This window comes from Ctenopharyngodon idella, chromosome 18, assembly GCF_019924925.1.
Source record: "Ctenopharyngodon idella isolate HZGC_01 chromosome 18, HZGC01, whole genome shotgun sequence".
NCBI classification, from domain to species: Eukaryota; Metazoa; Chordata; class Actinopteri; order Cypriniformes; family Xenocyprididae; genus Ctenopharyngodon; species Ctenopharyngodon idella.
This window is the reverse complement of record NC_067237.1, coordinates 450,907-595,085: the sequence shown is the minus strand read 5'-3', so window position 1 is coordinate 595,085 and position 144,179 is coordinate 450,907. Positions and strand designations below refer to the sequence as shown.

The 144,179-nt window shown below is 38.4% G+C and overlaps 6 protein-coding genes across 61 annotated transcripts; 5 read left to right on the top strand and 1 right to left on the bottom strand.

Moving 5' to 3' along the window:
- Nucleotides 1–15,935: 15,935 nt before the first annotated feature.
- ube2q1 (ubiquitin-conjugating enzyme E2Q family member 1) lies at nt 15,936–30,897 on the bottom strand. Of its 6 annotated transcripts, none has more exons than XM_051869651.1 (14): nt 30,234–30,897; nt 27,682–27,786; nt 24,958–25,080; nt 24,649–24,705; nt 24,407–24,562; nt 21,654–21,738; nt 21,512–21,572; nt 21,347–21,437; nt 21,175–21,233; nt 20,825–20,873; nt 20,434–20,529; nt 18,678–18,744; nt 17,975–18,041; nt 15,936–16,525 (listed from the first exon to the last, which is right to left on the bottom strand). In XM_051869651.1, exons 1-13 carry the CDS (start codon nt 30,390–30,392, stop codon nt 18,010–18,012), a joined length of 1,140 nt encoding a protein of 379 aa, XP_051725611.1. In that variant the 5' UTR covers nt 30,393–30,897; the 3' UTR covers nt 15,936–16,525; nt 17,975–18,009. The 6 variants fall into 6 exon arrangements, with proteins under 6 accessions (XP_051725611.1, XP_051725612.1, XP_051725610.1 ...); XM_051869652.1 differs by lacking the exon at nt 15,936–16,525 and adding an exon at nt 16,668–17,820; XM_051869650.1 differs by lacking the exon at nt 15,936–16,525 and having other exon boundaries at nt 16,668–18,041; nt 30,234–30,894.
- A 22,669-nt stretch (nt 30,898–53,566) lies between these two features.
- chrnb4 (cholinergic receptor, nicotinic, beta 4 (neuronal)) lies at nt 53,567–66,202 on the top strand. Its single transcript, XM_051871215.1, has 6 exons — nt 53,567–53,814; nt 58,774–58,919; nt 59,850–59,894; nt 60,099–60,208; nt 60,859–61,924; nt 64,865–66,202. The coding sequence occupies exons 1-6, from the start codon at nt 53,766–53,768 to the stop codon at nt 65,036–65,038; spliced, it is 1,590 nt and encodes a 529-aa protein (XP_051727175.1). The 5' UTR covers nt 53,567–53,765; the 3' UTR covers nt 65,039–66,202.
- Nucleotides 66,203–67,146: 944 nt separating this feature from the next.
- chrna3 (cholinergic receptor, nicotinic, alpha 3) lies at nt 67,147–76,636 on the top strand. Its single transcript, XM_051871217.1, has 6 exons — nt 67,147–67,352; nt 68,077–68,216; nt 70,909–70,953; nt 72,741–72,850; nt 72,929–74,003; nt 76,020–76,636. The coding sequence occupies exons 1-6, from the start codon at nt 67,292–67,294 to the stop codon at nt 76,146–76,148; spliced, it is 1,560 nt and encodes a 519-aa protein (XP_051727177.1). The 5' UTR covers nt 67,147–67,291; the 3' UTR covers nt 76,149–76,636.
- Nucleotides 76,637–80,107: 3,471 nt separating this feature from the next.
- LOC127500015 (galectin-7-like) lies at nt 80,108–82,333 on the top strand. Its single transcript, XM_051870800.1, has 5 exons — nt 80,108–80,191; nt 80,291–80,379; nt 80,467–80,665; nt 80,755–80,868; nt 81,261–82,333. The coding sequence occupies exons 1-5, from the start codon at nt 80,135–80,137 to the stop codon at nt 81,498–81,500; spliced, it is 699 nt and encodes a 232-aa protein (XP_051726760.1). The 5' UTR covers nt 80,108–80,134; the 3' UTR covers nt 81,501–82,333.
- Nucleotides 82,334–84,907: 2,574 nt separating this feature from the next.
- On the top strand, nt 84,908–112,155 carry lgals4 (galectin 4). 50 transcript variants are annotated; one of them, XM_051871275.1, is made up of 21 exons: nt 89,094–89,176; nt 90,317–90,401; nt 94,614–94,733; nt 97,979–98,092; nt 103,486–103,602; nt 103,830–103,918; nt 104,007–104,211; nt 106,406–106,519; nt 106,647–106,763; nt 106,991–107,079; nt 107,168–107,372; nt 107,460–107,573; nt 108,755–108,871; nt 109,099–109,187; nt 109,276–109,480; nt 109,568–109,681; nt 109,807–109,923; nt 110,682–110,770; nt 111,066–111,264; nt 111,507–111,620; nt 111,754–112,155. In XM_051871275.1, the coding sequence occupies exons 1-21, from the start codon at nt 89,133–89,135 to the stop codon at nt 111,760–111,762; spliced, it is 2,466 nt and encodes an 821-aa protein (XP_051727235.1). In that variant the 5' UTR covers nt 89,094–89,132; the 3' UTR covers nt 111,763–112,155. The 50 variants fall into 50 exon arrangements, with proteins under 50 accessions (XP_051727230.1, XP_051727226.1, XP_051727218.1 ...); XM_051871282.1 differs by lacking the exon at nt 89,094–89,176 and adding an exon at nt 90,152–90,228; XM_051871270.1 differs by lacking the exons at nt 89,094–89,176; nt 90,317–90,401; nt 94,614–94,733; nt 97,979–98,092 and adding exons at nt 84,908–84,969; nt 95,581–95,785; nt 95,873–95,986.
- A 25,963-nt stretch (nt 112,156–138,118) lies between these two features.
- p2ry1 (purinergic receptor P2Y1) lies at nt 138,119–142,103 on the top strand. 2 transcript variants are annotated; one of them, XM_051871120.1, is made up of 3 exons: nt 138,119–138,362; nt 138,556–138,628; nt 140,062–142,103. In XM_051871120.1, exon 3 carries the CDS (start codon nt 140,089–140,091, stop codon nt 141,154–141,156), a length of 1,068 nt encoding a protein of 355 aa, XP_051727080.1. In that variant the 5' UTR covers nt 138,119–138,362; nt 138,556–138,628; nt 140,062–140,088; the 3' UTR covers nt 141,157–142,103. The 2 variants fall into 2 exon arrangements, with proteins under 2 accessions (XP_051727080.1, XP_051727079.1); XM_051871119.1 differs by lacking the exon at nt 138,556–138,628 and having other exon boundaries at nt 138,134–138,362.
- Nucleotides 142,104–144,179: the final 2,076 nt, after the last annotated feature.

Sequence of the window (144,179 nt, the reverse complement as noted above, 5' to 3'; positions counted from 1 at the left end):
TATATGGTTACGGAGCATGTGATGGCATACTACTATTTTAAGCCATGAAATACACAGAACATCATGTTTTTGACCCTTCGAGATGAGGGCTATCTGAACACAAAACATCAGCTATTAAGTGCTTTCAAAAACAAGTGAGTTTTGATTTCCACCCGTCACATCATTTATTATTTACTTAATAATAGCGAACATTTTAAATGACATAATAAAAAGGAAGTGACAGTTTTGGTCTTCAACAGTTCTCCTGTCACTTCACATCAGCAAGTTGTTTCTTTTTCATGCTTGACAAGATTTGTAAATCATAACAGATCCACTCTGTCGCGGCACGGCACGGACACAATGATGGCGACAGGTGTAAAATCAACAACAGGTACGTTTATTGTGTGAACGGCAGGAACAGACACAATAGCAGGTGAGTAGAGACATTTGCAGTGGTGATTCTTGAATGAATCGTTCGTTTTCTCTGTTGTTAACCTTACTTTGATGACAGAAAAAATATGGGGAAAAATGACACTATAAAAAAATATAAAATAACAACTGGTACAAGTGTCCTTTGGGTCTGAATCAACAATAGGGGACAAATATTTGATGCATATCGAGGTACATTTCTGACTTGATCACCATGAATAAAGGCACATATGCTCGACTGAACGAACAGATGACCTACAGCTGGATAATGATTCATTCTGGATATATATTCAATAAACTATGAGGGATGAGTGAGAGATGAAAGAGAGAGAACTGATGACCTGAAACCTTAATGGCTCGCTCCTGAGATTGAGCTTTTGTTGAAGAAAACGTACATGAGAAAGAGAAATATTTCCACATAAGAGTGTGTTGTGTCCGTGTCACAGATGCAGAGCGGCGTTATTGTGTTGCAGATCGATTGAAAAACCAGCCAATCGTGCAAAAGTCAACTATCAGTCTTACTGAGATTCACAGGTGAAGAACAAAGAAACTGAATTTACTTTTATTGTCACTGTTGTTCTACAAGGAGCCTGGGGAAGGAGAGAGAGAGGGAGAGAGAGAGAGAGAGGGAGAGGGCAAGTCATGCAGAACCACTTTAGATGTACAATATTTGTGTCATCAATCTCTCAGGAAGAAAAAAAAAACTTAATATGAGTTTAGATGGAGAGAAAAGCAAATGGTCCTGACCATGAAATGCCAAATTGCTCACTGTCGTAGCCGTAGATCTGTACAGCACTCGAACGTTCAGTGACTCTGGTGGATTGACCCCGAGGTCACGGATCTGTGTTAGAGCTGACCTGGAAACACATCACCTCCACCCGCTCCCAACATCGGCAAGAACCCAAGGGCTCTTAAAGGAAGAAAGACTTCATTTTATTTCTAACATGAAGCTTCAGAAGAATATAGAAGCGAATATAGAGGCATATGGACTACAGCTTGATCCTCATGACAAAACATTGTGTGTAATGAGTTAATGGAGGAGAAGATACTGAAAACCAATAGGGAAGCAAACATTAAAAAAGAAGAGGAAGGAGCTCCTCAATCTGTCACGTCACTATAATGCTGACGGAGAAAGAGAAGGTGGATGAGAGAGAGGATGGAGGGATGAAGGGAAGCGTGCTGGGACTGATGAAGTGCTCTGCCATGTTTTAATGAAGGCCAGCATCTGGACCACAGAGAGAGAGAGAGAGAGAGAGAGAGAGAGAGAGAGAGAGAGAGAGAGATGCATTACTGAGAACCGCTGGAGGAAGAAGAGCAGACGGTGAAGCCTTAAAGAAAATCTGATTATCCACATAGGCCTACTACAATCTATATCACAATGTGAATGTCTATACAGTTTACTCTGATTTATGGCATCAAACGGGAGACAAAAAGGCCATTTTTTTCATATGCAACAATGCAAGATGCAACTCATTCGACGCTTATTATCATTCAATTTGTTTTAATGCAAAAAAAAAAAAAAAAAACCTTTTGGAAATGTAACTGTGTCTTTAAGACAGCAGTATTGTGATGTAGTGGGAGTGTTATAGAAATGCTATAATGACAATAATAGAGATGTCATACAAAAACCTTTCACAAGATGTAATATAAGTCTCTGGTGTCCCCAGAATTTGTGTGTGAAGTTTCAGCTCAAAATACCCCACAGATCATTTATTATAGCTTGTCAAATTTGCCTCTATTTGGGTGTGAGCAAAAACACGCCGTTTTTGTGTGTGTCCCTTTAAATGCAAATGAGCTGCTGCTTCCGCCCCCTTTCCAGGAGAGGGCGGAGCTTTAACAGCTCGTGCTTCGGTCGCTCAACAACAACAAAGCTGGAGAATCTCACGCAGCCAAAATGAGGATTGTCAGTAACGGTGTTCAGCCTTACATTGTTCAAACCGGAGTCGACACTGATGGAGAGACTCAGGAAGAAGTTACAACTTTTAGACGTTTCTGAATGGTTAGTGGATAAATTTATGTTGATTCAACTCATCGACTAGCATGTGCCGTCATGTTAATCTTTTGTGCAAAACCCGTATGGCACTTAAACACAGAAAAAGTCAGATGTCCCCTTTAAAAAGTAAATGTAGTAGGATTGTTGCTTCCTTTTTTTGCCTTCAAATGTCTAATGTGGGACAATTACGACTTCAGAAATGCGAACTAAAAACTCTTTCCAGTGTTTCTAAAACTGTTACCTGAAGTGTGTCTCTTTGAGCGTTACACGCCATCCATCTGCGACATGAGCACATGCAGCGCGGTTCGGTCAGAGAATGTGATGTGTCCAGTGTGATATATTTGCATTAACATGATCGCAGTATTAACATGAGCTGAATCACAGTGCAGCATTGTAAGGGTGCATTACTGTAAATATCCAGTGTGAGAGCTGCTGTAGTTGATTATGAAGGATGACTGTGAAGCTGTGGAGGCTAAAGGCTAACAGCACACCAGATAAACAGCAGCCAGCGCTCCGGATAAGCATCTTATCAGCACAGGTGAAGTGTGAGTGTTTACTTTCCCAGGTTTCCCACTGCACCCGAATCAACATGTTTATATGAGTATGAGGAAAGGAAGGAAATGTTAGGTGGCCCTGATCAATCATTCACCAAACAAATAAGGGAAGGATACACTTTAAAAAGGCAGTGTCGTGTCTTACTTTCTCAATTTTTCCCCCTTGTGGTCCATGTTTAGTTCATAAAATAGAAAATACTATGCTACACATTCAATACAGTACATGTGAGTGCGCACAAATTACTTTTGCATTCTGAAAGCAACTATATATTTACATTAAACATCAGGCTCTTTTACCTCAAAAGATCAAAGAAGGCCTGACTCCTCAAGATGTGACTCTTATGTGCAAGTTTATTCCTCCACATTCACCTTGACTGAACCTGAACTGCTTCAGTATTTCTTCTTTTCCTTCATAACTTCCAATCATGCTGATGCAGAAATGCTCCATATTCATTCACAACCCTTCATCTTAATAGATGAAGACTCTTGCCTCACTTTCACTTGTCCATAAAACATGTCATATCCTCTATTAGTTTTCTCCAAGCGTCCCAGGCCGAGACACCTAATTTCCACATACGTATGAATTATGCTTTCAAATGGAGTAGCCCGGAAGCATCCGCTGAGGAATGTGTGCAGCAGGATCATCAATCAGCACATCATTCAGCGTTTCTCCTCTTCTGTGGGAATCACACCTAGAGAACTGAAGCAATCCTATTAAGCACACAAGCCTCCCTCCAGACCTTTTCAATAGGGTTCATCAGGACACTGCAGGCCATCTCTCTCTCTCTCCTTTTGTCTTTCTTGAGGGCATATATATCTTCTGCGGGGAAGAAGCCCCCTATATAGAGAGCTGCATGCTCCAGCGCCTACAGGCAGCTCAGAGACAGATGGGCCGGGACACAGGCATGGTGTTTCGCTGCACGCTGAGGGCTGACAGCATTACAATAGATATATACAGTGTATTATTAAAGGCCCTCTTGCTATGCGCTCTTAAAAGCATGCACTGCACACGCAAACATCTGTGAGGGATGCAGAGAGTTTCTCCTAATCCTTTATTTAAATACTATCAGGTAGAACTACTGAGGAAACATTTGATTTGTCGGGAGCTTTAACATACACAGCGATCATTCAGCACAACTTTGACAGCGCTTTTTAAGCAGCTCTGGGCAAAAATCAGAAATTTCGTTTGTGATGTAATGGAAGTAGCAATTTTTTTCTGTATTGTGATGTACAGATTCCAAGCTAACAGGGAATGTTCTCCCATTCTGGCAAGCGCACTGCACTCGCATCCAAATCAATCCAAAATTACAGCCAGTCAGAAGAGAGAGTGGGCGGAGTCTCTCTGCAACCGCACTGCAATCGCAACCAAATCAATCCAAAATTACAGCCAATCAAAAGAGAGTGTGGGTGGAGTCTCTCTGCAAATGCACTGCAATCGCATCCAAATCAATCCAAAATTACAGCTAGTCAGAAGAGAGAGTGGGCGGAGTCTCTCTGCAAATGCACTGCAATCGCATCCAAATCAATCCAAAATTACAGCCAGTCAGAAGAGAGAGTGGGCGGAGTCTCTCTGCAAGCGCACTGCACTCGCAACCAAATCAATCCAAAATTACAGCCAATCAGAAGAGAGAGTGGGCGGAGTCTATCTGCAACCGCACTGCAATCGCAACCAAATCAATCCAAAATTACAGCCAATCAAAAGAGAGTGTGGGTGGAGTCTCTCTGCAAATGCACTGCAATCGCATCCAAATCAATCCAAAATTACAGCCAGTCAGAAGAGAGAGTGGGCGGAGTCTCTCTGCAAGCTCACTGCACTCATAACCAAATCAATCCAAAATTACAGCCAGTCAGAAGAGAGAGTGGGCGGAGTCTCTCTGCAAGCGCACTGCACTCGCAACCAAATCAATCCAAAATTACAGCCAATCAGAAGAGAGAGTGGGCGGAGTCTCTCTGCAAATGCACTGCAATCGCATCCAAATCAATCCAAAATTACAGCCAGTCAGAAGAGAGAGTGGGCGGAGTCTCTCTGCAAGCTCACTGCACTCATAACCAAATCAATCCAAAATTACAGCCAATTAGAAGAGACAGTGGGCGGAGTCTCTCTGCAACCGCACTGCAATCGCATCCAAATCAATCCAAAATTACAGCCAGTCAGAAGAGAGAGTGGGCGGAGTCTCTCTGCAAGCTCACTGCACTCATAACCAAATCAATCCAAAATTACAGCCAATTAGAAGAGACAGTGGGCGGAGTCTCTCTGCAAATGCACTGCACTCGCAACCAAATCAATCCAAAATTACAGTCAATCAGAAGAGAGAGTGGGCGGAGTCTCTCTGCAAGCGCACTGCACTCATAACCAAATCAATCCAAAATTACAGCCAGTCAGAAGAGAGAGTGGGCGGAGTCTCTCTGCAAATGCACTGCAATCGCATCCAAATCAATCCAAAATTACAGCCAGTCAGAAGAGAGAGTGGGCGGAGTCTCTCTGCAAGCTCACTGCACTCATAACCAAATCAATCCAAAATTACAGCCAATTAGAAGAGACAGTGGGCGGAGTCTCTCTGCAAATGCACTGCAATCGCATCCAAATCAATCCAAAATTACAGCCAGTCAGAAGAGAGAGTGGGCGGAGTCTCTCTGCAAGCTCACTGCACTCATAACCAAATCAATCCAAAATTACAGCCAGTCAGAAGAGAGAGTGGGCGGAGTCTCTCTGCAAGCGCACTGCACTCGCAACCAAATCAATCCAAAATTACAGCCAATCAGAAGAGAGAGTGGGCGGAGTCTCTCTGCAAATGCACTGCAATCGCATCCAAATCAATCCAAAATTACAGCCAGTCAGAAGAGAGAGTGGGCGGAGTCTCTCTGCAAGCTCACTGCACTCATAACCAAATCAATCCAAAATTACAGCCAATTAGAAGAGACAGTGGGCGGAGTCTCTCTGCAACCGCACTGCAATCGCATCCAAATCAATCCAAAATTACAGCCAGTCAGAAGAGAGAGTGGGCGGAGTCTCTCTGCAAGCTCACTGCACTCATAACCAAATCAATCCAAAATTACAGCCAATTAGAAGAGACAGTGGGCGGAGTCTCTCTGCAACCGCACTGCACTCATAACCAAATCAATCCAAAATCACAGCCAATCAGAAGAGAGAGTGGGCGGAGTCTCTCTGCAAGCGCACTGCACTCATAACCAAATCAATCCAAAATTACAGCCAATCAGAAGATCGTGAGGGCGGAGTCTCTCTGCAAACGCACTGCACTTGCATCCAAATCAATCCAAAATTACAGTCAATCAGAAGAGAGAGTGGGCGGAGTCTCTCTGCAAGCGCACTGCACTCATAACCAAATCAATCCAAAATCACAGCCAATCAGAAGAGAGAGTGGGCGGAGTCTCTCTGCAAGTGCACTGCACTCGCAACCAAATCAATCCAAAATCACAGCCAATCAGAAGAGAGAGTGGGCGGAGTCTCTCTGCAAGCGCACTGCACTCATAACCAAATCAATCCAAAATTACAGCCAATCAGAAGATCGTGAGGGCGGAGTCTCTCTGCAAACGCACTGCACTTGCATCCAAATCAATCCAAAATTACAGTCAATCAGAAGAGAGAGTGGGCGGAGTCTCTCTGCAAGCGCACTGCACTCATAACCAAATCAATCCAAAATCACAGCCAATCAGAAGAGAGAGTGGGCGGAGTCTCTCTGCAAGTGCACTGCACTCGCAACCAAATCAATCCAAAATCACAGCCACTCAATTCAAAATCTGCATCCTGTTTGCTAGGACAGAATTCAAATTCAATGCAAATTCAAAAGGCAATTTAAAAGCCATTTTCAATGCAAAGTGACACACAACTCTGGCTGAACACATATGAGGGTCCAGTCAAGTGTTCATTACAGAGAAAAGCACCTGAAGCCTGAGGTCTCTGTCCCTGCCCTGCTGTAGTGACTGATAGAGGCCTGGCAGCTGTATTAACACTGAGAGTTCAAGCTCAGCATCTTTTTTCCCAGGTTTTCCATTATGCTTTACTCCACAGGGATTCATTAACAGTTAATTAGTGTTCGCTGGTGGCCAGTGGAAAAGAAAACAACTAGAAGTTACAGCTCACAAAGTCCTAGTGAAGCATCAGCTGTGGGGAAAGTTACGGAGGAAGGAAGAACAGATTAGATAGGCGACAGCTCGCTTCTTGATTTAAATTGCTTTTCTTGCGCCTGCGAGCCTCCCTCAGTGACCAGCCTGATTGGGCCGAAACCTTTCTGCAATGATTACAGCCAGAATGAGAGCATGAAGCAGAAGAATGAGGGTTTTCATGGCGGAGGGAGCTTGTTAAAGGAGGCTCCTATCTCACATGTCAACAGGGCGTCTATTTAAAACAATCAGTCGAGTGATGTTTCATCTCCATTTCTCTGCATTCATGCACGCATCCATGGTGTTGCTGGAAATATCAAGCTGTGCTTCCATGACGACAGGCCGACATCAAAGCGAGGCTTTTGAAAGCGGGATTTATGTTTTATCGTCTGAGTCTTGCCAATGCATTTCCTAAAGCACTCATGATGTCCACAGCTGAATGTCAAGTGTCTCTGCCCGTCATAAACCGAGAGACAAGTAAATGTAATCCACAACAGTTAGCCAAATTCATCAAGCAACCAATTTCACAGATGGAGTCAGAGCCATTTCTTTTTCTTTTCTATTTTTTTTTTTTGGAAACTGCAACGCAACACCAAGGTTATGGGTTTGATTCCCAGGGAACGCATGAACTGATATACATCTTGAACGCAATGTAAGTTACTTGGGATAAAAGCGTCTACCAAATGCATAAATGTAATTTATTGTTCACAATAACACAGATAACATGCCGTTATTTCACGCCGACTTTAAAATCACACATGTTTTGACAGCGTGTAGTCTAAACGAGTGTAGTGAGAGTGGAAACAACACACTACAGGACCTTTCCATAGTCATTTCCATAATGAAGTGTTTGACTTATCTTGCGCTGCACGCGTGACCGTTCTGTAAAAACGGATTGCTTATTATCCCAGTCCAATGACGTGAACCGTGACCGAGCTCTGACATGATCTCAACAGATGGAGATCTGAGTCCTGCTGTGAGCTGACCGGACGCAGGCTTTGATGAACGTGACGTAAATATAACTGTAGTGGCTGTAATCAGGCAAGAGCTGGTTAATTCAGTGCTATTGTTGGGGGACTTTTCAGTGTAATAACACAGTGTTTACACTTCTCAGGGAAATCAACCTGCAAACGGTTTACGTACAGTGGCCTTCACATATTACAGGACCAAAAAATGCTAATTTCACTGTTAAAGAGGTCATGAACTGAGAAATCAACTTTTTCTTGAACTTTATAGAGAGCTCATCATACTATAAGAATATCCTGTTTTCAGAACTGAAAACTTCCTTGTTACTCCAATAAAAGCTTTTATTGACACCAGACCCAGCGAACAGCTGATCCTGGAATGTGTATATAGATAGGTGAAGCTCCGCCTCTGCAGAAGAAATCAACGCCTACTTCATCATTGCAGCGTTAGCCCCGCCCACTGGTGTGTTAGTGAGATGAGGAGGAGAGAAGAGCAATACAGGACTAAAATAACATTACCTTTCAAAGGATCCTAATGCAGGAATATGGTTATTTATTTTCAACAATGTGAATGTCTCAGTTGAGCTTTATTTATTTGTATTCGGTACATTTCACTGCGGATTCTTTGGTAAATCAATTGCATTTTGGCGCAGGCTTTACAAACAGACTTTTAAGATATGGACTCGACAGTAATGCAACAACATGTCAGTAACTGTGTTCATTCTAATGCCTGATCTGATATTAATGATTGATGTACAGTCAGATGATCTTTGTCTGTGTTTCAGTAAATCAAACCAGTGACTAAACACTCAACTTCACCTTGTTTCTCTTAGTAGGATGAAAATAATCTGTTATTTAAACAGTGATTAAATTATATATAGAAAGCGATCAAAGAACGCTCCCTTTACAATTGTTGGAGCTGTCAATCAAACAGCGCGAGTTTATCAGTGACTGAGTTCTGGACTTGAGCCAAAACTCCCGTTTTATTCAATGAATCTCTTAGTTATATTGCGTTTGCACTGTTAGTTATGATGAAAGCCTTTGTTAGTGTGCAGAAATTGAAACACTGCTTTCATGAGCTCAACAACACGTCTGTGATCAACTACAATGTTCATCACTGCAACCTTTCATGCCACAATCTAAATATAATGCTATAATCAACACTTTTCACAATTAGTAAACCTTGAGAGCTGTAATAGTGAAAATGTGCTAAAAGTTTTCGAGAGAGTAATACTGAGCTATTTCATATGCAAAGATGTCAGCCAATCACAGCAGTGGGCGTGTACACTGAAGTCTCACAGCAGACACGCCCCTTAAAACAGAGCGTTCAAATCAGAGGATAAAATCAGGGTAGGAAAAATATCTTTTATTTCTAAATTATGACAATTTTTGATGTAAAAAGCATACTAACATTATAAGTGCATCACAGGAAACATTATAAAACAATAAAACAGTGCAGTTCATGACCACATTAATATTTAATGGTGGTCAATTCTAATGATTTAATGTTTGTCTGATGGTGGACATAAGTTTTTTGATACTTAATTGCATGTTATTTACCATTAGTATTATAGTTTATATAATATATGAAATTTAGAGCTTTTGACCCACTTAAGTAGGACTTCAGTACATCTTTATATGTGATTTTTTAGTTACTTCTATTGTCTTTGAAATATGATTAAAGTTACTGCTGAATATACTGAAAAGCATTGATGGTAAACTAAATTATCAATAACCAAATAAGTATATTTAATGTCATTTATTTAAATACATTTGTAATGATGAGTGCACTTCTTTTTCACGAGGGTGTACAAATAGCCAGGGGACTCGGTCAAAGACCATATCTTCTTTTTCTCAGTGGACGTGCAGACATGTAATTGGACACTGACCACATTAAAACCAGGTCTAGCTTCATAGTCTGGATTCATAATTACCCAGCCACCCCTGCAGGTTATGCTAATGAGCGGTGGCTCTCATAAGTAGGCTATCTATATGCAGAGTCTCCTGTAATGGATTTGCTCATTTATTACTGTTAATGTGTTAATGTTCAGTGATGAGGAGGGGAAAGAGATGATGATGATGACATCACTTATAAGAACTAGATCCGCTCGGAGACTGAAGACAGAGATATTTATTCACGTTACCAGAGCTTTTAGACACACATCAGGTTTTATGACTGATTGTTGTCACTCTCGTTCAATATCTGCGGTCGGCAGCGTCTCATTCTTCATCCTCACACACACACACACACACACTGCAACAGTCCATTTTTGAGCACTTAGCTGTATTTCTGTGGTTTATCTGCGGTTCCTTCAGCTTGCCGTTGCTCCCGGATGCCAGCCCATTTTCCCTGAAACCAGAGATGCATTGTGGGTAATAAAAGGCCATAAAGTGCATAAGTGAGAACCTGATCCGAGGAGTCAGATCATGGCAAAAGTGAGTCGGATCGCACACATCAGATCCCTCCGGCTGGACTCCAGTTGACATCGGTGGAAGATTGATGGAATAAGGGACATTAATACAATTATGGCAGAAGATTCACTCAGAACTCTTTCAAAAGACGACCTGGTAAAACCCAGTGAGAATCACATGTGAGGACAGAGGAAAGTCATTACGTGTGGTAGTCTAGCGGGAAATAAGAACAGAGTATCCAGTTTACGCAGTGATGTGAAGTGCTGTTATACCTGTCTATCATATTCTAATACACACAGAGAAAGCAATCCGTTAGTTTCCACATTCATCTCAATGATTCACATTCAGCTCCGGAACCACAGAACACGGATTGCTTTATGATCTATATTGAGTAAACAAGAAGTTAATACTGTACTGTCAGTTACTGTAAGTGCACTTAAAGAGGGCACACTTTTTTAGAATTTTCTTGACACACAAGTATGCTTTTATTATTTATTTATTAAAACTTTTACTTTAACCCTTTCATGCATGAATTATGATAACCTCAGTCAGGATTTTTTTTCCTATGTGTTTTTTTTTTTATTGCTCTTAGGGCATGAAAAACAAGATTTGAAATGTAATTTTTTTTTTTACACATATTTTTCAAAGAGATTTCCAGATGTCCACTTGAGTAGACAGCATGTGTTTATGGTTTAAACTGAAGAGATACTGGATTAAACATAATACAGTGATAACACAAACCAATCAATAAAATTATATAAAATCATGTGAAAACTATAACATATATATAAAAAATATAAATGTGAAATATTGCAAATGCAATTGAACTTCATAGAAGTTGAACTTCGCGTATCTTTGATGGAATCACGTCCTCATGTTCTGATATTAGAGATCTCTACAACCTGTCAAGGTAAAACTGTGGAAACCCAATTCAGATGCTCCTCCAGTGTACCGGAGTATGTCGATTTACCCTTATTAGCTGATAATTTTGATTATGTTCAAGATGGACACATTTCTACCACAGCTCTCCTCTGAGAAAACCTAGCGATCCGGTGTTTTCAATCTCATCTGAAATGAGCAGCGTTGGGGTAATGCATTACAAGTAACATGCATAATGTAATCAGATTACTTTTTGATGTAAGGAGTAAAGTAACGCATTACAAGTAACATGCATTATGTAATCAGATTACTTTTTGATGTTACGAGTAAAGTAACATTACAAGTAACATGTATAACGTAATCAGATTACTTTTTTGATGTTACGAGTGAAGTAATGCATTACAAGTAACGTGCGTTATGTAATCAGATTACTTTTTCGATGTAATGGGTAAAGTAATGCATTACAAGTCACATAAATGATGTAATCACATTACTTTTTCGACATACAACGGCTTGGCAGTGTATAGGATGATGCACTAGAGTCGACTGTAGAGGTTGATGTGGAACTATGCCATCAAAACCCATGCATATGCAATAAAATGCTTTTTGAATAGCTGTAGTGACCTCTATGCATGAAAGGGTTAATACACTTTCATTTAATTGTAAATAACATGCAATTAAGTATCCAGAAACATTACATTCAAATAATCTTTTAAAGTACATTATTTCTGTAATAAATACTCATTTTTAAAGTATATGTAAGTGTACTTCTATTTCACAAGGGTTAACTAGGTGTAATGCTCTTATTTCTTGTGATATCCCGATTGTTTCTTGGTAATTCATTTCCAGCATCCCATACACCCAAATATCTACATTCATAACATTTACAAATTCACTAACCCATTTATAACAGTAATAAAAAGCTTTTTAATACCATTGAAATGATCTCAATAGCATCAGACCTCTTTAGCTCAAGGGATCCTGGGAAAAACTCTCTAAACGCAAACAGAATTACAGATGGATGGGCCATTAATATCGACACTGACTTCCAGCCAGTGGAATTGAATTGCCCCGCCGGCCGTTTACAGTAATGTATGCATTCTGTCAGCTTCAGCGGGCCAGCCATGAATACATCCGAGGCACATTTATGAAAAGCAACAAGCTGAAATGCCTGAGAAGGTCATTCCCTGGATGCTGCGTGCCACAATTACGTGGCTGTGGAAATGCTGATTCGCTAATTTGTAATGTAGTGAAATGAGATTCATTCCTGGAGGGGAAAATGTCACTTGAGTTAAAAGAGCAGAGAATGTGGAGAGCTCAATGTCTGCTGGTTATATGAACCAGAGTAATCATGGTTCAGAATGTGGTAAATATACATTATACTCATGGTGGTAGTGATGGGATTAAACCTCACTATATGCTGTTTATACAGCCTCACAATTATATGAGGATACGTAAGTAAGATGTACCAGATATATGTTCTGCCTTCTCTCTATAGCCTCAAATATAGGCTACTTTAAAACAATTGCTGCTGCAGTTCACTTAACGGCCACTGGTGTCGCTAATAACAATGGTTTCTGAATTCTATATATAATATCAGTGTCATGTGATTTCAGTTGATGTCTGATAAATTAGGGCTCAGATCATGATGAGATGATCAGAATTAAACAGAAAACAAAGAGGGTGTCGCAGTCGTTTGGAGGAAGAAACATCACGTCTGTTCCAGCCTTCAGTGGGATTTAGTGGTCAATGTGACAGCTTTAATGAATTCATTTTGATTGTCATCGCCTTGTCTTGTTTCTGTCAGCCCAGAAACACTAAAGCAATTTTGACTGAAATAATACATGTAATTGCAACCATCCTCTGTGGAAAATGAAATATTGACTATGGTAAACATGAAAATATTAGCCTCTGTTTTCTTTGAGGAAGGAGACAGACAGATATGAGTGTGTTTCCGCCTCCGGCGTCGATGACAACCACAAATGTTGAAAAATGACATTAATTGCTAAAATGTTAAATTAATCTTGGGGGAAAGTGGGGCTTGTTGTCAAACTTTTCCTTCAGTGAATATTTTAGCCTCGAGTCATGCTCGCCAACAAATACAAACTATTTTTACTGACACTGTCCAGAGAATTCAGTTCCTTTAAAATATATGTTTACTATTAAAAAGGCGACATTTCATAGACTTCAGATGCTAATAAATACTATACTGTAATTGATTTTTCAGAGTTGTAAATAAAACAAAGATTATTGGAGTGTTTTACAAGTAAATACTATTTCAGGCTTTCTACTTTGAAACTTCACATTACTTGCAGTTTCTTTGTAATTGTGAAATTATCAATTTCTGAGTGAAAATGGTTTCTATACCAATGTTTTTTTCAGTGTATAATCTAATAATAACAGAAAACCTTCCGCATTTTAATTTATTAAATTTAATTTTAATTCCGTAATTTTCTGTATTTTAATAGTTTACAAATGAGGATGACCCCAAAAAGAGATTTTTGAAATAAATTAATACTTTCTTTCATCAAGGACACATTAAATTGTTCAAAAGTGACATTAAAGACATTTATAATGTTACAAAAGATTATATTTCAAATAAATGCTGTTCTTTTGAACTTTTAATAAAATAAAATGTATCAGTTTAAACACAAAAATATGAAACTGTTTTCAACATTGATAATAATCATAAATGTTTCTTGATCATCAAATCATCATATCAGAATGATTTCTGAAGGATCATGTGACACTGAAGACTGGAGTAATGATGCTGAGAATTCAGCTTTGATCACAGGAATAAATTACACTTTACTATATATTCACATAGAAAACAGCTGATTTACATTGGAGTAATATTTCACTGTTTTTACTGTATTTTTTTTTATCAAATAAAAGCAGCTTTGCTGAGCAGAAGAGACCATCTCTTTAGAGACCTAAAATCCTTATCTCGTGGCAGACACTGTCAGTCTGAGATAAGCATGACGGTCTGTCCAGAGATGACGACCAGTTGCTCTTATCTTAAGTTTATATCATACATAGAAATTCAATTTAGCAATATAAATGGAACAGGGCAGGAATAAGCGCTGTATTTCTATCTGATCTGCACTACAGCTCTTGCTATCACACAGACACAGGTTCACCATCCGTCTGATATCTCAGCGGTTCAGATGCCGTCCAGACAGAATGAATGACGGTTTATCATCGGTCAGTCTCGTAGAGCTCAAGGTCGTGTCATTCTGACCTCGGATAGACCAGATACAAGACAGCCAAACTGATCACAGATTGCAATTGCACCACTTTAGTTGGGTTTCATATTTATTCTGTAACAAAATCCTCATTATTAAACAGCTATCTAAAGATTCTTATTTATTTATTGTGAAACAGGAACTTTAAAAATAGCTAACAGACGGCCTTCACTCGGGCTCAGCGACGGAAACACAGACCACAACAAACACACGTATAATTGGTTATTTCAATTGGCTATTAACCTTCTCGAGAGAGATTCAGAAACATGATTTAATCCACTCGATGCTTCATCATATCTGTTGTGCGTCTGTACGCAGACCTCGAGTGCATTTGTGTCCTGTGATTTCCAAAAGAGAAAGTGTGGTCAGCCTGAAGAAGACTATTGATAAAAGAGGAATTCAGACTGCGGGATTGATTAGTCTTTCTCAGAAGAACTCTTAAAAGCATCGTATCGAACGCAGCAGGAGCATCAATGCATCAAAATGAGTGCTTTTACTGCTTTGTGAGCATGAGAAACTTAATTGGGATCATCTTGACTAGAAATACAAAATCAGATATGAAAAAATAAGTGAATCTCGGACAGCAGCTGTGAGGATATAATGCGGTCGTGTGGGCTGATGTTGCCACCTGCTGGACACAAACACCTGCTTCATTAATAGCACAAAAATCACATTAATCCCAGCAGGATTTAGAGCTTAAAGTCATCTTAATTCATGTGAAGCAAGTAAAACGACATCATACAATCATACAGATACAAGCAGCTGATCTGGTACATTTAATATGTAAAAGAGTCCATATAAAGCATGACAGCAGCAGGTCCAGGAAATCTATTATTGTTGAACTAAAACCATAAAAATTCTATTACACTTTTAAAAAAAATGCTGGGTTAAAAATGGACAAACCCAGTGATTGGGTTAAATGTTCGAGCAACCTACTGAGTAGTTTCATTTAACTCAAATATTGTTTAAAAATGACTGTATTGCTTTCTTAAAATAACCCCAACTTAACATAAATGAACATTTATTAATGTGTTTAATGACTGAACATTTATTAATAAGTTTAATGAATAACAATTAAACAAACATTTATTGAATTGCTTATTAATAAATGTTCACCTTTTGATTATTATTGTTGCCTCTAGTAATTATGTGTCTGATTTTTAATATTCATTTTCATTTTAGATTAATTTTAAGCCAGACATACAGTAATTTTTAAACAATAGTTGGGTTAAATAAAACTACCCAGCAGATTGAGCAAACATTTAACCCAAACCGCTGGGTTAAAACAACCCAATCACTGCGTTTGTAACGTGGCATTTTTTAGTGTACTTGAAATTAAATAAACATGAACTCAAAATAAAATGCATTAAAAAAATATTTTATTTCAGCTAGTTGCCAAAGCAAATTTTTTCATTTTCTCTTGGTTTAAGTAGCAAAATAAATAAAAACACACACACACACACACACACACACACACACACACACACACACACACAAACTATACAGACATATTAACAACAACAAAACTAATACAAATGACAAACAACAAAATTACTAAAACTTTAAAATTTAAATGAAAACTGAAAATATAAAAATCAAATCCAATTCAAAACAAAAGCTATAATCATAATGTAATGTAAAATTTCAAAGTACTCTTGCATAAAATTAATCTAAAGCACAAAGAATATGCATTTAGTTTTGGTTTAGCATTTCCCTTGCCTCACAACTGCCTGATAATAAAATAACAATGTTACTATTTCTTTTTTTTTTTTTTTTTTCCCCACTTTCTTTACTTTTTCTTACTTTGGTCACTAGGGATGAACCGATGTATCAGCCAATAATCAACATAAAAGCAATTATCTGTACTATCAGCCATCGATAAATACAGCCAATGATGAGGGCCGATATCCTGTCAATCAGAAGGAGGCGGGAAAACGTCATTGGTATCTGCAGAGAAATTGAGTATCAGTGCAACAATAAAAATAAAAATAAAAGCACTTTTGAAATCTTTGAAACCTTTTTAGGAAAAGCCATGCAGTCTGTTTCAGTGAGTTAAAGGCCTAAAACAGCAGGACAGATTACACCGATGTATTTCTTAAAATTCTTTATTCATAAACTTGATGCAAGTTTACAAATTGTACTGTACATGGTCAAAATTACACTTACAATGGAAAAAAAAAATAGTAAAATAAAACGCAATATAACCAAAGCATGCTAACAGTGCATAACTCAATGAACCCTCGCCATCAGCGGCGGAGGATCGCAAACATATTCCCCAAAACCGGCTCCACGTTTCAATGAATGACGCTTGAGACTGATCTGGAATCAGCTGTATTTAACATACATTTCCCCATTCGAAACGATCAGAGGGTTGAGTTGATCCTGAAAGATGAGGGTAGAGGGCGATTTCTGGAATAAAATCTACAGATTCAATCTATGGCTTGATGTCAGAGTGGCATTATTTATATTTTAATTTACCAAAACAAAAAGAGTGAAGCGGCTCACATCGTCCCATCAAGAAAACAGCCGAACCCTTCCCAGTGCATTCAACAGAAATTTAGGCTAAAACCCCGTCAACGGCATCCAAACATCAACGATCAGAGAAACGTTTCAGCCGAACATGCTGACAAACTCAAAGCGTCAGTGTGTGTACGATTGGAACCATGTGAACACTACAGAAGGGCTGTTTTCTTGCGTTCCCCACGGTCAGATTGCACAGATGGGTTTTGAACAGAAATACTGGAGACGAAGGCGTGGAGGAACAGCAGGACAGAGAAACACATCAACTTCTGCTCATTCTTTTCCTTTCTCCTCCTTTTTAAGGCATTATTGGTCACCTCCCAGCTTTCCCGGCACGGCAAAGGGGCTTAAAACAACTTGGTAAATACAATTTTACAAACCCAGACTGTTCTGCTGAACATATTAGGAGGGAAAGCTTCCTGTTGCAGCAGGAATGGCGTCACTATACACTTCAAACCCCATTCAGGACAAACAGCAGTAGTCATCACGTGTCCGTCAGCTCCGTACGTCTATATTGAGATGTTTGGTCAGAAGGTTCCTGCTGTAGGTGTCAGCGTTCATTCTTCCAAACACATCTTTACAGGTTTACTGGATCGTGGCGTTCATTTCAGTCCACGGGTAAAAACTTCAGTTTAGTCAGAAATCACTTTCCGTCGTGTGTCGGCTCTCTCGGAGGTTGACGTGAGATGTTGGCGTCAGGACCGCAGGAATAATGATATAATCTGAGATGATAAAGGAAAATCGGGCTTTTCACGTGGATCAAACTGGACTCGATCAAATCGAGCCTCTTCAACCCAGTGGAAGTGATGAGGAACAAAAGAGGCGGAGAGATTTAAAAGAGGGAGGAGAAAAAACAAGAAACAAAAAGATGTCCACCTCAAGATACTCGGCCCATGTTTGGATCGGTCAGTCTAGCCGTCTTCTTTTGGAGGTGTGTACCAGCCTGTAGGAACACACACATTTACACAGCGAACTTCATCCACAAAACAGATCGAGCCATGAAATCAAAAAGTCCATGTCTGCTAGCTTACAGCTTACTAAAGACATCTGTAGCAGATATATATGCTTCTAAAAGACAAATCAACACACTTTTTGACCAAAAATATTGGTGAGTTCGTTTGTTAATTACAAAATATCATGATTTTAAAATAAAATAATAAATAAACTTGTTTTAGCAGAAAATTTGGTAAGACTTTATTTTAGTGTCCTTGTTACACGTTACATGTATCTACTATAGTAACAACAGTAAATTATGCATAATTACAAGCAATTAACCCTAAACCTTACTATATAGTAAGTACATGTTGTTAATTAATAAATGTACACTGTATGTGTGTATAAATGTGTAATTACAGATAACCTGCAACAGAAAATGTCAGTAGGAAATAAAAAATAAAAAAAAATTAAAAATGTATAAATTACTCTTCTATAAAGATGCCCTGTTGGTTCAATCCGATGATCTTTAGCAAACTTTGTGAGGATGTTATGTGCAGTTGTTTTTGTGATATTAAAATGGGAAATATCTAAACATGAACACCATTTCCAGACGCTAGTTGATGTAAAACTGTAAAGTTCTTACCGTTCTTCTCATGGATCTGCACCAGTGATTTATACGACTGCTGCGCTCTGGCAAGATTGTACTGATTCTGAAACACAGACAGCAGCAGGACACTCAGTACCGAACCAGAAATGTCAGAAAATGTTCATTCTAGTCTCTATTGTGTGATTAAAAAGTTACATTTTAAAAATATAAACAGCTACTTGCATCCGAGAAACAGGTGCATGACAAATACTGCTCCCATCAAACTACAGAAGCTTGTTTCTTCCACAGAATAAAAATACAAAAGGTAATTGTGACTGTATATTATCGTCACAATATTATCATTTGGGTTTTTGGTAACACTTTCTATGAAGACCATGCTTATAATGAATTATAGCCCCATTTATACTTACTTATAAGTAAGTATTACTATTCTATAAATATATGTAAAAAGACTCATTAAGACCTATACTGCATTATAAGAACAGTTATAGTTACATTTATATTATTTTTAAATGTATTTTCAATGCACATGGTCATAATGCATTATACACTGATTTATAAATGATCAAGTATATATATATATATATATGTTTTGTTTGTTTGTTTTTTTGCAGTGTTTTGCTAAAAAAAAGATATTTTTTCAACTGTTTGTATTAATGATTTCTGTTTTTCCCCCCATTATTTTTATTACAGGAATTATTGTTCATTAGTTACACTCACAAGTAAACAACTTAAAATGTATAATGAGCACATCTTCATGATTTCTTAAGGAAAATTGCATTCTGTTTTCACTTTACTTAAAGCCATCAATGATGCATTTATAGAGGTCAGTAACTGTATTATTGTAAGTATTTATTAGAACACAACACAGCTATTAATAACAAAATATTCACTTATTTGACAGACATAAATCTGAATTACTAAAAAGTCATTGTAACTATAATGTAACAGCATTATAGCGATGCAGGCTGCATCTTTATAAATACATTAATGGAACCATACGACTGACTTATTAATACTTATAAATCACTATATAATGGATTATGAACATTTATGCATTGAAAAAGAAAATGCATGAGTAATAAGTAATTATGAAAATAATATAAATGTAACTATAACTGTTCTTATAATGCAGTATAGGTCTTAATGAGTGTTTATAAATATAAAATTTTAATACTTACTTATAAATAAGTATAACTGGAGCTATAGTTCATTATAAGTATGGTCTTCATAGAAAGTGTTACTGGGTTTTTTAACTCAAGCATTTATTTGATCATTAATTTACTTGTTTATTTGCTTGTATTATCAAGACACGCACAAAATCTGAATCATTGCCCACATTTTTCAAGGAAAGATGGAGTTGGTGGTAAAGAAAAATGTCACATCGGAATATTGTTTTAAACCAGTGAAAGCGAGCAGGTGGAAATCACACAAACTCTGTGCAAGAGTTCAAGGTGAAGAAGTCTCAAACCACAGTCAATTATTCACTACAGAAAGTGGAAGTAAAAACTGAGCAAGCTTTGACACATACTCTCTCTGAGATATATTTCAACATAACAGCTGATAACGGTCTTTATTTGTTTTCTTAATACCTCTCTTGTGGCCCATTCGCAGTGAAAAAATGAGAAGAATTTAGTGTTAAACAAGTTGCTTTTGAAAGTCAGTGTTTGAAATAATACTATTGGTTTCGCCGATGCTTTTGACAATATCTCTGGCTATCGTCGATATTATCGTCTGTCGGCACAACACTAATAGTTTTATCGTTATAGTTATCGTTCTTAAGTGTGATTACCTTATTGGCTCCAAACTGAACTCTTGCTTTTCCCTTGACTAAAGTGGCATTAATCTGCATGATGACAGACTCTATGGAATAGGCACTGCTCCAGCCCTGAGAACAAACCACATGACCGTCAGACACCAAACAAACACAGCTCTATTACACTCTCAGTCAAACGCATGTCATATTAAAGACTGAATCAATCAGTAGCTGTAGATCAGAGTTTGATGCTCTTTGAAAACAGACAGTCGATTTCACAATGTAAAACATTTAACAACTGGACATCAGGAAGAGAAAACTGCATATATAAATAAATACATGTTATGACCCATTTGGTTAAGCTGAGAGCAGAAGGAGGTCTGAGAAATTAATGTGAATGAATCTTGAGTAGTAAATACAAACGCACCTGTTTAGTGAGTAGCTCCATACACAGAGCTCCTCCGCCGAGAACATACCTGAGGACAACACCACAGTTAACCAGGTCCTTTAGATTGACCTGTTATGAGATTTACAAACAAACTTCTGCCCAACACTCCTAAATAATCGAACCCAATGAGTTTGGCTAGTACTGTTCAATGGATTTGTAATATAGAAACATAATGCATGAATAAATATGAAGAGATATGTATACATTAGTATGAATAATCACTTCTACATGTAAATGAGTTTGATTTATAAAGTCATGAACAAAATACATTACAATACCAATGATAGGATGAATAACCCCAAAACAAAAAGCCTCAAAAGTGGTCTTACCCTCCAGAAAGCACAGGAGAAACCACACGTACAAACGGAGGGTCAAAGGGGAAATTGTCCTGAAGACAGAAAAAAGATTATTTTTATATTTTAAAAAGAAACACACACACTCTACACTCAAGTATGTGGATGTTTCTCTGCGTTCTCATCGCAGCACAGCCAGTGAACTCACTTTGTAAGAGAAGTTGAGGAGGATGTAGTCCATTCCCTCCTTCTCCTTCAGCACTTGGAGGTCACTGTGCAGAGGACTGTCTGGATCCACACTGAGCAGAAACAAACATCTTCAGCTTTCTGCAAACTCTTAACTTACACAATGATGTGAAAATCCAGTTCTTACGTTCTTATTTTCACATGCCACTCGTACAGGCTGTCGTTGACCAGCTCCACTGAGTAGATGCCTGGAAAAGAGAAGAAAGAGCGGTAAGAGAACCGCGTACAGCATACAGACATTCACAGTCATAGTTATCAGGTGTCCAAACCGTTTTTATAACTCTGAGACCGGTAGATCTCCCTGAGCTCCTTCATGAGGCGATCCGACGCTTGAACCGATCCAGACACTGCGCCCTACAGGACCCGACAGAACACAGGCAGTCAATCACAGCACAGCTGACACATGATTCACACAATGTCAGTTCATGCATTATTGTTAACTAATAAAAGCTTATTTTAAAGCATTATCCCTTTTTCAAATGATTATTATTATTTTTAAAAAGAAGAAAATGAAATGCTACAATTCAGTCAGTGCAATGTGTAACACTATACATTAAATTTTGTTATTACTGAATTATTTTAAGTGTTTTTTTGGGGAGGAAATGTTTTTCAATGCCACACCAGCTTATATGGCAAAATCTAGGTTAAATTACAAAACAGATAAAATAACTACAAACCTAAACCCAATTTAATAAAAACTTCAGTCACACTTTAGATTACGGTCAAATTTTCACTGTTAACTAACTGTGCCTCAATAAACTCCTAATTACTGATTATTAATAGTTATTAAGTTTAGGTATTGGTGGGATTATGTAGAATATGGTCATGCAGAATAAGGCATTAATATGTGCTTTAGAAGTACTAATAAACAGCCAATATTCTAGAAATATGCATGATAATAAGCAACTAGTTAATAGTGAGAACTGGACCCTAAACTAAAGAGTTACCAAAACATCATTTGATTTCTCTGAATCTGATTTTAGACTGACTTTGTAAAAACATGATGTAGAAGAGAGACAGTACGCCTGATTTTTACGTTTCAGATTTATAAATTATATGTTTCTCATTCACGTCTGTCGGAAGATGCCTGGTTTAACATTTGGAAAGTTTGCAGTCATGATTACAGTGAACATAAACAATGTCTAAGCAGTAATTTATATAATTCTTCTGAATTGAATGAACTGAAGCAGATCAGGCAGCATAAACATATGTGTGGTATTTACATATACACACATACAGTATCTCACGAAAGTGAGTACACCCCTCACATTTCAGCAACCATTTTAGTATATCTTCTCAAGGGACAATATGATAGAAATGAAACTTAGATATATTTTAAAGTAGTCAATGTGTTGCTTGTATAGATTTATTGTCCTCTAAAAATAACTTAACATACAGCCATTATTGTCAAAATAGCTGGCAACAAAAGTGAGTACACCCTAAGTGATAACAGTTGTATGTCGTTTAACCATGCAAAGCCACGTGTCCTATTCATCATGTTCACGTTTGTGTCTGCTTGACAGGACCATACAAATGTGTGGATCTTGTATTACAGCAGTTAAAATTTGGTGCTTTGAGTACAATCCTCTCATTCTGATCACTGGATGTTCAACATGGCACCTCATGGCAAAGAACTCTCTGAGGAACTGAGAATTAGGATTGTTGCTCTCCACAAAGATGGCGTAGGCTATAAGAAGAAGATCGATGACCCTGGACACTGTGCTGGTGTCATAGAGAGAGGTTTTCCAAGACGGGTTCCACTTGGAACAGGCCAAAGAAGTTGAATCAAAGAAGTTGAGACCTTGTGCTGTGCGTCAGGTGCAGAAGCTGGCTTCAAAAAAGAGATGCATGAGTGCTGCCAGCATTGCTTTAGAGGTTGCAGAAGCGGAATATCAGAGCTCAGACCGTACGCCGCACACTGTAACAAGTCGGTTTGCATGGCCGTCGTTCCAGAAGGAAGCCTCTTCTGAAGCTGGCTCACAAGAAAGCCCGCAAACAGTTTGCCGAAGACAACCTGTCCAGGAGCATGAATTACTGGAACCATGTCCTGTGGTCTGATGAGACTAAGATGAACTTGTCTGGCTCAGATGGTGTCCAGCATGTGTGGCGACGCCCTGGTGAGGAGTACCAAGAAAATTGTGTCTTGCCTACAGTCAAGCATGGTGGGGGTAGCATCATGGTCTGGGGCTGCATGAGGACTGTAGAGCTCTGCTTCATTGAGGGAAACATGGATTCCAATATGTACTGTGACATTCTGAAGCAAAACATGATCCCCTCCCTTCAGAAACTGGGCCGAACGGCATGATAATGACCCCAAACACACCGCCAAGATGACAACTGCCTTGCTGAGGAAGCTGAAGCTGAAGGAGATGGAGTGGCCAAGTATGTCTCCAGACCTGAACCCTATTGAGCACCTGTGGGGGCATCCTCAAGCGGAAGATGGAGAAGCGCCATGTGTGTAACATCCAACAGCTCTGTGATGTCATTATGGAGGAGTGGAAGAGGATCCCAGAAACAACCTGTGCAGCTCTGGTGAACTCCATGCCCAGGAGGATTAAGGCAGTGCTGGATAACAATGGTGCTCACACAAAATATTGACACTTTGGACACAGTTTTGACATGTTCACTTAGGGTGTACTCACTTTTGTATTTAGACAATAATGGCTGTATGTTGAGTTATTTTTAAAGGACAGTAAATCTGTACTACTATACAAGCAGCACATTGTCTACTCTAAAGTATATCCAATTTTCATTTCTATAGTATTATCCCTTGAGAACATATAATAAAACGGTTGCTGAAATGTGAGGGGTGTACTCACTTTTGTGAGATACTGTATATATTTATATAATTTGCTTGCCTGAGCACTTCACGAACAATTCATTTCAAGAGGAACTACATCAGTCCCTCTGACAGCACTGAAGGCCATCAGACTGAACCTTCTCATCATAATCATTCAGCTTCAGAAACTACTGCTCTATTTCACCCCATCAGAACCCCGAAACATGAGGAAAGTCACCTTACCGAATGAGCACTTACATTCAAGTGGTCCTGCCTCTGGTTCTTCCGGATCTTCTCCAGGATGGCCAGGTTTTCCTTCTCGATCCCATCATCCTCAGACTTCTTCCCATCCACCGGCTCCTCCTCTTTCATGTCATAGTGTTCCAGATCAATGTCCTGCTGACAGAGAATATATGTATATAAAGAGAAAGTGAGGCAGTCATATATGAGAACTCATCATCAACATGAGGAAAACGGATACGAACCTCTCCCATCTCTTCTTCCTCTTCCTCCTCTGATGTGACCTCATCTGTGGTCCCAAGCTACAGGATAAAACATTGGTGTTAAAAAACAGCAAAACAATGTAAAAACAACTGTGTATCAAATGATTAATTTATAGTAGTTAAAGACAGTAAAAAGTGAGAAGTCATGAGAGCCCTAGTGTGTTGAAATCATCAGGTCAGGGTTTAATTGGCCAAAGAAAGAAATTCATACAGGTTGGATTGAGTTCATGAGCGAGCTTTAGTTTGGGTTCAGGAGCTGCACAAATGAGATTGCTCGTGAATAAAGCTCACCTTCCTGTCCTGGTTCAGGGGCGCTGCAGGAAGCGGCTGGTCCAGCATCTCCACATCAGGGTGCTGAGGAAGATTATAGAGGCGGCACAGATCACAGATCAGCCTCTTCAGCTGCTGCAAGAGCTGAAATGACAAATGCAGAAGAACCTTACAGAGAGCAAGCATGAAGCTGAAAACATGAGAGCAAAGAAAAAAAATATGGGAGCAAAATATACCCTCATTATCAACTCCCAATTACTGACCCTTAATGAAAAAGTTGATTTCTGACCACTGTTAATAACATACATATGAAGATCTGGTAGCATTTGTCAAGTTAGAACAACAGGACTTTATGAGTAATTTGTGCACAAGATCCGTTTCCTTTAGAGAGAAGACTCATCCTGTCAGTGTGTGTGAAGTGAGTCTTGATCTCAACTCTACAATAGAAGCGTATAGAATTTCACTTGCATGTAATGAAAACCTGACTGAAGATAAATCAGGCTTTATGAGAAGAAAGAGCAGTCGAGGGGCCGAATTAACTTAAAAATGATACAAACACTACTGTTCAAATGCTTGGGGTCAGTAAGATTCATGAAAAGTGACAGTAGAAACATTTATAATGTTACAAAAGATTCTATTTCAAATAAATGCTGTTCTTTTGAACTTCCTATTCATCAAAGAATCCTGAAAAATAAAATATATCAGTTTCCACAAAAATATGAACTGTTTTCAAAATTGATAATAATCATAAATGTTTCTTGAGCATCAAATCATCATATTAGAATGATTTCTGAAGGATCATGTGACACTGAAGACTGGAGTAATGATGCTGAAAATTCAGCTTTGATCACAGGAATAAATTACCCTTTACTATATATTCACATAGAAAACAGCTTTTACTGTACTTTTGATCAGCCTTGATGAACAGAAGAGACTTCTTTCAAAAACATTAAAAATCAAATTAATCGTTTCATACAAGCAGTTATTGTGTACACGTGTTTTTACGTTGTACTTCTATTGTACTACAAAAACCTGTGTGTAATTACAGCTGTAATTAATTTGTGTAATATCTATAATTACACCGCTGACACTACCCATACTAACCTGACCCGTATCCAACCCTGACAACAGCAAAAGTGCTTCGCAAAATGAACAAAATAAATACAATTTGACATACATACAGAGTAATTAAAGACAGCTAATATAAAGTGGGAGCACAGGGAAAAACAATGATGGACAGACGATCCTGAAGGGCCATATTAAAGTTAAACTTCTGGGTCACATGACTTAAAATAGAATCATTACATTATTGTCTAGAAGTGAACCACGAGGCAAACCCGCGTGTCTGTTGTACAGAGCCATCTTCACGTTAAAGGGTTCATTTACACAAAAATGAACATTCGGTCAATTTATTAAACCTGTGTCATTCCAAGTTATTTCTTCCATCAAACACAAAAGTAGAATGAGGCTCTTTTACATACAATGACAGCTTACGATGATCGAAACTCCAAAAAACACACCCATTAAAGTCCCCAGAAGCCATGTGATCATAATTGGTCATGTGACAACCAATCACATTAACGTCAAACCTGTTGTGATGAGTCTCATTTGAAAATACACAAACATGAACAAGATTTGGAGTGAATAAACACTCAGTTTGCACAAAGCATCGTACGGTTTCAGAAGATCTGTATGGCAAACAGCTGCGTCAACATTCCTCTAAACTCCCTCTATTGTCTCCACAGAAGAACAGAAGTCACACAGGTTCGGAATGACGTGAGAATGAGTAAACCATGACAGACTCTTCAGTTTAGTATAAACTAATCCTTCAAGTTGAACGAGTTTAAATGTAGATGATTTCACGGAGGCATGAATCAGTCTAAAAGTGTGCGATGCGTCCCAGTTAATCTATTATAGACAACAAATAGAGCAGACAGAAGAAAAGCTTCAGTTTAAAAAAAGTACAGCTCAAAGAGACTCGAGCCGCAGCACATCTGAAGCGTCTGTTCGCTCACTCAATAGTGCGCACTCATATTACACTATATTGTTTGTTGTGTAACAGTCGACTCGATTACAGTGTAGCTACGCTGTAATTACTATTTACTGCCGTTCAGCATCGTGATTACAACACCTGCTCCGCTCCAACGCACACAACTGTCATCTAGATCGAGTATATTACAAATCACTTCATTTACTGTCACTTGATGTGACAAATTAAATATGACTTAAAGAGGGCCTATTATGTACAAATACTAGAGCAGGTTTTCCTGCTTGAATGTTGATTATTTTCCTCATATTCTCCATTGTTCAGCTCCTCTCTTCCCAGTCTGTCAGTAACGCTCTGTTTAGTTCCTGTCTCTATGAAGCCCCTCCTTCTGAAAAGCACAATGTGCTCTGATTGGTCGGCTGGAGCGGTGTGTTGTGATTGGTGTTTGGGAAATGTCCCACCCCTTACCATAACCGCCAGTTTCAACACACTACTAACTAACTCAACCAGGCCCCGCCCCTTTATTCTGCGTATGAATTATTTAAATGAGGAATATTGTGAAGAAAACTCAAGATGGAGGTGTTTCAGAAACACTGACACTGATATAGAGAAGAACTCCCGCCTTTTTCCTGCTCAAACAGCAACATTACACTCTAGAGAAAGATGGGAAAAGCAGATTAGGTGTTCTTTAATGCAAGCAGATTGAGGTTTATTAAGGAAAGCTGCAGTGAGGAGTGAGTGAGGAGATTGGCAGTTACCAGTGTGCTGCTCTTCCTGACGTCCTCCAGCCGCTCCAGCACTTGGGTCAGACTGGGGTCATCGGAGTCCACAAACCATATCGGGGGCGTCAGGGGGTATGATTCCTGAAAGAGGAGTCGAAAGATTTTAACTCATTACCATGTGGAAATTAGTATTAATAATAAAGAATAAGGGGTGTGTGTAAATGTTTGACTGGTAGTGACATAATTCCCATATTTAAGAAGGTCAAGAAATGATGCAATGCAGGCGTTTCCATAAAACAAGCATGCGACCAAAAATGTGTCATTTTGATGCATGCTCATATTTAGATCTATATAAACATCCAAAAACCCTCAACAGAGAAAATCCAACAAGAAAAGGTTGTTTACAATAAGGGGTTCCACTTTACCTGGGAAATAATGAGTAATATAAGGTTAAGGTTAGGTTTAGTGCTAGGATCAGGGTTAGTACACAATCATTATAATAAGGGCATAGTGTGTACTATATGTGGAACAGGACTAATAAATAAAGTGTACCCCAATAAGGTTTAATTTGTTAACATTAGTTAACATGAACATTTTTATTAACTAACATTAACAAAGGTTAATAAATGCTGTAAAATATATTGCTCATTGTTAGTTCATGTTTGTTTCTGTAAAGAGAGAGGATCTTATTGTACATTAACTGATCTCATTTACAGCCGACGACACTCATCTGTCCCAATATTACCCATGGTTCTTCAAAACAAACAGCATTAATGTTTGTTATTAACGTTTGTTACTATGACGTAACCCCATTGTTTACAACATGCAGCAAGTCAATAAATAATTGAAATTATTTAAATAAATAGTACTATAGTGAATAGAAAAAATAATGTTACATTATTATTTAATAGAAACTAAATATTTTCCAAATATTTTATGTATTTATAATATTCATTTTTACAGTATAAATAAAAAAAATATTAAAATAAGTAAAAAAGATTTAAATTACATCGAACAGTACTGCACTATGAGTAGAAAAAAATGTCACATTATTATTTTTAACAGAAAGTAAATATTTCCCAAATAATATTTTATGCATTTATAATATTCATTTTCACAGTATAGATGATAAAAAATAAAATAAAAAATCATTAAAATAAATTTAAATTACATCTAACAGTACAGTACTATGAGGAAAATATTACAATAATATTATATTACATTACATATTACATTAATATTATATTACATAAATATTACATTATTTTCCAAAAAAATATTTGACACATCTTCATAGTGTTAGTTCACAGTATAAAACAAATAAATAAAATAAAAATGATTAAAATAAATTTAAAAAAAGATTTAAATTACATCGAACAGTACAGTACTATAATAAGTAGAATTTTTTTTTACATTTTTTTTTTAATAGAAATAATTAATCCAAATAATATTTGACATCTTCATAGTACTAGTTTTCAGTAAAAAAAAAAGTAAAATAAAATAAAAATGATTAAAATAAATAAAAAAGATTTAAATTAGGCCTACATCGAACAGTACAGTACTATAGTAGAAAAAAAATGTTACATTATTATTTTTAATAGAAACTAAATATTTTCCAAATAATATTTTACGCATTTATAATATTCATTTTCACAGTATTAAAAAAAGTATTAAAATAAATAAAAAGGATTTAAATGAGGCTACATCTAACAGTACAGTACTATAATAAGTACTGTAGTTTTTTTTTTTTTTTTATTCTTAATAGAAATAATTAATCCAAATAATATTTGACACATCTTCATAGTATTAGTTTTCTGTATGAATAAAAAAAAATAAAAATTATTAAAATAAAAAAAGATTTAAATTAGGCCAACATCGAACAGTACAGTACTATAATGAGTAGAAAAAAATGTTACATTATTAATTTTAATATAAACTAAATATTTTCCAAATAATATTTTACACATTTATAATATTCATTTGCACAGTATAAATAATAAATAAATAAATAAAAAATCATTAAAATAAATAAAAAGATTTAAATTAAATAATGCGCAAAATATTACAATAATATTATATTACATATATTATTATTAGAGTACATTATTATTTTTAATAGAAACTAAATATTTTCCAAATAATATTTGACACACATTCATAGTGTTAGTTTTCACAGTATGAATTGGGTCTTTCTAATGAATATATTTAGCTGCCTTTTAAATTTCAGGATGGAGGTCATATTTGATCATATTGTGGATTGATGATCAGTAAGTGACGTCAGTGTCGCTCTCACGCAACAGAAAATGGCATCCGGAAATTAAGAAAACAATCCATGAAACGAGACACCAGAACTGGGTCAGTAATGGTCACAGAAGTGCGCACTTTATATCCAACACGAGCCTGACTCCTGACGCGTTCATTAACGACATTAACTAAAGACAGTACACAGAAGGTGAAGCTAACACCAACACACAGAGTTCAACACTGATGTTTACCAAATCGAAACCAGTTCAGTTCAGTTATCGAACCAGCTGACTGGAACGCGCCCGAACCCGCGGTCTAGATGTGTTTTGGTGACGGTGTCTTACCGTGATGTTGCAGTGAATAATGAGCAGCTTCTCTCCGGTCACGTTGAACTGGCAGCTCAGCTCGTCCGGCTTCCAGTCGATGATTCTGAAGCGCTCGTGATTCGGGTCGAAAATGGACTCCAGAAACTTCAGCTCGGCCTTCAGTCCCGAAACCGACATCTTCCACTACTCATCTCCGGGCATCAGGAGGGAGAGAAGAGAAAACCGAGAGAGAGACGGACAAAAGAAGAAGAGATGCGCAGTTGCGATCAGCGCTCTCGCCGCTTTTCCGCCTGTTTTCGCGGATGTCAGTGCAGAAATAAAGGTGCTGAAACACTGATCGCGCCTCCCATGAGTTCCTCAGGTCTCCGCTAGTCTGATCTGTCGATTTAAAGCGCGGGTCTGGGGCTCAATGTGTCATAAATGTGGATGTGAACGCAGGATCTTGTGTCTGTGTGTGTACGACTGAGCGGAAGCTGTTTTTTTCCTCTGGGGTTTAAAGATGGAGGCGCCCGTGGAGGACCCGCAGTCCCAGCATGCACCGCGGCGCGAGCGATCGCACGGACAGGATACAAATGAGAACCTGAAACTTTATTTCCTGTTTTACAAGTGTTTACAAGCACTCAAAATCAAATAAAGAGCATTTATAAAATGACATTCGGAGGCATTTGTTGAGTTTAATGCAAGTAGCTGTACTGTGATGTTCATTATTAGTTTGATAGTAGTTTATCTCATAAAAACAGGAATTGTGGGTATGAATATGAATGAATAAAAACAATGATGCAAATTATTCTTCCTATAGCACTTACATTTCTCAGAACTCTCTTATTTGTTTCCAAAAACCCAAACAGGAACCAATATGGGAACATTAGCTAAACGTTCTGTGTTTGTTGGATAGAGAGAAAAATATTCATGGGAAATTTTGTAGATGTTCATTAACCATATTCATATAACAGCTAATTTCTGTTTATGATAATAACATAATATAGCCTACACTCTAAAAAATGTTGGGTTGAAAATGGACAAACCCAGCGATTGGGTTAAATGTTTGACCCAATGTTTGAAATGTCTCAACCTGCTGGGTAGTTTTATTTAACTCAACTATTGTTTAAAAATTACTGTATTGCTTACTTAAAATGAACCCAAAATATGTTGGAAATTAACATTTATTAATAAGTTGAATGAATAATAATTAAACAATAAACATTTATTAAACTGCTTATTAATAAATGTTCATCTTTTGATTATTATTGTTGCCTCTAGTAATTATGTGTCTGATTTTTAATTTCCAACATATTTTGGGTTCATTTTAAGCCAGACATATAGTCATTTTTAAACAGCAGTTGGGTTACATAAAACTACCCAGCAGGTTGGTCAAAACAACCCAGTCACTGAGTTTGTCCATTTTCAACCCAAATTGGGTTGTTTTTAACCCAGCATTTCTGAGAGTGTATGCAACATTTCGTTACTAATATTTGGCATCAACATTTAATTAAGGATTATATTGTAACTAATATGTAATTTTAGTTTGCAACTTTGATAGTACTTTAGCTATTTTGACAGTAGTTTATGTAACATATCTCAGGTCAGCTTTAAAAGCAAATGAAGTCAATAACAGCAGTCGTGATGTTCAGTCTGAGCCGCAGAAACACACAACGCATCGGTTGCATTAGTGTGACTTTAACAAACCTGCAGTGAATGAAGTTTCAAAGGCTGTGAAACATCTCGTGCATTTATAGATCAAAGCTCGAGGTTATATATGCAGTCAGAGAAATGATTATTATTGGTTTGATAAGTAAAGATCCATATGACAAACTAACTGAAGTGAAATGAATGCATTTGATCCAGATTTTTAACCAAACGCATGAACCGAACTGTAGGTTTGAAAGCGTTTTTCTTTAAATATGCAGTTGATTCAGAGTCAGTGAGAGAATAAAGAGCCGTGGAGCGACGCATGTCCAGTGTAGAGGCAGATGAGAGGAGTCTGAAATGTGAGAGGACAAGCAGAGAATCAGGGGAACGTGTGTGTGTGTGTGTGTGTGTGTGTGTGACATACAAGCCCTGCAGCCTGTTTGTTTCTACAGATCAGCAACTGTTAGAGTCAATTACAATGAAATAATATCAAACAGGTCTATGAACACTAACCCTACCTGATGATGATCTGAGTTCATTTCTTTGCCCTTACGTTATTTCTAAAATGTTCCACTAGCTGGCGCTAGACATCCATATAAACCATTTTAAGCTTCATCTGCAAAAATATTAAATCAGCAGGGCACTTTAAATCAATTAAATTATAATAAATGACATATATAGCCTATACAATAAATAAGTTAATGGAAAGCTCTGGTGGTTCGACTGCAGACCAGATGAAGACATGAAGAGTAGATTAGTTTTGGGTTACAAAAAAAAAAAAAGAGTTTGCAGGATATACACTCTCAAAAATGTTTGGTTAAAAACAACCCAAGTTGGGTTAAAAATGGACAAACCCAGTGACTGGGTTGTTTTAACCCAGTGGTTGGGTTAAATGTTTGTCTCAACCTGCTGGGTAGTTTTATTTAACCCAACTATTGTTTAAAAATTACTGTATCGCTTGCTTAAAATGAACCCAAAATATGTTGGAAATGAACATTTATTAAAAAGTTTAATGAATAATAATTAAATAATAAACATTTATTAAATTGCTTATGAATAAATGTTCACCTTTTGATTATTATTGTTTCCTCTAGTAATTAATTATGTGTCTGATTTTTAATTTCCAACATATTTTGGGTTCATTTTAATCCAGTCATATAGTCATTTTTAAACAATAGTTGAGTTTAATAAAACTACCCAGCAGGTTGATCAAACATTTAACCCAATCACTGGGTTTGTCCATTTTCAACCCAACTTGGGTTGTTTTTAAAAGCATTTTGTAGAGTGTAGAGAATTTTGTTCCATGTTCAATAATTTCTGGTTATGATAATTGTGTAATATGCAGGATTTTGTCACTATATTTGGCATCCAAACAGGAATTAAGAGTATGAAATTAATAGATTAAAACAAAGAAAAATGTAAAACCCATGGAAATAATTGTTGAGAAAAAAAAAAAAACATATTAATTAAAAATTTTGTTCCATGTTCATTTACCATGAACACAGTAAGGTTTTGTAATCATAATAATTTCCGTTTATGATAATTATATAATATTCCTAATTTTTGTCAATAATATTTGGCATCAGTGTTTAAATAAAGGTGCAGTGTGTAAATTTTAGGGGCATCTAGTGGTGAGGTTGTGAACTGCAACTAACGGCGCACACCCCTCGCACCCCTCCCTTTCAGAGAAGCTACGGTGGCCGTCTGGCCGACACATGATCGTGTGAAGCAATGAGGTTTCTTCATACTTCTAACAAAGAACGGTTTCTGCTTCTAATAAACCAGACGACTACAGACGTGCATATTCAACGTAGTGACGATGCAAGCTGCCTCTAAAAACACGAACGATTTACAACATAGTGACTAAACGTGCTCTATAGAGTGTTTGTCCGTTTAGGGCTGCTGTAGAAACGTGCCGGCACATAATGGTGACTTGACATGGAGGGAGGACCCGCGGTGTATGAGATAAAAACATAATGTCTTTATACACCACTGAAAACATAGTTATGTATATTATTATTGCATTTCTGTCAATAGATCCTTCCAAATTTTACACACTGCACCTTTAAGTACATATATTTATTCATATATTTATAGATATTTAAAATGTGACTCCAGATGAGGGCTATATATGAAAGTAAGCTTAACCGGCACAAATATTTATTTTTATTTATTTAAATGAATACAAAGATAAACAAACACTTTTTTTCTGCTCTTTCTGTACTTTACATCATTGAGCCAGTAGATGGCGACAAGTGACCATCGTTGTGAGTGAATCACTGAATCATTCGCTCCAACTGATTCGTTCAGTAATGAGGCAGCCCTTGTTTCTCCAGTCTTCGTTTGGAAAATGGAACTAGTTTAATTGGTTTTCGTTTCGTTCCAATCTTCACATCCTGTAAATGGTTGTTTAAAAGCAATACTACACAATCGTTCTGCTGAATGAACGCACAGCTGTGATACAACATCATCAGCAGCATCTCCATCACTGTCCGTGTCACTTTTCTTTATTGGATTGTGTCTTATTGAATGAGGCAGTGTTGGTCTGTGTCTGTGAAAGAGAGTAGAGCATCATTCACACACACTGAACTCCATCTGTCATGACTGAACCTCCCACACTGCTCCTGAACACACTGAGATTCACTCATCTGATTCAAAGAGGAACGTCAAAGCCAGTGTGCAAAACTTTTTTTTTTGTCACACTTTTTACTAAAGCAAATATTTATATTTGGGGTAAGTTGTCACAATGCATTAAATACACATTTATACATCTGATTAGGCTATTATATCTCAAACAGTTTTGGACAGTCTTGAAACCAACAGCTTCTTTGTTCTTGTGACAACTTGCCCCGTCCGGTCTGCGTTATGTGAAGTCTGCAGAGCATTAGAGAAGTTCATTCATCAGCTGTGTTTCCATTCTGCCACCACAGCCACTTACACCGACTGTTAAACGACACGTGTGAGTGTAGGGCATCACCCCACGTGTCTGGAGTGCTTTATGGTCTGTAGTGGCTGAAATCAAAGCCAGTAAATCACTGCTGCTATCTTGTCAGGCTCTATTGCTGTTATCAGAGGGAAGGAAACGCTGAGGGTCCGCATGAATAATTTACACTTGGCACGCTCCCGCAAACGCTCCTGCATTTCATCAAAGCTCCGCTCCTTCTGCTGCGTTTGGGTTGATTGAAATGGCAATTTCCTAAACTGATCGGTACATTCCCCTGACTCATGCTACGACTCCCAGATTCGGGCTTTTCCAACACCTGCACATTAAATTAATGGTGACACGCTGAGAGGATGCATTAGTGACCTGATCCACACAACACACTGATCAATGCTGCAACGAGGCTGATGTGGGGATGGAGAACAGGGATGCAGTGGGTGATCTGGGAGGTTTTTATTTTTTAATGGATTTGTTTTTGACAGAAGTCTCTTCTGCTCACCAAGGCTGCATTTACTTGATCAAAAATTCTGTAAAAACTGTGAAATATTACTCCAATGTAAATCAGCTGTTTTCTATGTGAATATATAGTAAAGTGTAATTTATTTCTGTGATCAAAGCTGAATTTTCAGCATCATTACTCCAGTCCTCAGTGTCACATGATCCTTCAGAAACAGTTGATACATTTGTGATACACTTTATTTTTCAGGATTCTTTGATGAATAGAAAGTTCAAAAGAACAGTGTTTATTTGAAATAGACTCTTTTGTAACATTATAAATGTCTTTAATGTCACTTTTGATCAATTTTGTGTTCTTGTTGAATAAAAGAAAAATCTTACTGATCCCATTTTTTACACTTTTTAAAAAAATGTTTTTAGCTTTTTAGTAACTAGTAAGTCACAGTTACAACAAAACATCATGTTAGCCAGCTAGATAACATTATATTGGTGACAAATAAACAGAATGTGAAACAATAATTTAGAATATAGCAGAGAAAACCAAACATTTAAGTGTGTTAAACCACTTTAAAGGACAGATTACCTGTTCTGTCATTATTTTTCTCATCTACTCCTTCCAGCCATCTTTGTTTGCTTTAATTTAAAGTGGACCTATAATGCCCCTTTCACAAGATGTAATATAAGTCTCTGGTGTCCCCAGAATGTGTCTGTGAAGTTTCAGCTCAAAATACCCCACAGATCATTTATTATAGCTTGTCAAATTTGCCCCTATTTGGGTGTGAGCAAAAACACGCCGTTTTTGTGTGTGTCCCTTTAAATGCAAATGAGCTGCTGCTCCCGCCCCCTTTCCAGAAGAGGGCGGAGCTTTAACAGCTCGTGCTTCGTTCGCTCAACAACAACAAAGCTGGAGAATCTCACACAGACAAAATGACGAAAGTGTTCAGCCTTACATTGTTCAAACCGGAGTCGACACTGATGGAGAGACTCAGGAAGAAGTTACAACTTTTAGAATGAAACTGGACGTTTCTGAATGGTTAGTGGATAAATTTATGTAGTTGCTGTGGAGTTGATTCAACTCATCCACTAGCATGTGCCGTCATGTTAATCTTTTTTCGTTGAATTGACCCTCGTTTGTGAAGCAGTCCGGTGTAAAATGACGGAATGACAACAACACTCTACTACAACAACTCTTCCTCTTCTCTAAAGCAGCCCAACATGACCCCGCCCCTTTGTTGTGTGTTCTCGGGGGTGGGGTTTATGTAAATTTTAGGGTTAGAAGAAGCTTGTTGTAGTTCCTACCAGCCGTTTGTTGTAGTCCTTAAACAGAGATTTCTGTAAAAGAAAATATCTCTCTTTGCATTGAACTTTGAGTGTCGTAACTTTGCAGATGTTGTTTATGCTCAAACAGCAACATTACACACTAACTAAAGTTACAAAAGTCAAATCATAATCAAGCACCCCTTTAATGGAAAAAGCAACTTGAACATTCTGTTAAACACCTGTTTGTGTTCTGTGCAAGAATGCAATAAATGATGACAGACAGTTTTAAATGAACTATCCCTTTAAGTAGAAATTAATGATATGTGAGTCCAGTTATTTTCCATGTCCAGTATTAAAAAAGCTTTCAGTGAGTGACACTCGTTTTGCATAATAAAAAGAAAAGCAGTAGTGGGTCTGTGCCCTACATAATAAAATAATAGAATCAATTCACTTCCATGTTGACCAAACGTCTTTTATGACCCTCCGCTGCATGACAGATGTGAGGACGAGAGATCGGCGTAAAGGCCACAGCTTCATCTCATTGCTCGGGTGTAATTTGTGGCGGATATATAGGATGGAGGAGGGGAGCAAACATAATGCCGACTCTTTCTCAGATAGTTATTAAATGAACGATCGGAGTGGGAGGACAGAAAAATGTAAGTTGTCATCATATGTGAGTGCATCCGGGTGTCGGGATAAATGTCCTGAAGCGGATGTTGCATGAGAAATATACAGCTGCAGGATTTCATAAGACAATACAATATATATGCAGCTTGTATAGCTTTTGAAACTTTGATGAGGCACAATTTGAGTGTATCTTTAAATCTGTGCTAAAACAAAACAAAAGAACAAATTCTTCACTCTTCAGCACAACAGAGCCAGCTGCGATGGTGAAATGAAAACCAGACACACATTATTTATGTACGCTCACAGAGTAGCTACATTAATTCATATATTCTAGTGGTCGGCTTTGACATGTTGTGCATTTAGGTGACATTTAAGAGCCCAAACCTAGTGCTAGACAGATGAAATTGGTTCTTCAGAGCTCAACCAGTGAAGTGCAGTATGAAGGGTGACCTTCTTTATAATATTCTACAGCATGCTCATTTGAAATGCAATCACATTTTCACTAATACATTGACCTCACATCTCTTTTACATGTGTGTAAGCAATGTAACCTTCCTAGCAACTCTTAGACTCCTGTGGTTCAAATAGTGACACAAACCAAGGCGTTTTTGGATATAATTCACTTCATTTTTTATCTATCGAGGCTTGTGTGTTTTATTGGAGAGCTGACGCCGAACTCATTTTCAGAAGTCCTTGTAAATATAATAATCTATATAATCTGCCTGATGTGTCTTGTTTATATAAATATAATAAATATAATAATCATTATAATCTGCCTGATGTGTCTTGTTTCCCATTTTGACCAGCGGCTGTGAAAATACTTTTCCACACCATAATGGAAAAGTGATGATGACACATCCCATTAACATCCACAGCTCAACCTCACGTCACTGAGCAGAAAGCAGGAGGACAGAAGAAATGATCAAATGAGTGATTTGCTTATCATTGGACTGAATCAATGGCTTTCCCTAGTTGATAGTTTGTAATTGCTGAAAATCAATTGCAGGAAGGATGTAAGTGTTAAAGAACATATAGATCTGTGTGTCTTGTGTTGCTAAGTGTAGCATTTTAGGGGATTATCGAACAAAACAGTACAAAATCAGTAGGTTTTTAATCCAAACTGGCCAACTAAAGGAAACACTGATCACCATAATAGTGACCAAACATTTTCAATAAAAATGATTAACATATAAACCTGTTAATTCTCAAAAAGAACTGTAGATGAATGACAGAAATAAAATCAGTCTGGTTTATAATAAGAGAGATTTAATGTCTTTTCAGTTGATTTCATCTAAGGCTGTGGCTGAAGTCAGTTGTTGTTCCTCTTTCCTTCAGTGATTCTGCTCGTTATCATCAGGAGTCTTCAGTAATCATCATGAACAATCACTTAAGTATCTAATTAACTCTAACACTGCTTCTGTGTTACTTTTAACACCCTGCTGGTGGTTCCCATATGAACACCGAACAGGAATTTACTGTGTACAATCAGTGATCTGTTCTGTGTGTTTTTTGATTTGTTGCTGTTTTTTAAATGTAAGCCACTATACTGTATATGAGCTTCTTGAGTGAAATGTTCAAAGCCATATGACACTGACCTTTTGTAAATGTTTTCATGACCTCTTCAAATGAACACTAGGCACTGTAATTTCTGATACACTTGACATTTCACACGACTGGATAACTATACGATATAGTCTGCATGTAGGTCAAAAACTCACAAAATTATGACATTAAGGGGCAAATCCACTGAACACTTTTGCATGCTCATTTTTGTGTGCAGTATAAAGTGAATCAGGCACTAAAAGATAAACAATTCATCCGACCTCAATGAAAACGCAGAAGACGTGGCCTGACATACAGAATGATTGCGTTTGCTTTAACTGTGCTGCTTCTTTATGATGTCAGCAGTGACATGTAGTTTGTCAGCTGAATATACGGTGTCCGCTCTAATAGAGAGGTAGATTGGGATTGCCATTAGTGATTTATATGTGACCATGGTCTATCCAGCTACTGGGGTTAATTAAAACATCAGCCTTACTTCCTCACTGCTTCCTGTGCAAGAACGGATCACAGTCGGCACTCTGATGACATTGACATACTTGCTAATAAAGGCATACTTGAAAATCTTGTCTACGCTTATTAGGTTTTTGTTGAGGTCACTGTTTTTGTATTTGGTAAAGTGGCCCTATTATGCTTTTTCAGATATTATCTTTCATGTAGTGTGTAATAAAGCTGTTTGTGAATGTAAAAGCTCTGTTTTAAAGATCAGATAAATGGAGTTTTTGTCTCCTAAAAGAAAGAAGTGATTCTGAACTGAAACAAGTTGTCAGTAATTCAGTGTCACTTCCTGCTGAACCTATGTAGGTTTGTAACTAATTTGCATAATGCCAGCCTCTGGTCTTCATTGGCTGAACAGCGTCTCTTTGCCCCGCCCTCAATCACTGTAGTTGTATCTGAGACTGGAAGAGTTTGGTTCGTGTTGTTCGTGTCGAGAAGACGCTGTTTTCTGCTGCCAAAGCAAATCCACTTTGATGAGATTGATACGGTAAAACCGACGCCATCGTTACTGTTCGAATCACTGTGAATCAAGAGCTGAGATTCAGATATGATAATGAGTGTTTAGTTTCTGACTAATCACAACAGACTGAGGTCAGCTGACCAATCAGAGCAGAGCAGCTCTCAGAAAGGCGGGGTTTAGAGAGACCGAATCCTTGATCGAAGCGTTTCAGACACTGAGAGAAAAGAGCTGATGCTGCAGTGGATATTATGAGAAAATTAAAGTGTTTTTGACCTTGAATGAATGTAAACCTGTTGTAGGAGACTCCAAAACAAACTTAGGAACCTTTAAAATAGCATAATAGGAGCATTTTGATATTTTGTTGTTATTTTTTCAACAATATGTTAGAATTATCATTATGACGTTGTGACTTCCTTGACTTCTGCTATAAAGATCATTTAGTGAGAGTATATCAGCACTGCGAGCGGCTCGATTCAGCCTCACTGAGTCATTTGTAAATGATAAATGAGTGACATCTGAGCAAAAGTCTTCATGTATCACAGCTAACATCTCAATGAATCAATAAAACTGGATCAATTAAGGCTCAGAGACTTGCACATTAGCAGAAAATCTAAACGCTTTCAAGCCTTTGAGACATTTCTGAAACTTCAACAATCCGCTGTGATTTAAGAGTCTTTGGATGACAGCCTGGTGTTTAATGAACTTCTAATAACTTGGCCACTTTTAAGAAAAATTCTGATATTTCCCAACGTGAGGTGATGGTCTGTTCATCAGTGTTAATCTAATGGCCGGTGCTGAGATTTCATACATAAACGTCTCTCTGACACAAAGTCAAAATGCAGCATTGCTTAAAATGACAAAAGAGCTCCATATAATGAACACAGTGTCACTGTAACATATTGGTGATGACCACTGTGAATTCAGGAGGTGTAGTGAGAGAGGAAACACAATTGCACAGTACTTCGTCATATTTTTAGAAGCACCTCTTGCTGACTCATAGTATTTTCCATTGCAGTTTGTCATTCTGGAAAGAACCGTCCCCTACAACACAACAAGAGCAATCCAATTTTCTTTTGCCAACTGCTGGAGATCCGTCTTGCCTGAAGGAAGACAGAGTGTGTGATCCTGAATGTGAGAGTGACCACGATATCACAGAATACAGCAGAACTGAACAGGTTTTGTTTTTGTCTCTAATGCTTCACATGGCAGAATGTAACCCTTCGAAGAGACGTCACTGCTTTTCAGTATATCTGAAGCTCAAACAGTAGGTCATGGGTTTGATTCCCAAGCAAAGCATGAACTGATCAAATAAATGCAATGTGGAAAAAAAGTGTCTACCAAATGCATAAATGTAAATTTGAATGTTTTTCGACTTAATGTTGAGAAACGGTTGATTCAGATGAAGGATGCATGAAGCAACATATTTAAGAGCCTCTCTAAAATCGAAAAAAAACAAAACAAACCTATATGGCCTTTTTAAAATAAATAAACGCCATAAAACACACTTTTTTCACTAGTTTAATTTGTCTAACTGTGGATATACATGCGTCACTCATTCTGTGGTGGAAATGGCATTGGAAATTCATTTTTGGAATAAAATTACTTACTCTTTAAAGATAATTCCACTGCTATACATCCTAAAAATGCTAAATTGAAAAATATTTTCATGTATAATCTGTGTTGGGGAAAGTTACTTTTGAAAGTAATGTATTACAATATTGTGTTACATTTCATTTCATTACATTTCATTCAGTAACGTTTTAATTTATATGCAGTTTGCGTTATTTTACATGTGCATCAGCAATGCTTTTAATGCTTGTTTCGGCTTCTTCTTTGCCTTTGTTTTGATCCAGAGATTCTTTCAGAAGATCCGTAACAGTGCCCCCTACCGTATAACAGTGAAAACATGAATTGGCGGAAAATTCAGTCAATGGTGGAGAAAGAGTTAACAAAGTTAATAAAAAAAAAGTTATATTTTTTTAGCAACCACACCAAAAGTGAAATGAATAAGCCTCACGCTGAAGGAAATGCACAGTAATAAATAACTCTTTCAGCTGTGCTGCCGTTCTGGATCGCAGAAGAAGAAAACTCAAAACTCTTACTTCAGCAATAAAAACAAAAAAAGAAACACAAATGTGATGTTAATCTAAAGTTATTTTTGCTTATTAGTATGGTTGAATTGGATCATCGAAAGTCAGCAGCAAAGACATTGGTTAATAAACTGAGATTATAAAGTATATTTGTGTTATTTAATTTAATTATTTAATTGTTGCAGCTTTGCGTAATATTCTGAGTTTGCACTCACGATTTCTCTCATCATGTGGACGCCATCATGAGGCGTCAGTCAATAAATGGGAAAACAAAGTAACTTGCGTTACTTATTTGAAAAAGTAACTCAGATATTTTGTTGTAAATGTAAAAGTAATGTGTTACTTTACTAGTTACTTGAAAAAGTAATCTGATTACTTGTGTTACTGCCAACACTGCATAATTTGACAAAAATGCATCTTGATTGAAAATTATGCAATTTTAATGATTTTTAAAAAAATAAAATATACTTAAAAACATTTGAAAAGTAGTAAAAATGAGTGATGAAGGCATGGTAAAAGTTTCCAAGGCCGTTTTAATGTGATCTTCATATGACTGAAGTCTGTTCATTTAAATAAAAATCAACCGCTGGGACATAAAAATCATTCCATTTGATTTCAAAAGCCAGACCGTGTTTCTACAATGTGTGATTCTACTAATTACACCAAGCTATTGTTTGCTGACAGGAAATGCAGCATCATTTAGATAAAAAAAGAAAAGAAACATTTAAGTGTTTTTATGACACTCATGAGAGACATTAATATGTAAATGCAATTTCTAAAAGGACAGTTTATTACCTTGAACTGTTCAGCTGCTCCAGCAGAATCTGTGCTGAAAACAACATTTGTCGGATCGGACGGAAGTTACAGGAAGAAATAGTAATGACATCCTCCATCTTGTTTTTAGCAGATATATTATAAGCAACCATGATTTTGCCTCTCAGTAGCTTGACTGAAGCCCTTTATTGCTTTCTGTGAAATCTTCATGTGGCTCACAGAACATGAACCCTCAACACAAATATTCAGCATTTTCAGACAAAGAGAAACTCGATATATAACGCTGATGTTTTGACAGATCTGCTGCGGAGCGCTAATGGGCTGGTCATGTCTGTCTGCTCTCCTGTAAGACGGTTATCAGCGTGTATGTGTATTTGAAGACTGCAGCGGTGTAATAGAATAAAGCAGTGCACTGGGACTGTGTAATTGAGTAATGCTGATCAGCGTATCAATGTGGGGCAGTGGGTCTGTCTCTCCATATTCTCTCTAACCAAGTAAACACGGCCATAATCAGATCCCATGCCAAAGTCTGTTTGCTTTGCTCACGTACACATGGATGTGTTTGCATGGATGTCTGTGAGAGGATCTAGTCTCGGGTCAGTGTGAGTGTGAGCGTAAACCACGGCAGAAATTCATCTATTTGAATCGTACTATTGCTGCAGTCTATCGTGTGCAGTCTGCAGTTATCATACACTAAAACTATTAAAAATATTTCTGTTCATTGAAATAAAGCTAAAATAAATATTAGACTGATCTTGTTTGAAAAGCTTATAGAGTTACTCCTGTACTGTTTCACTTCTCATCTCTTCATTACACACTGTAAATCAGCTTGTGTTCTGTCCCGAACAGTTTCTGGAGCAGCTCTACCAGTCCAACAGTTATACAGCTAATGTAGTTTATGGGGCCTGTGAATGGCCTGTCAGGCCCACAGTGGGGAACACAGACCTGGCTTAAGTCAATTAGCTAAGAGGACAGACCTGGCTTAAATCAGAGAAGAGAAGCTGCAGTGCATGAAGAGCTTAGTCAGGACTTACAGGAGACCAATCAGAGAGAGAGAGAGAGAGAACAGGACAGAGAGATCAGGGCAGAAAAGAACACAGACAATGCCAACAAGAGACCAACTTCACATAAAACCTCTTCAGCTGTCAGCCAGAGCGAGTTTGTGTCAGCCGCAGCACTTCCACTATAAAAAGTCAAGTGTGCGTCAGTCAAGCTGCAAGATATACGTTTATTATATGATTGTGTGTACAAACAGAGCTGCAAAGACTACATGAAATCAAATCTGATGCAGTTGTTTTTCTAGATTTTAAACTACTACTCCTAGAGGGTTTATATGATTCATACCAAACTTTGTCAACATGATGACAAGACACTGAAGATGCTAAATTGTGAACGGATATTGGATATCTCGAACAGTGTTGCCATGGTGAGTGGTTAAATTACTCACAAAAAGGGGAAACAGGAAGAGTCTTATATCTTGAGGTAATCCTTTTACATTCACCCAGTTAAAACGCATATTGCCTGTCACGCACCCTAAAGCCTCCGGTGTGGTGGTGCAACCGGGGCTTGGGCCCATCATCGCTGCTTGCAGCTATATTATTTATATGGGATTCTGATGCTTGTAATGTAAATCAATAATATGTCTCTCTCTCTCTTCCACACACACACACACACACACACTCCTGCGGATGGAGTCAGCGTGAGTGTCTCTAGAGACAGCTGGACTCTGATGAGGTCAGTGTGTGTTCAGTATCTCATCTCTGTGTTCAGAAACAAGAGCTGCTGATGAGCTTCATGCTGAGTGCATCTGTTCCCTTCAAATGACCTGCGACTTCCCTCAAAGCGTCTCTGTTAAATCACATTATATAGTTTATTAGGGGCCAATGAACAGTTACTTGACGGTAAATAGTTTTTGCAGCTCATTTACATACTAGCAGTGTAATTACAGCATCCGCTGAATGTTCCTGTATTGTTCAAGTATTACTGGAATAGATTCTCTAAACATTCTGTCATGATTTACTTCACATGTCGTTCCAAACCCCTGAAACAGAAAAGCAGAAATGTATCTTACCATAATCCAGTTAACAGGGAATGTTCTCAGAAGGTTCTCTCAAAGTTATGAACAAACATTCTTCCAAAGTTATCTGGTCTTTAAAAATGTTCTCAAAACATTAGCACAAAAACATTATTCACACATCGTTCATTTTTTAGTTTAGTATTTTTTAAATAGTTTCAGCGTTCAGAGAACTTCTAAAGTAACATTTGCAAAATGATCAAATGAAATGTTTCCTTAACATTCACATAACCAAGAAACAAAATATGTTTTTACAAACATTTTAAAAAATTAGACATCTCAAAAGTTCAGAGAACATTCAGAAATAACGTATTGGGAACGTTCGGAAATTGCAGTTCATAGTGATCAAGATATTTCAATATGCAAAACTGGCTGATAAACACAAAAAAACACCATAAAAGCAGGAAAAGACTAAAAAGGAAATGACTTGAAATGATTTACTGATAATCAACTATATTGTGCATCAAAACTGAGAAAATAGCAGTATGTGGCAATATATAATTATAATTTTTGCTATTTATTTACAAAATTAATTTGTATTATTCTTACAGGTGTATCTTAATGTGATTTCTGGGTCTAGCTCTGAAAATAATAATGAAAGAGTAGAAAATGCTTTTTGTTGTTTTTATGAATGACTCTGTTTGCGCTGACAGATCTGTGGCTTTTGCTTTTAACAGGAAAAATAAATAAATCAAAACTTTTGTGGCTTTGAGATGAAACAAGTTTCTCTCTGTGAGTTTTCACAGGTACAGAAACAGCTCCAGTAATGAGAAGCGGGCAGGAACATATGGCGTCTGCGCTCAGACTGTGGCAGAAAGCATTCAAAGCGCAGCGAGACGGAGACGAGGAGGCTTTCACCGCTGGACATCACAGTCCTGAGAGCGCATGACAAATCCAATCTCACTCCACCGGCGGAACAGACGCACTCGCTCCATAAACACACACTGCTGCGCTCACACACTCCTCAGAGAAGGAGAGACCGCTGATTCTGATCCTGTGTTTCTGTCTTGTTTTCCTGCACAAATATCTAAACATTCCTAAATCAAGATACAAAATAAAAGTCATTTTGCTTCTCAAGTAAATGTATCTTAAGAATTTTTCGATATTTTCAATAGAAAGTAAGACAAAAACGACTAAGCAAGAAAGCATGTTTTGCAGCAGAGGTAATCTGAGCCTCATAAACCCAGAGCTCGTTTGCATGTTTTTTTAGCAGCTCTAAATAACCCGTTCAGCATCTCACTGCAGGCCAGAGACTAATGAGATGGAAGAGAATTACACAAGCTCTCAGTCTGAAGTTTGAGCAGCTCATTCACCACTGTATAGCTCTGGCTATTTAAGGACAGACACATTTTAAGACTGGACTCCGTCCAGGAGCGAAGCAAACAGGTAATTCACCTCAAGATTGGCAAGACAAAGCAGTCGGAGTGACGGGAAACATCAAACACACTCTGACTGGAGTGAAGGACGATACCTGACCCAACTCTGTCTCAGTGCCGAGCTTCATTACCATCCCCTAATGAGATCGATAAGTTCAAAATCGAGTCAAGATCAACACTGACATGAAATGTGCAGCACACTTTAATGTCTCTGTATTTTATGCCTGTGTGCACTGACAGCCAAAATCCTTCACAATCCCATTCCTTAACATCACTCCAATCCCATCAGTGAGACTCAAGAACCTCCTTTATGATGATTACCAAAATATGTGACAGGAAAAATACACAATTAAACAGAGAAACTGACAGTTAACAGGGTTAAACGTTTCAGAACGTTCAGAAAACATTCAAGAGTAACGTTCCCATAATGTTTAAAGGTGATGAAATGGAATGTTCCCTTAATGTTTAAAAACACACAACATTTTGAATGTCATTCAGAAACAACACTGACGAAACTTAGATTCTTATAGAACATATTTATATATAAACAGAAAAGAAGAGATTTTGGAAAATGTTGGTTACCAAATAGTTTTGGTGAACATTGACTTCTACTGTATGGAGAACAAAAAACACTGAGACATTTCTCAAAATATCTTCTTTTGTATTCCACGGAAGAAAAAAAGAAATTGTGAACAACCTGAGGGCGAGTAAATAATGATTTTTGGATGACTGTCCGCAAACCCCCGGTTAAGATTACAGTCAGTGATTTAGATCTGGTGACAGAGAAATGAACATGAAATAATGTCAAAGCCCAAAGTTCATGCAGGGTTCAGCGGCCAAAAACTCATTTTCCTCGTTCAATTATGTTGCTTCTCCTTCATCCACTTCTAGGACCATCAACAACCCCGGGATTGAGGTTTGGATTAAAATATTGTCTCGTGTGAATTTTTTTATGTGATTAAACTACTGACAGTTCAATTGTATAATTTACTCGACTGATATGTAATATGTAATATTAGCAGCGGCTGATATTAATGCACAATAAAAGGAAATGTTATTATCAGCCGCTGCTCTTCTATTAGACCGAACACTATTGAAGCATCTGAGCGTCAGAGAAAAATGCATTAATATTTAAAGCATGGCTTATATTTTGGATTATTGATTTGTTGTCTCCTTTTAACGTGACTTCCACAAGGACATGAATTCCTGAACTACAACTGCGGCTGATCCAGAAACACGTCGGACTTGTCCTTATTCTGGGTTCCAGATAATAATGACTTTTTATGAAGTGTTTTTAATGCTTGTGTTCCCCGTCCTTGACCCCTGCTGCCGTCACGCCGGTCCTGTAAAACTGCACTTACAACACTAACAGCCTCCGTACAGCCATTCTGTCACCATTTCCACAAAGATAAATGGTCTCTATATGAATCCAGCGAACTTGTAAAAAATTTGACTGGTTGTATTAGAATTTCTAATAGCCTGTTGTTAACTCAGTGTTCTGCATGCTGGCGGTCAGTACGAACATAAAACACTGTGCTGCTTTCGCCTTCGGACCGGAAGTCTTACAGAACATCCTTAAAGACAGAAGATTTGGAATATCGTTATGAGACATTTCCAGCTATGATAGAAATGATAAAAGCTTGATTTAATTTAGAGCAAAAGAGAAACAGAAGCAGATTCTTATTCATCTTAAAGAGACGGTTCATCATTTACTCACTCCAGCATCATTCAAAACCTGCAGAACTGACTAGAGCAACAAAAGAAGATGTTTTGGAGAATGTCTCATGATAAGAAAATCCGTAGGGTCCCAACACACACACACACACACACACACACACACACACACACACACACACACACACACACACACACAGAGAGAGATTGATTGATGCTCAGTATGATGAAGCTGTCAGTTAATCTGTAGCAATGAAAAAGAGCACAGAATTATGTCAGATAGAATTCATTTTACAGGCTTGTTAATATAAGAGAGTTTCCCGTGAATTATCTGTATCACACAGACAGCAGATGGATCATGACCTCGAACAAACCATGAACAAACATGATCTTCTAGCCAGTTACTCTGGATGAGAATCATCTGTTGGTGACTTTAAAATGTCACAAATAACACTTTCATAGAATCTGCAGGTGCCTGACTTTTCCAGTATTACTGCAATAAAATAAAATAAAATAAAATAAAATAAAAACTGAAATAATAAAATGAAAATAAAATGAAAATAAAATAAATTATGATTAATGATGAATAAAAAATGATTACAAATATTATAAAACTATGAAATATTTCAATTATTATGCAATTAAAATAGCAACTCTTCAAAAGAAAATGCATGATCTCATGAACATGATTACAATTTTTTTATGTTTTAATTGTGCAAATAAAAATCTGTGAAATTCAGGTGAATAAATCCATGGTTTGGTTGACAGAAGCGAGCTCTACACCAGTGCTCTACAGACGGAGAGGCCCATCAGTGTTTCAGTAGTAATCTTTAAAACCTGTTAAAGGCCTAATGGCTCCATCCATCTTAGACGCAGAGGAAAGATGCAGATGAGAGCTTTAATCACGATCAGACAGGTGAGAAGAGAGTGCACATTAACTCTATAATGGTGGAGAGAGTGTTGGACCTGAAGAAATATGAAGTGGACACTTTGGAAAAGAGTTATTAAGAGAATAACCTCAGTTCATTCAGTGGAGCGTCTCTGAACACGTTACGTCTTAAAGTTTCTCAGTTCTCAGCATCTCCACCAGGCTTCAAATTAAAAGGGAAATGTAAAAAGTTTGGGATAAATGAATGAATAGATCAAGCTTTCACCAGAAGAAGACGATAGAGAATGTTTACCTGTTCTATACATCTGTCTGCATGTTTGTCTCCCATCACGATTATCACTGCTGTTCATTGATTATCTGACTGTAATCATACACACATACTGCTTATCCGCCAATACAGTATGTATATTGTCTTTATTGACCACATAATCTATTTTAAGTTCATAAACAGTCAGCCAATCGAATCCCTGCCGCTCATAAAGATGCATGCGCACACAGACACAGTCTGGTCCCTCTCATCCCTTCCACGCTGTGTGTCTATAGAGTGGATATTCCCGTCCCGCTGCAGATGCTCAGGGTTTAATCAATAGCTCAGTATATGCTATAGGAGGCAGGCACTCGAGGTAATGAACTGCCCGTTTGATATATCTTGCCCTGAAAGTCCAGACGGAAACAGCGTTTGCTACAGCAGCAGTTCTCTGATTAGTCATTTCTCTTCCATCATCCCGACTTACACACTCACACACTCACTCACACACACTGAACAGAAAACACATGTAAAACTTCAGTTCTGTTGCATAAACTCTGATTATAGTTTTATGAGGTCTTTAACATCAAGATCTGTGGCTTTTAGTTCATCTGTTAACCTTCAGGTCATCCATGTTCTAAGAATGTTTCGCTAATGTTCATGTTAAGTTATGAAAACCTTATTTCTGAATGTTCTTTGAATGTTCAAAATGTCCTGGTTTTTAAATGCTGGGTTTTTTTTGTTTGTTTTTGTGAATATTAAGAAAACATTGTATCAAACATTAAGGGAACGTTACTTTTGAATGTTGACCGTTCTGAAACAAGTAGTAACATTTAAAAAGCTTTAGATGAATGTCCAACTAAAAACGTTCCATGAATGATTTTTTGAACTTTTGAGAACATTATTAAACACCAGATAACTATAAAAGAACGTTCTATTAACGTTACTGGAAGAACGTTTGTTTGTAACTTCGAGAGAACCTTGCCAGAACGTTCCCTGTTAGCTGGTATACTCCTGAAAGTTAATTACAAAATTAAGCAAATATAAATAAAAAAAAAAACCATGGAAGATTATTGAAAATAAACACCAAAACTATTGACGACTTTTTGTCCAATCAAATGCTCTGTACACTAAAAAATGCTGGGTTAAAAATAACCCAAGTTGGGATTAAAGTTTAATGAATAATTAAACATTTATTAAATTGCTTATTAATGAATGTTAACCTTTTGATTATTATTGTTTCCTCTAGTAATTATGTGTCTGATTTTTAATTTCCAACCTATTTTGGGTTCATTTTAAGCCAGACATAAAGTAATTTAACCCAACCACTGGGTTTTTCCATTTTCAACCCAGCTCGGGTTGTTTTTAACAGCATTTATTGACGAGCCTCTCAGTTCTGTGATAAACATCAGCATACATCAGAAAAACTGTCCAGAAAGAGCAAACAGAGAGTGAAATGTTTACAGAACTACTGTATATATGAGCAAGAGATTCATATTCAATATCAAACTATGGAAGTTTGTTTCTGCCACGGCATAAAAAGATTTTAAAAAAGGTAATTTTATCTCACAATTATGACCTTTTTCTCAGAATTGTGAGATATAAACTTGGAATTGCAGAATTGTGAGATAAAAAGTCACTATTACCTTTTTAATTTTTTATTCTGTGGCGGAAACAAGCTTCCAGATGAGACTGTTCATTCAAGGAAGTTGATTATCTGAGTTTTTCACATCTAAGACTGAAAACATTTGAATTTTTTATAAAAATTATGAATTATGAAACAGAGTAATACATTTGTCTTTCAAGGCTCTTTTAAAAAGCTATGTATATGATGACACAGGGGTTTATTTGACCAGAAATCATCATGTTTACAGTCCAGTAAAAGTTTTTTGTTATTTTGAAACATTTTGAAATCAGATTCTAAATGTGTTTCCTGAGGTTCTAAAGGAAGAGAAGGTCAAGGGTGTGATGAAGCCGGCTCTAAACCATGACGTGTGCTTCTCTTATATCTGTGGATCATGACTGAAACACCTCGTGACATTTTGCGCTGATAATTAGTCCATTCAGTTTCCTCCACAACTCAAACTACTCCCCTGCATGTCAATATCATGTTAACATCAAACTCAACGTCAACTCAATCGAGATTCGAGTCTCCTGTATTTCCTCCCCCATTCACTCAGTAATGACTCTTAAAGGTGCAGCTGAGCGATAAATCAGCGTCTCTGAGATTGGATGTGCCGGAGACCTGCCTAAATCTCTCTGCCTAAGAAACACATGCACGGAAATCTATCACAGATAAAACCTCGGGAGTGTCCTTAACCCGACCTCTCTGACCCTGTGGAGCAGGACTGACTGAGATGATGGAGCTGATTACACGGGGAGATCTAGAAGAAAACTGAGCTCTGGGAGGAAGAGGACACATCTGACCTAACAGAAGATGACAGTGATAGTGTTATGAGACGAGTTTACAAACAAAATTACACAAACAGACACAACTTGTAATAAGGTGCATAAATGACTTTAGTGGCAAAATAACAGTTATGGGACCCATATGGAAGAATAAATGTCCATGACGCAAAAAGTGTTTTTTAAAATACATAAATGTGTGGGAGCATCTGGAGGGTGTAGTAATTAATATTTTGCATTTTATGATCTAGGAAGAAGGATACTTAATCTGTCAAGAACTAGTTTCTCTATTTAGATCTGATGCAAGCTGCAGTGCATTGAGCAATAAACTGGCTTTTTGGAAGAAGCGTTCTGTTTCTGTGTTCAGCAAAGCATTTTCCCACATTTTTCCAAGTTTTTACATTTCACAGATGTTTTACAGAGACAAGTCACAAATATAGCTGCAAGCAGCAATTATCGGGGTTCAAGCACTTTAAGGCTTTAAGCACATAAAAGGTATTATATTTTATTTAGTAAGCATGTAAGCACTTAAGATCACAGGTGGAAAAGACCATTTACAGCCAATACAGGCAATTTACTATGGAAAAATATGGTTTTTAAAGGTTTTTGACAGTTATAGCACCACCTATTGCCTGATCTCCACCACTTTTTTGGGTGTCCTCAGAGACCATACGTGTGTCAAATTTGGTGAAAATATGTCATTTTGTTTTGAAGTTATAGACACTTATGTATGAGAGCATTAAAATACGACCCATGAGCGACTTTGATTGGATTTTTTCCACTTCCTATCAAAATTTTGACATTTGGGCATAAGCATTTAGTTAACGACCTATGGTTCCAAATTTGGTATCATTGGACTCGGCAAGGATTCAGGAGTCTAAGGACGTGACTCCCGTGGAAATAAGTTGACAACACCCAAAGTTATAAGCATTTGAATATTTCATTTTACCACTGGGTGGCGCTGGCTCAAAACTTTTCAGGCTCCTTCAGGGCATCGTGCCAATGAGCCATACCGAGTTTAGTTCCGATCTGTCTCCGTTAACCTTATCTAATAGGTGCTCAAATTTCATTAACCAATGGCGGCCATGTTTTTTGAGATACGCCAATGTCCTCATAGACCTTCATGCCCCCTTGGACTGAGACACTGCATGCCAATTTTCAAGTCGATCGGACTAACGGTTGCATCGTTACAGCTGTTTTAATGGGGTTTTTTTTAATGTTATAGCGCCACCAAGTGTCCAATCGCCACAATTTTATACTGTGACCACAGATTGTGCAAATACACATGTGTACTGAGTTTGGTGAAAATATCTCAAGAGTTACAGCCATTTTAGTAAAAGTGGCTCCGCCCACGTTTTGACGCCACTCAGCGTCCTTGAATCAAAATTTCAACTTTTTTTTTTTGTAACTTTGATATTCAGTCTCCAGGGAACATTTATGCACTGGTTTGGTTCTGATTGGGCGAAAAACCTAGGACTAGTTTGCAAAAGTAGGTTTTGGACAAAATTCAAAATGGCGGACATTTTTTTCAGGAGCAAATGAAATCGGAGATATACGTTTTGTTCGTCTTGAGCCAAGGATTCCAATGATATATTCCAATGATTCTGCTTGAGTCTACGGCAAACGGTCTTGGAGTTATGGGCAGTTTTGATCACTGTAGCGCCACCTATTGGCCAGTCGGGGTCATACTCAGTCAACCGACATGCATAATGTTTTACCCAACATTACAAGTAAAACTGGTATGTTTGCCACTAATATGAATTATGCACCTTATCAAAAGTCACTTTGACACTAAACTGTCTATTTGTGTATTTTATTGTAAAACTGCCACATTGTCCAGTTCAGGATGTTACAATTCATTTCCATTTTTCGTTCCTGAACTCAGAATGTGAAGTTGAAGGGTGAAGGAAAGAGGAGAGGGAGGGAAGTGATGTAGCAAACAGCGTGATGGATGGAGGTCAGAGTGAGTGACCTGCCCTCCGCCTGAGCCCTGACCCGCCCTGACACCAGAAACACTCAAACCTGCAGTAAAACACCAGCAGGGCAGGATCAGGTCAGGCTGTCATGTGTTTTTAAATCTTTTGTTTCTTCTTTACAATATTTGTTGGTCAAAACAGTGATTTGAGATCTCTGTTTTCACAACGTACCCCTTATATTGCAACTGGGGCATGTTGTCACAAAGGGTCACGTGGTCAATGAACAATTTTCCCTCTGGTCAATAACACTAGAAAGATGTATTTTCTCAGCCGATATTTTTAAGGCATGTGCTTTAAACGTATAACTGACTTTAAAAACGTAAACCTAAAAATTGTGACAACTAGCCCCGGTGTCCTGTGAGAGAGAGGAGCAGAGAGCGCTCATGTGAGTGTGTGGGGCTGATGGAGGAGGGAGTCTCTGGTTCCTCGCGCGAGAGAGACGCGCTGCCGGTGTTCTGTGGCGGCAGGTGCGAGCGCGCATCATCATCATCATCATCATCATCATCACTCCGTTTGCTCTTCCGAACTTCTGCACGTTTTTGCTTCTGAATCGCGATGTTTGAGGCGGAATGGGACTGAAGAGCAGCGACGCATCTGGAAAACACGCTCGACCATGACGCGCGCGCTGACCGTCCTCCTGTGCGTATTTACCCTCATCAGAAGTAAGTGAAAGAACTCATTCGTGGTTTACCTTCGATGCAACACTTCAGTTACAGAAGTTAAACGTGCTTGCTTTAGGTTTAGAAATGTCTTTTTCCTGATTTATTGCTGTTGTAAAAATTGATAGACAACGCGATTGTTGCTTTACTAGGATGCCAAGATCATGCAAATGAATGTTCGGATGTTCCTTCTGCTCAGAAACACTACAATGCCTGTTTGTTTGTTTGACTGGATGTTTTTGAGTAAGACATTTTATTCAGCTGAACTATTTAAAGATGCACTGTGTTTGTTTTTCTAAATTAAAACTTAATTGGCGTCATTTTTGAGAAGTCTCATTAATACTCATATATGATGAAGACAGTTTTAGAAACGTCTGTTTTTATTCTACACGGAGCAGGTCGCCATATTGAGGTCACATGACCAGTCCTGTCATGCAGTTGAGTTACAACTAATATTCATAATCATAATATGTTTACTTTATCTAGTACATTTAGCTCATGTACAAAACACTTTACTAAGTAAATATAAAAGTACTTTATAAGTAATATAAAACCTAACGATAGACACAAGCATAGTCTGATGTTTTGCTAATGTTCCCATGAAGAACTTTCCGGCTCCACCTTTAAAGTCGGCATTAAAGTAAAGTTGTGCTCATCTTTTCTTCTCTATTGTGCCGTATATCCTCGTGAAACTGCTTCGCAAACAAGAACAAATGTAGGGCGGGGCTTGATTTTGTCTGTGGGGAGTTGATTGGATGGTTGTGGTTTGCTATTGGTAGATCTCATGTGAGTGACAGGTTGCCCCGCCCTCATCATCAGAGAAGAGAAGAGATGCTGCAAGAGGCAGGAGAAGATATTCTGATTCAAGATTACCAGAAACATGAATTTAACACAATCATGATGTGCACCGATAAATCATTTAGGATAAACTCTGAAATATTCCATAAAAAAAAAATTTGATTTCATGGTGACTTTAAGATGTCAGTAACACATTCATCTGTCACATGTCCGTTCACTGGTCATTTAAGGGAATGTCTTTGTGTGGGTTCAGTCTCTTCTCTATAGCCTGTGGTCATAAAACACTTTAAAGTTGTCCTTGATTATGATTTGACTTTTGTAACTTTAGTTAGTGTGTAATGTTGCAGTTTGAGCATAAACAATGTCTGCAAAGTTACGACGCTCAAAGTTCAATGAAAAGAGAGAAATGGGTTTGTGACATCACTAATCCTAAAATTTACATAAACCCCGCCCCCGAGAACACACAACAAAGGGGGCGGGGCCATGTTGGGCTGCTTTAGAGAAGAGGAAGAGTTGTTGTAGTAGAGTGTTCTTGACATGCTGTCATTTTACGCCGGACTGCTTCACAAACAAGGGTCAATTCAATGAAAAAAGATTAACATGACGGCACATGCTAGTGGATGACTAATCAACTCCACAGCAACTACATAAATTTATCCACTAACCATTCAGAAACGTCTAAAAGTTGTAACTTCTTCCTGAGTCTCTCCATCAGTGTCGACTCCGGTTTGAACAATGTAAGGCTGAACACCGTTACTGACAATCCTCATTTTGTCTGCGTGAGATTCTCCAGCTTTGTTGTTGTTGAGCGACCGAAGCGCGAGCTGTTAAAGCTCCGCCCTCTTCTGGAAAGGGGGCCGGGAGCAGCAGCTTATTTGCATTTAAAGGGACACACACAAAAACAGCGGGTTTTTGCTCACACCCAAATAGGGGCAAATTTGACAAGCTATAATAAATGATCTGTGGGGTATTTTGAGCTGAAACTTCACAGACACATTCTGGGGACACCAGAGACTTAGATTACATCTTGTGAAAGGGGCATTATAGGTCCCCTTTAACACATCTGACTGTGTGCTGATGGTTTTTTGGCCTTATTATGTCCTCAAAAGAACATGCAATGTGACCAAAATATTTGCGTTGAAATATGACCATTGGAGGCACTTGGTCCAGTGTCATCCTGTAAGCAGAACAGGCTTTGATGGGTTTGGGACAGTGGGATCTGGGTGAAACTCTCCTCGATGAGAGACTAACAGTGAAGTCATGGTTCAGGGCAGAAAGGAGCAAGTGTTACTGCAGCAGAGCGGCATGTGAAGTGTGATTTATGTACTGTACTGTAACTGCCGTGTAAAATCTTCAGCATACTTCTTTATCTGAACTGGACTTGTGCGTGGATCAGTCAAACACAACTTGTCACCTGCTCTAACGCTCTTTCTGAATGACTGTGTTCCTCTAGCTGGAGTTTATAATGACTTTCATCCCTAAATATTGGATAAGATAAACACGGACAAAAGAGTTGAGGCTCTGGCATTTTTATTGGGTCTAATTCACCTCAGAAGTGGCTAGTATTTTAGTATTATTGAGATATTTTCATTTTTGAGATAATATTTCAAATTAGTTTTATAAAATTTATATATAGTTATTTATATATATTAAATATTCATTAAATATTCATTTTCGGTGAACATCATCGTTTTAAATTCCCGGTAATCTTGAATCAGAATATCTTCTCCTCCCTCTTGCAGCATCTCTTCTCTTCTCTTCTCTGATGATGAGGGCGGGGCAACCTGTCACTCACATGAGATCCACCAATAGCAAAACACAACCATCCAATCAATTCCCCACAGACAAAATCAAGCCCCGCCCTACATTTGTTTTTGTTCCAGAAGCGTTTCTCTCTATATATTATATACATGTATCATAGGGATCCTGTGAATGAGTTGTTAAAGGTTCCAGTGTTTCCTGCTGCATCTGTTTTTTGCTACTGCCTCATTTACTGTCACTTTAAATCAGCGCTTTTGTTTGTGCCAAAGTTTTACTTTGCCCGTTTGTTCCTTTGGGCCTGCTGTTAATTTCTTCTTCTGTGTATCATCAATCGTCATTACAAAGAGAGTGCTTACAGTGTAGCTCTGGGTGTTTCTAATTAATGCAGATCAGTGCTCATTAATATTAATTAAAGCTCCAAGGCTCAGCGATACATCCATGTGTTTTATACTGCTTTAACAGTGCAGGTTACGCCACCATTTAGAGCTGTGTGATCTGAAGTGTGAAGCACGTCAGAAACTTCAATGATCTGTGATAAATATTCATTTTATTAAAAGCCAATAAAAACTCCTTTGAGTGTTCCTGAGTCTGCACAGAGCCAAAGAAAACACTGCGTCTCAGCGTTATTTAGATGATTGTTATGGAAGATGAAATTGCATATTTTCAAAGAATCTGATTGCATATGAGTCTCGAACTACTAATTAATAGTTATAGTGACAGATAGTGCTGCATGTGACACACTGCATAAAAAACATTCATTATTTTTATTTATTTTAGGGCTTTTGTGTCTTCATTTAGACTGCAGACAAGATTATTATTATTTTTATTTTATTCATTTATATATATATATAATATATATATATATATATATATATATTATATATATATATATATATATATAAAATTCATATCCATTATTCTAGCAAACAGGGAATGTTCTAAGAACGTTCTGGCAAGGTTCTCTCAAAGTTATGAACAAACGTTCTTCCAGTAACATTAATAGAACATTAGTTCAAAGTTATCTGGTCTTTAATAATGTTCTCAAACATCAGCACAAAAGAGTTATACAATTACGTATTTATACATCGTTCATGCAAAGTTTTTCTGAAACATTTTAGTTGCATCCTACTTGTTCTAGAGCGTTCAGAGAACATTCAAATGTAACGTTACCACAATCTTTGAAGAATGATACAGTGGAATATTCTGTTAATATTTTCACATAACCACAAAAAAAATGTCTGTGAAGTTTCAGCTCAAAATACCCCACAGATCATTTATTATAGCTTGTCAAATTTGTTTTTGTGTGTGTCCCTTTAAATGCAAATGAGCTGCTGCTCCCGGCCCCCTTTCCAGAAGAGGGCGGAGCTTTAACAGCTCGTGCTTCGGTTGATCAACAACAACAAAGCTGGAGAATCTCACGCAGCCAAAATGAGGATTGTCAGTAACGGTGTTCAGCCTTACATTGTTCAAACCGGAGTCGACACTGATGGAGAGACTCAGGAAGAAGTTACAACTTTTAGAATGAAACTGGACGTTTCTGAATGGTTGAGTGTTCTCGGGGGTGGGGTTTATGTAAATTTCAGGGTTAGTGATGTCATTAACCCAGGAAGAAGCTCATTGTAGTCCCTACCAGCCATTTGTTGTAGTCCTTAAACAGAGAATTCTGTAAAAGAAAATATCTCCCTTTGCATTGAACTTTGAGTGTCGTAACTTTGCAGATGTTGTTTATGATCAAACAGCAACATTACACACTAACTAAAGTTACAAAAGTCAAATCATAATCAACCACCCCTTTAATTGATTGTACTTCCACCATAATACATGATACCACAGAACTACTGTAATGAGTCAAACATGAAGACCGTTGACTCAGTGATTGTTTTATATATACGTCTCATGTTTTCCAGCTGATTGTGGATTCAGTTCTGAGCTTCACAGTCTGCTGACTCGGCAACAAGTGAACAAGGCGGTAATAAACTACCGGCTGTGCTTGAACAATCGACACTTAAAGAGAAGGATTGCTGAAACCGTGAGAGGAGACTTGAGCGAAAGTCCATATTCTTTTTATTTTTTTTACTTTCAAAGCTGTCATTCATTGGGCTTTTTGAACATTTTGGGGAACAGAACTGTTTGAAATGTGCTTGTGAAATATACGGAACATTTTTATTATGCATTAGACAGACCTTTATATTTCCATGTTTTTATACATTTATCACCATCAACCCAGCAGAATTGATTTTCATGATTTCTCCCCAGGATTTACACAGTGTCACCATAAAACAACCTTTCTCAAGCGTGACTTGTGTATTCAAGTGAAAATCCTGCAGTGTTTCTGTTTGTCACCATCTCTGTGTTTTAGAAGCAGGCGTGATCTGACAGGTGTGTGTTTGTGTCCGTCCGCAGGTGGAGCGAGTGCAGACTCAGAGGAGCGTCTGATGAACTGGCTGCTGGGTAAAGATCGCTATAACAAGCTGATCAGGCCGGCTGTGAACCGCAGCGAGAGAGTGACGGTCGTCCTGCAGGTGTCTCTGGCGCAGCTCATCAGTGTGGTCAGTGTGACTCGACCCTTCAAGATGGGCATAGCAGTGATTTTGTGCTGTAATTCAATGGCCAAAAAGTTTGAGAGGAGGTTTGAAAATAAGTTTTAATCAGTTGTGAGGCCCATACAGAGATTTTGATGCTTTCATTCACATTCGAAAAAATTCTGTCACATTTCTCAGTCCTGATGAAATATCAAATAGTGTTTACAGTAGTGTTATTTCAGCATCATTTATGTACTATTATAGATTTTGTTAAAACTTTGAATTAGATATTGCCTGTTTTCACTTTAATTTTAGTTTGTTTTAGTAATTTTAGTTTTTTAAAAATATTTTTAATCAGTTTTTATTTTTGTTTTCCATTCTCATTTTCGTATTTATTTGAGTTCAAGTTTTAGTAATTTTGTTGTGTTTTTGACATTTTTAATGTTTTAGTTTTTTTTTTTTTTTAATATGTCTAAATAGTTTTTATTAATTTTTATTGCAATTTTAGTTATTTTAGTACATCAGGTTAAACTAAACAAAATAAGTTTACATTTTTATATTTTATTTCAAGTAACAAAAATGTTGTTACCACTATAATAACCCTTAAACTGAATAAAAATGAGAAATGTTGCCTTGAAATGTGACATGGATAAAAAAACAGTATGTTTTATATTCACTGCATAATAATTAAAATATCACAGACACGAAAATATTTGAAGTAAATAAAAATGTCTTTTGTGTTTTCCATCTATAATCTAAATTCGGTTTTCTCAACCCATTAGTTGCAATCCAGATTTCATTCCAAGTTTAAATGCACAGCAGTGATTTTGATCATAATGATTATGGTTTAAAGCTGCTGAAAAGACATTTCTGTGTAACTTAAAACCAACTGCACTGCAATCACTGTAACCTATATAATTATTTCAAAAGGCAACTTTATTATTTCTTTGCTTCCAGAATGAACGAGAACAAATCATGACGACAAACGTCTGGCTCACTCAGGTCAGTGTCAATCACATTTCAATTATTTCTCAATTAAAGCCGATATGGACTCCAGCGTCCTTCAGCTGATCTTGGATTTATCCTCTTCATTCACCAGCGCTCACGTCCACTCATCAGACTGCTAACAAGTGTGTAATTGTGGCTAGTCTGACCAAACTAAAGCTCATATATGAAATAATAAGACAGTTGCAATGTTATCCGCAGAACTGGAATGATTATCGGCTGTCGTGGGACCCGGCTGAGTACGAGGGGATCGACAAGCTCCGGATCCCCTCCAGACACATCTGGCTGCCGGATATAGTGCTGTACAACAAGTGAGTGACATGAATGTGTTTGATAAGAGAAAACAGCTTTTGCTTCATATTTTTGTGGAAACTGTCATACATTTTATTTTTCAAGATTCTTTGATGAATAGAAAGTTCAAAAGAACAGCATTTATTTGAAAAATAATCTTTTGTAACATTATAAATGTCTTTACTGTCACTTTTGATCAATGTAATGCGTCTTAGCTGAATGAAAGTATTATAATTATTATTATTTTTAAAATCTTACCCCAAACTTTTATATGATGGTTTCCACAAAAATCTGAAGCAGCACAACTGTTTTCAACATTAATAATAATCATAAATGTTTCTTGAGCATCAAATCATCATATCAGAATGATTTCTGAAGGATCATGTGACACTGAAGACTGGATTAATGCTGAAAATTCAGCTTTGATCACAGGAATAAATTACATTTTACTATATATTCACATAGAAAACAGCTGATTTACATTGGAATAATATTTCACAGTTTTTACTGTATTTTTTTGATCAAATAAATGCAGCTTTGATGAGCAGAAGAGACTATTTCGAAAACTTAATTTAAAAACTTAATTATTACTTTTGATCTCAGGTGTAAATGTGTTTTATATATGTAATAATAATTCAATGCATATCTAATATATTCTGTCCGTTCATAGTGCCGACGGGACGTATGAGGTGACGGTCTTCACCAACGCCATCGTCCTGTTCAACGGGAGCATCGCCTGGCTTCCTCCTGCCATATACAAGAGCGCCTGTAAGATCGAGGTCAAACACTTCCCCTTTGACCAGCAGAACTGCACTCTGAAATTCCGCTCCTGGACGTACGATCACACAGAGATCGATCTGGTCCTGAAGTCCGAGGTGGCCAGCATGGACGACTTCACTCCCAGCGGCGAGTGGGACATCTTGGCTCTGCCGGGCAGGAGGACGGTCAGCGCTCTGGACCCCACCTATGTGGACCTGACGTACGACTTCATCATCAAGCGCAAGCCGCTGTTCTACACCATAAACCTGATCATCCCCTGCGTGCTCATCACCTCGCTGGCCATCCTGGTCTTCTACCTGCCGTCGGACTGCGGCGAGAAGATGACGCTGTGCATCTCCGTCCTGCTGGCGCTCACCGTCTTCCTCCTGCTGATCTCTAAGATCGTGCCGCCCACGTCCTTGGACGTTCCCCTGATCGGAAAGTACCTAATGTTCACCATGGTGTTGGTCACGTTTTCCATCATCACGAGCGTGTGCGTGCTGAACGTGCACCATCGCTCTCCGAGCACCCACAGCATGCCGGCCTGGGTCAAGCTGGTGTTCCTGGTCAAACTTCCGGCGTTGCTGTTCATGCAGAGACCTCACGGGAACTCGGCTCGACAGCGTCTGCGGCAGAAGAGGCGTCTGCGTGACCCCAGGTCTCTGTTGGGCCTCGGGTACGCTGCTCCTCGCAAATCCGCCATGTCCTCGTCTGCGTCTGCGCTGTTGGCTGCGCCGCCGGCTTCGGCTCTCTCGTCACCAGGACACTTCTACAACAAGGGCCCTCAACCGCATTACAGCCACGGCTCTCGGAAAGCAGATCCACGGCCCACCGAGTTCCTGCCCAACGGACACAACTCCACACAGGACCTGAGGGGGAGCAGGGCCGCTGCAGACTGGGGATCTGAGATTCAGGAGGCTGTGGATGGAGTTCGCTACGTAGCTGATCACATGATGGGAAATGACGATGATCAAAGTGTGAGTGACTCTATTGCTTTCATATACACTACTGTTCAAAGAACATCTCTTCTGCTCACCAAAGCTGCATTTATTTAATCTGAAATACAGTAAAAATTGTGAAATATTATTAGAATGTAAATCAGCTGTTTTCTATGTGAATATATAGTAAAGTGTAATTTATTCCTGTGATCAAAGATGAATTTTCAGCATCATTACTCCAGTCTTCAGTGTCACATGATCCTTCAGAAATCATTCTAATATGATGATTTGCTGCTCAAGAAACATTTATGATTATTATCAGTGCTGAAAACAGTTTTATTTACATTTTATTTTTCAGGATTCTTTGAACAGGAAGTTAAAAAAACAGCATTTATTTGAAATAGAATCTTTTGGAACATTATGAATGTCTTTACTGTCACTTTTGATCAATTTATTGCATCCATGCTGAATGAAAAGCATTAATTTCTAAACCCACCATTTTGAACAGTCCTGTATGTTAAAGAGTTAGTTCACCCAAAAATGAAAATAATGTCATTAATTACTCACCCTCATGTCGTTCCACACCCATAAGACCTTCGTTCATCTTCAGAACACAAATTAAGATATTTTTGTTGAAATCCGATGGCTCAGTGAGGCCTCCATAGCCAGCAATGACATTTCCTCTCTCAAGATCCATTAATGTACTAAAAACATATTTAAATCAGTTCATGTGAGTTCAGTGATTCAATATTAATATTATAAAGCGACGAGAATATTTTTTTATGCACCAAAAAAAAAACAAAATAAGGACTTATATAGTGATGGCCGATTTCAAAACACTGCTTCATGAAGCTTCGGAGCGTTATGAATCAAATCAGCGGTTCGGAGCGCCAAAGTCACATGATTTCAGCAGTTTGGCGGTTTGAAACGCGCTCCGAACCGCTGATTCAACACGTTGATTCATAACGCTCCGAAGCTTCCTGAAGCAGTGTTTTGAAATCGGCCATCACTATATAATTCGTTATTTTGTTTTTTTTTGGTGCACCAAAAATATTCTCGTCGCTTTATAGTATTAATATTGAACCACTGTACTCACATGAACTGATTTAAATATGTTATTAGTGCATTAATGGATCTTGAGAGAGGAAATGTCATTGCTGGCTATGCAGGCCTCACTGAGCCATCGGATTTCAACAAAAATACCTTAATTTGTGTTCCGAAGATGAACGAAGGTCTTACGGGTGTGGAACGACATGAGGGTGAGTAATTAATGACATTATTTTCATTTTTGGGTGAACTAACCCTTTAAGCACATATTGCCAGTAATTTTCCTGCCAAATCTATAATGATTGATGGCTTATAGTCACGATACGATTAATTTTATTTCATGATAATGATATATACTGTATCACAATATAGTTATTTTTGCTTTAAAAAATTCTTTTATATAATCAAAATTTTTTGATACCATTGAAATTATATAATTATTTTCACCAATTTCAAGGGGGAAGAAAAAAACCCTCAAGATTACTGGAGACAAGTAAACAGTAATGTGATAAAATAAGAACAAAGAAACTAATTACAAGCAATAGGACAACAAACTACAATAAAACAAAGAAAAACTTCCTACCTGAAAAACTTCAAGCACTAGAAATGAGAAATACTAGCCTGCATAATTAGTATAAAGTAATCAAATTTATAAAAAAACATATGCATATCTTCACTGTGGAAATTAAATATACATTTATTCTTATTAAAGTGATTCAGTCAAGAGCATTGAGCAATTTTCTCTTTTTTTATTGTTTGATTAACATTAATGACACGCAGGTTTATTAGGCTGCTGTCACTTTAAGAGCGAATGCACTGATCCTGTTACATGTGTTTTCTTTCTCAACTGTTTACGTTCACTTAAGACATAAATGACTGTGTTTACGAGGGTACTTGGTCGTTTTGACACACAAGTATGTGTATTTAACCGCTGAAAGCCCAATTAAGGCTGCAAGCAGAGCTCAGTTTACTACTCACACGCTCTGCAGCGGCTTCATGTGTGTCTCTCAGACAGCGTGTGTGTGTAGCGAAATGAATTCACTTTTGCTGCTTATTGCATTTCAACGGTTTAAAATAACTTATTTGTAAACGCGATGCTAAAAAAACGCATGCAAAAAATAGGTTTTCGTGACCATGCAGCACAACTGCAATAGAGACGGAAGTCCAAAATCTCTACCGGTATATCGCACACACCTAGCTTATGGACTTTTATGGTTTCATTTGTAAAACACAAGTCATAATTGCCTATGTCAACCTAAAAATTATACAGAAATAAGGTGTAACAATTTTCTCACACACACACACACACACACACACACACACACACACAAAATAAAGCAGGGCTGTTCAGATTGTTAGACTGATGTTTGTGAGTCTCATTGATTCATCATCATCATCATCATCATCATCTGTTGGTGAATCTGACTCTACTGGTTGAACTGTATGTTTTTTGTACTGTATGTTAAACACTGATCTAACATCTCGCTCATCCTCACATTTCTGTGTAAATCATTATCTTCCAGCGGTTTAAAACATGAGTGTGTTTTTGTACTGAATTATACAGTAAAAGCTGAATGACATTTTAATTTGACAGAACCTTTTTTCAGTGGAAGCACAATTAGCAAACAGAGGTTACATTTACGCTTTAGCCAAAGCACATTGTAGGAGCATCGATCGTGTCTTTAAATCAGTGCTGGAGGAGAGCGAGTGAGAGAGAGAGAGAGAGAGAGAGAGAGCGCGCGGCGCTGAATAACAGAGAGTGTCAGAGAGTGCCGAGGACAGCAGAATGAGAGATGGAGCAGCTGCTGGTTCAGTAGTGACGGATCAGCACTTGTTGACACTGTCGGACTCGTTCTCCCATGTTTTGTTTCCTCGTCTCTTATTAGTGGTCAATAATTGTATTAATGAGGCTTTCTCTGTGCTTCTGTCCAGGTCATCGAGGACTGGAAGTATGTAGCCATGGTGGTGGACCGCTTGTTCCTGTGGATCTTCGTGATCGTGTGTGTGGTGGGAACGCTGGGGCTCTTCCTCCAGCCGCTCTTCCAGAACCAGATCTTTCCCATCCAGCAGCCCAGCACAGAGTCCTCCGGACGGGATGGGATATGACGCGGAAGGCCAAGCCGGGGATTCGAATGGCTCAACTGATACTTTCTATAATCCAGCTCTAAGACTTTACGATCTGAGCGTGAACTGACACTGAGTCATTGAGCAAATATTGTAATATATCACAGCAGTGTACAGCGTTTTCCTCACATCAGAAATCATTTGACCCGGAATATGACAGTATTAAAAGCTCAGGGGCACTAGTGGCACCAAACTATAATGGAAAAATTATGATTGTTTTCATACAGGTTTCACTCCCCTTGTCTGCCATTGGTCAGAAAAAGCAGTTAACTCCACCCACCAGCTCATGTTATTGGTTGAGCCATTGTTTGATCACTTTTATATGAAAATAAACCTGCAAATGGTGCATTTACTCTCCACATATTAAGATGGGATAAGATTATATTGATGTAAACAGAAATTACACACTTTTAATTATCCTAAATGTGTTTACACTGAAAGAAATTGGTGTTTTGGTGATTTACTTTCACTAGTAAATTTGACAAATAATTACAAAGAAACGGCAAGTAATGCATTGAATTAAATGTGAAATTTTGAAGTAGAAAAACTGAAATAGTATTTTTGCAACTCTTTCTGTTCTTTCAGAGTTCTTTTAGGCTTGTGATGGATTGTACAATTTACAAAACAAGTTTTACAGATATAAACCAATTATAATGTTTTCTCTTTCTGGGATCTTGTTTTTCTGAGGAATCCAGAAACCCCAGAGAAGATAACACGGGTGAAACTGTATTTTGTTTTTTTCTTTCACCTTTATGATGGGATTATTGGGTTTTGGACTGCCTTATTTTGTGTGTGGATTCTCTCTGCTTTTACAGTGCAGATTTTTCAACTGAGACTCATTTAATACCACATCATTTGTCTCATGGATCCAGTTATTCTTTATTTATTGTTTATGGAGGATGTGCTTTGTTTGAATTTAGTTGTTTCCATAATACATGCTGTTATTGATGAGATTCGGGTGTTTTGTCAGATTTATTTGTGGAAGGTAACTTGTACAATCTAAAAGAACCCGATAAAACTCGCAGAAAGAGTTGTGGGACGAGTGGTCTTGATCGATAAACAAGGTTTGAATCACTGTGTGGTACTTAATCAGATTTACAACTATTCATGTCCATTATGGGAAGGTCTTATTTGAATAAAATAATGATAAAAAAAAAATCTTATAGCTATATGTGTGGATGCTTTAGTTGGAAAGGATCACCTACTCATCATCATTTAATTTCTAAAGTGTTCTCGTCAGCACCAGTGTGTTCTGCACACAAGCGTTTATCAGCTGAGATGATTTTATTTCTCATCTTCTGTATTTTAGAGCTGACCTGAAATGGGCTCGTGTGAACAATGTGGCTCTATGTAGTGCGCCACCTGCTGGCTATTTCCCTGTCTGTCTGTCACACATTTACACTGGACAGAATCCTGCACTTCTTCTGTATTTGATTGTTATTTAGTGAGACATCTAACCCAAGCTGCAATGCATCACTTTCATTCACAGCGCAAAATACCTTATCTTTATACAGTGCCCAATTTTGTTATTTATGAAGGAGATTTTTATATTCCCCACAGCTGTTTGAAACACATAGCCTCGCATTTATTGGAAAGGATGGAGACATTAGGATAACTCTGACAGGGAGGTTTTCTCATATAATAATACTGAGACAGAGAGGTTTGATTGTTGTAGCATCGCTTAAGAGATTAGCTTTCTTTTTCCGTTTCTTAGGCTGCACTGTATTGCAGGATGATCTTCTCTTGGATCAGAGCCATTTCCCCACATTAAACAGAAGCTTTTAGACAAATTTATTACTTGGACTTTGCTCTGAGGTATAAAAACTTTCTCAAACAATATTAAATATGCTCTAAATGGTAAAAAATATACAATCCTCCCATGCTTTCTCTTGTAACACTCATATTCTGAGACGTGGCGCTTTTAAGACGGCATATCAAGTAAAAAGTAATTTTAAAAACGCGCATTTAAAGTATGTTACAACTAATATAATTACTGCTGGTGCATATAGTCAAGCACCTGCTGGTCAAACCTAAACCCAAAGGACTCGTTTTCACCCTCAACAGTGACTGATATCTGCGCGCTCTCGCCTCTCTCTCTCTGTCTCCTCGCGCGCGGGCCGCGCGCTGTGCTTCCCATCTGCGCTTCTCCCAGTCGGTCACGCTGCGCGCTCTCCTTCCTCCGTCCCCGTCTGGACCCTGTCGGATTAATATTACAGCACTTCTCCGGACTGTACGATGAAAGCCAGACCTCTCGTAATTTTCCACACCTGCTACTTTCTGTTTGTTCTTCTGTCAGGTGAGTGAAGGAAACTTACCCTAATCCGAATCTTCGGCTACTTGTTGCTGTTTATTGAAATATTTTGTGTTTGCTGTCTGTGAGCGACTCAAGAGAACGATTGTAACGTAACGTGTAGTTTGGATTTTCAACCACTAAAAATATGGAGTTTCTCGAATACACATTGACCTTTTGTGACAACATGCCCCATTATGATTTCACACTGTATGGGGTAAATTGTCACAATGAAACAGGCCATTTTGAACACATATTTTAGGTACTAAAAAGAAACTAAAGCAGATTGTTTTTATCATTCACTGTTCCTAGTGCAGTTTAACAGTTTAATATTTTAATATTCAAAATATTTATGTGTGCATTTATGTCTATAATTCAAATCAGATGTTCTAACATGTTTTTTTTTAATTTATTTTTTTTATACATGTTTCTTGTAATCAGGATTATAGTTGTTTATGTTCAAAATAAAAAACAATATTTTCGAGATAAAGGTCTTCAATGTTTGAAACTTTGGTATTGCTTCCTCAAGATGAAGCTCTTTATTGCTTCCCTCATTTGTAAGTCAGCGTCTGCTAAATGAATGAATGTGAGATGATAAGTAGTGTGTGTTTGGCACAGATCCTATAAGTAATGTAACTAAATGTCCTGGTGTATTATTGGCTCATGTATTCTTCTGTGTATTAAGTCATGATGTGTTCATGCGCTGTAATGAAGTGTGTCTTTGGTTCAGGGGTTTCCTGCTCCGAGGCAGAGCACCGGCTGTTCTCCGTCATCTTCTCCGGCTATAACCAGTACATCAGACCAGTGGAGAATGTGTCCGACCCGGTCATAGTTCAGTTTGAGGTGTCCATGTCACAACTCGTCAAAGTGGTAAGTGCCGGGTTCTGTTAAGTTTCTTCCTTCAGATTGTCTTTGAGGGATTGTTTTCACAGATTCCATGATTCCTGATGTTTCTATCAGTCATCTATAGCCGCATGATGAGTCTGTACATTTCACTCCAGCAGTCTTGAGCTTCAAAGGCTCTACGCTTGACCTCTGACCTCAGACGTGAATGAATCTGTCAGTGTGAATGAGCAAAATGAACATTTTCAGTCTTCTCATCTTTCTTCCTAACCTGTAGTGTGACCCCCACATCTCACTTCTTTTAATTACGGTTTCAATGAAGCTTTTTCCCTTCCTTGCATCGCTCTTTCTCGCTTCTTTTCTCTAGATCGTTTAATTCATCTTGATGATAAGGTTTATGTAATGCAGAATAGAGTGAGCAAGCAAAAAAAATGTTCATTTTCACAATTTCTGTGCATCCAATTATGTCTGTTCGTTATGCTTTAACGTTTTTAGGGAGGTAATTTCATGCTTTTTGGGATTGAAGCACAAACAATGACAACAACAAAAACACCCTAATAAGAGAATGAGTTAAGTGTTATATTGCAGAGATACACCGATCAGGCATAACATTATGAGCACTGACAGAAGTGAACCACACTGATCATCTCTTCATCACGGCTCCTGTTAGTGGGTGGATATATTAGGCAGCGAGTGAACATTTTGTCCTCAAAGTTGATGTGTTAGAAGCAGGAAAAATGGGGAAGCGTAAGGATTTGAGGGAGTTTGACAAGGACTAAATTGTGATGGCTAGATGACTGGGTCAGAGCATCTCCAAAACTGCAGCTCTTGTGGGGTGTTCCCGGTCTGCAGTGGTCAGTATCTATCAAAAGTGCTCCAAGGAAGGAACAGTAGTGAACTGGAGACAAGGTCATGGGCGGACAAGACTCAGCGAAGGCTGGCCCATGTGGTTCGATCCAACAGACGAGCTACTGTAGCTCAAATTGCTCAAGAAGTTAATGCTGGTTCTGATAGAAAGGTGTCAGAATACACAGTGCATCAGTTTGTTGCGTATGGAGCTGCATAGACACAGACCAGTCAGGGTGCCCATGCTGACCCCTGTCCACCGCTGAAAGAGCAAACAGTGGACACGTGAGCATCAGAACTGGACCACGGAGCAATGGAAGAAGGTGGCCTGGTCTGATGAATCACGTTTTCTTTTACAACATCGTCCTGCCATCCATGTGGATGTTACTTTGACATGTACCACCTACCTAAGCATTGTTGCAGACCATGTACACCCTTTCATGGAAACGGTATTCCCGGTATATCCCTTTCAGCAGGATAATGCTCCTGCCACAAAGCAGAAATGGTTCAGGAATGGTTTGAGGTGATGACTTGGCCTCCAAATTCCCCAGATCTCAATCCAATCGAGCATCTGTGGGATGTGCTGAACAAACAAGTCCGATCCATGGAGGCTCCACCACACAACTTACAGGACTTAAAGGATCTGCTGCTAACATCTTGGTGTCAGATACCACAGCACACCTTCAGGGGTCTAGAGGAGTCCACGCCTCGACGGGTCAGGGCTGTTTTGGCAACAAAAGGGGGAACAACACAATATTAGGAAGGTGCTTATAATGTTATGCCTGTCGGTGTATCTGCCAGCAACATTAGAGGACTGATTTATTATATTTAGACACTCTATTGGATGAAAAATATTGGCTTATATTATAATAGATGAGACTATTAGGGCCCATAAGGAAATGTATTATGTAATGCACAAGTTGTGACTTTCATTGAGGTCATAAATGAATTTTCAACAAATCAAAATTGTTTCATTAGCTGTGTTTCCATCCAAAGTTGCGAATTTAACTTATTATATGGCATAAAACATTTGTGAATAAAGCAGCGTTTGCATCCCAAGTTTTACAAGAGAACAAAATAGTCACTTCCTGGGAAATTGCCGCAAAATATCAGTAATAAAAATGTACGTTGCTTCAATCAGGCTCTTTTTTCCTCCATCATAAATGAGTTGGTCTCAGAGCGTCAGACGAAACACAATAAACGCTGTCATGTGATCTTGCGTTCGTGTTTAGGATTGTGGATTAGGATTGTGAGACGCTTCTGGAGGGAATTAAACCAAATCATTCTGATGACAGACTTTGACTCAGGCGTTTCAGAACCACCAAACCAACATTTGAGATGCTGCGATGTGATTGGTCCACTGGTTAGTCCAGTCATCCAATCACAGCCTCTGCTGAGACAAAGTCAAAGCAGATAAAACCGATCTGCTTCAGTTGAGCGCATACGTTTTTTAAATGGGCATTTTTAGAATTTATGCGCATCTTGGCATTTCCATCCAGCGTTTTTGTTTTTTTTATTATGCAATATCCCAAAATGCGCATAAAATAGTCTCCAACTTATTTGAGCATGCAAAAAAATCCTCTAGAAATGTAACACTTCAAATGATGAACTCTGCACAGCCAGCATATATAGGTCTCTGTGTGCCTCGTGAAGCACCTCGAGGCGAAGGGACTCAGGTGGTCCTCGCTCTCCGTCCAAACACGGCCCATCTGTGAGACATGGAGGCACAGGTCGCTCCCGCGCAGACTGACGCCTGGAGAATGATTGCTTATGACAGCATGTTTCTTCTTTAAGCTCTAAAATATTAATCTAGAGCCGTGTTGTATTCCCCCGCAGGTGATTTGTCTGAGACTCTCTGTTTCTTTTTCCACAGGATGAGGTGAACCAGATTATGGAGACCAATCTTTGGCTGCGACATGTAAGCTCATGCATTATTCATGCACATGGAAAGGTCATTGATTCATTTAGATAACTGAACAGAGTTTTACTCGCTATCTTTGCAGTCACTGTTTAAAACTATTGGTGCAGCATGTGGAAATGATTCCCAGTGGAATACAGATGTGTGCTTCTCCTGTTAAACTTGCTGAGCTGTGAACATTTTTACCTGTTAAAAATGAATCACGAACAAACCTTTTAATGGATAAAAACCATGTTAAAGGTGCTCAAGCACAAGTTCCATTATGGCATATTGATAATTCAGATTCAGATTGATAATATATTTCAGATCAGAAATAATATGTTACATGTACACACCATGCATTAATAGTAAAAACAATACGTCATGATTCTAACCACCTGTTAAATAATTTTAAATATACAAATATATTAGTCCAAACTCTGCTTAATTCATCCTTCTGTCAGAAGTTGAATAAAACTGTTGCTAATAGTTTGCATTTACAGTGCAGATGAAGCGAACGGTGTAAGTAAACAAAGGTTTATGTGCTTTTGATTGTGATCTCGGTGATGTTGATTCCCAGATGTCTAATTGTCTAATATTTTAATTAAATGAAGATTGGAAATGGTCTGCTTAAACAAGACAGCTTAAGAAGTGCATCTCATAATTTGTTTAGAGAGTGATTATGTGAAGAGAATTATTAAAAAACTAAGAGCAAAGAGGGACTAATCAAGTGAAGCATTGTGACCGCTTCAGTTCATTAACATTTGAATGGTCAAGCTAATCACGTTTAATACATAATTAATTCAACTAGGTGGTAGGTCGTAAAAAAAATATTTAAACAACTGATCTGAACAATAGAAATAACTATAAAACTCTGCATCTATTGACAGTGTCAGATCCTTTTCTCTGTCATATATTACTGTTTGTCCTTTCTGCAGAGACAGGGTTTTGTTTTTGTTCTGAGACGGCCTGGAGAATAACAAATGAGAGCATGGCTTATAGCCACGTCTTTGAAACACACTTAATATTTTAATATCACCGCTGTGTTCCTCATGCCAGAGTCCTGCAGCCCTTGAACAAATTGTGCTGGTTTAAGTTCTCTTGGGAATCTATATTACTCAACAAACACTTCAGAGGAAATTTAAAATGCATGCTTTAAAATATAAAAAAATCTTTAAAAACTTGTATACGGATTTTTAAATGGCTCTTTTATACTATTTCAACTTGTTACTCGCCATGAAAATGGCCAAGGAAGCTGGCGTTGAAATACCAAAAACCAACAATCTTCCTGAACATCTATAGTGATTTATTTAGTCTGTGTTTGCGGTTACCTTGGAATACTGAATGTAAATCAGAATTATATACAAGCCTGATGCAAATATCTCAGCCCCAGATAACAATATGTTCTATGAACGTTTTTCTAATGTTCGCATTAACATCCAGTTCGAAACATCCAGATTTCTCAATGTTTTTTCTTGGTTATGTGAACATTAAAAGAACATTCCATTGTATCATTCTTCAAACATTATGTGAACGTTACTTTTGAATGTTCTCTGAACGTTCTGAAACAACATTTAAAAAACATTAGACGAACGTCCAACTAAAACATTTCAGAAACGCTCCATGAACAATGTATAAATAATGTTTTTGTGCTAATGTTTTGAGGATATTATTAAAGACCAGATATAAAAGAATGTTCTATTACACTTACTGGAAGAACATTTGAGCTTTGAGAGAACGTTCCCTGTTCACTGGGGGCTTCATATTGTGTGCATACAAACCCTCTGAACTATTTCTAATTTTCATAGATTTGGAATGATTATAAGCTCAGGTGGAATCCCAAGGATTTCGGAGGGGTCGAGTTTATCCGTGTGCCCTCCAACAAGATCTGGAAGCCGGACATTGTGTTGTACAACAAGTAAGTGAGCCGGTACCGGTCTGCTCCTCCTTTCATTATTGCTGATTCTAGTCCTCATGATCTGTTTCTGAACCACAGTGCAGTCGGAGATTTCCAGGTGGACGATAAAACCAAAGCTCTTCTGCGCTACAACGGAGACGTAACCTGGATCCCACCGGCCATCTTCAAGAGCTCCTGCAAGATCGACGTCACATACTTCCCGTTCGACTACCAGAACTGCACCATGAAGTTTGGCTCGTGGACCTACGACAAGGCCAAGATCGACCTGGTGCTGATCGGTTCCACCATCAACCTGAAGGATTTCTGGGAAAGCGGCGAGTGGACAATTATTGATGCTCCTGGATACAAGCACGACATCAAGTACAACTGCTGCGAGGAGATCTACACGGACATCACATACTCGCTCTACATCCGCCGCCTGCCTCTGTTCTACACCATCAACATGATCATTCCCTGTCTGCTCATCTCCTTCCTGACGGTTCTGGTCTTCTACCTTCCCTCCGACTGTGGCGAGAAGGTGACATTGTGCATTTCCGTTCTCCTCTCGCTCACGGTTTTCCTCCTGGTCATCACGGAGACCATCCCGTCCACGTCTCTCGTCATCCCCCTGATCGGAGAGTACCTTCTTTTCACCATGATATTCGTCACGCTCTCCATCGTGATCACAGTCTTCGTGCTCAATGTGCATTACCGCACGCCTAAGACGCACACCATGCCGAGTTGGGTGCGGCGCGTGTTTCTGAGTTTGCTCCCTCGGATCATGTTCATGACGCGGCCTGATAAAGACCCGGAGAGACCCGGAGGCCCGGAGAGACCGTGCGCTCTTCATGCTCCTGGTCCGGTTTCTGCCAAACCACACGTTCTGTCGCAACGTCCTCAACTCCTTCTGTGCACAACTGAGCTCAACAACCTGGCCGAGGCGTCCAAGATGGCGTCCGGCTTTCTGTGTCGAGACGGCCGATGCACATGCTGCTGGAATCAACACCGCACCGAAGCGGGAGAAGACGGAGGTGGAGGAGCCAGTCCCGGCTCCAGCTCCGGGTCCTCGGATGGGTTTCTGTGCAAGTCCGCTCTCTCACCACAAGTCAGAGAGGCCATTGAGAGCGTCAAGTATATCGCAGAAAACATGAGGCTGCAGAATGAGGCCAAGGAGGTGAGAGAACTTCAAGGGGGGAAAGCAAAGCTTGTTTATGAATTTGAAGTGCTGAACTACGTACATTTAGCCAAGCGAAGCATCATCTTTTGACTTTTTTAACCCTGTAAAACCTGATATTTACACTTATGCATATGGCATTATATTGCATTCAGTTAATGCATTCCATGGCAATCGAACAAACTTGCCGTCACTAACACCATGTTTTATTGTTTGAGCTACAGGAACGTATGAAATGGCCTTACAGTCAGAAAATTCCTTTTTCTTTTTTAAACAGAACAGTTTATTGAACTTTTAGACAATATTTTTTTAAAAATCTAAGTTTACATATGTGTTTTGTGTTGAGTATCATATTTGATCCATCATGCTTTTATGGCTATATATAGTCTGATATAGTGAGAAAATGGGAGGAAAAAATGGCTGGTTTATTCAGAGACTTAATCTGAGCAAAAATATGCAATTTGGTTGCAGATTCTGATATTTATATGGCCAGAAAGAAAGATGAAATTTTGATGCTTGTAATGTAAATCAATGAGATCTTTACAGTATAACAGATACTTTCATAAAAGGCATATCAATATCTGCCAATAATGTTTTATTAAGATATTTAAATGCTTAGTTTTATGATCAAAGCTCTGTAGTTTTTAGACATATAATGCAATGCAATACAATGATGATTGAGATGAACAAGTAAACCTTCCTCAAAAGCCTGATGGTCATATTTGATACTCATAATTTTTCTAAAAAATGATTTTTGGATAATCTAGTAAACCAAAAGAAGTTACTTAGTAAGTGTTCATCTTGAAATATTAGTAACAAAATAAAAGATATTCTTATGTTTACTTGATAAAAATCAGTAAAGATTTCACAGCAGAAAGACACATGAAGGACGTTTGTACAATTGCACTTAAAAGACTTTTACTTGCTAAAAAAAGTCTTAAAGGGATAGTTCACCCAAAAATAAAAATTATCCCATGATTTACTCACCCTCAAGCCATCCTAGATGTATATGACTATCTTCTTTCAGATGAACACAATCAGAGTCATATTAAAAATATCCTGGCTCTTCCAAGCTTTATAATGGGAGTGAATGGGGGTTGAGATTTTGAAGCCCAAAAAAGCACATCCATCCATCATACAAATAATCCATACGACCCCAGGGGGTTAATAAAGGCCTTCTGAAGCAAAGCAATGCGTTTTTGTAAGAAAAATATCCATATTTAAAACATTATTAACTATAATAACTAGCTTCTGGTAGATGACTGTACACATCGAGTTACAGAGAAAGAGAAACCTCTGACCCAACGCATGATGTATCAACGATCGCTGCAGCACCGAGGATAGAGCAAAACAAAACACCGGTCACAAATTAGAAGTCTAAAACAAGAAATTTTAAAGAGAAATGTCAGAGGATTTCGATATAAGAGAAGAGGAGCTTGAGTTTGTTGCACAGCCGTTTGTTTGAACCTTCTCGTCTAAGCTTTCGATACTCCTACATCCTGCGTCATACGTCGCGTCATGGGTTACTCTTGTGGCGTAAATCGACTTGTGTAAGACTTGTTCTTTGCCGGAAGCTAGGTATTATAGTATATAAAGTTTTAAATATGGATATTTTTTTTTTATTAAAATGCATCGCTTCACTTCAGAGGGACTTTATTAACCCCCTGAAGTCATATCGATAACTTTTATGATGGATGGATGTGCTTATTTGGGCTTCAAAATCTTACACCCTATTCACTACCATTATAAAGCTTGGAAGAGCCAGGAAATATTTTTATATAACTCCGATTGTGTTCGTCTGAAAGAAGGTAGTCATATACACCTAGATTGGCTTGAGGGTGAGTAAATTATGGGATAATTTTCATTTTTGGATGAACTATCCCTGTAGGACTGTAGGAAATTGTGTGCGGCAGGTTTATCAGATCATGTTTGTCAGTTAAAGGCCTTAAAATGTCGAGTATCAAATATGATACAGTAGACTTTAATGTCTTGGTCTTCCGACCCTTGTCTTTAAAGGTCCAAGATGACTGGAAGTATGTTGCCATGGTGATTGATAGGATCTTCCTGTGGGTGTTTGTCCTGGCGTGCATTCTGGGAACGGCCGGACTCTTCCTGCAGCCGCTCCTGTTGGGCGAGGACATGTGACGCCTTCACACACACAGACTTTAAATCCCAACATTTTGATAATCAGAATCTAATTTTAGCAATCCTAAATCGGCATTTTTTTACGTATTTATATCATGTTTGGTTTAGAGTTGAATGAAAAGACTCGGGGACCTCTAAGGGTTAAAATGGAGCAGCATCATCGACTTTCAGGAAGATTTCGTGCACCCACCCAACGGCTTACTCTGTGTCAATTCACATTTTCATCAAAGTCATCCAACCCTGTTACCTTATACAAGGATAAAAAACATTTGGTTGAAGGACAGACTGAATATTTGGCGAGTGTCTGAGGCTTATTAGAGGATTCAGTGTCTTAAAAGAATAATTCACCCAAAAATGGACATTTATCTGCCCTCGGATGTTCCTAACACACGTGATCTTTTTTTCTTTTGTGGTTCCAGAATTTTTGTATAGCAGCTCCAAAATATGGAAGCTTGTTTCCACCACAGAATAAAACATAAGAAAGGTAACTGACACAATTCTGACTTTTTTCTTTCAGTTTAAAGGAACACTCCACTTTTTTTGAAAATAGGCTCATTTTCCAGCTCCCCTGGAGTTAAACAGTTGAGTTTTACCGCTTTCGAATCCATTCAGGCGATCTCCGGGTCTGGCAGTACCACTTTTAGCATAGCTTAGCATAGTTCATTGAATCTGATTAGACTGTTAGCATCTCGCTCAAAAATGGCCAAAGAGTTTCGATATTTTTCCTATTTAAAACTTGACTCTTCTGTAGTTACATCGTGTACTAAGACCAACGGAAAATGAAAAGTTGTGATTTTCTAGGCGATGTGGCTAGGAACTGTCATTCCGGCATAATAATCAAGGAACTTTGCTGCCGTACCATGGCTGCAGCAGGTGCAAAGATATTATGCAGCGCCAGAATGGAGTTTTTTTTTTTTTTTTTAATGCATTATCCCTTTAAAGCGTATTCAAATGTGACAATTTGCACATGCATCCCATCAAGAGATATGGCTGTTTTTTTATTTTTATTTTTTTGTCATTTACAATCATTTTGTTACATTGAAAAATTAATTTTAATCTAACAAAAACGCTTGTCAGATGTAAAACTACAGACTCTTTGAGGTTTACACTTACTTTCAGCACCACCTAGTGGTTACTTTGAGCAGTCCCAGTAATTCATTAATGGGTATCTACAACACTCAACACAACCCCATGTTGTTTTCCCTACATGTAATTAGTGTCCGTTCACTGTTAATATATTCTTAATGTAAAACCCTGATGCACATTTCCAACCTTTCAAGCAATCCTGCAAATAAAGAAACACTGAGAACTATGATCATCTTCTCTTCTACCGTCACCGAAGTTGGCAGCTTGAAAATGATTTATCTTTGTTCTTGTGAGAATTATGCATTTCATATCTCTCATATCTGCCTCTGGCTGCATTGACAATGATCACGGAAAGTAACATCTTTATAACACACTGTAAATTACTGTCAGACGTGACTGAAAGTTAACCTACAGCTTACATAACACAATAAAACATATCAGCTGTTCCTGGCAGTGGCGTTTAGATGAAAGATAATATTCACAACTTAATAGCAACCTATTAATAATAGCAGCAGTGTGTTGTATAGAATTGCAGCTTCATTTGTGCATCCATACTAAGCAAAAAGCCTTTAATTCAAGGGTTCCTCAGTCAAAAAAGGGGGTAAGGATCCACCTTCAGGCCCTTTCACACGAAACGCAAATGTTCGGCAAGATGAAGATTTTAAATGGAAACATGGATATACCTTTTAACATCAGATGTGAATATTTGCACACTGGCAAAACAAGTTTTTTCTCCTTCAGTTGCTCATTTTATTACTCAGTTAGTATACTTGAACTGTCATGTTGACAACATGTTACTTAATAACTGACATCATGCTTGTGATGTAAATGACATGATAAGTTTATGCAGAGCACTAGAGGGAAGACCATCGGGGCTGGTCAAGTGAAGTTTATTGGAAATCCTTCCTTTCAGAGATGAGAGGTGCATGTATGAGGCCTCTTTTATAAAATGTTGCGTACAAAACGTCCAACATTTGATCTTACGGTCATTTCTCAAATGTGCGTATGTGTGATTAAGAGAACGAACGTACGCACAGAAAACATGAAATTTATAAATCACAAATGATCTTGAAATTGTGCACAGCTAAATGGTTTCTGATCTCCGCTTTGTAAACGCACCTAATTAATGTCATTAACATATAACAGAGCACCAGTCAACATCCAAATCTTTTACTTGAGAATGGAGAATGGCAAGAATTGCTTAGACAATCTGCCACAAGGAAAAGTGTGTACGTCTGCTCAGACCCTGACGTGGTGCTATAAGCACTTTTCCACGTCAAAGACCGTTTTTATAAATATGAATCGTTGGCATGGATTTTAGCGTACGCACACTCTAAGATCAAATCTGTGTGTACGCACATTTTATAAATGAGGCCCCTGAACAGCACAAAGAAAGAACAGCATTATGTTCTGATCCTGGATACTGCATTTTGTGCTTTTCACTTATAACATTGTGAGAATTCTGCTGACTGAAAAAAGCATTTGATAATCAAAGTCACAGGTCTGCCCTCCAGCTGGAACAGGTTTAGTTGAAATTTCACAACATATGCTATAAATTATACAACTGTCAGACTACTTCTTGTGATTATGTTACATTATGTTCATTAAGAAGCTGTACTAATCAATACATTGTTAACAACGAGGAGACACAACCTTAGAAAAATGTATTTTGTCAATTGTTTCTGTCAACTGTAGAAAAAAGTAGTAAATGCATGCTGTAGTAGATTAACATTAGATGACTGGAACTTTTAAGCATTCAAACATGGATTTTTGCTTAAACATTGAATGGTTGATGCATAATCCTAGGTTGGTTTGAAAAACTGCAAAGCTCAAGATGAGGGAACATACATATCTTTGTTTTTATATTCTAACTTGCTAACCTGTAGCTCAGCTGCTCAAAATATTGGATTTGTGCATCAGGCCTTGCAAGGTAAATGCAGCCTTCTGGACTGACAATGTTTATCATGAACTGCTCTTGATTAGGTTCATTTAGTAGTTTACTACAATTAAACAAAATGTTACAGAAAAATTGTGATTGCAGGTATGCTTTTTAACTTGGATATTGTTATCTTTTCACTTTTATTTTGCTTCTGTCCCAACTTTTTTGGAGTGTGTTGCAGCCATCAAAACCAAAATTTGTTTATATTTACAAAATACAATTAAGTCAGTCAATAAAAACAATGAAAATCTTTTCTTCGTACTTTTGTCAGTTAAATAATGGTTAAAGAGAATTAACAAATCTCAGATTCTTGATTTCAGTGAATTTTACAAAATGTCCCAACTTTTCTGGAAATGGGGTTGTGTGTAATCTTCATTACGTAGATTCCAAGAATTAAATACTTGTAATTAGATTATATTACATTTTAAAGATTACAGTTACTTTTTAATTGATTACATGATTGCCTAATATTAACAAAATGACAATAATTATTAAGAATGATTTGATTTTTTTTTTTTTTTAAAAAAAGCCTATATATGTTCAGAAAGTCTTTCAGTTTTGTGGAATACGGTTCCTTCCCAAACCCTAGTTTGAGAAAACCTGACATAATGTAATGTTTTTTCAAGCAGAGATTGTTATATTTTAAGACAACAAAATCCAAAGTACTGGAAAAGTCACCTGTAAAATGCTTTTAATCTTTGAACATTTATGCACAATGTGGCTTTGGGCAAAACTGTTGTGAGAATGCAAATCCATCATAGCTTTAAATTTTGCCTTTGGGTTGCTAAGCTAAAGTGAACCCATTATTAATTTTGAAATGCCTTGAGGCTAAAAGCGCCCTGAAGGCTGAACCACTCCCACCTACTGAGAGTATAAACCCAAGACCACCACCTGCAACACTCATCCCGAATCTAGAATCCACCTGTGCATCAGCCCATCATCCTTCTGAGTGGCCGACAACATGAGCTTTACATTTCAGTCAAGCTTCCAGTCAAGCTTCCAGACCATCTCCGGCTTCGTGAGTGATCCCTCAGCCTTTCCTGCACTCCTGACTTATATTAGCCTTGCTACATCGTGAACTTTACCATAACATACAGAATACTTTTTTACCATGCAGAGCGTCCCCTATGTGAGTCTTATCTCTGGAGGACTGAAAGCTGGGAAAGCCATCTTCATTCAGGGAGCGGTTCCCTCTGGATCTGATAGGTGAATCTTTCTTTTCAAGACTAGAGAATAAAAATGCAAGTTTGTTTGAGTAACTAGTTCACTCCATGTTGTCTTTAATCATTGCAGCTTTGTGGTCAATCTGAAGTGTGGGGAGTCTGAAGGAGATGACATTGCCTTTCAAATCAAACCCCAGTTTAGCAGCAACTGCATAGTCCTAAACAGCCGGCAAAATGAGACATGGGGACCAGAGGAGAAACTGGAATTACCTTTAAAACAGGAGAGCAGCTTTGATCTGATCATTGCCGTAAATTCTGAAAATTATCAGGTGTGTTTTGATCTTTTCAATGCGTGCATCGTGCAAAGGCTAAAATAAATCAAATAAGATATCTGAATATAGTCATTTTCAATCTGAAGGTGTATATGAGTGGATGCGAAGTTGGCCAATTTCAGCATCGTATATCTTTGGAACGTGTCATCGCTCTGAGTGTTGCAGGAGAGGTTTCTTTAACAAACGTGGTGTTCACTGAGGTGAGTGTTCCTCCTCTTTTACAGACTACATTAATTAAATTTAGTTGTCATTACTCAAGCATAGGCTTTCCTGTTATTTTGGCATATGATACTGGAGACAGATAAATGCTTCAGTATTCTGATCATGTCCATCAGTCTTGCAGTGTAACATGCAATACTCTATCGAAAACAATTATAAACCGCAATTTAGCAATTTATTTGATTTGTAATATACAAGAGTATTCTATAACTACAAAATTGGAAGAGTACCTGGAAATTTTTAAAAATGCATGTCACTAAATAAAATACAGCAAAGGTTGTTAAAAAAATGTGTGAAAAAAAAAAAAAAACAATATCAGTAGACATGATACAAATGTTTGTGTTGTTCAAATCTTACTATCTTGCTTTTACAGAGCTTTGCTGGATCCTCCATCTTTGGGCAGGGCGGAAGTATGATCCACTCACAGAATGGGACTATGACTTTTGAAGAACATTCATTTGTGCTGAATGGGAGCGGGTCTTTGATGGTCACCGAATGTAATCTGTCAGCTATCCAACCACCGACTGAACTTTCATTGAGCAACCCAGTCCAAAATCCTGTGAGTAGCAGAAACTTTCCAGGGACTCAGAACAAAATAAAGTGCAAGCACTAAAAGAAACAGCAGTGAAAAAAAAATGTGCAGTAGTTTTGCTATTTGTTATGCCTCTTTAAAATTATAATAATAATTAAAGCCGCAAGCAGCATTTACCGGGGTTCAAGCATTTAAGGCCTTTAAGCACATATGCGTAAAAAGATATTAAGTTTTATTTAGCAAACATGTAACCACTTAATTCATAGAAGGAACAGCTATGCCATATGCTTAAACAAACACAGAGAAAGAAAAGGCTTAAACAATGATACTTGATACTCACTAAGCATGCTTACACACACACACACACACACACATAAACACACAGACACACGCATATTTTCTTGTAGATTTAGTATTTGAAATACATGATGGGTAACAATGTTTTCTGCAAATCTCAGTATAACACCATTTTCGTGTTTCATTTTACTCATAATGTGGCACAACCGTCAAAATTAATACTCGAAAGGAACTGAAGTGATGAATTTGACCAAAAAAGTGATAGTAAATGTTAAAATAGTGATTTTAGAAAGTCTAAATGGAATTATAGAACAATATTAGTGAGTATTATGACAAAATGACTTTTAAACAGCAGGTGTCAGCAGAGGACCACTTACTGGCTCAATTTCATTCTAAAAGTGTTCTGTGTTTCAAGTACATTTTCCATGTTAACTCCATTAATTAAACGTGCTGACACACACATTTTGTTGCATATATGGATATTTGAAATCAATGATATGTAAGAAAATGCTTATTCCAGGTTTCCCTTTTAAAAATCATAATTTTCAGGTCTCAATGTAATTGTAATGTTATATTATTGCAAAAACATTCAACAAATGAACAAATGAAGTGGTAAACCTTGACAAAATGTGATTTGTAATGTTATTAAAGGATTTATATAGTTTAAATGACAAAAGCTTGAAAAACCTTGAAACCTTGAACTATATTAGTGGCCTTCTACTGCCATCTGGTGACATCAAATGACAGTTTCAGGCAATTTACTAAGGAAAAATAAGGTTTTTAAAGGTTTTTTGACAGTTGTAGCACCACCTATTGCCCGATCTCCACCACTTTTTTGGGGTGTCCTCAGAGTGTTTCCATACATATGTGTGCCAATTTTGGTGAAAATATCTAATTTTGTTTTAAAGTTATAGACAAATATATATGAGAGCATAAAAAATGACCCATGAGTGACTTTGATTGGATTTTTTTGCCACTTCCTATCAAAATTTTGACATTTGGGCATTTACATTTAGTAAACCAACTTAGGTTCCGTGTTTCCTACACTGGTTTCATCTCGATCGGACTAACGGTTTCGAAGATATTCGCAAAAGTTTTTTAAGCACTAAATCATAACACAGGACAACCCATAAGGTAAAACCAAGCATGTTTGGTATCGATGGACTCGGCAAGGATTCAGGAGTCTAAGGACGTGAGTCCCGTGAAAATAAGTCCACCACACCCAAAGTTATATACATTTTCATGGAAAACAGGCAATTTACCACTGAAAATATCTGTTTTTTAAAGCTTTTTAACAGTTATAGCGCCACCTATAGTCCGATCTCCATAAAAGTTGGCATGCTTCTTTAGAGTCATATGCTGAATGTGCTCTCAATTTCGTGAAGTTCTAAGTTTTCTTTAAGGATTTATAGGCTTTTGAGTATATTTAGCCACACCCATTTTCTAAATGACCCTCTTATAGCGACCCAAAGGGTAAAGTTTAACTTTTTTTTTGAAAATTATTGATCTAGAGAGTCCAGAGAATTGTCCTGCACTGGTTTTGTTCTGATTGGGCAAAAAACCTAGGACTAGTTCGCAAAAGTAGATTTTTTACATATTTGTGAATAATTAATGAACGATTTGATTGACAGCATTGGTTCTTGAGGCAAAGTTGTTCAGAATGAGGAGATCTATCAAATTATATGCATATTTTGTGGATCTGTGAAACATCATGTGATTATAGAGCTGTAAAACTCGTTGGCGCCAACTAGTGGCTGATTTATTTCAAAATTCTTACAGACCTCTAGGACCATTAGTTGAACATGCCCACCAAGTTTCGTTCCGATCGGCCTCCGTTAACCTTGTCTAATGGGTGCTCAAACTTCATTGGCCGATGGCGGCCATGTTTTTTGAGATACGCCTATTATGCCCCCTTGGACCAAGACACTACATGCCAAATTTTAAGTTGATCAGACTAACGGTTGCATAGTTACAGCTGTTTTCATGGTTTTTTTTTTCAAGTTGTAGCGCCACCTAGTGTCCAATCGATGTGATTTTTTCACATGTGTACCGAGTTTGGTGCAAATATCTCATTTCGTTCTTGAGTTATAGCCATTTTAGTAAAAGTGGCTCCGCCCTCATTGTTTGTTTTGGTGCCCCTTAGCGACCGTGAATCAAAATTGCAACTTTTTTTTGATAATGTGGTAGATTTTTCCCCTATGCACCTGACTTAAGTTTGCCTGATCCTGGGGCGTCTCCTAATCGACACCCGGGCGTCTACTGGCGACACTCAATAATATACCTGATCTTCCGGGGCGTCTCCTAATCGACATCCAATAATATTTCGGTCAACGTCTTGACCCTTCTAAACCTAGTACTCCCTAACTTGCTGCGTAGCAATAACCAGAGACTCCAGTTGATGTCCTTCAAAGCTTTTAATCACGGCCAGGAGAGTTCTCATCAATCCCAGAGAATCTCTCTCTGATTAAAGGAATACAGCAGGTTTTATAGGATTTCTGGTACATCTCACAGTCAGTATAGCACGATCTATTACTCATTATCATCAGTCTTAATATGATTGGTTCAGATTTAAGAATAACAACTTAGTTCTTCTGCCCCACTTACTGGCAGAGTAAATTTAGATTAGAACAACTGAGTCACAGGATCATCAGAAAATATCACCGGGTTGATTACTCAATAGGCCAAAACAATTTTCATAGAGTATTTTTTATCCTTAGAAGGATGCTGTCTAGCCAGCACAGCACAATTTTTCCACTTGTTACAACACTAAGTCCTAGTGACTATTTCTCTATTTCAAAGTTAGCTTGTTAGGCCTGTAGAAGAAAAGAAAATTTCCAACGATATAAGACACTTGAGCCTGGGCCTAAAGGTTCAGGAGTTATGAGCCATTTCGTACTTTTGACTGCTGTAGCGCCAGCAGGCCCATCGGGGCGAACCTTGGTGACGCTGTAGGCGGAGTACTACCAGCCCTCAAAGTTTCAAGTCTCTACGACTTACGGTTTGGTCTGCACGATCACTTTTAGGGAAGAATGATGATCCTTGGAAAATTTAACAATTACAATAGGGTTTCAGTGCTACATGCTTGAACCCCTAATAAAAAAAAAGCCTGCCATAAGAATTTGGTTAAATATAGGATAATGTCTATTTTCATGTGTTTACTGCAGAGCCTTCCTTATGTGGGCGCAATTTCAGGAGGACTGAGAGAAGGCATGGCCTTGTACTTGCAAGGAGTTGTTCCCACTAATGCTGACCAGTAAGGAATTGTCTTGTTGGACAATTTGGACAAAAGCAATTCACTGTTATTTAGAATCAGTTGCTTTAACATTTTACTTTCCATGCAGGTTTGTAATAAATTTCAAGACTGGGCAGTCCGTGGGCAATGACGATGACATTGCTTTCCACTTCAACCCTCGAATTGGCTCAAAGGTAGCCTTGAACAGTTTCAGGAACAAAAAATGGGAAGCTGAGGAAAGTTTCTCTGACAACCCCTTTATAAAGGGACAAGCTTTTGAGATGTTCACTGTCATCAAATCCGAAGGATATCAGGTATGTGTTTTGTATGAGTCACTGCACATCGGTAAAAGAATTCTAGGAACTTGTCCTCACACGAGTTGTGTTGCTTTGGATCATCAGGTATACGTGAATGGCAAGGAGCAGTACACATTCAAGCACCGTATACCGCTGGAAAAAGTGTCAGCGTTAAATATCGCTGGAGATGTTGCCGTGAACCTTTTTGGCTTCATACAAGTAACTTACATTTTCTACAGAAGTGGAAATATTGCAGCATTGATGAGACTGTGTCGGAATCCATTGAGAATTACATGGAAAGGAAAGCAATTTCTAAATACACTCTCTCTCTGTTCCCTCATTAGAACTGGAGCACATCTTCATTTCCTACAGAAGTTACAACAAAAATCATCAGTCTGTACAGCTCAGGTGGCAAACATTTCACCGTACAGTCAGAGATCTTGCAGCCAGTCCAAAACCCTGTGAGTGACCGATCGTTTCCAGTGACTTCTGAATGCACAAAAAAGAAACAGCAGTGCATGAGAACTGTTTCACCCAAGAGCAATTGTTTCACTATAGTTTCAGGATTATAGTGGCCACTTTAAACATCATTGAAATTCTAAATGTCCCATTTCAGTGAGTTCAAAAACCTGCCACTGGAGAATCTATTAAATATAGGATAATGTCTATTTTCTTGTGTTTACTGCAGAGCCTTCCTTATGTGGGCCCAATTTCAGGAGGACTGAGAGAAGGCATGGCCTTGTACTTGCAAGGAGTTGTTCCCACTAATGCTGACCAGTAAGGAATTGTCTTTTTGGACAATTTGGACAAAAGCAATTCACTGTTATTTAGAATCAGTTGCTTTAACATTTTACTTTCCATGCAGGTTTGTAATAAATTTCAAGACTGGGCAGTCCGTGGGCAATGACGATGACATTGCTTTCCACTTCAACCCTCGAATTGGCTCAAAGGTAGCCATGAACAGTTTCAGGAACAAAAAATGGGAAGCTGAGGAAAGTTTCTCTGACAGCCCCTTTAAAAAGGGGCAAACTTTTGAGATGTTCACTGTCATCAAATCCGAAGGATATCAGGTATGTGTTTTGTATGAGTCACTGCACATCGGTAAAAGAACTCTAGGAACTTGTCCTCACACGAGTTGTGTTGCTTTGGATCATCAGGTATACGTGAATGGCAAGGAGCAGTACACATTCAAGCATCGTATACCGCTGGAAAAAGTGTCAGCATTAAATATCGCTGGAGATGTTGCCGTGAACCTTTCTGGCTTCATACAAGTAACTTAAATTTTCTACAGAAGTGGAAATATTGCAGCATTGATGAGACTGTGTCGGAATCCATTGAGAATTACATGGAAAGTAAAGTGCTTTCTAAATACACTCTCTCTCTGTTCCCTCATTAGAACTGGAGCACATCTTCATTTCCTACAGAAGTTACAACAAAAATCATCAGTCTGTGCAGCTCACATGGGGAACATTCCACCGTACAGTCAGAGATCTTGCAGCCAGTCCAAAACCCTGTGAGTGACCGATCCTTTCCAGTGACTTCTGAATGCACAAAAAAGAAACAGCAGTGCATGAGAACTGTTTCACCCAAGAGCAATTGTTTCACTATAGTTTCAGGATTACGGTGGCCAATTTAAACATCATTGAAATTCTAAATGTCCCATTTCAGTGAGTTCAAAAACCTGCCACTGGAGAATCTATTAAATATAGGATAATGTCTATTTTCTTGTGTTTACTGCAGAGCCTTCCTTATGTGGGCCCAATTTCAGGAGGACTGAGAGAAGGCATGGCCTTGTACTTGCAAGGAGTTGTTCCCACTAATGCTGACCAGTAAGGAATTGTCTTGTTGGACAATTTGGACAAAAGCAATTCACTGTTATTTAGAATCAGTTGCTTTAACATTTTACTTTCCATGCAGGTTTGTAATAAATTTCAAGACTGGGAAGTCCGTGGGCAATGACGATGACATTGCTTTCCACTTCAACCCTGGAATTGGCTCAAAGGTAGCCTTGAACAGTTTCAGGAACAAAAAATGGGAAGCTGAGGAAAGTTTCTCTGACAATCCCTTTAAAAAGGGACAAGCTTTTGAGATGTTAACTGTCATCAAATCCGAAGGATATCAGGTATGTGTTTTGTATGAGTCACTGCACATCGGCAAAAGAACTCTAGGAACTTGTCCTCACATGAGTTGTGTTGCTTTGGATCATCAGGTATACGTGAATGGCAAGGAGCAGCACACTTTCAAGCACCGTATACCGCTGGAAAAAGTGTCAGCATTAAATATCGCTGGAGATGTTGCCATGAACTTTTTTGGCTTCATACAAGTAACTAACATTTTCTACAGAAGTGCAAATATTGCAGCATTGATGAGACTGTGTCGGAATCCATTGAGAATTACATGGAAAGGAAAGCAATTTCTAAATACACTCTCTCTCTGTTCCCTCATTAGAACTGGAGCACATCTTCATTTCCTACAGAAGTTACAACAAAAATCATCAGTCTGTACAGCTCAGGTGGCAAACATTTCACCGTACAGTCAGAGATCTTGCAGCCAGTCCAAAACCCTGTGAGTGACCGATCGTTTCCAGTGACTTCTGAATGCACAAAAAAGAAACAGCAGTGCATGAGAACTGTTTCACCCAAGAGCAAATGTTTCACTATAGTTTCAGGATTACGGTGGCCAATTTAAACATCATTGAAATTCTAAATGTCCCATTTCAGTGAGTTCAAAAACCTGCCACTGGAGAATCTATTAAATATAGGATAATGTCTATTTTCTTGTGTTTACTGCAGAGCCTTCCTTATGTGGGCCCAATTTCAGGAGGACTGAGAGAAGGCATGGCCTTGTACTTGAAAGGAGTTGTTCCCACTAATGCTGACCAGTAAGGAATTGTCTTGTTGGACAATTTGGACAAAAGCAATTCACTGTTATTTAGAATCAGTTGCTTTAACATTTTACTTTCCATGCAGGTTTGTAATAAATTTCAAGACTGGGCAGTCCGTGGGCAATGACGATGACATTGCTTTCCACTTCAACCCTCGAATTGGCTCAAAGGTAGCCATGAACAGTTTCAGGAACAAAAAATGGGAAGCTGAGGAAAGTTTTTCTGACAACCCCTTTAAAAAGGGACAAGCTTTTGAGATATTCACTGTCATCAAATCCGAAGGATATCAGGTATGTGTTTTGTATGAGTCACTGCACATTGGTAAAAGAACTCTAGGAACTTGTCCTCACACGAGTTGTGTTGCTTTGGATCATCAGGTATACGTGAATGGCAAGGAGCAGTACACATTCAAGCACCGTATACCGCTGGAAAAAGTGTCAGCGTTAAATATCGCTGGAGATGTTGCCGTGAACCTTTTTGGCTTCATACAAGTAACTAACATTTTCTACAGAAGTGGAAATATTGCAGCATTGATGAGACTGTGTCGGAATCCATTGAGAATTACATGGAAAGTAAAGTGCTTTCTAAATACACTCTCTCTCTGTTCCCTCATTAGAACTGGAGCACATCTTCATTTCCTACAGAAGTTACAACAAAAAGCATCAGTCTGTACAGCTCACGTGGGGAACGTTCCACCGTACAGTCAGAGATCTTGCAGCCAGTCCAAAACCCTGTGAGTGACCGATCGTTTCCAGTGACTTCTGAATGCACAAAAAGAAACAGCAGTGCATGAGAACTGTTTCACCCAAGAGCAATTGTTTCACTATAGTTTCAGGATTACGGTGGCCAATTTAAACATCATTGAAATTCTAAATGTCCCATTTCAGTGAGTTCAAAAACCTGCCACTGGAGAATCTATTAAATATAGGATAATGTCTATTTTCTTGTGTTTACTGCAGAGCCTTCCTTATGTGGGCCCAATTTCAGGAGGACTGAGAGAAGGCATGGCCTTGTACTTGAAAGGAGTTGTTCCCACTAATGCTGACCAGTAAGGAATTGTCTTTTTGGACAATTTGGACAAAAGCAATTCACTGTTATTTAGAATCAGTTGCTTTAACATTTTACTTTCCATGCAGGTTTGTAATAAATTTCAAGACTGGGCAGTCCGTGGGCAATGACGATGACATTGCTTTCCACTTCAACCCTCGAATTGGCTCAAAGGTAGCCTTGAACAGTTTCAGGAACAAAAAATGGGAAGCTGAGGAAAGTTTCTCTGACAGCCCCTTTAAAAAGGGACAAACTTTTGAGATGTTCACTGTCATCAAATCCGAAGGATATCAGGTATGTGTTTTGTATGAGTCACTGCACATTGGCAAAAGAACTCTAGGAACTTGTCCTCACACGAGTTGTGTTGCTTTGGATCATCAGGTATATGTGAATGGCAAGGAGCAGCACACTTTCAAGCACCGTATACCGCTGGAAAAAGTGTCAGCGTTAAATATCGCTGGAGATGTTGCCTTGAACCTTTTTGGCTTCATACAAGTAACTAACATTTTCTACAGAAGTGGAAATATTGCAGCATTGATGAGACTGTGTCGGAATCCATTGAGAATTACATGGAAAGTAAAGTGCTTTCTAAATACACTCTCTCTCTGTTCCCTCATTAGAACTGGAGCACATCTTCATTTCCTACAGAAGTTACAACAAAAATCATCAGTCTGTACAGCTCACATGGCAAACATTTCACCGTACAGTCAGAGATCTTGCAGCCAGTCCAAAACCCTGTGAGTGACCGATCCTTTCCAGTGACTTCTGAATGCACAAAAAAGAAACAGCAGTGCATGAGAACTGTTTCACCCAAGAGCAATTGTTTCACTATAGTTTCAGGATTATGGTGGCCACTTTAAACATCAATGAAATCCTAAATGTCCCATTTCAGTGAGTTCAAAAACCTGCCACTGGAGAATCTATTAAATATAGGATAATGTCTATTTTCTTGTGTTTACTGCAGAGCCTTCCTTATGTGGGCCCAATTTCAGGAGGGTTGAGAGAAGGCATGGCCTTGTACTTGCAAGGAGTTGTTCCCACTAATGCTGACCAGTAAGGAATTGTCTTGTTGGACAATTTGGACAAAAGCAATTCACTGTTATTTAGAATCAATTGCTTTAACATTTTGCTTTCCATGCAGGTTTGTAATAAATTTCAAGACTGGGCAGTCCGTGGGCCATGACGATGACATTGCTTTCCACTTCAACCCTCGAACTGGCTCAAAGGTAGCCATGAACAGTTTCAGGAACAAAAAATGGGAAGCTGAGGAAAGTTTCTCTGACAACCCCTTTAAAAAGGGACAAACTTTTGAGATGTTCACTGTCATCAAATCCGAAGGATATCAGGTATGTGTTTTGTATGAGTCACTGCACATCGGTAAAAGAACTCTAGGAACTTGTCCTCACATGAGTTGTGTTGCTTTGGATCATCAGGTATACGTGAATGGCAAGGAGCAGTACACATTCAAGCACCGTATACCGCTGGAAAAAGTGTCAGCGTTAAATATCGCTGGAGATGTTGCCGTGAACCTTTTTGGCTTCATACAAGTAACTAACATTTTCTACAGAAGTGGAAATATTGCAGCATTGATGAGACTGTGTCGGAATCCATTGAGAATTACATGGAAAGTAAAGTGCTTTCTAAATACACTCTCTCTCTGTTCCCTCATTAGAACTGGAGCACATCTTCATTTCCTACAGAAGTTACAACAAAAAGCATCAGTCTGTACAGCTCACGTGGGGAACGTTCCACCGTACAGTCAGAGATCTTGCAGCCAGTCCAAAACCCTGTGAGTGACCGATCGTTTCCAGTGACTTCTGAATGCACAAAAAAGAAACAGCAGTGCATGAGAACTGTTTCACCCAAGAGCAATTGTTTCACTATAGTTTCAGGATTACGGTGGCCAATTTAAACATCATTGAAATTCTAAATGTCCCATTTCAGTGAGTTCAAAAACCTGCCACTGGAGAATCTATTAAATATAGGATAATGTCTATTTTCTTGTGTTTACTGCAGAGCCTTCCTTATGTGGGCCCAATTTCAGGAGGACTGAGAGAAGGCATGGCCTTGTACTTGAAAGGAGTTGTTCCCACTAATGCTGACCAGTAAGGAATTGTGTTTTTGGACAATTTGGACAAAAGCAATTCACTGTTATTTAGAATCAGTTGCTTTAACATTTTACTTTCCATGCAGGTTTGTAATAAATTTCAAGACTGGGCAGTCCGTGGGCAATGACGATGACATTGCTTTCCACTTCAACCCTCGAATTGGCTCAAAGGTAGCCTTGAACAGTTTCAGGAACAAAAAATGGGAAGCTGAGGAAAGTTTCTCTGACAGCCCCTTTAAAAAGGGACAAACTTTTGAGATGTTCACTGTCATCAAATCCGAAGGATATCAGGTATGTGTTTTGTATGAGTCACTGCACATTGGCAAAAGAACTCTAGGAACTTGTCCTCACACGAGTTGTGTTGCTTTGGATCATCAGGTATATGTGAATGGCAAGGAGCAGCACACTTTCAAGCACCGTATACCGCTGGAAAAAGTGTCAGCGTTAAATATCGCTGGAGATGTTGCCGTGAACCTTTTTGGCTTCATACAAGTAACTAACATTTTCTACAGAAGTGGAAATATTGCAGCATTGATGAGACTGTGTCGGAATCCATTGAGAATTACATGGAAAGTAAAGTGCTTTCTAAATACACTCTCTCTCTCTGTTCCCTCATTAGAACTGGAGCACATCTTCATTTCCTACAGAAGTTACAACAAAAATCATCAGTCTGTACAGCTCAGGTGGCAAACATTTCACCGTACAGTCAGAGATCTTGCAGCCAGTCCAAAACCCTGTGAGTGACCGATCCTTTCCAGTGACTTCTGAATGCACAAAAAAGAAACAGCAGTGCATGAGAACTGTTTCACCCAAGAGCAATTGTTTCACTATAGTTTCAGGATTATGGTGGCCACTTTAAACATCAATGAAATCCTAAATGTCCCATTTCAGTGAGTTCAAAAACCTGCCACTGGAGAATCTATTAAATATAGGATAATGTCTATTTTCTTGTGTTTACTGCAGAGCCTTCCTTATGTGGGCCCAATTTCAGGAGGACTGAGAGAAGGCATGGCCTTGTACTTGCAAGGAGTTGTTCCCACTAATGCTGACCAGTAAGGAATTGTCTTGTTGGACAATTTGGACAAAAGCAATTCACTGTTATTTAGAATCATTTGCTTTAACATTTTACTTTCCATGCAGGTTTGTAATAAATTTCAAGACTGGGCAGTCCGTGGGCCATGACGATGACATTGCTTTCCACTTCAACCCTCGAACTGGCTCAAAGGTAGCCATGAACAGTTTCAGGAACAAAAAATGGGAAGCTGAGGAAAGTTTCTCTGACAACCCCTTTAAAAAGGGACAAACTTTTGAGATGTTCACTGTCATCAAATCTGAAGGATATCAGGTATGTGTTTTGTATGAGTCACTGCACATCGGTAAAAGAACTCTAGGAACTTGTCCTCACACGAGTTGTGTTGCTTTGGATCATCAGGTATACGTGAATGGCAAGGAGCAGTACACATTCAAGCACCGTATACCGCTGGAAAAAGTGTCAGCGTTAAATATCGCTGGAGATGTTGCCGTGAACCTTTCTGGCTTCATACAAGTAACTTAAGTTTTCTACAGAAGTGCAAATATTGCAGCATTGATGAGACTGTGTCGGAATCCATTGAGAATTACATGGAAAGTAAAGTGCTTTCTAAATACACTCTCTCTCTGTTCCCTCATTAGAACTGGAGCACATCTTCATTTCCTACAGAAGTTACAACAAAAAGCATCAGTCTGTACAGCTCACGTGGGGAACGTTCCACCGTACAGTCAGAGATCTTGCAGCCAGTCCAAAACCCTGTGAGTGACCGATCGTTTCCAGTGACTTCTGAATGCACAAAAAAGAAACAGCAGTGCATGAGAACTGTTTCACCCAAGAGCAATTGTTTCACTATAGTTTCAGGATTACGGTGGCCAATTTAAACATCATTGAAATTCTAAATGTCCCATTTCAGTGAGTTCAAAAACCTGCCACTGGAGAATCTATTAATTATAGGACAATGTCTATTTTCTTGTGTTTACTGCAGAGCCTTCCTTATGTGGGCCCAATTTCAGGAGGACTGAGAGAAGGCATGGCCTTGTACTTGCAAGGAGTTGTTCCCACTAATGCTGACCAGTAAGGAATTGTCTTGTTGGACAATTTGGACAAAAGCAATTCACTGTTATTTAGAATCAGTTGCTTTAACATTTTACTTTCCATGCAGGTTCGTAATAAATTTCAAGACTGGGAAGTCCGTGGGCAATGACGATGACATTGCTTTCCACTTCAACCCTCGAATTGGCTCAAAGGTAGCCTTGAACAGTTTCAGGAACAAAAAATGGGAAGCTGAGGAAAGTTTCTCTGACAATCCCTTTAAAAAGGGACAAGCTTTTGAGATGTTCACTGTCATCAAATCCGAAGGATATCAGGTATGTGTTTTGTATGAGTCACTGCACATTGGCAAAAGAACTCTAGGAACTTGTCCTCACATGAGTTGTGTTGCTTTGGATCATCAGGTATACGTGAATGGCAAGGAGCAGCACACTTTCAAGCACCGTATACCGCTGGAAAAAGTGTCAGCGTTAAATATCGCTGGAGATGTTGCCGTGAACCTTTTTGGCTTCATACAAGTAACTAACATTTTCTACAGAAGTGCAAATATTGCAGCATTGATGAGACTGTGCCGGAATCCATTGAGAATTACATGGAAAGTAAAGTGCTTTCTAAATACACTCTCTCTCTCTGTTCCCTCATTAGAACTGGAGCACATCTTCATTTCCTACAGAAGTTACAACAAAAATCATCAGTCTGTACAGCTCAGGTGGCAAACATTTCACCGTACAGTCAGAGATCTTGCAGCCAGTCCAAAACCCTGTGAGTGACCGATCCTTTCCAGTGACTTCTGAATGCACAAAAAAGAAACAGCAGTGCATGAGAACTGTTTCACCCAAGAGCAATTGTTTCACTATAGTTTCAGGATTATGGTGGCCACTTTAAACATCAATGAAATCCTAAATGTCCCATTTCAGTGAGTTCAAAAACCTGCCACTGGAGAATCTATTAAATATAGGATAATGTCTATTTTCTTGTGTTTACTGCAGAGCCTTCCTTATGTGGGCCCAATTTCAGGAGGACTGAGAGAAGGCATGGCCTTGTACTTGAAAGGAGTTGTTCCCACTAATGCTGACCAGTAAGGAATTGTCTTGTTGGACAATTTGGACAAAAGCAATTCACTGTTATTTAGAATCATTTGCTTTAACATTTTACTTTCCATGCAGGTTTGTAATAAATTTCAAGACTGGGCAGTCCGTGGGCCATGACGATGACATTGCTTTCCACTTCAACGCTCGAACTGGCTCAAAGGTAGCCATGAACAGTTTCAGGAACAAAAAATGGGAAGCTGAGGAAAGTTTCTCTGACAACCCCTTTAAAAAGGGACAAACTTTTGAGATGTTCACTGTCATCAAATCTGAAGGATATCAGGTATGTGTTTTGTATGAGTCACTGCACATCGGTAAAAGAACTCTAGGAACTTGTCCTCACACGAGTTGTGTTGCTTTGGATCATCAGGTATACGTGAATGGCAAGGAGCAGTACACATTCAAGCACCGTATACCGCTGGAAAAAGTGTCAGCGTTAAATATCGCTGGAGATGTTGCCGTGAACCTTTCTGGCTTCATACAAGTAACTTAAGTTTTCTACAGAAGTGCAAATATTGCAGCATTGATGAGACTGTGTCGGAATCCACTGAGAATTACATGGAAAGTAAAGTGCTTTCTAAATACACTCTCTCTCTGTTCCCTCATTAGAACTGGAGCACATCTTCATTTCCTACAGAAGTTACAACAAAAAGCATCAGTCTGTACAGCTCACGTGGGGAACGTTCCACCGTACAGTCAGAGATCTTGCAGCCAGTCCAAAACCCTGTGAGTGACCGATCGTTTCCAGTGACTTCTGAATGCACAAAAAAGAAACAGCAGTGCATGAGAACTGTTTCACCCAAGAGCAATTGTTTCACTATAGTTTCAGGATTACGGTGGCCAATTTAAACATCATTGAAATTCTAAATGTCCCATTTCAGTGAGTTCAAAAACCTGCCACTGGAGAATCTATTAATTATAGGACAATGTCTATTTTCTTGTGTTTACTGCAGAGCCTTCCTTATGTGGGCCCAATTTCAGGAGGACTGAGAGAAGGCATGGCCTTGTACTTGCAAGGAGTTGTTCCCACTAATGCTGACCAGTAAGGAATTGTCTTGTTGGACAATTTGGACAAAAGCAATTCACTGTTATTTAGAATCAGTTGCTTTAACATTTTACTTTCCATGCAGGTTTGTAATAAATTTCAAGACTGGGAAGTCCGTGGGCAATGACGATGACATTGCTTTCCACTTCAACCCTCGAATTGGCTCAAAGGTAGCCTTGAACAGTTTCAGGAACAAAAAATGGGAAGCTGAGGAAAGTTTCTCTGACAATCCCTTTAAAAAGGGACAAGCTTTTGAGATGTTCACTGTCATCAAATCCGAAGGATATCAGGTATGTGTTTTGTATGAGTCACTGCACATTGGCAAAAGAACTCTAGGAACTTGTCCTCACATGAGTTGTGTTGCTTTGGATCATCAGGTATACGTGAATGGCAAGGAGCAGCACACTTTCAAGCACCGTATACCGCTGGAAAAAGTGTCAGCGTTAAATATCGCTGGAGATGTTGCCGTGAACCTTTTTGGCTTCATACAAGTAACTAACATTTTCTACAGAAGTGCAAATATTGCAGCATTGATGAGACTGTGCCGGAATCCATTGAGAATTACATGGAAAGTAAAGTGCTTTCTAAATACACTCTCTCTCTCTGTTCCCTCATTAGAACTGGAGCACATCTTCATTTCCTACAGAAGTTACAACAAAAATCATCAGTCTGTACAGCTCAGGTGGCAAACATTTCACCGTACAGTCAGAGATCTTGCAGCCAGTCCAAAACCCTGTGAGTGACCGATCCTTTCCAGTGACTTCTGAATGCACAAAAAAGAAACAGCAGTGCATGAGAACTGTTTCACCCAAGAGCAATTGTTTCACTATAGTTTCAGGATTATGGTGGCCACTTTAAACATCAATGAAATCCTAAATGTCCCATTTCAGTGAGTTCAAAAACCTGCCACTGGAGAATCTATTAAATATAGGATAATGTCTATTTTCTTGTGTTTACTGCAGAGCCTTCCTTATGTGGGCCCAATTTCAGGAGGACTGAGAGAAGGCATGGCCTTGTACTTGAAAGGAGTTGTTCCCACTAATGCTGACCAGTAAGGAATTGTCTTGTTGGACAATTTGGACAAAAGCAATTCACTGTTATTTAGAATCATTTGCTTTAACATTTTACTTTCCATGCAGGTTTGTAATAAATTTCAAGACTGGGCAGTCCGTGGGCCATGACGATGACATTGCTTTCCACTTCAACCCTCGAACTGGCTCAAAGGTAGCCATGAACAGTTTCAGGAACAAAAAATGGGAAGCTGAGGAAAGTTTCTCTGACAACCCCTTTAAAAAGGGACAAACTTTTGAGATGTTCACTGTCATCAAATCTGAAGGATATCAGGTATGTGTTTTGTATGAGTCACTGCACATCGGTAAAAGAACTCTAGGAACTTGTCCTCACACGAGTTGTGTTGCTTTGGATCATCAGGTATACGTGAATGGCAAGGAGCAGTACACATTCAAGCACCGTATACCGCTGGAAAAAGTGTCAGCGTTAAATATCGCTGGAGATGTTGCCGTGAACCTTTCTGGCTTCATACAAGTAACTTAAGTTTTCTACAGAAGTGCAAATATTGCAGCATTGATGAGACTGTGTCGGAATCCATTGAGAATTACATGGAAAGTAAAGTGCTTTCTAAATACACTCTCTCTCTGTTCCCTCATTAGAACTGGAGCACATCTTCATTTCCTACAGAAGTTACAACAAAAAGCATCAGTCTGTACAGCTCACGTGGGGAACGTTCCACCGTACAGTCAGAGATCTTGCAGCCAGTCCAAAACCCTGTGAGTGACCGATCCTTTCCAGTGACTTCTGAATGCACAAAAAAGAAACAGCAGTGCATGAGAACTGTTTCACCCAAGAGCAATTGTTTCACTATAGTTTCAGGATTACGGTGGCCAATTTAAACATCATTGAAATTCTAAATGTCCCATTTCAGTGAGTTCAAAAACCTGCCACTGGAGAATCTATTAATTATAGGACAATGTCTATTTTCTTGTGTTTACTGCAGAGCCTTCCTTATGTGGGCCCAATTTCAGGAGGACTGAGAGAAGGCATGGCCTTGTACTTGCAAGGAGTTGTTCCCACTAATGCTGACCAGTAAGGAATTGTCTTGTTGGACAATTTGGACAAAAGCAATTCACTGTTATTTAGAATCAGTTGCTTTAACATTTTACTTTCCATGCAGGTTTGTAATAAATTTCAAGACTGGGAAGTCCGTGGGCAATGACGATGACATTGCTTTCCACTTCAACCCTCGAATTGGCTCAAAGGTAGCCTTGAACAGTTTCAGGAACAAAAAATGGGAAGCTGAGGAAAGTTTCTCTGACAATCCCTTTAAAAAGGGACAAGCTTTTGAGATGTTCACTGTCATCAAATCCGAAGGATATCAGGTATGTGTTTTGTATGAGTCACTGCACATTGGCAAAAGAACTCTAGGAACTTGTCCTCACATGAGTTGTGTTGCTTTGGATCATCAGGTATACGTGAATGGCAAGGAGCAGTACACATTCAAGCACCGTATACCGCTGGAAAAAGTGTCAGCGTTAAATATCGCTGGAGATGTTGCCGTGAACCTTTTTGGCTTCATACAAGTAACTAACATTTTCTACAGAAGTGCAAATATTGCAGCATTGATGAGACTGTGTCGGAATCCATTGAGAATTACATGGAAAGTAAAGTGCTTTCTAAATACACTCTCTCTCTCTGTTCCCTCATTAGAACTGGAGCACATCTTCATTTCCTACAGAAGTTACAACAAAAATCATTAGTCTGTACAGCTCAGGTGGCAAACATTTCACCGTACAGTCAGAGATCTTGCAGCCAGTCCAAAACCCTGTGAGTGACCGATCCTTTCCAGTGACTTCTGAATGCACAAAAAAGAAACAGCAGTGCATGAGAACTGTTTCACCCAAGAGCAATTGTTTCACTATAGTTTCAGGATTATGGTGGCCACTTTAAACATCAATGAAATCCTAAATGTCCCATTTCAGTGAGTTCAAAAACCTGCCACTGGAGAATCTATTAAATATAGGATAATGTCTATTTTCTTGTGTTTACTGCAGAGCCTTCCTTATGTGGGCCCAATTTCAGGAGGACTGAGAGAAGGCATGGCCTTGTACTTGAAAGGAGTTGTTCCCACTAATGCTGACCAGTAAGGAATTGTCTTGTTGGACAATTTGGACAAAAGCAATTCACTGTTATTTAGAATCATTTGCTTTAACATTTTACTTTCCATGCAGGTTTGTAATAAATTTCAAGACTGGGCAGTCCGTGGGCCATGACGATGACATTGCTTTCCACTTCAACCCTCGAACTGGCTCAAAGGTAGCCATGAACAGTTTCAGGAACAAAAAATGGGAAGCTGAGGAAAGTTTCTCTGACAACCCCTTTAAAAAGGGACAAACTTTTGAGATGTTCACTGTCATCAAATCCGAAGGATATCAGGTATGTGTTTTGTATGAGTCACTGCACATCGGTAAAAGAACTCTAGGAACTTGTCCTCACACGAGTTGTGTTGCTTTGGATCATCAGGTATATGTGAATGGCAAGGAGCAGTACACATTCAAGCACCGTATACCGCTGGAAAAAGTGTCAGCATTAAATATCGCTGGAGATGTTGCCGTGAACCTTTCTGGCTTCATACAAGTAACTTAAGTTTTCTACAGAAGTGGTAATATTGCAGCATTGATGAGACTGTGTCGGAATCCATTGAGAATTACATGGAAAGTAAAGTGCTTTCTAAATACACTCTCTCTCTGTTCCCTCATTAGAACTGGAGCACATCTTCATTTCCTACAGAAGTTACAACAAAAATCATCAGTCTGTACAGCTCACATGGGGAACATTCCACCGTACAGTCAGAGATCTTGCAGCCAGTCCAAAACCCTGTGAGTGACCGATCGTTTCCAGTGACTTCTGAATGCACAAAAAAGAAACAGCAGTGCATGAGAACTGTTTCACCCAAGAGCAATTGTTTCACTATAGTTTCAGGATTACGGTGGCCAATTTAAACATCATTGAAATTCTAAATGTCCCATTTCAGTGAGTTCAAAAACCTGCCACTGGAGAATCTATTAAATATAGGATAATGTCTATTTTCTTGTGTTTACTGCAGAGCCTTCCTTATGTGGGCCCAATTTCAGGAGGACTGAGAGAAGGCATGGCCTTGTACTTGCAAGGAGTTGTTCCCACTAATGCTGACCAGTAAGGAATTGTCTTGTTGGACAATTTGGACAAAAGCAATTCACTGTTATTTAGAATCAGTTGCTTTAACATTTTACTTTCCATGCAGGTTTGTAATAAATTTCAAGACTGGGAAGTCCGTGGGCAATGACGATGACATTGCTTTCCACTTCAACTCTCGAATTGGCTCAAAGGTAGCCTTGAACAGTTTCAGGAACAAAAAATGGGAAGCTGAGGAAAGTTTCTCTGACAATCCCTTTAAAAAGGGACAAGCTTTTGAGATGTTCACTGTCATCAAATCCGAAGGATATCAGGTATGTGTTTTGTATGAGTCACTGCACATTGGCAAAAGAACTCTAGGAACTTGTCCTCACATGAGTTGTGTTGCTTTGGATCATCAGGTATACGTGAATGGCAAGGAGCAGCACACTTTCAAGCACCGTATACCGCTGGAAAAAGTGTCAGCGTTAAATATCGCTGGAGATGTTGCCGTGAACCTTTTTGGCTTCATACAAGTAACTAACATTTTCTACAGAAGTGCAAATATTGCAGCATTGATGAGACTGTGCCGGAATCCATTGAGAATTACATGGAAAGTAAAGTGCTTTCTAAATACACTCTCTCTCTCTGTTCCCTCATTAGAACTGGAGCACATCTTCATTTCCTACAGAAGTTACAACAAAAATCATCAGTCTGTACAGCTCAGGTGGCAAACATTTCACCGTACAGTCAGAGATCTTGCAGCCAGTCCAAAACCCTGTGAGTGACCGATCCTTTCCAGTGACTTCTGAATGCACAAAAAAGAAACAGCAGTGCATGAGAACTGTTTCACCCAAGAGCAATTGTTTCACTATAGTTTCAGGATTATGGTGGCCACTTTAAACATCAATGAAATCCTAAATGTCCCATTTCAGTGAGTTCAAAAACCTGCCACTGGAGAATCTATTAAATATAGGATAATGTCTATTTTCTTGTGTTTACTGCAGAGCCTTCCTTATGTGGGCCCAATTTCAGGAGGACTGAGAGAAGGCATGGCCTTGTACTTGAAAGGAGTTGTTCCCACTAATGCTGACCAGTAAGGAATTGTCTTGTTGGACAATTTGGACAAAAGCAATTCACTGTTATTTAGAATCATTTGCTTTAACATTTTACTTTCCATGCAGGTTTGTAATAAATTTCAAGACTGGGCAGTCCGTGGGCCATGACGATGACATTGCTTTCCACTTCAACCCTCGAACTGGCTCAAAGGTAGCCATGAACAGTTTCAGGAACAAAAAATGGGAAGATGAGGAAAGTTTCTCTGACAACCCCTTTAAAAAGGGACAAACTTTTGAGATGTTCACTGTCATCAAATCTGAAGGATATCAGGTATGTGTTTTGTATGAGTCACTGCACATCGGTAAAAGAACTCTAGGAACTTGTCCTCACACGAGTTGTGTTGCTTTGGATCATCAGGTATACGTGAATGGCAAGGAGCAGTACACATTCAAGCACCGTATACCGCTGGAAAAAGTGTCAGCGTTAAATATCGCTGGAGATGTTGCCGTGAACCTTTCTGGCTTCATACAAGTAACTTAAGTTTTCTACAGAAGTGCAAATATTGCAGCATTGATGAGACTGTGTCGGAATCCATTGAGAATTACATGGAAAGTAAAGTGCTTTCTAAATACACTCTCTCTCTGTTCCCTCATTAGAACTGGAGCACATCTTCATTTCCTACAGAAGTTACAACAAAAAGCATCAGTCTGTACAGCTCACGTGGGGAACGTTCCACCGTACAGTCAGAGATCTTGCAGCCAGTCCAAAACCCTGTGAGTGACCGATCCTTTCCAGTGACTTCTGAATGCACAAAAAAGAAACAGCAGTGCATGAGAACTGTTTCACCCAAGAGCAATTGTTTCACTATAGTTTCAGGATTACGGTGGCCAATTTAAACATCATTGAAATTCTAAATGTCCCATTTCAGTGAGTTCAAAAACCTGCCACTGGAGAATCTATTAATTATAGGACAATGTCTATTTTCTTGTGTTTACTGCAGAGCCTTCCTTATGTGGGCCCAATTTCAGGAGGACTGAGAGAAGGCATGGCCTTGTACTTGCAAGGAGTTGTTCCCACTAATGCTGACCAGTAAGGAATTGTCTTGTTGGACAATTTGGACAAAAGCAATTCACTGTTATTTAGAATCAGTTGCTTTAACATTTTACTTTCCATGCAGGTTTGTAATAAATTTCAAGACTGGGAAGTCCGTGGGCAATGACGATGACATTGCTTTCCACTTCAACCCTCGAATTGGCTCAAAGGTAGCCTTGAACAGTTTCAGGAACAAAAAATGGGAAGCTGAGGAAAGTTTCTCTGACAATCCCTTTAAAAAGGGACAAGCTTTTGAGATGTTCACTGTCATCAAATCCGAAGGATATCAGGTATGTGTTTTGTATGAGTCACTGCACATTGGCAAAAGAACTCTAGGAACTTGTCCTCACATGAGTTGTGTTGCTTTGGATCATCAGGTATACGTGAATGGCAAGGAGCAGCACACTTTCAAGCACCGTATACCGCTGGAAAAAGTGTCAGCGTTAAATATCGCTGGAGATGTTGCCGTGAACCTTTTTGGCTTCATACAAGTAACTAACATTTTCTACAGAAGTGCAAATATTGCAGCATTGATGAGACTGTGCCGGAATCCATTGAGAATTACATGGAAAGTAAAGTGCTTTCTAAATACACTCTCTCTCTCTGTTCCCTCATTAGAACTGGAGCGCATCTTCATTTCCTACAGAAGTTACAACAAAAATCATCAGTCTGTACAGCTCAGGTGGCAAACATTTCACCGTACAGTCAGAGATCTTGCAGCCAGTCCAAAACCCTGTGAGTGACCGATCCTTTCCAGTGACTTCTGAATGCACAAAAAAGAAACAGCAGTGCATGAGAACTGTTTCACCCAAGAGCAATTGTTTCACTATAGTTTCAGGATTATGGTGGCCACTTTAAACATCAATGAAATCCTAAATGTCCCATTTCAGTGAGTTCAAAAACCTGCCACTGGAGAATCTATTAAATATAGGATAATGTCTATTTTCTTGTGTTTACTGCAGAGCCTTCCTTATGTGGGCCCAATTTCAGGAGGACTGAGAGAAGGCATGGCCTTGTACTTGAAAGGAGTTGTTCCCACTAATGCTGACCAGTAAGGAATTGTCTTGTTGGACAATTTGGACAAAAGCAATTCACTGTTATTTAGAATCATTTGCTTTAACATTTTACTTTCCATGCAGGTTTGTAATAAATTTCAAGACTGGGCAGTCCGTGGGCCATGACGATGACATTGCTTTCCACTTCAACCCTCGAATTGGCTCAAAGGTAGCCTTGAACAGTTTCAGGAACAAAAAATGGGAAGCTGAGGAAAGTTTCTCTGACAATCCCTTTAAAAAGGGACAAGCTTTTGAGATGTTCACTGTCATCAAATCCGAAGGATATCAGGTATGTGTTTTGTATGAGTCACTGCACATTGGCAAAAGAACTCTAGGAACTTGTCCTCACATGAGTTGTGTTGCTTTGGATCATCAGGTATACGTGAATGGCAAGGAGCAGCACACTTTCAAGCACCGTATACCGCTGGAAAAAGTGTCAGCGTTAAATATCGCTGGAGATGTTGCCGTGAACCTTTTTGGCTTCATACAAGTAACTAACATTTTCTACAGAAGTGCAAATATTGCAGCATTGATGAGACTGTGCCGGAATCCATTGAGAATTACATGGAAAGTAAAGTGCTTTCTAAATACACTCTCTCTCTCTGTTCCCTCATTAGAACTGGAGCACATCTTCATTTCCTACAGAAGTTACAACAAAAATCATCAGTCTGTACAGCTCACGTGGGGAACGTTCCACCGTACAGTCAGAGATCTTGCAGCCAGTCCAAAACCCTGTGAGTGACCGATCCTTTCCAGTGACTTCTGAATGCACAAAAAAGAAACAGCAGTGCATGAGAACTGTTTCACCCAAGAGCAATTGTTTCACTATAGTTTCAGGATTATGGTGGCCACTTTAAACATCAATGAAATCCTAAATGTCCCATTTCAGTGAGTTCAAAAACCTGCCACTGGAGAATCTATTAAATATAGGATAATGTCTATTTTCATGTGTTTACTGCAGAGCCTTCCTTATGTGGGCCCAATTTCAGGAGGACTGAGAGAAGGCATGGCCTTGTACTTGCAAGGAGTTGTTCCCAATAATGCTGACCAGTAAGAAATTGTCTTGTTGGACAATTTGGATAAAAGCAATTCACTGTTATTTAGAATCAGTTGCTTTAACATTTTACTTTCCATGCAGGTTTGTAATAAATTTCAAGACCGGGAAGTCCGTGGGCAATGACGATGACATTGCTTTCCACTTCAACCCTCGAATTGGCTCAAAGGTAGCCTTGAACAGTTTCAGGAACAAAAAATGGGAAGCTGAGGAAAGTTTCTCTGACAACCCCTTTAAAAAGGGACAAACTTTTGAGATGTTCACTGTCATCAAATCCGAAGGATATCAGGTATGTGTTTTGTATGAGTCACTGCACATCGGTAAAAGAACTCTAGGAACTTGTCCTCACATGAGTTGTGTTGCTTTGGATCATCAGGTATACGTGAATGGCAAGGAGCAGCACACTTTCAAGCACCGTATACCGCTGGAAAAAGTGTCAGCGTTAAATATCGCTGGAGATGTTGCCGTGAACCTTTTTGGCTTCATACAAGTAACTAACATTTTCTACAGAAGTGCAAATATTGCAGCATTGATGAGACTGTGTCGGAATCCATTGAGAATTACATGGAAAGTAAAGTGCTTTCTAAATACACTCTCTCTCTCTGTTCCCTCATTAGAACTGGAGCACATCTTCATTTCCTACAGAAGTTACAACAAAAATCATCAGTCTGTACAGCTCAGGTGGCAAACATTTCACCGTACAGTCAGAGATCTTGCAGCCAGTCCAAAACCCTGTGAGTGACCGATCCTTTCCAGTGACTTCTGAATGCACAAAAAAGAAACAGCAGTGCATGAGAACTGTTTCACCCAAGAGCAATTGTTTCACTATAGTTTCAGGATTATGGTGGCCACTTTAAACATCAATGAAATCCTAAATGTCCCATTTCAGTGAGTTCAAAAACCTGCCACTGGAGAATCTATTAAATATAGGATAATGTCTATTTTCTTGTGTTTACTGCAGAGCCTTCCTTATGTGGGCCCAATTTCAGGAGGACTGAGAGAAGGCATGGCCTTGTACTTGCAAGGAGTTGTTCCCACTAATGCTGACCAGTAAGGAATTGTCTTGTTGGACAATTTGGACAAAAGCAATTCACTGTTATTTAGAATCAGTTGCTTTAACATTTTACTTTCCATGCAGGTTTGTAATAAATTTCAAGACTGGGAAGTCCGTGGGCAATGACGATGACATTGCTTTCCACTTCAACCCTCGAATTGGCTCAAAGGTAGCCTTGAACAGTTTCAGGAACAAAAAATGGGAAGCTGAGGAAAGTTTCTCTGACAATCCCTTTAAAAAGGGACAAGCTTTTGAGATGTTCACTGTCATCAAATCCGAAGGATATCAGGTATGTGTTTTGTATGAGTCACTGCACATTGGCAAAAGAACTCTAGGAACTTGTCCTCACATGAGTTGTGTTGCTTTGGATCATCAGGTATACGTGAATGGCAAGGAGCAGCACACTTTCAAGCACCGTATACCGCTGGAAAAAGTGTCAGCGTTAAATATCGCTGGAGATGTTGCCGTGAACCTTTTTGGCTTCATACAAGTAACTAACATTTTCTACAGAAGTGCAAATATTGCAGCATTGATGAGACTGTGCCGGAATCCATTGAGAATTACATGGAAAGTAAAGTGCTTTCTAAATACACTCTCTCTCTCTGTTCCCTCATTAGAACTGGAGCACATCTTCATTTCCTACAGAAGTTACAACAAAAATCATCAGTCTGTACAGCTCACGTGGGAACGTTCCACCGTACAGTCAGAGATCTTGCAGCCAGTCCAAAACCCTGTGAGTGACCGATCCTTTCCAGTGACTTCTGAATGCACAAAAAAGAAACAGCAGTGCATGAGAACTGTTTCACCCAAGAGCAATTGTTTCACTATAGTTTCAGGATTATGGTGGCCACTTTAAACATCAATGAAATCCTAAATGTCCCATTTCAGTGAGTTCAAAAACCTGCCACTGGAGAATCTATTAAATATAGGATAATGTCTATTTTCATGTGTTTACTGCAGAGCCTTCCTTATGTGGGCCCAATTTCAGGAGGACTGAGAGAAGGCATGGCCTTGTACTTGCAAGGAGTTGTTCCCAATAATGCTGACCAGTAAGAAATTGTCTTGTTGGACAATTTGGATAAAAGCAATTCACTGTTATTTAGAATCAGTTGCTTTAACATTTTACTTTCCATGCAGGTTTGTAATAAATTTCAAGACCGGGAAGTCCGTGGGCAATGACGATGACATTGCTTTCCACTTCAACCCTCGAATTGGCTCAAAGGTAGCCTTGAACAGTTTCAGGAACAAAAAATGGGAAGCTGAGGAAAGTTTCTCTGACAATCCCTTTAAAAAGGGACAAGCTTTTGAGATGTTCACTGTCATCAAATCCGAAGGATATCAGGTATGTGTTTTGTATGAGTCACTGCACATTGGCAAAAGAACTCTAGGAACTTGTCCTCACATGAGTTGTGTTGCTTTGGATCATCAGGTATACGTGAATGGCAAGGAGCAGCACACTTTCAAGCACCGTATACCGCTGGAAAAAGTGTCAGCGTTAAATATCGCTGGAGATGTTGCCGTGAACCTTTTTGGCTTCATACAAGTAACTAACATTTTCTACAGAAGTGCAAATATTGCAGCATTGATGAGACTGTGCCGGAATCCATTGAGAATTACATGGAAAGTAAAGTGCTTTCTAAATACACTCTCTCTCTCTGTTCCCTCATTAGAACTGGAGCACATCTTCATTTCCTACAGAAGTTACAACAAAAATCATCAGTCTGTACAGCTCACGTGGGGAACGTTCCACCGTACAGTCAGAGATCTTGCAGCCAGTCCAAAACCCTGTGAGTGACCGATCCTTTCCAGTGACTTCTGAATGCACAAAAAAGAAACAGCAGTGCATGAGAACTGTTTCACCCAAGAGCAATTGTTTCACTATAGTTTCAGGATTATGGTGGCCACTTTAAACATCAATGAAATCCTAAATGTCCCATTTCAGTGAGTTCAAAAACCTGCCACTGGAGAATCTATTAAATATAGGATAATGTCTATTTTCATGTGTTTACTGCAGAGCCTTCCTTATGTGGGCCCAATTTCAGGAGGACTGAGAGAAGGCATGGCCTTGTACTTGCAAGGAGTTGTTCCCAATAATGCTGACCAGTAAGAAATTGTCTTGTTGGACAATTTGGATAAAAGCAATTCACTGTTATTTAGAATCAGTTGCTTTAACATTTTACTTTCCATGCAGGTTTGTAATAAATTTCAAGACCGGGAAGTCCGTGGGCAATGACGATGACATTGCTTTCCACTTCAACCCTCGAATTGGCTCAAAGGTAGCCTTGAACAGTTTCAGGAACAAAAAATGGGAAGCTGAGGAAAGTTTCTCTGACAACCCCTTTAAAAAGGGACAAACTTTTGAGATGTTCACTGTCATCAAATCCGAAGGATATCAGGTATGTGTTTTGTATGAGTCACTGCACATCGGTAAAAGAACTCTAGGAACTTGTCCTCACATGAGTTGTGTTGCTTTGGATCATCAGGTATACGTGAATGGCAAGGAGCAGCACACTTTCAAGCACCGTATACCGCTGGAAAAAGTGTCAGCGTTAAATATCGCTGGAGATGTTGCCGTGAACCTTTTTGGCTTCATACAAGTAACTAACATTTTCTACAGAAGTGCAAATATTGCAGCATTGATGAGACTGTGTCGGAATCCATTGAGAATTACATGGAAAGTAAAGTGCTTTCTAAATACACTCTCTCTCTCTGTTCCCTCATTAGAACTGGAGCACATCTTCATTTCCTACAGAAGTTACAACAAAAATCATCAGTCTGTACAGCTCAGGTGGCAAACATTTCACCGTACAGTCAGAGATCTTGCAGCCAGTCCAAAACCCTGTGAGTGACCGATCCTTTCCAGTGACTTCTGAATGCACAAAAAAGAAACAGCAGTGCATGAGAACTGTTTCACCCAAGAGCAATTGTTTCACTATAGTTTCAGGATTACGGTGGCCAATTTAAACATCATTGAAATTCTAAATGTCCCATTTCAGTGAGTTCAAAAACCTGCCACTGGAGAATCTATTAAATATAGGATAATGTCTATTTTCTTGTGTTTACTGCAGAGCCTTCCTTATGTGGGCCCAATTTCAGGAGGACTGAGAGAAGGCATGGCCTTGTACTTGCAAGGAGTTGTTCCCACTAATGCTGACCAGTAAGGAATTGTCTTGTTGGACAATTTGGACAAAAGCAATTCACTGTTATTTAGAATCAGTTGCTTTAACATTTTACTTTCCATGCAGGTTTGTAATAAATTTCAAGACTGGGAAGTCCGTGGGCAATGACGATGACATTGCTTTCCACTTCAACCCTCGAATTGGCTCAAAGGTAGCCTTGAACAGTTTCAGGAACAAAAAATGGGAAGCTGAGGAAAGTTTCTCTGACAATCCCTTTAAAAAGGGACAAGCTTTTGAGATGTTCACTGTCATCAAATCCGAAGGATATCAGGTATGTGTTTTGTATGAGTCACTGCACATTGGCAAAAGAACTCTAGGAACTTGTCCTCACATGAGTTGTGTTGCTTTGGATCATCAGGTATACGTGAATGGCAAGGAGCAGCACACTTTCAAGCACCGTATACCGCTGGAAAAAGTGTCAGCGTTAAATATCGCTGGAGATGTTGCCGTGAACCTTTTTGGCTTCATACAAGTAACTAACATTTTCTACAGAAGTGCAAATATTGCAGCATTGATGAGACTGTGCCGGAATCCATTGAGAATTACATGGAAAGTAAAGTGCTTTCTAAATACACTCTCTCTCTCTGTTCCCTCATTAGAACTGGAGCACATCTTCATTTCCTACAGAAGTTACAACAAAAATCATCAGTCTGTACAGCTCACGTGGGGAACGTTCCACCGTACAGTCAGAGATCTTGCAGCCAGTCCAAAACCCTGTGAGTGACCGATCCTTTCCAGTGACTTCTGAATGCACAAAAAAGAAACAGCAGTGCATGAGAACTGTTTCACCCAAGAGCAATTGTTTCACTATAGTTTCAGGATTATGGTGGCCACTTTAAACATCAATGAAATCCTAAATGTCCCATTTCAGTGAGTTCAAAAACCTGCCACTGGAGAATCTATTAAATATAGGATAATGTCTATTTTCATGTGTTTACTGCAGAGCCTTCCTTATGTGGGCCCAATTTCAGGAGGACTGAGAGAAGGCATGGCCTTGTACTTGCAAGGAGTTGTTCCCAATAATGCTGACCAGTAAGAAATTGTCTTGTTGGACAATTTGGATAAAAGCAATTCACTGTTATTTAGAATCAGTTGCTTTAACATTTTACTTTCCATGCAGGTTTGTAATAAATTTCAAGACCGGGAAGTCCGTGGGCAATGACGATGACATTGCTTTCCACTTCAACCCTCGAATTGGCTCAAAGGTAGCCTTGAACAGTTTCAGGAACAAAAAATGGGAAGCTGAGGAAAGTTTCTCTGACAACCCCTTTAAAAAGGGACAAACTTTTGAGATGTTCACTGTCATCAAATCCGAAGGATATCAGGTATGTGTTTTGTATGAGTCACTGCACATCGGTAAAAGAACTCTAGGAACTTGTCCTCACATGAGTTGTGTTGCTTTGGATCATCAGGTATACGTGAATGGCAAGGAGCAGTACACATTCAAGCACCGTATACCGCTGGAAAAAGTGTCAGCGTTAAATATCGCTGGAGATGTTGCCGTGAACCTTTTTGGCTTCATACAAGTAACTTACATTTTCTACAGAAGTGGAAATATTGCAGCATTGATGAGACTGTGTCGGAATCCATTGATAATTACATGGAAAGTAAAGTGCTTTCTAAATACACTCTCTCTCTGTTCCCTCATTAGAACTGGAGCACATCTTCATTTCCTACAGAAGTTACAAAAAAAATCATCAGTCTGGGCAGCTCGTGTGGGGAACATTCCACTGTACAGTCAGAGATCTTGCAGCCAGTCCAAAACCCTGTGAGTGACCGATCGTTTCCAGTGACTTCTGAATGCACAACCAAGGGCAAACACTTAAAGAGATAGTCCAGCCAAAAATTATGTCAATTACTCACCCTTATGTAATTCCAAAGCCATTGGACTCTCTCTCTTCTATGGACATTTTTTTTGGACACCACTTCCTTCAAGTTTTTGGAAAAAAACAGCTGAAACATTCTTCAGTATTTCTTTAGTATATCTATATCTTTCTAAAGAAAATCATTCAGGTTTAGAATGACATGTAGGTGAGTAAATTATGACAAAATTTTTATTCTAGGTTGAAATATCCATTTAAAGGGTTAGTTCACCCAAAAATGACATTTCTTTAATTTAACTACTCACCCTGTCGTTTCAAACATTTTTTTCATCCTCCATGGTAAGCAACATAATTACCACATTCAAGGTCTAGAAAGGTAAAAATAAATAAATAAATAAATCTCAGGATAAAAAAAACCTCTAGGATTTCATCAAAAATATCTTAATTTGTGTTCTGAAGATGAACGAAGGTCTTAAGGGTGTGGAACGACATGAGGGTGAGTAATTAATGACAGAAATTTTGTTTTTGGGCAAACTAACCCTTTAATGAAACAGCAGTGCATACAAACTGTTTTACCCAAGAGCAATTGTCTTGAGTAGTTTTAAGATTGTAATGACAAAAATTTAAAAATTTCCATTTTAATCAATTCAAACCCTGCCACAAAATTTGATGCCTGATGCCTATTTTCTTGTGTTTACTGTAGACTCTTCCTTATGTGGGCCAAATTCCTGAGGGAACGAGAGAAGGCATGGCCTTATACGTGCAGGGAGTAGTTCCTACTAATGCTGACCGGTAAGTGACAATTCCATTGGCCGAGTGTATGCAACCAATCCTCAGATATGCACTAAATAAGGGTTGTATCGTCAAGCACCACACGATATGATAAATATTGCAATAAATAGACATAACACAATATTTGTCCGTTCATCACATTATTATAATAATATTGATACTGCACCAAACATGCAAGATAATAATGTGATCTGTTGTAGTTCTTACGATGTGGACTAATCTCTGCAATCTCAATAGGTTGATGAGATGACTCATTTGGATTCAGATAATTTAACGTGTCTCAATTTCCATGCAGGTTTTCAATCAATTTCAAGACTGGGCCTACTGACAAGCATGACACTGCTTTCCATTTTAACCCTCGAATGGGTTCGAAGGTGGTCATGAACAGCTTTACGAATGGAAAATGGGGAGCTGAGCAAAGTGTCTCTGACAACCCCTTTAAAAAGGGAGAAGATTTTGAGATGTTCATCGTCATCAAATCTGAAGGATTTCAGGTAGTTGTTTTGTGATTCTCACAGCACCCTAAAAGAAAGCTAAGAATCTGTTTTTGATGAGCTTTTTACATGATTTGTCATCACATCTAGTGAATACAAAAATTATCATACATCCATGCATGAAAAAACAATTTACTATTTACTGTTTTTGCAAGAGCCAAATGATGATGTGGCCATAAGAAGCAAAGCTAATATTTATTAAAATACTACTTAAACCTTAAAGCCTGGTTTTGGTGTGTCAGGTACAAGTAAAAGGCCAACAACACAGCATGTTCAAGCATCGCATTCCTTTGGAAAAAGTAACTACAATCAACATTCATGGGAATGTCTCCATCAGCTTCCTTGGTTTTGTCATGGTGAGTGATACCAGCCCACTTGTTCTTTATATTCCTACGATGTACTGAAAATACACCTATGAAAATGCTGGATTGCATAATCTTTGTTCAATATAAAGGCTGAAGTTTATATAACTCTCCTTTGTTTTCACAGGGTATGTGAACAGGAGCATTTCTGTGGCTGCATTCTCAGAGAATAACGTTAAAATCATGCATGCCCTCATCCTGATATTCACTCATCAAGTAAATCATTGATCTAATCCATTACAGCGAATCAAGGTTACTGCTTATATTGCAATGAAAGCAAATAAATCCAATTTTCTTAAACCACACTGCTCTATGTTGGGAGTTTTGGGTCACAATACAAATACATTTTAGAAAAAGCTCTGTCACCATATGGATATACAGACACCTGTAATGCATTATTTGCAGGGTTTTTCTTTGAATCTTAAGCAAACTAAAAATCTAATGGCAATGTTATTTGGTTTTTATGCAAACTCAATGACTGTTTTTGCCAAACCATTCTGAAAGTAAATCTTGAGATACAACATTAAAAGCTTTTCAGTTCATTTTTTAAACATCTTCATAACTGCATGTTTCACACAGTGTCCAAAACAATTGAAAACTGACACTTGGAGAAGCTACTCTTAAGAATTTGTCCCAAGGGTAAAGATCACTGAGTTGGTTTTAGAAACGGACACTATTTTCACAGTCAATCTAGCTAAAGAAAATATATACATGTGTCCTCAAAACGTTTTTATATAAATGGCCACAAGGTGGAACTCGTTCTACAGTACTACAGGCAGTGAATTGTGATTGTAAATCCTTGTCATCAGTAGACTTTTGTCTGAAAGCAGTAATGAATGAGTACAATGTGCTTATTGTTATTATTACCCACTATAGCTATCATTACCAAAATACAACGAAGGAATGATTCATGATTCTCCTAGAAATATGTCACTACATCAGTGTAAAATAAATTAACTATATTGTATATTATTAGATTAGTGTTGCTGACACATTGAAAGTATTCAGTCTGGCCCTTAAGTATCACTAAGCAGCACTCTGTTCGTTTGTCCGGTGATTTTCTTACTCTCTATAAAGTGATAATATCTGTGCACTGAGAGAACTATTATATCGGTGTTGCACAGCTAGGAGAGTGGATCATTAATAATTAGTTTCTTCAAGAAGAAAGCGCTCTGCTGATACCAGGGTAGATACAGGGTAAAGGGAAAGTACACTGATTAGAGAAAGTGGAAAAGCACTCTGGGGTTGCCGTACAGAATCAGCCCACTCAGGCAGTACAGTAGCCGCGACTGTGACGTAGCTGGGAAGATGATGTAACGATTCTGCAGTAAATCCACACCTATTGCAAGTCTCATTATAAATCTGATGTCTGTGTCCTCAACGGCCTGAGTCGCTGCAAACTTTTCACCTCATAAATTAGACTCAAGTTAAGTGGTTCAATATCTGCTCTCCTGCTTGGAGACTGTAAAATGGTGTTTAGCCTGTCTGAGCCACTCCACTGAATAGGCACCACCGGTAAGAGTTTGATTTACAGAGATCTTTCAGAAGATGCTGAGTGCAGAAACGTTCATTGTGAATGAGAAGTACAACATCTCCAGCTGCCTGTTGCTTTGCTCTGCCCACCAAAAATTTCTGTTATTTTCTGTCATTATTGATGAAATCTGAGAGGTATATGACTCGTCCATAGACAGCAATTTAACCACCACTTTCAAGGTCCAGAAAGGTACTAAAGACATCGTTAAAACAGTCATGTGACTGCAGTGGTTCAACCTTAATGTTATGAAATGACGAGAATACTTTTTGTGCACAAAAACGAAACAAAAATAATTTTATTCAACAATCTCTTTTCTTCTGTGTCATTCTTAGACGTTGTTTACGTCCAGCGCTTCCAGGTTCTACGTCAGAACGCTGACTCATTATTGGCCGACTCCTGCATCAGCATCACACACATGCGTCATGCTGATCACGTGATCAGCGTCAGCCAATACTGAGACGGCGTTCTGACCTAGAACCTGGAAGCGCTGGATATAAAAAGCATATGAGAATGACACAGAAGAGAAGAGATTGTTGAATAAAGGGGTTACTTTTGTTTTGTTTTTGAGCACAAAAAGTATTCTCGTCGCTTCATAACATTAAGGTTGAACCACTGCAGTCACATGACTGTTTTAATGATGTTTTAGTACCTTTCTCAGGTGTGCCTTATACGTCCTGAAAAGTGAAGCAGCGGGCTCTTTGATCGCCCCCTGATGGCTGGATGCAATACAGGTCATAAATCTCACCCTCTCAATGCAAACGAACAGGAATGAGTCAAAAAAAACAAAAAAACAATTACGCTTCATATAAAATTTTCTGAAAGATGGTTTTGGTCATTTAAGGTAGTTGTTATCACGCTGATATATATTCAATTGTTCATTTTTGTGACAAGTTTGATTTTAGCTAGCAATTTGATGCTATAGAAACGGGGCGTGTCGTTATGATTGACAGTTGTGACTGACAGCTTCTCTAAAGACTGTCGGAGCTTCAAGGGGAGACTGAAGATATAACTAATTATTAATTTTCGATTTCTGTGTTATTTCACACCGACAAAAGGAGTTGTTCATCAGTAAACTGTACTAACCGACCTACAGGATCTGATGGATCACTGAACTTTTTTCGGTAACATTAAATGTGGGCTTTATAAGCTAATTAATAAATGTTATTAGTTAAGATAACACGCCTAACGTTTACCATGTCGGGAAAAAGCAGGTGATCGTTATCTGGCAGTTACTAATTATTTTAATGGGTATAAAATAATAATTAGCAGGACAAAACTAATGATAGCCTACTCTAATTAATTATAGAGCACTGTCTACAGCAATCAATCTCCTGTAACGTTAGTTTAACTTTATTTACAATGGCAGGACTGTTTATGACATTTAAGAGTTGTTTCTAGTGGCATATTATATTGAGTTTATCTACTGAATTTTCTGTTTCAAAAATATTATTGCTCTAGAAACAGAATAGCCTATTATTTTATAGGTAGAATTTTAAATCGTGTATAATTTATATAGCCTATTTAAAATACAAACCCGATTCCAAAAAAGTTGGGACACTGTACAAATTGTGAATAAAAAAGGAATGCAATGATGTGGAAGTTTCAAATTTCAATATTTTATTCAAAATACAACATAGATGACATATCAAATGTTTAAACTGAGAAAATGTATCATTTTAAGGGAAAAAAAAGTTGATTTTAAATTTCATGGCATCAACACATCTCAAAAAAGTTGGGACAAGGCCATGTTTACCACTGTGTGGCGTCCCCTCTTCTTTTATAACAGTCTGCAAACGTCTGGGGACTGAGTAGACAAGTTGTTCAAGTTTAGGAATAGGAATGTTGTCCCATTCTTGTCTAATACAGGCTTCTAGTTGCTCAACTGTCTTAGGTCTTCTTTGTCGCATCTTCCTCTTTATGATGCGCCAAATGTTTTCTACGGGTGAAAGATCTGGACTGCAGGCTGGCCATTTCAGTACCCGGATCCTTCTTCTACACAGCCATGATGTTGTAATTGATGCAGTATGTGGTCTGGCATTGTCATGTTGGAAAATGCAAGGTCTTCCCTGAAAGAGACGAAGTCTGGATGGGAGCATATGTTGTTCTAGAACTTGGATATACCTTTCAGCATTGATGGTGCCTTTCCAGATGTGTAAGCTGCCCATGCCACACGCACTCATGCAACCCCATACCATCAGAGATGCAGGCTTCTGAACTGAGCGCTGATAACAACTTGGGTTGTCCTTGTCCTCTTTAGTCCGGATGACATGGTGTCGCAGTTTTCCAAAAAGAACATCAAATTTTGATTCGTCTGACCACAGAACAGTTTTCCACTTTGCCACAGTCCATTTTAAATGAGCCTTGGCCAGAGAAAACGCCTGCGCTTCTGGATCATGTTTAGATATGGCTTCTTTTTTGACCTATAGAGTTTTAGCCGGCAACGGCGAATGGCACGGTGGATTGTGTTCACCGACAATGTTTTCTGAAAGTATTCCTGAGCCCATGTTGTGATTTCCATTACAGTAGCATTCCTGTATGTGATGCAGTGCCGTCTAAGGGCCCGAAGATCACGGGCATCCAGTATGGTTTTCCGGCCTTGACCCTTACGCACAGAGATTATTCCAGATTCTCTGAATCTTTGGATGATATTATGCACTGTAGATGATGATAACTTCAAACTCTTTGCCATTTTTCTCTGAGAAACTCCTTTCTGATATTGCTCCACTATTTTTCACCGCAGCATTGGGGGAATTGGTGATCCTCTGCCCATCTTGACTTCTGAGAGACACTGCCACTCTGAGAGGCTCTTTTTATACCCAATCATGTTGCCAACTGACCTAATAAGTTGCAAATTGGTCCTCCAGCTGTTCCTTATATGTACATTTAACTTTTCCGGCCTCTTATTGCTACCTGTCCCAACTTTTTTGGAATGTGTAGCTCTCATGAAATCCAAAATGAGCCAATATTTGGCATGACATTTCAAAATGTCTCACTTTCAACATTTGATATGTTATCTATATTCTATTGTGAATAAAACATAAGTTTATGAGATTTGTAAATTATTGCATTCCTTTTTTATTCACAATTTGTACAGTGTCCCAACTTTTTTGGAATCGGGTTTGTACATCAATGAGGACGCAGTCGTTTGGGCAGAAGTTTGATATCGCGACTCCGCCTCCGGGCTCCACTGACGATTCCATCTGTGCATGCCCAGGCTCCAAACTGACGTTTTTGCATAACATGTCAACGCCCATCGTCGTATGTTTTACATTCAGTTCATTACAATGGAAGGAAGCGGCGTCGCGGCGTCCATATTTTTTTACAGTCCATGACCTTTCTGGACCTTGAAACTGGTGGTCAAATTGCGGTCTATTGACTATTGAGGAGTCAGAGAGCTCTCGGATTTCATCAAAAAATATCTTAATTTGTGTTCTGAAGATGAACGAAGGTCTTACGGGTGTGGAACGACATGAGGGTGAGTAATTAATGACAGAATTTTCATTTTTGGGTGAATTAACCCTTTAAGGGGCTATATGTATGAATTTTCACATGTTAACGCTTTTTTATTGCCAATGTAAAACAGCTTGTAATGAACGAGACCTTCCGTGACGTCCTAGGTTGTCTATATGAAAGCCTGTAGACTGATTTTTATGTGAAGGACTTGGGACGTTTTTTGCCGGGAAAATCGAAAGAATGTGCATTGTGACGGTTACGTGCTCCAGAGAACCTCTCTAATGCCACATAAAACGAATGCATACAATTGCCAAAAGAGCCATTCTGTACTGTAATGTCAATGTGTCAAGCGAGGCTATGTACAAACTATAGTCTCACATAGCCAGATCTATTCGGTTGTTAAGTCTGACGTCACGCTGCAGCGCTTCCGGGTCCAAACGCTCCATCTCATACCACAAGAAAACAACAAATGGTGCTAATATACACACACGATGTGATGTAATACTTCCAAAAAATGATAATCATAACCTTTATCTCCATACCAAAATCCCAGATGGCCAGACAGTGATTCATCTTTTATAAATCGTTAAAATATTAATGTCTGTGACGCTGTGAGCACGGAGACTGTTGTGTAGACTGTAAGTATTTTAAATGTTTAACTTTAAAATGTTAAAATGAATAAATAGCGCTCATAAACGGCCGTGGAGATGCTTTCTAAAGTCTAGGCTTGGATCCAGAAACGGCGTTCCTTACGTCACGACTTAACAAGCGGATAGAGTCTACAGTCTGAAATATAATAATCAAACTGTCATAAGTGTAATTTCACTTACCTCATCTGTCGACATGATGCCGGTGAACTGCAGAGCTGATGCAAACATATCCACAACTAACCCTAACTGCTGTTTTCTCACCTCGGTCGTTTTTGTTGTGTTTATTTTGATATTGAGAGGAAAGCGCGCGCAGCACAGATTTACATATTCATCTAACCGTCTCTCTCAGCAGTGTGGACGCGTCGGGATGTTCACTAACAGTATATCACTGCAAATGTATTTCCAACATATTTTTACTTCTAAGCGAAGAACAAAAAAGAAATTCACCGTGAGTTTGCAGGGCCTTGAATCACATTCAGTCTCTTGTACATTACGCGAGCACGAGCAGTAAGCTGCTGCTGCAGTTCACTTAACACGACCTTTTTCACAGACTGTGATGACGCGTTTTAACGGTCATCAGCATCGTAAATCTTGCAGCGTTTTTTATATTTTCATTTTTTTTTTTTATGTATGTATATTTATAACACTATACTTAGTATTATATTACCTTTGCATCAAATTACAAAAAAAAAAATAGTTAACCCTGCTGTGAGGGTGTTTCTAATACAGCGGTTATGGGTGTGACGGTAAAAATGACATCTTTCTCTCTTCTGACTGCTGTTATCAATCTCTATTTTTTTCATCTTTATGAAAGTTGTGAAAACACTGTTGTTGAGTTTTTCTTTTGCTATGTGAGCAAATGGGAACACAAAAAATATATTTAATGTGTTCTCTCATTGACCGCTATGGAATTTTACCCAATAGAGGGTATGCACGTGACGTCCCCGTCGACCGTTATGACTGCGGTTACGCCCACTGAGTGGCAGTATTGGTTTTCAGCGTGAATTCCGCGAAAAACACACAAAACACATCCAAAACGGGAAAGAGCTTTGCGACTGACTGTACAAATAGCTTTGATACAAAATCTAAGGAATATTTTTACATATTGCTGAAAGCTACAGAAAAAAAAAGAAGCAAATAGGTCGCTGCAATTCACAGAAACAGCTGGACTCCAGGTGAAGAAACATGTATTACAGTTATCATTTTGTGTCAAAATGTTGGATTTGGGGGTAAAATCATACCCTATATATTGTATTTTTATATATTGTGTTTACAACTCATCAATTAAGTATTTACCATCTTATATTCTGCATAATTGGGTGTTTTTAAATAAACACTGACAAAAACTATAGAAGTTTTAGGGCTGGACGATATGACGAAATATACAGCATTGATATTAGTGATCACTCCGATTTAGATCTACGTATATTGTAGTTATATAAGTGTTCACAGGCCGATTTGCTCTATGTATTTCCCCGGCGTCGAAATCAGGCACACATAAATGTCAGGAAACACGATTCCTGGCTGCATGTCAATATCCGTGGATTAGGTTTCTTTGACATGTCATAAGGAACACTTTCCAGCACAACCTTTAGTGTAATCGTTTGTTTTACTCGCGTTTTCGCAGTTTCCCCTATTAAATCCAGTCATGCAGCAGCTTCTTTTGCCACTCAGTCCAGCTGAGGGAGCGTTCCGGCGGGAAAGTGACGTCTGCATACCCTCTATTATGACGACCTCCGCTTCTGAGAAACCCGGAAATGTGAAAAGGGTCTATAAGGTTCCACTTGTTAATATTAGTTAACATGAACTTACAATAAAAAGTGCTTCTAAAACATTTTTTAATCATAGTTATTTTACTAATATGTTATTAAAATCAAAAGTTGTTAATATTGTTTCATGGATCTGAGCTAACATGAAATAACAATGAACAGTTGTACTTGTTTTAACACCTTAACAAAGATTAATACAAACTGTAACAAATGTATTGCTCATTAATCAGTGGTGTAAAGTATTTGAGTAAATGTAATTAGTTACTGTACTTAAGTATCTTTTTGGCTGCTTTGTAGTTGTACTGAGTATCAAAGATATTGGCAACTTTTACTCTCTACTTGACTACATTTTTGAACAAGTAAATGTACTTTTTACTCCAATACATTTGTGATGAGTAATGCAATTACACATTACATTTTGCATGGCACCTAACTTTTTCTGCAGCATTTTGTTTCTGCTCTAAAGAAGCAATCTAAGGGCATTGAAGGTACCATATCTTTTTGCCCTTACTCACTCAGACTTGTCGGCAAGGCTAACCTTGATTTATTGTAACATTAAGGTGTTCAATTCTATTTTGATTTTCGAAAATAAACATGATTTCTCATCTTACAAATCAATTGTTTCTTATTTTCACTGGCATTCACTTTTAGGTGTCAAGGACTAGTGCATCTCTGAGCCTACATTCAGCACAAGTGAAATACTGTTAAAATCAGATACTCTAAGACTTTTACTCAAGTCGTATTAGAATTGGTGACTTGTAAACTGTAATGGAGTAATTTTCACTGTAAGGTATCTGTACTTTTATTCAAGTATGTTTTTCAGGTACTCTTTACACCTTTGTTGTTAATGTTTGTTAATGCATTAATGGGACCTTATTGTAAAGTGTTGTTAGTTAATGCATCAACTAATGTTGAACCTTATGGTAAAGTGTTACGACAGTGTTACTAAAGCAAAACACAATTTTAATCTCTCTTTTACTGTTTAAAGAGTTTCTGCAGGAGGTTTATAAACTAAGTGTATAGAGGAATGTCACGCCACTCTCCGCTCTCAGTCTGTTTCCGGATCCTGCGGTATAAAACAGTATCTAAAAGCAAACACTGTTGGGCCAAAGTGCAAGTTTGTGACGTGAATATACTGTAAGAAGTCTTTATTATCCGAGAGTTAAAATGTGACTTGAACTGACTGCAGTTGTGTCCATGTTTGGGTCGCCCCTACAGACCGGTCAATTTCAGTGCTATTTCCTGTCCGTCCTCTGACCCAAACTCATGCGTTTGTGTGTACGACACGCAGCAGCTTAGAAATGTTCCCACATGCAAACATTCCCTTTCTGAAGACGTCTTATCACAAACACTACTGTAAAGATTAATGATTTGCTTAAATGTAAAGTTAATGCTGGCGCATGCTTAAGTAGCCTACTTCAAATCATTTCAGGATTAGCGTCATAACAAGTATCTCAGACCGGAAAGGATGTCTGTGTGTCTGTGTGTGTGTGTGTTTCTGATTTATGAGGACACAAATTTGTATAATGACGTGGGTATTACACTAGTATTACGACGTAAACATGAAATATGAGGACATTTTATGAGTCCTCATATTTAAAATAGCTAAACAATGTTTTATTAAAAATCTAAAAATGTTGAATCACAATGTTTTCTGTGATGGGTAGGTTTAGGGGTAGTGTAGGGGGAGAGAATGTACAGTTTGTACAGTATAAAAACCATTACACCTATAGAATGTCCTCACTAAGATAGCAAAACAAACCTGTGTGTGTGTGTGTGTGTGTGTGTGTGTGTGTGAGAGAGAGAGAGAAAGAGAGAGAGAGAAACACCGTCACACCCTATTTGGCCTGGAAAAAGTCTCACACAAAGACAGTCACCTTAGATTTTTTCTGCTAGTCACTTTATATTTTTATTACAGAAATGTTGGAGCTGAGTGAACAAGCAAATGGTTGAGAGATGGAAAAATGCCTGTCTAACATCACAGACTAGTTGATTAATATTTACAAAGGTATTTTAATACAAATGTATTGTTAATTATTTGTTCAAATTAATTAAATCAACAATTATTTTATTTATTTTTTTTGATAACTGACAAATATGTAGAAATATTTGGGGTAAAATTTGGGACTTTGTCAATTGTTAGATTCAAGATGGGTTTTCATCACCATATTTATAATGAAACAATTATATTTAAAAAAATATGATATTAATCATATAAGATATAATTTATTGTTACAGTAAAAGTTCAATTATTTAATGACTTCAGAATCCTTATTATTTTGTAATTAATTTTTAAAAATACGTTAATTAAAATCTGTATTTTAAAACGCACAAATTTTAATTACATATATTGACCAAGTAAATTCAATTATTTTATCAAAATGAACAGAATATGGTTGTGTCACACAGCGGAAGGAGGCAGACAGGTAAGCTGTAACAGCACAGAGTTTATTTAAACAGAGGCACGGAACTGGATGGGAATGCAGACTGGTGATAAACAGTTCAGAGATGAAATGATGACTTAGCTTGATGATAATGGTAATGTCTCTTTGCAGGTTCAACGGAGATGACCAGGAACAGAACTGAAGCAGACGACGGATGACAGGTAACAGGTATCCACTGTAGCAGGTGAGGTCAGGTGAGGGAGTCTGTGTCGTGTATGTAAAGACCAGACCAGGGAGTGCAGGTTGTGTGAGTGTTTATAGTGAGTGCTGATGAGGAGCTGCTGGTGACGATGGGTTGATGGTCGCGACTCTGTGACAATGGCACAATCTGCAATACTTTTTTTTTTTTAAATATGCTTTTTTTTTAGATTTGAAGCACATTACAAGAACACATTCAATACAATTAAGCACACTTAATTTTCAGGGTAATTTGGCTCCCTTAACAGGTATTAAGGGATCACTTTAGTTTATTTAATGCATTATAAAGGTGTTCATATGTACATTATAATGCATTATGTCTGTTCATAAATAATTGCAACCAAAATGCTTTATGATATTTTCAGACTCCTATTACATCTTGGTTGTTTGTCATGTGTTTTAATTCATTATAGTTGTAGTATATAGTAAAAGTGTAACGATGATAGATAAGTATTACAATGCATTATACATGAAGGCTTTAAGTAAATTTAGATGTTATGCAAAACATGTTACTTTATGGCACCTCATACATTAATATGATTTTTAAAGAAAATAAACTAGTTTTATGATTTCTTTCCCCACAAAATGTGTTGCTCCGTGTCCTCAAGTCTTTCGTGAACTTTTTTTTTGGGTCAGCTATAAAATAATCTCTCTTACGGTGGGCAGTTTTTTCAGTGGACTGTGGATTCTTAATGGAAAAATAAAAAGATGGAGTAAAATATAGTCACGCAGGTTGCGGTGGAGGGAAAATCAAGTCTCTGGGCTCCGGGTGTAACACTTCAGGGTCGCACGACGAAGGAGAATCCAATAAACAGACTTTAATGATGATATTCAGGGGAATGAGAAGCAATACAACACCATAAACACAAACGACAACTGACAACGAACACAGAACAGGCAGGAACTTAAATACACAGATAATGACTACTAAACGGAAACAGCTGACAAGACTAGACTAATTAGAAACCATAGTGACTAACGAGGGCTAATGCAGACAAGACAGGACTGAACTAAACTGAACATGTGACACCAGAAGAGCGAGTATGTGTACCAATTTATGTATTACAGAATGATTATATATGTTCAAGCAGAAATTGTAGCAAAATGATCATTCATGACCGTTTGTGCACCTTATCGTGAGGTGAGTGTGGTCGCGTCTGTAGAAGTGTTTTGATTATTGTTTATGCATCATTTATATTAATAAAAAGACATGTAGTCCATCTGGATGCTATAACTGCGTCAACCACTTTAAGTGCAAGACTGCTATAGGTCTGATTTTTAAGGAAAGGAAACCGCCAACTTACATAGACATAATCTAAACCAGGTATAAATCACATAGAGCAGTCAGGATATGAAAATGTGTTCTTGCAATTTTATATTAATAAACCAACAAACAAACAAACAAAAATATAGATAATAAACCAACAATGGATACTGAAAACAAAACAAACAATTAGCATGTGAAAAAACAGACCGTCCGAATGTAGGCAGGCTCAGCTGTAAAGAGGTTTCACAGTCCTTGAAACCAGTAAAGATGGCAATGGTGGTCTTGAACATAGAATAACTCCAATCCAAAAAGAATAAATCAACCCCAAAAAGAACAGTTCACTCTTCACAATCCTCGTGCATGAGATCCAAAAGATCCACAAGGTGAAGTAAAGATACAGTTCATGAATGGACATCATCTTTTGAACTCCAAGCAATGAATGGTTGCCATAAAACTGCTAGTAGCAACAAAGAGTCCTTCTACAATATAAGACACACTTAACATTAGCAAGGAGGCCACTTAGCAAACAAGCTCAAACCATACAGAAAACATAGAATAAGCATGTGAATTGATTACAAACCCGTACAAAACCACACCAGAAAATATATAGAATGAATAAAGGGAAAGAAAAGAAAATACTCCTTACTTTGAGCTTAAAACCTAAGTTTCCCAATCAGGACTCAAACTGGTTTGTGGTAACACAGAAGGCAGGCCATGCTTCCTCTGCCCAACAAATCTAACTTACTCTACTACACACCTGGGGATATACCATACACCAGAGTCTCCTGTGGTGTGCAGTAATATTACACTCAGTCAGAGAGAACACGGCAACGGGCCTTTGCCTGTTACAATGCTAATGAGTGTTATTTATTTAATAATAAAAATAATTTCTGTTCCAGTCAGGGTGCCCATGCTGACCCCTGTCCAACGCCGAAAGCACCAACAGTGGACACGTGAGCATCAGAACTGGACCACGGAGCAATGGAAGAAGGTGGCCTGGTCTGATGAATCACGTTTTCTTTTACATCAAGTGGTCATAATGTTATGCCTGATTGGTGTGTGTGTGTGTGTGTGTGTGTGTGTGTGTATATATATATATATATACACACACACACACACATGGCAAAAAAGCACTGAATCTTCCCTGTTAGCTGGAGAACTGCTGTGACACGAATGAATGAATCTGTTCAGTCCATGAAAGAATCGTTCGGTCCGGTTTGAGAGCCCGTTCATGTCCTTGTAGTGACAGGAGCTGTGTGAAGATTCCTCAGAAATACTGCTTTTGTCTTCCAGGGAAAAATAACAGCATACAGGTTTGGAATGACATGCAGGTGAGTAAATAATGGAGTTTTTTTTTTTTTTTTTTTTTAATGCATTATCTCTTTAAAGTGTATTCAAATGTGACAATTTGCACATGCATCCCATCAAGAGATATGGCTGGGTTTTTTTTATTTTATTTTATTTTTTAATACAGACTTAGAAAAAGTCAAATCCCCTTGTGTTAAAACAGCTTACTTTGGGTTCACACTTACTTTCAGCACCACCTAGTGGTTATTTGAGCAAGTCCCAGGTAACTAGTCCATATGACTAGCCCATTACAGATTCAGTCAGTGAATACTTTGTAATTCATTAATGGGTATCTACAACACTCAACACAACCCCATGTTGTTTTCCCTACATGTAATTAGTCTCCGTTCACTGTTAATATATTCTTAATGTAAAACCCTGATGCACATTTCCAACCTTTCAAGCAATCCTGCAAATAAAGAAACACTGAGAACTATGATCATCTTCTCTTCTACCGTCACCGAAGTTGGCAGCTTGAAAATGATTTATCTTTGTTCTTGTGAGAATTATGCATTTCATATCTCTCATATCTGCCTCTGGCTGCATTGACAATGATCACGGAAAGTAACATCTTTATAACACACTGTAAATTACTGTCAGACGTGACTGAAAGTTAACCTACAGCTTACATAACACAATAAAACATATCAGCTGTTCCTGGCAGTGGCGTTTAGATGAAAGATAATATTCATAACTTAATAGCAACCTATTAATAATAGCAGCAGTGTGTTGTATAGAATTGCAGCTTCATTTGTGCATCCATACTAAGCAAAAAGCCTTTAATTCAAGGGTTCTCAGTCAAAAAAGGGGGTAAGGATCCACCTTCAGGCCCTTTCACACTAAACGCAAATGTTCGGCAAGATGAAGATTTTAAATGGAAACATGGATATACCTTTTAACATCAGATGTGAATATTTGCACACTGGCAAAACAGTTTTTTCCCTCTTCGGTTTCTCATTTATTTACTCATTTTAGTATACTTAAACTGTCATGTTGACAACATGTTACTTAATAACTGACATCATGCTTGTGATGTAAATGATGAGTAGTGATGCACAGCACTAAAGGGAAGACCATCAGGGCTTTAAGTCACATAAAATGTACTTTGAATTAGGCATTAAAGTACAAAAGCTTATGTAATAATAGTCTGTGCTCCTGCACAAGCATAGCCAAAAGCATAACTGGGTTTTACACAAATTCCAAACCCAGTGAACACAATCACAGGAGGGTGTAATAATGTGTGTCACAAGCATAATTTAACATTTTCATAAATTAGCATAAATCAAATACTTGGCAACAACAGCTTAATGTAACCTTTCCAGCTGTTACACAAATCACATGCAAATTCATTAACTGTAAATAAATATTCATCAACTGTTTGTGACATGGAGGAATTAAACTGGACTGTAATTTTGTATATATTTTTTTTTAAATTCTGTATTTAGCCAAATGTATTGCTTGATTCTTATTTTTATATTGAACTGTATGTGCCCCAAACCACAGAATAGTTTACAGTGATTTTTATAGTCAAGTGGAGTTTACTGAAATCCTTCCTTTCAAAGATGAGCTGCGTATGCATGAACAGCACAAAGAAAGAACAGCGTTACGTTCTGATCCTGGATGTTGCCTTTCGTGCTTTTCACTTATAAGAGAATTCTGCTGACTGAACAAAGCATTTGATAATCAAAGTCACAGGTCTGCCCTCCGACTGGAACAGGGTTAGTTGAAATTTCACAACATGCTATAAATTACACAACTGTCAGACTACTTCTTATAATTATGCTACAACATGAGCTGTACTAATCAATACATTGTTAACAACAAGGAGACACAACCTTGACAATACCATTGTTTCTGTCAACTGGAGAAAAAAAGTAGTAAATGCACGCTGTAGTAGATTAACATTAGATGACTGGAACTTTTAAGCATTCAAACATGGATTTTTGATTAATTATTATGCTTAAACATTGAACGGTTGATGCATAATCCTAGGTTGGTATGAAAAACTGCAAAGTTATTATTTTTGCATTACCTTGTGTTTTTATTAGGGATGCACCGATACCATTTTTTTCAGCCCGATACCAAGCTCATGTACTTGTCCCTAGTTTTTATAATCTAACTTGCTAACCTGTAGCTCAGCTGCTTAAAATATTGGATTTGTGCATCAGGCCTTGCAAGATAAATGCAGCCTTCTGGACTGACAATGTTTATCATGAACTGCTCTTGATTAGGTTCATTTAGTAGTTTACCACTATTAAACAAAATGTAAAAAAAAAAAAATAGAAGCTACAGCTCCTTGTGATCGCAGGTATGCTTAAATCAGTGCTGTGCAACTGATTACATGTGTCACAGTTCCCTTCGTTCCCGGACTCCATTTCCCAGGATCCTCCTGTCTCCACACCTGCACTCACTTCCCTCGTCATCTCCCCATCAGCACTCATCACCTGCAGCTGGACTTTATCATTAGCACTCCCTTTATCATGGACTCACTCCCTGTCTGTTCTTATTGTTAGCTTACTGCGTGTTAGTGTTGTGTTTCTGCTCCTACGTTCATTAAAGACCCTTACGTTGTGGATTACCGTGTATTGCCTCATCCCTGCAGCACCACACGTAACAACATGTAATCTGTATTACAACAATTGAACACTTGTAATTAGATTATATTGCATTTTAAATACTTATATTTTGTGGAATTTAGGGGAGTATAATTATATACAGTTACTTCCCAAACCTTTCATGTAATGTTAATGCACCATGTTGTTGACAGCAAAAAAACTGAATACTTTTTTTTTTTTTTTTGATTATTTTAGATTATATTATTCAAATTTATGTTAGAAATGAGTCAGGTCAAAAGTAATCAAAAAGTAGTCAGATTATATTACCTAAAATGTGTAATGTAATAGGTTACGTTATAAACTACAACTTTTATTGTATTCAGTAATTTGTAAGTAATCTACCCAGCAATGCTTATAAGTAAAACTCAAAACTGACAGCAGGTTAATTATTTCTTTATGCAGAGATTGTTATATTTTAAGACAACAAAATGCAAAGTACTGGACAAGTCACCTCAGATGAACTGTAAAATGCTTTCATGCTTAATCTTTCAACACTGATGCACAATGTGGCTTTGGGCAAAACTGTTGTGAGAATGCAAATCATCTCGTCCATCATAGCTTTAAATTTTGCCTTTGGGTTGCTAAGCTAAAGTGAACCCATTATTAATTTTGAAATGCCTTGAGGCTAAAAGCGCCCTGAAGGCTGAACCACTCCCACCTACTGAGAGTATAAACCCAAGACCACCACCTGCAACGCTCATCCCGAATCTAGAATCCACCTGTGCATCAGCCCATCATCCTTCTGAGTGGCCGACAACATGAGCTTTACATTTCAGTCAAGCTTCCAGACCATCTCTGATTTCATGAGTGATCCCTCAGCCTTTCCTGCACTCCTGACTTATATTAGCCTTTCTACATTGTGAACTTTAACACAACATACAGAATACTTTTTTACTATTTCAGTGAGTTCAAAAACTCCAACAAGAATTTGGTTAATATAGGATAATGTCTGTTTTCTTGTGCTTTACTACAGAAAATTCCTTATGTGGGCCCAATTTCAGGAGAACTGAGAGAAGGCATGGCCTTGTACTTGCAGGGAGTTGTTCCTACAAATGCTGACCGGTAAGCAATTATTCCTTTGGCCTTGATTATGCAACCAAGTATAAAATGAGTGTAATACTAGAGTTCAGTCAGGATTAGACCACATCCTCAGATATGCACTGACTTAGAGTTAAGGTAACGAGGTCCACTTTCCTGCAGAGTTTACCTCCAACTCTCATTACACCCACTTGCCTGTAACTTTCTACTAGTCCTGAAGACTTTGATTAGCTTGTTCAGGTGTGTTTGTTTAGGACTGGAGTTAAGCTCTGCAGGAAAGTGGTTCTCGAGGACCAGAGTTGAGAACCCCTAGTTAGTTAGAGAGGTAAGTTATTACCTGGATTTGATTCATTTAACATTTCTCATCTTCTATGCAGGTTTAGAATAAATTTCAAGACTGGGCCTACTGACAAGCATGATATTGCTTTCCACGTCGCCTCCCGAATGGGCTCAAATGTGGGCATGAACAGCTCCAGGAACGGAGAATGGGTGGGCGAGGAAAGTGTCTCTGATAACCCCTTTATAAAGGGACAAGCTTTTGAGATGTTCACTGTCATCAAATCCGAAGGATATCAGGTATGTGTTTTGTATGAGTCACTGCACATCGGTAAAAGAACTCTAGGAACTTGTCCTCACACGAGTTGTGTTGCTTTGGATCATCAGGTATACGTGAATGGCAAGGAGCAGTACACATTCAAGCACCGTATACCGCTGGAAAAAGTGTCAGCGTTAAATATCGCTGGAGATGTTGCCGTGAACCTTTCTGGCTTCATACAGGTAAGTAACTTTTTCATCAGCAGACACAATATTGCAGAATGAATAATACTGTGTTGGAATCCAGTGAGAATTATGTGGAAAGTAAAGAGCTTTCTAAATACACTCTCTCTCTTCAGAACTGGAGCACATCTTCATCCACCGTACAGTCAGAGATCTTGCATCCAGTCCAAAACCCTGTGAGTGACCGATCCTTTCCAGCGACTTCTAAACGCACAACAAAGTGCAAACACTTAATGAAACAGCAGTGCATGAGAACTGTTTCACCCAAGAGCAATTGTTTCACTATAGTTTCAGGATTATGGTGGCCACTTTAAACATCAATGAAATTCTAAATGTCCCATTTCAGTGAGTTCAAAAACTGCAACAAGAGTCTGGTTAATGTAGGCTGATGCCTATTTTGTTGTGCTTTACTACAGAACATTCCTTGAATGTTGAAATGAACATCACTTGTTCTTTATATTCCTACGATGTACTGAAAATACACCTATGAAAATGCTGGATTGCATAATCTTTGTTCAATATAAAGGCTGAAGTTTATATAACTCTCCTTTGTTTTCACAGGGTATGTGAACAGGAGCATTTCTGTGGCTGCATTCTCAGAGAATAACGTTAAAATCATGCATGCCCTCATCCTGATATTCACTCATCAAGTAAATCATTGATCTAATCCATTACAGCGAATCAAGGTTACTGCTTATATTGCAATGAAAGCAAATAAATCCAATTTTCTTAAACCACACTGCTCTATGTTGGGAGTTTTGGGTCACAATACAAATACATTTTAGAAAAAGCTCTGTCACCATATGGATATATAGACACCTGTAATGCATTATTTGCAGGGTTTTTCTTTGAATCTTAAGCAAACTAAAATCTAATGGCAATGTTATTTGGTTTTTATGCAAACTCAATGACTGTTTTTGCCAAACCATTCTGAAAGTAAATCTTGAGATACAACATTAAAAGCTTTTCAGTTCATTTTTTAAACATCTTCATAACTGCATGTTTCACACAGTGTCCAAAACAATTGAAAACTGACACTTGGAGAAGCTACTCTCAAGAATTTGTCCCAAGGGTAAAGATCACTGAGTTGGTTTTAGAAACGGACACTATTTTCACAGTCAATCTAGCTAAAGAAAATATATACATGTGTCCTCAAAACGTTTTTACATAAATGGCCACAAGGTGGAACTCGTTCTACAGTACTACAGGCAGTGAATTGTGATTGTAAATCCTTGTCATCAGTAGACTTTTGTCTGAAAGCAGTAATGAATGAGTACAATGTGCTTATTGTTATTATTACCCACTATAGCTATCATTACCAAAATACAACGAAGGAATGATTCATGATTCTCCTAGAAATATGTCACTACATCAGTGTAAAATAAATTAACTATATTGTATATTATTAGATTAGTGTTGCTGACACATTGAAAGTATTCAGTCTGGCCCTTAAGTATCACTAAGCAGCACTCTGTTCGTTTGTCCTGTGATTTTCTTACTCTCTATAAAGTGATAATATCTGTGCACTGAGAGAACTATTATATCGGTGTTGCACAGCTAGGAGAGTGGATCATTAATAATTAGTTTCTTCAAGAAGAAAGCGCTCTGCTGATACCAGGGTAGATACAGGGTAAAGGGAAAGTACACCGATTAGAGAAAGTGGAAAAGCACTCTGGGGTTGCCGTACAGAATCAGCCCGCTCAGGCAGTACAGTAGCCGCGACTGTGACGTAGCTGGGAAGATGATGTAACGATTCTGCAGTAAATCCACACCTATTGCAAGTCTCATTATAAATCTGATGTCTGTGTCCTCAACGGCCTGAGTCGCTGCAAACTTTTCACCTCATAAATTAGACTCAAGTTAAGTGGTTCAATATCTGCCCTCCTGCTTGGAGACTGTAAAATGGTGTTTAGCCTGTCTGAGCCACTCCACTGAATAGGCACCACCGGTAAGAGTTTGATTTACAGAGATCTTTCAGAAGATGCTGAGTGCAGAAACGTTCATTGTGAATGAGAAGTACAACATCTCCAGCTGCCTGTTGCTTTGCTCTGCCCACTATCTCCTTACCTTAGCCCGATTCACAATGGTAGGATTGTCCCAGCTAGTAGGTTATATCATGTGAGGATTATTTATAGTCTTTTCTCACAGCAGCTGCAATAATTGAATTAATCACTTTGATGGCGGATTGTAATCCAGAAAGGTCCAAATCAGCTGGAGATTCACCCGAAGTCAAAAGCAAAAGACTTCGAACTGCGGAGTGGCTACAGAAATTGAAATCTACAGGTAATGCTAATACACACTAAATACACAGTCACGCAATGCTAATGCTGTTAACGTTAACAATTTGAGAAAAAAGTATAACAATAATAATAATAATTTGCACGTTTTGACGTAATCCGAGCTAAGCGATCGTTAGATTTAATCACCGATTCTGAAGTGCAGTATCTACACCGGTGTGGTGACTGACAGCAAACATTAGATTGATCCGCGCTGAGGAGTCGTGCTGATGCACAACACACATAACAATAATAATTCTGCATATAACTGCAATTGCAGGTTTCAAACAGAGATGGCGACAAAGAGGCAAAACTCACGGACTGCAGCTTTAATCGCTTGCCAATGTATGAACAGCTTGTAATGAACGAGACCTTCCGCGACGTCCTAGGTTGTCTATAATGCTTACAATTGCCGAAAGAGCCATTCTGTACTGTAATGTCACTGTGTCAAACGAGATTAATTCAAACTCTAGTCTCACAAAGATCTAGAGTCTACAGTCTGAAATATAATAATAAAACTAACAGTGTAATTTCACTTACCTCACCTGGTTGATATGATGCCGGTGAATTGCAGAGCCACATCGCTACGATCAGATGCTTAAATGCTGTTTTCTCACGCTAGCATTTTTGTTGTGTTTATTTTGATATTGAGAGGAAAGCGCGCGCAGCACAGATTTACATATTCATCTAACCGTCTCTCTCAGCAGTGTGGACGCGTCGGGATGTTCACTAACAGTATATCACTGCAAAGGCATTTTCAACTTATTTTTACTTCCAAGCGAAGAACGAAAAAGAAACTCACCATGAGTTTGCAGGGCCTTGAATCACATTCAGTCTGTTGTTACGCGGAACAGGAAGTTGCTGCTGCAGTTCACTTAACGGCCACTGGTGTCGTAACACTTTACAATAAGGTTCCACTTGTTAATATTAGTCAACATGAACTAACAATGAAAAATGCTAAAACGGTTATTAATCTTAGTTAATATAAGCTTCAACATTTAGCCTACTACTACTATTATCAAAAGTTGTTAATATTTCATGGATTTGAGCTAACATGAAATAACAATTAACAGTTGTTTTTCACACCTTAACAAAGATTAATAAATACTGTAAGAAATGTATTGCTCATTGTTAATGTTTGTTAATGCATTAATGGGACCTTATTGTAAAGTGTTAACAAAAACGCAGTAAAAAGTGCTGTTCATTGTTAGTCAACTAATGTTGAACCTTATGGTAAAGTGTTACGACAGTGTTACTAAAGCTAAACACAATTTTAATCTCTCTTTTACTGTTTAAAGAGTTTCTGCAGGAGGTTTATAAACTAAGTGTATAGAGGAATGTCACGCCACTCTCCGCTCTCAGTCTGTTTCCGGATCCTGCGGTATAAAACAGTATCTAAAAGCAAACACTGTTGGGCCAAAGTGCAAGTTTGTGACGTGAATATACTGTAAGAAGTCTTTATTATCCGAGAGTTAAAATGTGACTTGAACTGACTGCAGTTGTGTCCATGTTTGGGTCGCCCCTACAGACCGGTCAATTTCAGTGCTATTTCCTGTCCGTCCTCTGACCCAAACTCATGCGTTTGTGTGTACGACACGCAGCAGCTTAGAAATGTTCCCACATGCAAACATTCCCTTTCTGAAGACGTCTTATCACAAACACTACTGTAAAGATTAATGATTTGCAGCTTAAGTGTAAAGTTATTGCTGTTGCATGCTTAAGTAGCCTACTTCAAATCATTTCAGGATTAGCGTCATAACAAGTATCTCAGACCGGAAAGGATGTCTGTGTGTGTGTGTGTGTGTGTGACACTATCACACCCTATTTGGCCTGGAAAAAGTCTCACACAAAGACAGTCACCTTAGATTTTTTCTGCTAGTCACTTTATATTTTTATTACAGAAATGTTGGAGCTGAGTGAACAAGCAAATGGTTGAGAGATGGAAAAATGCCTGTCTAACATCACAGACTAGTTGATTAATATTTATACAAAGGTATTTTAATACAAATGTATTGTTAATTATTTTCAGATTTGTTCAAATTAATTAAATCAACAGTTTTTTTAAAGACTGCAGAATATATTTGGGGTACAATTTGGGACTATTTCATTTATATGGTCAATATTAAATATTATGTTGGGTGTTCATCACCATATTTATAATGAAACTATTATGATATAAATATGATATTAATCATTTATTGTTACAGTAAAGTTATTAAATCATTGAGATCTCTCTCAAGCAGAAATCTTTTCATTTTGTAATTAATTCATTTAAAAAAAAATAGGTTAATATAATTTTTTAATTAATTAAATTCTCTATTTTTAAAATAAACAAATTTTAATGACATATATTGACCAAGTAAATTCAGTTATTTTATCAAAATAAACAGAATATGGTACAATCTGCAATACATTTTTTTTTAGATTTGAAGTACATTATAAGAACACATTCAGTATAATTAAGCACGGGTAATTAAGGGATCACTTTAGTTTATTTAATGCATTACAAAAGGTGTTCATATGTACGTTATAATGCATTATGTCTGTTCATAAATAATTGCAATCAAAGTTAAAATGCAGACTCCTATTACATCTTGGTGGTTTGTCATGTGTTTTAATTCATTATAATTTCTAAAAGTGTAACAATGATAGATAAGTATTATAATGCATTATACATGAAGGCTTTAAGTAAATTTAGATGTTATGCAAAACATGTTACTTTATGGCACCTCATACTATAAATATATACTCATACATAATATATGATTTTTAAAGAAAATAAACTAGTTTTATGATTTCTTTCCCCACAAAATGTGTTGCTCCGTGTCCTCAAGTCCTTCGTGAACTTTTTTTTTGAGTCAGAAATAAAATAATCTCTCTTACGGTGGGCAGTTTTCTCAGTGGACTGTGGATTCTTAATGGAAAAATAAAAAGATGGAGTAAAATATATTCACGCAGGTTGCGGTGGAGGGAAAATCAATTCTCTGGGCTCCAGGAGAGAGAGATACGGCCACACTGAAGCCCATTAGGACACAAGCTCTGCAACTCCGCATTTTTACGCTGTACTGCTTGGAATAAAAAGCTTTAATGTACACCATTAAAGTCATGGTTCTGACTATTACATGCTTTCTCATCTGCTGTCAGACAGTCATCAAGCACACATTTTCATCTGTTTTCCTATCACTCACAGCAGCTTTGGTTTATTGTAGGTACAATATCTGTTTCCCAGCTCATTTTGGAAAGAAATATTGGATGCCAACATATTGCGACACAGATGACACCAAAGAGTATGAGACCTTTTTACGTGCTTCATGAGCATAACATTGAGCAGAACTCATATATGCGTGTAAAAGTGAGATATTATGATCTGGAGTCTCTAGTGTACCATAAAGAATGTCATTATAGTTATCTAAACAACATTTATTTACATATTTATTTGTTTTCATCCATTGATCTACCCCCAGAAGATCAGGTGAGAGGCTACAAATTCTAAAATAACCAACTGTTCAAATTTCAACACACGTCTGTTTACTTCATGGATCTCTGGAATGAATCTTTCTGATTGTTGGCAAAATTAACTCTTGTCAAATGCAAACTATACTTCCACAGCTGTGCTTGTATAATCAAATATCTTCAACTGAAATAATATTAAATAGCCTTGTGTGTAATATAATGTACAAAATAAAAACTAAAGCCAGACAGGGTGATGAGGATCTTGTTTCAGCCGCAGGGTTTGTTTGCAGTAATGGATGGCTGGCTATACTTCATCCATCACATTACATAACCACGTGTGCCAAAGAAGACACAACATTGCTCCGTTGTACACAGTTTATACTGTACTCTGAACCTGTACAGAATATATCACAACATTTATTGAGAATACAATACATTTCTGTGTATTTCTTTGTCAACAGATACTCTGCGAGAGGAGACGGAGAGCAGAAAGATGGACTTTCCTGTACAGCGAACAGAGTAAGAAGACATTAGGATCAATAATGTCAGTTTTGACAAATATCGCAAGAGGAGGAGAGGGTGAAGAAGAAGAAGAGATGGATGAGCTGCGCTCAAGCCGCATGAAAAGATCAATATATATGTGGCATTACCATATTAGACACAGTTAACACAATAATGCTGCGTTTCAGAAGAAATACATGAGATGGTGCTGATGACAGAAGCACAAACTGTGGCCGTTCTTGCCCTGAGATTGAATCGGACAGTCAGACCGCAGCTAACAGACTCTTATCCTGTGACTCCATACATGTGTTCAGAAGAATCACGGCTAGATTCCTGTAATAAGCTGCTTTGGTAATTGTAAGTGATTCAGTCAAAACTCATGAAAAATGGATGAACGTGTATCTCCATATAAACGACAGGGCGAATTTTGCACATTTCAGTCTTGTGATTTACATTCAGGCGTGTTTCCATTTATTGATAAAACTCTTTCACCGTTGAACCTGCTAGGCATTTATTTTACTCCAGGGGAACTTAAATTATTGCAATTGTAAATGCAATCACATGTTGTTCCTGTTTCTCTGACAGAATTAGGATGCATCTGAAACCGAAAATCTGTACTTGTGTATATGGAGGGGAAAACATCTGTTTACTTCCACCAAAATAGCAAGAAATAGCTCTATAAACATCCAATTAAAACAGTCCAATCAGTGAGCTAATGCCCTTTCCCTTATATAAGCATCAGTGAGGGAGTTTTTCATGCTGTCAAACACTGGGAAACAGGTGCAGGTCCATGACTGTTTTTGTACTAACACTCTCTCTATCTGCCAACTCCCATCTGTACACAGCTGGATCTTGGATTTATATGTGTGCAGGAACACACTCTCACACACACTCTTAAACACTCATTCACACACACACACACTCACACACACTGACAAGAGTGCTTGACTTTCATCAGACATTCAGTCAACTCTGTCTCAGTCATTGAACAGAATAGAGCAACTTCTTTTCAGTTGTCTATTTTTCATTGTGCATGCAGTATATTTCAGTGCAGAGAGCCGTCTCCAGCCTCGAGTGAGTGTGTGTGTGTGTGTGTGTGTGTGTGTGTGTGTATAAACACTGTTCCTCAGACTAAAAGTGAAACTCTCGTCACAGTTCAGTTCTCTTTAGCCTCGACTGCAGACTAAATATGCTGAAAAGGAAAACAGTTTAATTTCCTGTCATTCATAGCAAGTTTACAACACAATACTAAATCTCTAGATTGTTATTTGTTTGTTTTTGTATATTTTCGTGACTTTCAAAGAACAAAAAGCAACATCAACAAAAGATCAGATGAAGGAGACATGAAATGAAGGGAAAATACGTCACTGTCATATACTGAGGAAAACATTGTGGCCTTGTTTCTAAACTGAGCTTTCTGCATCATGCACATTCAAAAAATGATAAATGAGATTTCACCATAATAATAACGCTATTGGAGGAAAGATATGCTATAGCGCAAAACCTTTTGCTTTAAATGTATATGAGCTACATATACCCAAAAATATAAGATGTGTGTGTGTGTTTCATTTAAAGGGGTGGTTGATTATGATTTCACTTTTTTTACTTTAGTTATCATAAACAACATCTGCAGAGTTACAGCGCTCAAAGTTCAATGCAAAGGGAGATATTTTTGTTTAAGGACTACAACAAACGGCTGGTAGGGACTACAACGAGCTTCTTCCTGGGTTAGTGACATCACTAACCCTAAAATTTACATAAACCCCGCCCCCGAGAACACACAACAAAGGGGGCGGGGCCATGTTGGGCTGCTTTAGAGAAGAGGAAGAGTTGTTGTAGTAGAGTGTTGTTGACATGCCGTCATTTTACACCGGACTGCTTCACAAACGAGGGTCAATTCAACGAAAAAGGATTAACATGACGGCACATGCTAGTGGATGAGTTGAATCAACTCCACAGCAACTACATAAATTTATCCACTAACCATTCAGAAACGTCTAAAAGTTGTAACTTCTTCCTGAGTCTCTCCATCAGTGTCGACTCCGGTTTGAACAATGTAAGGCTGAACACCGTTACTGACAATCCTCATTTTGGCTGCGTGAGATTCTCCAGCTTTGTTGTTGTTGAGCGACCGAAGCGCGAGCTGTTAAAGCTCCGCCCTCTTCTGGAAAGGGGGCTGGGAGCAGCAGCTCATTTGCATTTAAAGGGACACACACAAAAATGGCGTGTTTTTGCTCACACCCAAATAGGGGCAAATTTGACAAGCTATAATAAATGTTTTTTTGACAAAATTTCAGTCCTTATGCAGAAAACAGCTTGTAAATCATATGATGTAAATATAAATTTTTAATGTAAAACGCAAAAAAAAAGAAAAGAATCACAGAGAGTCTTCATAAAAGACTAAAAACGATGTGTGTAAGAGTGAGAGAGAACACGTTTATTTGCTATAGCTTTTACAGCAGCTCTCCTGTTCTTTAAATTACACAGTTGGTTTGTTTATTTATGCATTTACAATCACTCGTGCGGTTAGATGAAACTCTGATCTATTTCTAAGCCTGCACAAACTCATCAGGTTGTAAAACCAGTTCTAGTGGCCCAGACACGCAGCCTGTTCTCGACATTTAGTTCAAGTGAAGCATAATGTAAGACTGTCAGTCTCGGATCGGCAGCGGGAGACTGTGAGGACATGAAGAAGTGAAACAAGAAGCGATTACAGAGTTTGCTCTGGCTCATTATCGGCTCCTCCTCTCTCTCTCTCTCTCTCTCTCTCTCTCTCTCTCTCTCTCTCTCTCTCTCCGAGCAGAAACTCTTATACTGTTGCGCTCTCAGTTCCTACTGGCGCAGGGATTCGTTACAGCGAGTCGACTCGTGCGAACGGTTCGTTTCAATGATTCAATTCATTTGAGTCTTTGGATAAAGTAGGCTACTAGTTCATTTTCAATGTAAACGCTGTTTAATGTTAATACACATCCAACTGCAGTGCATTTCCGTGGCTCTCTTTTCAAAATTTCTTTTGTAGTGCAAAAGTATTTTGCTTAGATATGAATGTGTATTATTATATCTTTACTTGCATTTTTATGTATATATGGTATTGTTTTAGCGTATTTCGTTTTCATTTGATGTTCACTCGCACCTTGCGAATCGGTTCATCCGAGTCATGAATAAGAGCCGGTTCACATAGAGCGATTAGATTCTTAGTTCGTGCAGAAGACTATTTGAGTCTCACGCGTCCGCCGGTGTCGGTGTGTGTGTGTGAGTGTGTGTGTGTGTGAGAGAGAGAGAGCAGTTCGCTCTTATCCGAGGACTGTTGCAAACTAGACATTCCTGTGGCGGGAAAGCAGGATCTCACATCCATGCTGCTGTCGATTCCAGTAAATGTGCTCGAGGAATGCCGGCTAAACGACCGAGAAGGTGGTGAGTGAGATCGACTTTTGCTCCAAGGAGTTGTTGATTTCGCAATTCGCATTTTGCGTTGAAATGGCTGATCAGGGGATATATGACTTGCTATTATATCGTTTTCATATTCATGTGCCTGATTGAGAAGGTTATGATAAACATAACCTATTCTGCGTACATTCTAATAGACATCTGGTGTGTTTTTTTACAGTTGTTATAATTTTGGTGCCACCCAAATTGCAGGATTATTAGATTAGACGTTGCTAAATCAAGTGCCACATCACGTAAGCATGCTTTTGATTTAAAATCTTGTGAAATTAAACAGGGCAGAAAAACATTGCATAATTCATAATTATTACATTTAGAAAAGCATAAACAATTAGTCAGACAGAAATGATATGAGAAGCCATTCTACATATTGTGGAATCTGCTCTAAAATTAAGACCAAGCCTGTTAAAACTAAAAACATTCATTTGATAATTCACAACCGGAATCTCAACATTCAGCCTATGTATTAACTTGTATGTCTCTGGTAAGACGCCAAAACTGTGAGTGGAGCAAAACAACAACCTTAAGATGGTCTCTGAAAGGCTGCAGGTTCAAACCCTGCAGAGGAGACATCAACATTGTATAATAGTTACTATATAGCATGTATATAACATTTATAAAAATAATTTAAAAAAAATGGGTAAATAATTTATGGGTGCAATTAAGCATGTTTTGTGTCTGTGGAACATGTTTGAGTCTGAATTAAAATTCTTCAGAATTCAAATTTCCTGATAATTTACTCACCCCCATGTCATCCAAGATGTTTATGCCTTTCTTTCTTCAGTGGAAAAGAAATGAAGGTTTTTGAGGAAAACATTTCAGGATTTTTCTCCATATAGTGGACTTCACTGGGGTTCAACGGGTTGAAGGTCCAAATGTCAGTTTCAGTGCAGTTTCAAAGAGCTCTACATGATCCCAGACGAGGAATAAGAGTCTTATCTAGAGAAACCATCGGCCATTTTCTATAAAAAAATAAAAATTATATACTTTTTAACCACAAATGCTCGTCTTGCACTGCTCTGTGATGCTCCACGCATTACATAATCACGTTGGAAAGGTCACGTATGACGTAGGTGGAAGTACCGATCCAGTGTTTACAAAGTGAACGTCAAAGACTAAGTCAAACGCCCTTTACAGAAAAGGTAAAACAACGATGTCGGATGATTTTGAAGTTGGAGGAGAAAATGAGATGGTGTTTTTCACCCTACCGCGGTACTTCCACCTACGTCACGTGTGACCTTTCCAACGTGATTACGTAATGCGTGGAGCATCACAGAGCAGTGCAAGACGAGCATTTGTGGTTAAAAAGTATATATATATTTTTTTTTTTTCAGAAAATGACCGATGGTTTCTCTAGATAAGACTCTTATTCCTCGTCTGGGATCATGTAGAGCTCTTTGAAGCTGCACTGAAACTGACATTTGGACCTTCAACCCGTTGAACCCCAGTGAAGTTCACTATATGGAGAAAAATCCTGGAATGTTTTCCTCAAAAACCTTCATTTCTTTTCCACTGAAGAAAGAAAGACATGAACATCTTGGATGGCATGGAGGTGAGTAAATTATCAGGACATTTGAATTCTGAAGTGAACTAATCCTTTAATAACGTTTGCATTACTGACTGATATCGCTGTGTTGTCCATTAAATCGTGTTTCTCTTCTCTCCGTAGATCACACACCTGCCGATCCTTGACAACATGACAGCGGAGTTTAATAACTTGACGTCGCTCCTGAATAACGTGACCGAGTTTTCAAACCACACGGCGAGATGCTCGCTAACCAAGACTGGGTTTCAGTTTTACTATCTGCCCATCGTCTACATCATCGTGTTCCTCATGGGATTCATTGGAAACAGTCTGGCCATATGGATGTTCGTGTGTCACATGCGGCCGTGGAGCAGCATCTCCGTGTACATGTTCAATTTGGCACTGGCGGATTTTTGTTATGTACTCTCGCTGCCTTTTCTCATCTTCTACTACTTCAACAAAACAGACTGGATTTTTGGAGACGTGTTATGCAGGCTGCAGAGGTTCATATTCCACGTCAATCTCTACGGCAGCATCCTCTTCCTGACGTGCATCAGCGTGCACAGATACTCCGGCGTCGTGCATCCTATGAAATCGCTCGGCCGGCTGAAGAAGAAGAACGCCGTGCGCACGGTCGCTTTTGTGTGGTTTATAGTGGTGGCGGGCATCGCTCCGATCCTCTATTACTCGCGCACGGGACCCAAGAAAGGATACACCACGTGCTACGACACCACGACGGAGGATGAGCTGCCCGGGTATTTCGTCTACAGCATGTGCATGACGGTGTTCGGCTTCTGCATCCCGTTCATCATCATCTTCAGCTGTTACGGAGGCATCGTCAAGGCCCTCATTTGCAACGACATGGACAACGCGCCGCTGAGGAAGAAATCCATCTACCTGGTCATCATCGTGCTGACGGTTTTCGCCATCTCCTATCTGCCCTTCCACGTCATGAAGAACCTGAACATGAGGGCGCGACTGTACTTCCAGAGTCCGGATATGTGTGCCTTCAATGACCGCGTGTACGCCACCTACCAGGTGACCCGAGGCCTGGCCAGTCTCAACAGCTGTGTGGACCCCATCCTGTACTTTCTGGCTGGAGACACATTCAGACGCAGGCTGTCCAGAGCCACCAAAAAGTCCTCCAGGAAAGGAGATCAGCCTCTGCAATCCAAGAGCGAGGAGACGGCGCTGAACAGCCTGCCGGAGTACGTCCAGAACGGGGGCAAACGTGTGTGAGAGACGGAAACACCTTCCCTCAGACTGAAGGGAATTAGAGTATTCAAAATCATCGTACTGTGGTCAGTGTTACTCATGTATTGCTTTTAACATGTCAATGTGATTTTCCATGGAACTGCAGAGTAACTGAAACTGAACGAGCAATGACTAACAATGATTTAACAGTAACAAACATAACAAGCACTGGCGTTTTAGTTGAGGATGTTTGAACACGCTTAAAGGTAATAGAGGTTCTTGACATCGAAGGCTCCACAAAGAACCTTTAACATCCATGGAACCACTATCCCTTATGAAAATTAACCATGGTTTTGTCATAGTAAAACTGCGTTTTTTGGCGTCTTGACTACCATTTGTATAACCACAACAAAACCATAGTTAAACTATGGTTTTTGTTGCAAAACCATGGTTAGTTCGTGGTTACCATAGAATAACTACAAGAAACATGGCTGTTTGGTTTTATTCGTAGTAAAACCAAGGGTAAAGGTTCTTTATAATGGAAAAATGTTTAAAATGCTCTTCATACTAAGAAATGGTGTGTATTTTATAGCCAAAAAACTGGTTCCTCTATGGCATCACTGTGTGAAACTCCTTTTGAAACCTCTATTTTTAAGAGTGAACGGCAGCACATATTAGTCCTTGTGTTCTGTTATGTTCTCAGTGAATATAGTTAAGATGCACTAAAGATATTTTAAAATAATTAATCGTCTACCTGTGGCTGTAGATTGTTGGAAGCATCCGAGACGTGTTTGTGTATTGATGTGTGTTCATTCTACTGTTACTGTAAAGATATGTGACTGCGTAGATCAAAAAATATCAGCCCGTGAACTATGAAGGGACTCTTATAACCATGTTTCAAATAGTCAAAAAATACTGTATGTTCATAATGTATTCTCTTTAATGATCTGTAGTATTTAAAGCTAAAACAAATACAGAGACTTAAATTAAAAGTCTGTAAATGGCTCTTTATTATCAGGTCCACCAAAATATGCCAATGTTTGGTTGGCTGCAGAAGAATAGTGAACATTATTTCATGTATTGTTGTTTTTCTCAGCTTTTGGCTAATTATCTTTTGGTTACACTTTATTTTAAGGTGACATAGTTACATTGTACTTACTCAAATAAGTACTAAGTAATGTTACTATAGAATTACGGTTAGGGTTTACCGTTTTTGTGTGTGTCCCTTTAAATGCAAATGAGCTGCTGCTCCCGGCCCCTTTCCAGAAGAGGGCGGAGCTTTAACAGCTCGAGCTTCGGTCGCTCAACAACAACAAAGCTGGAGAATCTCACGCAGCCAAAATGAGGATTGTCAGTAACGGTGTTCAGCCTTACATTGTTCAAACCGGAGTCGACACTGATGGAGAGACTCAGGAAGAAGTTACAACTTTTAGACGTTTCTGAATGGTTAGTGGATAAATTTATGTAGTCGCTGTGGAGTTGATTCAACTCATCCACTAGCATGTGCCGTCATGTTAATCTTTTGTGTTGAATTGACCCTCGTTTGTGAAGCAGTCCGGCGTAAAATGACGGCATGACAACAACACTCTACTACAACAACTCTTCCTCTTCTCTAAAGCAGCCCAACATGGCCCCACCCCCTTTGTTGTGTGTTCTCGGGGGCGGGGTTTATGTACATTTTAGGGTTTGTGATGTCATTAACCCAGGAAGAAGCTCATTGTAGTCCCTACCAGCCGTTTGTTGTAGTCCTTAAACAGTGATTTCTGTAAAAGAAAATATCTCCCTTTGCATTGAACTTTGGGCGTCGTAACTTTGCAGATGTTGTTTATGATCAAACAGCAACATTACACACTCACTAAAGTTACAAAAGTCCAATCATAATCAAGGACACCTTTAAAAATTACCGGTCAAAAGCTTGGATTAAAAAAAGATGTTTTAATGTTTTTGAAATAGTCTCTTCTGCTCATCAAGGCTGCGTTTATTTGATCAAAAATACAGTAAAAACAGTGAAATATTATTACAGTTTAAATCAGCTGTTTTCTATGTGAATAGAAGGAAACTGTAATTTGTTCCTGTGATCAAAGCTGAATTTTCAGTGTCATTACTCCAGTCTTCAGTGTCAGATTCCTCTCATTCAATTTTTTGTTTGTTTGTTTTTGTTCTATCTACTGTCCTTTCATTCTTTAGTTTCTTCACACCCATCTAGTTCAAGCCAACAGGTATCATGCGACGCCGCCAGAGTCACATTGCACAGTTCCCTGTTCTTTTCCCAAAGCGCGTTGACTCTTTGTCCCCCTCACAGGAAAGAACAAGACGGGAAGGGGAATGAGGGAGGAATAAATAACGCCGCATTTTCTTTTCCTCCCAGATTTCTCCTAGCCACTCTCTTTGTGGGGGAACAAAAGCAGAATAGTTACGGATGCTGGACAGGCTTGGCAAGGGGCCCGGGATCTTAAATCGGAGGCTGGGTTTGGTAAAACAAAGATCTGACTCCAAACCTCTATTGGATGAGCCATGTTTAAATCTATATGTTGCTTAGCCGCCATTAAACTAGGGGGTTTCCATGACTTTTGAACAATTAACTATTCTGTCTGTGTGTGTGTGTGTGTGTGTGTGTGTGTGTGTGTGTGTTGAAGAGTGCTTAACTGAGCAAATCTATTTCGAAAGCCATTTTGATTTGGTTTTATCTGGACACCCAGCTAACAAAAACATGTTTTGCAAATATTAAGTTATAAAATTGTTATTTGTAAATGTCTGAACATTCAAATGTGAACGTTAATGGAACATTCCATTGTACTCTTGACAACATTTATATAACGTTAGACGAACGTCCAACTTAAGCATTTCAGAAAAAAACGATGAACGATGTATGAATAACGTTTCGAGAACATTATTAAGGACCAGATAACTTTGAACGAACGTTCTATTAATGTTACTGGAAGAACGTTTGTTCACAACTTTGAGAGAACCTTGCCAGAACGTTCCATGGCTGTTTCTGTTACAATGGATCGTCGATTCATGGATTCTATTTATTTAGAGTTGTGTACTTTTACTTAGAATGAGTGATG

Bases quoted from the DNA above. Each gene is read 5' to 3' on its own strand.
- ube2q1 (XM_051869651.1), bottom strand. From the start codon at position 30,392: ATGTCGGTTTCGGGACTGAAGGCCGAGCTGAAGTTTCTGGAGTCCATT. The intron at 24,706-24,957 runs GTGAGCTTTATT...TTTATCCTGTAG, and splicing joins CCCTGAACCAGGACAGGAAG to CTTGGGACCACAGATGAGGT. The intron at 24,563-24,648 runs GTTCGTATCCGT...ATTCTCTGTCAG, and splicing joins AGGAAGAAGAGATGGGAGAG to CAGGACATTGATCTGGAACA.
- chrnb4 (XM_051871215.1), top strand. From the start codon at position 53,766: ATGACGCGCGCGCTGACCGTCCTCCTGTGCGTATTTACCCTCATCAGA. The intron at 60,209-60,858 runs GTGAGTGACATG...GTCCGTTCATAG, and splicing joins GATATAGTGCTGTACAACAA to TGCCGACGGGACGTATGAGG. The intron at 61,925-64,864 runs GTGAGTGACTCT...GCTTCTGTCCAG, and splicing joins GAAATGACGATGATCAAAGT to GTCATCGAGGACTGGAAGTA.
- chrna3 (XM_051871217.1), top strand. From the start codon at position 67,292: ATGAAAGCCAGACCTCTCGTAATTTTCCACACCTGCTACTTTCTGTTT. The intron at 67,353-68,076 runs GTGAGTGAAGGA...TCTTTGGTTCAG, and splicing joins TCTGTTTGTTCTTCTGTCAG to GGGTTTCCTGCTCCGAGGCA. The intron at 74,004-76,019 runs GTGAGAGAACTT...TTGTCTTTAAAG, and splicing joins TGCAGAATGAGGCCAAGGAG to GTCCAAGATGACTGGAAGTA.
- LOC127500015 (XM_051870800.1), top strand. From the start codon at position 80,135: ATGAGCTTTACATTTCAGTCAAGCTTCCAGTCAAGCTTCCAGACCATC. The intron at 80,380-80,466 runs GTGAATCTTTCT...TAATCATTGCAG, and splicing joins GTTCCCTCTGGATCTGATAG to CTTTGTGGTCAATCTGAAGT. The intron at 80,666-80,754 runs GTGTGTTTTGAT...TTCAATCTGAAG, and splicing joins TAAATTCTGAAAATTATCAG to GTGTATATGAGTGGATGCGA.
- lgals4 (XM_051871270.1), top strand. From the start codon at position 84,926: ATGGCCTTGTACTTGCAAGGAGTTGTTCCCACTAATGCTGACCA. The intron at 108,872-109,098 runs GTGAGTGACCGA...TGTTTACTGCAG, and splicing joins TGCAGCCAGTCCAAAACCCT to AGCCTTCCTTATGTGGGCCC. The intron at 109,924-110,681 runs GTGAGTGACCGA...TGTTTACTGTAG, and splicing joins TGCAGCCAGTCCAAAACCCT to ACTCTTCCTTATGTGGGCCA.
- p2ry1 (XM_051871120.1), top strand. From the start codon at position 140,089: ATGACAGCGGAGTTTAATAACTTGACGTCGCTCCTGAATAACGTGACC.